Below are 136,771 nucleotides of genomic sequence, written 5' to 3'. Positions count from 1 at the left end.
TTGTCGTTAATTTATTCGTTGACTGACAGAGATCATGGGATGCTGTCCGGGCTCTCGGGCATCTTGGAATGGCTACAGAGGCTGTGACAGCCGTCCGATGGGAAAGGAGTGGGGCCCGCGGCACATGCATTGCGGTGACCTAACATAGGATGCCCTACGGGGATTTTGAACCGCATCTCGGTCCGGGTTTTTTTTTTTTTCCCCCTATTATTAAGGATGCATGGAGAGTCGGGCTGGCCGTGTTTCAGGTGCATCTTTGCACGTGGGAAACCTGACCGGATGCTGCTTCACCAGCTGTTGACAAGTGGCAATAGCTAAATTGTAATACTGTTTCTAAATTTATGTTTCCAATTTAATGCGGTTGCGAGTGCTGTGCTGCTTACTCAGGTGGGCAAATCCTCTGCCATTTCAATCGCAGAAAATTGCTGCAATAAAGACATAAGGTAGACATATAAGATAGATAAAAATCTATTAATTCAAATTCAATCTATTTACCGAACAAGTTAATGATACAGATTCTAATCTAATCATTTTATTAAATAAATAATTTAATAATTTACAATAGGTTAAATCAGATTAAATAAAATAAATGGTTAAGCATTCCTGTCTTTAATAGTAGAATATTATTTATTTTGCAATTTGAGTCTATATAGATTATATATAAAATAGTTAGTTCCCGATAGAAAGATTACCCTAGAGTTTCAGTTGGCTTGTTAAAATCTGCCATACATCCAACTCATAAGAATCTCATGGGTTGAAAGTGGCAAAATTCTAATTAGAAAATATTGGTTAATGAAATATGAACTGAAGACTAAATCTTGATATATCTCGAGTTTTCAGTGGTTGGACATTAAGTGCCTTGGTGTAAAGGTGTAAATATTTGTTGTATGTTCATTGAAGGATTTTGTGAGCATAACTTATGTCGCATTCACTAGTGCATGCAACTAGATTTGCACGTCTGAGATTCACGCACCAGCCATGCATCCCTTGCCCAAATTTAGGTACACTTCTAATTAAGTGGTAGATGGGTTGCCACCTTCGAGAGTTTCCTTCCATGCCAAAGCACCCAAGACCGGTTCGTGTCTAGTTTGTGTAGTGCTACAAGGAGCATTAAGCCCCGCTTGAATTAATTTTAGGGGCTCGCTTGGTTCGCGGGAAAAAAAAGGAGAAAAGTGTGGTCAACGGAAAAGTAATGAGATGCCTCTTGTTTGGTTGGAGTTTTCAAAGGAAAGAGATGGAAAAGTTATATTCCCATAGAAATATGATTTCCACATTTCATGAGAAAGTCTTTTTAATGAGAAACATAGGAAAGTTACTTTTTCATGAGCCAAAAATCACTTAATTTTTATTTTTTTTCAAAAAGACCCTTTCGTATTAAAGAGGCCTAATTTTTATTGAGGGTATAATAGGAATTACATATAATTTTTTCAGAAAAGTGGATGGTCAACCAAACATAAACACTCTGAAAATCTATCATTTTCTCATGGTCAACCAAACATGCCAAAAGTACTTTTTCAGGCATTCTCTTTCTAAAAATCTGCTTCCCATGATCATATTTATAGGAGAAAAAATGCTTCCCGCGAACCAAATGAGCTCTAGATGCCTCTCATTTATGCCCCATTAAATGCCTTCTACCTCCTCATCATACAAAAATTGTCATCTAAGTTAGGAATAAACAGTGACAATGTATTCGAAGTCAAGTCACATCAAGTCTTATAGGATGATTCTGATTGTTCTTCATTGGTAATAGCGTTGAGCCTTTTGATGCATGACTAATCCATTACAACAAATGGCACAAACTAAAGTATATTCATAACTTGCTTGATCTGGATCAAGATTGAGCCAAGTTAGCAATCTACAAGTTGTCTTCTGCATATATATACAAATCAACCCAAAGTCTAGACCATAGTTAACAACATGCGACATAATTAATCTGCATAATAGAATGATTATGGCTAGCATAAGTCATCCTACTTTAGGTTAGCTCATCACAAATACAAGCGGTAAAACAACTATAACTTCGGTAAGCTTTTGATTTTATATTCTCATAGGCCAAAGCTTTTGAGCTGATTTGGAAGTGGCCGGACCCTGGAGCTGTCAGCTTTCAAGTCCGCGCTGTTGTAGCTGTGTCTGTGAACTGTGGCTCATTTTAGAGGTGACAGCATTCCGCGTCCTCACTGCACGCTCAATTCGGTGGGTCACGAGCCAGCTTTTTCGCCCCTGCTGTCTTCATGGAACGTTGGTCTTGGCGGCCATTAATTTCTCTTCGGAAGCCGAAGGCGAGGTCTTCAGACCGGAGCATGCCGGAAGGGTAGTTTTCTGCATGATTAGAACCAGAGGGTAGATGATGCAGAAGAATCTTCAAATTTTATATAAATCATTTTTATCATTATAAGTAGGATTAGATATGATCCACGAGTAATCACATAGATCATAACTTGGCTTACAATATCTATTTTTTAAAAAAATCGATCAATTTTTTAAAATTTATGACATGATGTTTTATCATTTATGGAGCTGAGTCTAAATTTTATTATCTGAGATTTAAAATTGATTAGTCAAACTGAAAATTTTTCTTTTTTCGATAAGATTTTTATTGTACGTAGTTCTCAATCAAAAAAAAATCAAGTGAAGCGACAGAAAACAGAGTTAATGTAAAAGTCAAGATTTATGTTTTAAAAGATTTAAATTTTTTAAATTATTGATGTCCATTGAAAATCAAGTATTAAACCATATGTATATATATATATATATATATATATATATATATATATATATATATATATATATATATATATATATATATATATATATATATATATATATATATATATATATATATATATATATATATATATATATGTAGGAGGTGAGTTCAGGCTTATGCCATCTCAATCTTGGAATTGGTTGTTGGGTGATATTCAATGGAGCCAATATTTGGCCGATGTCTCTTAATTTGTTATCTGATAAAATATCTATTGTCATCCATATCCATTTCAAAAAGCTGGAAAAAAAATCTAGTGTAAACAAAATATTATTCTGATCTCGGCTGATCTCTTTTTTTTTTTTTTCCTAAAACAGGTGTTTCATACAAGTCGGGTACGAATACACCCAGACGAATCTGCAAACAAAATATCCCGAAAAGCACCGGGCAAGTCATCCTCACCAACCCATAGGATATCTCCCGAGTGGCTAGCCACATATGCCGTCACCCAGTCCGCAGCCCCGTTGGCCTCCCGATATATATGCATAGCCCGAAAGGTGATCCCCTCCCCTACTATCGATCCTATATCACTAAGCAAAGGATGCACTCCTCCTCCATCCCTGTGAGGGCCCTGCTGGGCCCAGCTGATCACCGTGGACGAGTCGCCCTCCAAGAGGATAGCGCTCGCCCGAAGCACACGTCGCGCATGTCGCAATCGCAGCCAAACCGCTCGCAGCTCTGCCCCTGGGACCGAGGTGTCAAAGATCTGACACCCCCCTGCTGCCACCATAGTAGAGCTCGGTCCCCTAATGACAAAACCTGCCCCTCCTCTCCTGCCTCCATCCAGAACCGAACCATCAAAATTGACCTTGAGGAAACTCGGGGGTGGGGGCTCCCAGGTGAAAAACACCGTATGAGAAGCTGCCAAAGCAGTATGGGGGCCCCAGATGTCCCGAGTTATCAAAGGTCTATCATCCAACCCTGCATGAAAAAGCTCTGCTGCCTGTGTCGGAGCCCGCTCCATCACAAATCGTGGGGACGGACGGAGCTCGCCAAAAACTCGGACGTTCTTGGCCAGCCATACCTGGTACGCTGTGCAGGACGCTCGAATAGCCACAAGGCGCATCTGAGGGGAGCTAGACCACCGCCGAACCTCCTCCAAAAAACAATCCCTCCGGCTCCAGGCACCCTCCGGGATCCCGGACAGCCTCCAGGTCTACCTCGCCCAAACGCACTGGAATAGTGCATGATCCACTGACTCGTCCACCTCACAAGACAGACACACAGAGGGAATGCTAACACCACGTCGGCTCAGCGCCCAGCTCGTCGGCAGACGGTCCCAGGCCACCTTCCAGAGGAAAAGTGCAACCCTCTGGTGTAGCCCAAATCTCCAGACCCAGCCACAGTCCCTGCCCAGCTCTGATCCTTGCTGGAGGACCCGAGAAACATCACCCACCCTAACTCTCTGCAAGTGGTGCTCCATACCCTGACAACTGGCCCTGCTGATCCCGGAATAGGGAGAGCCCGTACTCGCTCGGCTAGGTGCTCCCCAAATAACTGGCCCAGTCTGTCCTCATCCCATTTTGCCTCCCCCGGCATCATGAGGTCGCACACCCGTAGCCCCTCCGCCCCCCCACCGCTGATCATCGTCGGCCACAAACTCAACGAAAGTGCATCCACCCATGGATCCTCCATCACGTCAATGCTCCGACCGTCGCCAATCAACCATCTAGTGTGCGCCAGGGCCATAGGCAAATACCTCCCAACCTCCCGCCACATGACGGAGGTCCTCCGTCTCCCCACCGCCGGGCCAGCAGGGCCTGCCCGGCCATATCTCGCTATCATGACCTGACTCCACAGTCCCTGGGGCTCCAGAACAATCTGCACTGCCCGCCGCGCCAGGAGCGCCTCCCGCCTCGCCAGCAGTGACTGCACCCCCAAGCCACCCTCGCCCAGGGGCGAACAAACTCTCCCCCAGGCCACCAGATGTACCCTGTGGCCTCTCCCCAAAGAGCCCCACAAGAAGCCACGCATAAGCCGCTCTATCCCCATCAAAATCGTCTTCGGCACAACAGTATGGGCCATAAGGTAAACAGGCATGGAAGAGAGAACATACCTGACTAGCGTCAGCCTGCCCATCATAGAAACTGATGAGGCCCTCCAACCCTCAAGTCTACTCTGCATCCTCTGCACCAAAGTAGAGCACTCCGCCACTCGCAATCTCCTCCCTGTGATGGGGACCCCCAGGTAGTCCAGTGCTCCCTCCTGCTCCTGCATCCCCAATATCGCCCTGATCTCTCGTCGCACCCTCCGCTCCGTGCGCGGGCTGAAGTGTATAGATGACTTCCGGAGATTAATCCTCTGCCCGGAGGCCCCACAGTACTCAGTCAACACTCTCTGGAGAGCTCGTGCGTCCCTCACCCTCGCCCTGGCAAGTAGTAGGCAATCATCTGCAAAAAGCAAATGAGAAATGGGGTGAGCACCCGGGGGTGGACAATAGGCATCCAACTCCCGATTCTCGCAAGCTACACGTAGTGCACGAGAAAGGGCATCAGAGCATAGGATAAAAAGGTATGGGGACAAAGGGCATCCCTGGCGGAGCCCCATAGTGGCTCGAAAAAAGGGCGAAGGCGTACCATTGACCAATATGGAGAAGCTAGGCCCCTGCACACAGCCAGAAACCCAGTCAATCCAGGTCGGATGGAAGCCAAAGCTCTCCAGTGCCCATCTGAGAAAGGCCCAGCGGATCCGATCATAGGCACGCTCCATGTCCAATTTCACTGCCATCAAACTCCTCCTCCTCGGGGCTCTCTGTAGGTCTCCCATCATCTCCTGCGCTAACAAGATATTGTCTGATATGCTCCTCCCTCCCACAAACGCTCCCTGCTCCTGACTAATAATGCTAGGCAGCAAAGTCTTCATTCTCCCAACCATGAGCCTCGTCACTATCTTATACAAAGTGGTGCACAGGCTAATGGGCCTGTAGTGGCCCGGTTCTGATGCAACCTGACGCTTCGGTATCAGGATAATGTAAGTAGCCTGCCAGCCATCTGCCATCACCGCCCGACTGAAGAATAGCTGCACTGCCTCCACCACCGACCTCCGAATAATACTCCAATATCTCTGAAAAAAGAAGGGTGGAAACCTGTCCGGACCTGGGGCCTTGTCCTCCGCTAGAGCCCATACCGCTTCTTGTACTTCTTTATCGGACACAGGTCGAATCAATGCTGCATTATCTGCCTCCTCAACTCTAACAGCCGGCCTGGGGAGCCGGCCAAGCTCAAAGGGCTTCTCTACCTCCGTCCATCTAGTCCTGAAGAAATCAAACAACACCCGTTTCACTGCAGAATCCTCCTCCACCCGCTGTCCCACCCCAACTCTCAGTGATCGTATCATGTTTCTTTGCCTCCTAATGACCGTTGATCGGTGGAAAAAACTGGTGTTCCGATCTCCCTCCTTGACCCACTGAACCCTCGACTTCTACCTCCAAAAGGTCTCCTGCTGATACAACAATGAGTGATGGGAGGACAAATGTCGTCGTAGGTCTACCATCTCCTCCTCCTCAAGCTCCCCCTCACGGTCCTCCCTCCCCTGGAGATCCACAATCAACCCCTCCACCTCCTCCAATCTCCGGAACACATTGCCCACAACCTCCCGATTCCATCTGCGAAGGCGACGCTTAGTAAGCTCCAATCTGCGCGACACCCTCTGCATAGCATTTTCCTGTACTGGCACTCCCCAAGCCCCCCTGACCACTTCTCAAGATTGTGGGTATGACAACCACAGCTTCTCAAAACGGAATGGGCTATAATGACTGGAGCTCGAGGCTGTAGAAATAAAAAGAGGGCAGTGATCTGAGGCAATTCGAGCAAGATGACTAACCTGGTAAGATGGGAACCGCTGAATCCAATCCGGGGATGCAATAGCTCTGTCAAGCCGCTCCCACACTCTCGCTCGTCCAGACTGATTGTTGCACCAAGTGAAACGCGATCCGGTGAAGCCGAGGTCCACTAGGCCAGTAACATCCAGAAACTCCCGAAACTCCCTCCTGTCCACTGAGTCGGAGTAGATCCTCCCACCTCGTTTCTCATTGGGGCCAAGCACACAATTAAAATCACCCACTACCATTGTCGGCACCCCCTGAGTCAGTAAACATGACAGCTCACCCCAAAAGACTCTCCTTGTCCGGTAATCAGTGCTGGCATAGACCCCACACAAGACCCACGAGGGTTCATTTGGTTCCGAAATGACCATCACAACCTGCTGAGAACAATGACGGAAGACATCTACAGAGGCAACACCTCGCTTCCACAACATCAAAATACCTCCAGACAAGCCCTGGGATTCAACTTCAGAGGATTCCCAATCAGCTGCTAAATGTCGCTGCACCCGACGTAGACCATCTCCGGACACCCGTGTTTCATATAGAAAACAAATCTCAGGGCAATGAAGCTGAACTAATCTTTTGAAAGACGACAAAAATGAAGGCTTAGCCGCCCCCCTGCAATTCCATGCTATAATCTTCATTTAACACAATAAATTAAGGTTTGGCCCGGACATCGTGGGCTGCTCACTAACCTCTTCCCCTGACTTCTCCACCCCTCCCTGAATCACAGCCCGCAACAAACTCACAACTTGCCCATGATCCTGAATAGGGGATATAGGTCCCTGTCCCGAGCCCCCATAAATTCCTCTCATCACCACCTTCGCTGGAGCCACAGGTCTAGCCGGCGCTGGCATTGAGCCTTCCCCCATCTCAGATTTCCCCATCCTTCTCTGGCCTGATGAGGAGTCCATCTCGCTTGCCGTAGCCACCTCCCGCAGTTGAGAGCTAGCCGTCTGCGCCTCCTTCGGACCCTTACCCTTGGCCAGAGCCGACTCGCCGCCAGTAGCCACGGCCACCCACGTCCGTTGGGCCACGCCTTCCGCCACCGACCTGCACCGCCCTCAACATGCGGGGTCCCGGCCGTCCCGTCAGGAGCTTGGACACGGCCTGCCCCCGGCCGAGTGGGGGCTCTCGCCGGCGGCAGAGAAGCACTCCGGAAGTGCCGTCGTCCCTCCTCTCTCCGGCGTAGATGCGGGCCCTCGAGTGAGGTCGACGACGCCGATCGGGGAAACTGAGTCAGCTCAGTCACCCCCAAACCCCGTCTCGCCTTGGCCGGGCTTCTGGCCCTCTTTATCGGGCTAGGGCCCTGTCCGTGGGCCAGCCTCTTGGCCACAGTCTGGACCGTTCCCACCTGGCCCGGCCCGCCTTGGAATAGTAGACTCGGGCATGGGCCCGGATCCATCCCGACCACCTTGGCCCGCCCTGGCTCGGCCCGGCCCAGCTGGCCCACCTACACTGTCTGGCCCATCCCTTCAGCAGGCTCCGAGTCCGACCCGGCCCCTGCTCTGAGTTGAGCCTTCCCGGCGTTCACCGCCGTTGCAGCTTGCTCCGGCGACCGCCTCCTAGCCAACTTGTGTTGACCCCCTAATGGATTTTGATGAATACAAAACACTAGAGTATAATTCCATTTATCTTAACAATTTAATTGAGGATTTCATGTATTTTATTAAGAATATTGTTAAGAAATGTCTAGGCAAGTTTCCATGATCTTTTAAGGACTTATTGAAGAATTTTTGAGATGAAAGAAAAAGTTCAGGGACAGCCGAGACGTCTCCGGGTTGTCTCAGAGACGTCTCTGGAACAAACAGGAAGAACTGGCACGTCTGGAGACGTCCCCGGCACCTGCCGGGTCGTCCCCGCGATAGCGGAGTCGACTCTCTCAGTAGCGGAGTCGACTCTCTCAGTGGCGGCAGAAAGGCAGTTTTCAAGAGATATGCGCGAGACGTCCCCACCATACGCTGAGTCGTCCCCGCAAGTAAAAAGCAGACTTCCCGAGTCGTCCCCGAGGTAGCGGAGTCGGCTCTCTCAGGGTTTTCCAGAGGATGTCATTTTCGGTGATAAGGCAGCGGAGACGTCCCCGGAAAGAGCGGAGTCGACTCTCTCAGAGAATTCCAGAAGACATGTTTTTCGGAGTTATAACAGCGGAGTCGTCCCCAAGGCAGCGGAGTCGTCCCCATGCAAAAAGTGCAAACAAGCCGAGACGTCCCCGTAAAGTACAGAGACGACCCTCTTAGAAAAATAGAAAAACAAGGATTCAAACAATACAATTCCAGAGTCGTCCCCGTAAAGTGCCGAGTCGACCCCAAACAAAGTGAAAAGTAAATTTATACAGCCGAGACGTCTCGCGTTGAAGCGGAGACGTCTCCGGAGCGCCTGGGACGCGACTGACAACTTTTGCAGGTTTGGTTTGAATTTCAAATCTCTTTTACTTTATTTCTAACGGCTATATTTGCTTTTTGGGCTATAAAAGGGACCTCTTAAGTGCTTCTCAACAACTCTTCACCAACCAAAAGCTAGATCATTTAAGAGAGAAGCAAGAGAGAGAAGTTCAAGGGAGTGAGTGCATTCAAGTGAAGAAATCAAGTGCTTTCAAGCTTCCCAAGTGATTTCAAGCTCAACCACTCTCTTCCGCTCGGGATTCAAAGCTCATACTCAAGCCTACGCGATCCACATCGGAAGAATCATCATTTCCCACGCTTCCAACGGCAAAAGGATTCTTCCGGGTTCTATTGTTTATCATTGTCATATTTGCTTATTTAGAGCTTTTCAATCCTTTGTAAAACCTTTCATTGTGGTGCTTGTTCCAGTCAAGGAACTTGGAACAAGGGAAAGGCGTCCCAAACCTAAGTGAAATTGGGGGTTATATGGTTTGTTGTTAGCCCGGTGTAAAACAACGAGTTGGGTAGTGAACTCGCAAAACTACCGTACTGTAATCGTGGATTATAGTGAAAATTCCCAAAGGTGCTTTGGGGAGTGGATGTAGGAGCAGTGGAGGCTCCGAACCACTATAAAAGCTTGTGTTTGCGATTGTTTGTCTTCATAGCTTTATTTTAGTGTTAGCTCATACATTTGTGTGTTTTATTTTTTTTTAATTAGACAAAAGTTTTAAAACACCCAATTCACCCCCCCCTCTTGGGTGACCATCTCTGGGCAACAAGTGGTATCAGAGCAGGTGCTCTGTGTATTTCTTGAAAGACCTAACCGTCTTAGCCAAAGATCTAGATGGCAACACCCTTTAACAATGTTCCTGCTGAGGGGCAAGCAACTAATAGACCTCCACTCTTCAATGGGACAAATTATACCTATTGGAAGACTAGAATGAGAATCTTCATTCAAGCACAAGACTATGCCTTGTGGAGGGTTATAGTCAAGGGACCACAAGAACCATCACACATGGTTAATGGCATTCAAGTTCCCAAACCTGAGGAGGATTGGGATGAGAATGATGATAGGATGGCTCAACTCAATTCAAGAGCCATGAACTCATTATTTGTGCTCTAGATGTAAATGAGTTTAATAGAGTCTCCACATGTAGTTCCGCTAAGGAAATATGGGATAGGCTTGAAGTTACCCACGAGGGTACAAATCAAGTCAAAGAGTCCAAAGTGAACATTCTAGTTTACAAATATGAGCTGTTTAAGATGGAACCCAATGAAACCATCACATGCATGTTTACACGCTTTACCGATATAATTAATGGTCTAAAGAGTTTGGGTAAATCTTATACTAATCCGGAACTTGTAAGTAAAATTCTCAGGTCTTTGCCGAAAGCATGGGAAGCAAAAGTCACGGCGATCGTAGAAGCCAAAGACCTCAACACCTTGGGGCTAGAACAACTTTTGGGCTCATTGATGACGCATGAGCTCACGATGAAGCAACATGAAGATGATTTGCCAAAGAAAAAGACAATTGCACTCAAGGCTACTTCGAGTGTGTGTGAAGAAGAAAGTAGTGAGAGTGAGGAAGAAAGTGAGGACGAGGACTTGGGTTTGATAGTTAGGAAGTTTAAAAAATTCATGAGAAAAAAGAAACCCTTTCCAAGGAAAAAGTTTGGAGGGAGAAATGATTGGGAAAAAGAAAAAGAAAAAGAAAGAGACCCAATCATATGCTACGATTGCAAGAGACCGGGACACATTCGTTCCGAATGCCCTCAACAAAAGAAGTTTTTTGGAAAGAAGAAGAAGAAGGCATTGAAAGCAACATGGGATGATAGTGACACATCATCCTCCGAGGAAGAGAAGGAAGAGACCGCCAATTTGTGCTTCATGGCATTCGAAGACGACGAGGTATGTCAAAACTCAACTATAAATTTTACTTTAGAAGAATTGTATGAAGCTTTTCAAGAACTTATGGGTGATTGTAGTATGTTAGGAGCAAAGAATAAAGAGTTAAAAGCCTCCAATCAAAAACTGAAAGAAGATATTGAAAACCTATTGATTGAGAAGGAGAGCGTTAAAAATATTAACACCATTGACCTAGAAAATAGAAACTTAAAACTTAGCATTGAAAATAAAACGAAAAAAACACTAATTAAGGAATTAAATCTAAAAGTAAAATCTCTACTCGATAATAATACCTCACTTGCACAAAATGTTGAATCCCTTAAAAAGGATAAGGAAGAACTAGTTAAAGAAAATTTAAATCTTAAGAATGAGGTACATAAATACAAACCAATTATTGAAAAATTCACACAAAGCTCTGAAAAAATAAATCTTATTCTTTCAAATCAAAGAGCTGTTTTTAATAAAGCCGGATTAGGATATAAAACTAACAAACAACAAAAGTATCTAAAGAATTTCTTTGTAAAAGCAAAAGATGTAAAAACTGAAAAACCTACATGCTTTCATTGCGGAAAGAATGGACATAAAGCCTACTGTTGTATTCAAAGAAAGATCCAAACTAACAAGAGTACATTTGTGAAAGCTAAAAACATAACTAAAGTATGGGTGCCTAAGGGAACCAACTACACTAACCACGAAGGACTCAAGAAAACTTGGGTACCTAAGAGCTTCACATGATCATTTTGCAGGTATGCCTTGCAGCCGGGAATAAAAGGAGAATGTGGTATCTTGATAGTGGTTGCTCAAGGCATATGACCGGTGACAAGAGTCTCTTCGTCACTTTGAAATCAAAAAAAGGAGGAGTAGTCACATTTGGAGACAATGCTAAAGGTCAAATCATTGGTGTTGGTAAAATCTCCATTTCACCCTCCTCTTTTATTGACAATGTATTGTTAGTTAATGGACTAAAACATAATCTATTAAGTATAAGTCAATTTTGTGACAAGGGATTTAAAGTGTCATTTGAATCATCACTATGCATAATTAGTAGTCCAATTGACAATGAGATCATACTCACAGGACATAGGCATGGAAATGTTTACATGGTTGATCTTGATGATCTCACCATGAAGGATGGCCAATGTCTTGTAGCCATGAGTCCCAAAGTCAATGAGACTAGTTGGTTATGGCATCGTAGGTTAGGACATGCTAGCATGGATTTAATTTCTAAATTGATTACAAAAGATCTAGTCAAAGGACTACCAAAGATAGATTTTGAAAAGAACAAAATTTGTGCTGCATGTCAATTAGGGAAACAAACGAGAAGCTCTTTCAAGTCTAAAAACATAGTCTCAACAACAAAACCCTTAGAACTAATCCACATGGATTTGTTTGGACCCACTAGAACTGCTAGTCTAGGGGGTAAGAAATTTGGTCTTGTAATTGTTGATGATTTTTCACGTTTTACATGGGTTTCATTTCTTGCACATAAAGATGAGTCCTTTCCCGCTTTTATCAAGTTTCATAATAGAGTTTCGAATGAACTCAATCTTAAACTAAAAGCAATTAGGAGTGATCATGGTACCGACTTTGAAAATCAGCACTTTAAAAAGTTTTGTGACGAAAATGGTATTAATCACAATTTCTCGGCACCTAGGACACCCCAACAAAATAGGGTGGTAAAGAGGAAGAATCGCACACTAGCAGATATGGCTTGTACCATGTTGTGCGAATCGGATCTACCAAAATATTTTTGGGCTGAAGCAATAAATACTGCATGTCACATTTTAAACCGTGCATTAGTTAGATCCATCTTGAAGAAAACACCTTATGAGTTAATAAAAGGTAAGAAACCAAATATAAGCTATTTTCATGTTTTCGGTTGTTGATGCTTTATTTTAAATAATGGAAAGGACAATCTAAGCAAATTTAGTGCTAAATCAGATGAGGGGATCTTCTTAGATTATTCCTCATCTAGTAGAGCATACAGGGTCTTCAACAAGAGAACTCTCGTTGTTGAAGAATCCATTCATGTTGTTTTTGATGAAGCTAATGGAGATTCTTCTAGAAAAGAAGAAGATGGTGATGCAGGTATACTTGAAGACCGAATGAAGGAATTCTCCATACAAGACAAACAACAAGAGGATGAGATCAAAGAAGATACAATTCAGCAAGATGAAGAAGAAGACCAACCTCCGCTGAGAAATCAAGATCTTCCTAAGGAATGGAGGTATGCACATGGTCATCCAAGGGATCTAATCCTTGGTGATCCCTCATAAGGGGTAAGGACAAGATCCTCTCTAAGAAATACTAGTAATTATCTTGCATTCGTTTCACAAATCGAGCCTAAATCACTAGAAGAAGCTGAAAAAGATGATAATTGGATGAATGCTATGCAAGAGGAATTAAACCAATTTGAAAGAAATGAAGTTTGGACTTTAATGAAAAGACCCCCTAATGTTTCAATTATAGGCACCAAATGGGTATATAGAAATAAACTAGATGAAGATGGAATAGTAATAAGAAACAAAGCTAGGCTAGTGGCCAAAGGCTATAATCAGGAGGAAGGAATAGATTTCGATGAAACTTTTGCTCCTGTTGCTAGGTTAGAAGCTATTAGACTGCTTTTGGCATATGCATGCTTCATGGATTTTAAACTCTATCAAATGGATGTAAAAAGTGCGTTTTTAAATGGTTATATAATGGAGGAAGTTTATGTAGGACAACCTCCAGGTTTTGAAAATTACTTACATCCAGATTATGTGTATAAATTGCATAAAGCATTGTATGGACTTAAGCAAGCCCCTAGGGCATGGTACGAAAGATTAAGTAATTTTCTAATTGAAAACAAATTTAAGAGAGGAAATGTAGACAAAACCCTCTTCATTAAAAGAAAAGGAAATGACTTACTGCTTGTACAAATTTATGTGGATGATATAATTTTTGGTGCTACTAATGATAGTCTTTGTCAAGAGTTTGCCAAGCTTATGCAGGGAGAATTTGAAATGAGCATGATGGGTGAGCTCAACTTCTTCCTTGGGCTACAAATAAAACAATCAGAGGAAGGCATCTTCATCAGTCAGTCCAAATATGTCAAGGAAATGTTGGAAAAATTCAAGATGAAGGATGCAAAGGAAATCAGCACACCCATGGGCTCAAGTTGCAAGCTTGACAAAGATGAAAAAGGTAAAAGTATAGACTGTAAATTGTACAGAGGTATGATAGGCTCATTACTTTACCTTACTGCTAGTAGACCAGATATATTATTCAGTGTTTGTATGTGTGCTAGATACCAAGCATGTCCTAAGGAATCACACTTGCAAGCTGTTAAAAGAATTTTTAGATATCTGGTAGGGACATCTAATGTAGGCTTATGGTATTCTAAACAATCTGACATAAATTTAATTGCTTATTCCGATGCTGATTTTGCCGGGTGCAAACTCGACAGAAAAAGCACAAGTGGCACATGTCAATTCTTAGGTGCAAATTTGGTTTCCTGGTTTAGCAAGAAACAAAATTCAGTTGCCTTGTCCACAGCTGAGGCTGAGTACATTGCAGCTGGAAGCTGTTGTGCCCAAGTTCTTTGGATTAAGCAACAACTTGAAGACTTCGGTATCAAAATGGATAATATACCAATTAAATGTGATAATACAAGTGCAATTAATTTAACAAAAAATCCTGTCCAACACTCTAAGTCAAAGCATATAGAGATTAGGCATCATTTTATTAGGGATCATGTGCTGAAAAATGATGTGATGATTGAATATGTATGTACTGAAAATCAATTGGCCGATATCTTTACAAAGCCCCTTTGTAAAGATAGATTCAACTTCTTAAGGAATGCTTTGAGCTTGTATGATCCTAGCAAATAAATTGAACTTGTATTGCATAGCTTTGCTACTCAAACTAGTAATCCACCTCAAGGTAAACATAAGTGAAAGCATGAATTCATCTGAGCTAAATGACGAACTGTTTGACTTTCCGGAGGATGGTTACCCTCCCTTGGACTCTTCATGGAGATATTTTCAGAGCCTATTTCATAGGTATTCGAAATTTGGTCAAACATTCCTCATTTCAATATTAATAATTCAAAAATCATTATCAAATTATTATGGATGTATTATTAAGGGGGAGGATCACAAACAAATTTACTCTGTGTTTATCAAAAGAAATCATGTTGATTAGGGTGATTAAATAAAAAATTGGGAAAAGATAGAATTCAGTCTGAAATTTTTCAGTGCCGGAGACGTCTCTGGCAAATCGCAGAGACGTCCTCCCAGGCGAGACGTCTCGCCTTAGTCACGGAGACGTCTCGGGGACCGAACGAGGGTTTTTAAATAGGTCGAAACAGCTCGAGCCGACCCGAGCTTTCCCTTTCATCCCCGACAAAAACAAAAACCCTAGCCTCCATTTTTCTCCAACACAAACCCTAGCCTCTTTCTCCTCATTTCCCTAGGATTTCCATTCAATGGCACCCAAAAGAGCTTGGAGGACTGGTGGGAGGCGTCCTAGGGCAGCGGCCGACGGTGAGGAACGGAGGGAAGAACCTTCCGCGCCGTCTCCTCCGGTTGCTCCGCCGACCACAACCATTTTCTGTGCAAATCGCACAGTAACAACCGGGAGGTACATAGATTTTCATTTTCTAGATAATGAGGGGTTCTCTATTGGAGAGAGACTCCGAGCCCAAGGGTGGGAGCACCTTTGTACCCTCAATACCTCGACCTACCCCGGCCTTGTTAGAGAAATGTTTAGTAATATGGCTTTAGGGGACTTAGGGTACACTGCATATGTCCGGGGGACATTAGTAGAAATTAATGAGGACATCTTATCCACTGTTTTGCAAATCCCTAAGGACGGTGAGGCTCCAACCTCACATCCTCAAAGGGAAATAGCCCTAAACTTACTTTTAGGACGAGAGGACTGCGGCCCTCTTGATGTAGTGAACTCACAAGACCTAAATGCCGAGATGAGATTACTTTTATGTATTGTCAACCGGGTCTTGTTTCCTAAAACCGGTCGCTTCGATTTTGTTTCGGAGCGAGATTTAGTTATCATGCACCATATCCTACTCGGGATTCCTCTAAACCTCCCTAGACTCATGTTAAACTACATTGCTCTATGTCATAGGTATTCTAGGTTTAGTATACCCTATGGCATGATATTTACCCTAGTATTTAAACACTTTAAGGTTCACATTCTCGAAAATGAACCTGCAAAACCCTTGAGAAACACCGATTACTATAATGAGGGCACAATGCGAAGAATGGAGTTTCAAAAGGTAGATGGGTCTTGGGTCAAGGTACCAAAAAGAAAAGCTCAAACCCTAGAGCCTGAGATCCCACATCAGGAGTCTGACCACCACTCTCCTCCACCCAGCCACATGGATTTCCCTGATATACCCTCCAGCTCAGCTGGACCTTCCACATCCATGCCACCACCTCCTCCAGTCAGTGGGCCCTCCTTCCTATCAGAAGACCAGATGCGTACCTTAGCATCTGTCATTTGCCAGCAGATGAGGGAGGAAATGAGATCCATGATCTCTACTGAGTTGGCCCCCATCAGAGCTTGTTGCCCAGATAGACAACCCAAGAGGGGGGGGGGGGGTGAATTGGGTTTTAAAATTAACTTAGATATTTAAAACGTTATGGATGATTAATTAAAAACTATTGCAAGTTATTTAATTAATCCTAAGTGCTGTGAGTGATGTGAGAGTAAGAAGAAAAGAGCCAATCAATCACAAACACAAGGTTTTATAGTGGTTCGGAGCTAACCCTTGCTCCTACGTCCACTCCCCAAGTCTCACTTGGGAATTTCACTATAACCCCCTTGGATTACAGCCGGTTGTTTTGCAAGCTCACAACCAAACTTGTTGTTTTACGAGCTCACAACGAACTCGGTCGGTTTTCCCAGGCTCACCGACTAGAACCAAACCCGATTGTTTTTCCGGGCTCACAATCAAACCCTTACACACGTTGGTTTTTAACTTGGCTCACCAACCAACCTTAGTCCCCTTGATTCAATCCCCCGATTGAACCAAGTAAATACAAGTTATAGAAAGAAAGGAAAATAAGCTTCTCAAAAGCAGATGTAAAACAATATAATCAAAAGAGGAGTTTAGAAGCCCTCAAACGCTTTTAAGCTGAAGTAGAGGAATGGCTTCTTGAACTCCGATCTCCTCTCGAATGAGTAGTCGACTTGAATGCAGGAGGAGGAGGCTTTAATTGCTGGGAAGATGTAGTTGGTTGCAGTAAATGCTGATCTTCCCCTTTTTCGTTGAAGAGCACGTTGCAGAGCTTGAAAGCTTGAATGCTTGGAGTGGAATGGTTGTTCTCTGCCTTGCTACAGTCTTCTGTGGCTATTTAAGCCAACCCCCACGGAAACTAGCCGTTACACTGCTTTTTCTGTCCGTTCTGCACACTTTGCGCAGCCTGACAATATGACCGTTGGTGGGTTGGAGTCGACTCGCGCGATCAGGAGTCGACTCGGCTGTAGCGGGAGTCGACTCAAGCTTTTCCGGAGTCGACTCGGCAATTGTTCCAAATTTGAATTAAAGTTGCCGTCACGACTGGGAGTCGACTCGTCTTGACCCGGAGTCGACTCGCCAACTTCTGGAGCTGACCTGGCAATTTTGGAGTCGGCTCATCCACAGAAGTCCGTGGATCCAATTTTGAATTTTGTCCACTCGAGTCGACTCGACTGTCCTTGGAGTCGACTCGACTGTCCTTGGAGTCGACTCGAATCTCAGAGCCCGAACTCCCGATCCTCTGTCTTTTGGCTCATCCAGTCTTGGAGTCGACTCGAACTTCCTTGGAGTCGACTCGGCTCTCAGTTTCCGAAAGTTGGTCTTCTGCCTTTTGACGTGAAGCTTGTCTTGGAGTCGACTCGAGCTGTCTGGGAGTCGACTCGAATCTCAGAGGCAGTAACATGGTTTTCTGTCTGTCGATGGTCGCGGAGTCTCGAAGTCGACTCGTGCAATGCGGGAGTCGACTCGAATCTCAGAGTCCCAAAAATGCTCTCTGACTTTTTCCTTGTGTTTCGCTGAGAGTCGACTCATGCTTTCTTTGGAGTCGACCTACCAACCATCGGAGTCGACTCGCGTTCCACTGGAGTCGACTCGAATCTCAGACCCGAAAAACTGCTCTCTGACTTTTCTTTGTGTACCTCTTGGAGTCGACTCTTACTACCCTAGAGTCGACTCGTTGAACATTGGAGTCGACTCGCGCACTTCAGGAGTCGACTCGTTGACATGTTCTGAGATGAGGCTTTCTGTTCTTCTTTCTGTTCTCAGTCGGAGTCGACTCGTACTAGTCTGGAGTCGACTCGAGCTCGTGCCAGTGAACTTGATACGCTTGGAGTCGACTCGTGATACTCGGGAGTCGACTCGAGTCTCAGACTTTGGTTCAGCAGACTTCTTAACTTATCCAAAATACTATGAACCAGACAGGATTTTCACTGAAACACTCAATTGAATTCATTAGTAATCACAAGATATACTCAAATGCTTTGAGCTCATCAAAATCAAATGGGGTTTTAATCAATCACTCCACAATCTCCCCCTTTTTGATGATGACAAAACTTTGAGTATATGTAAAAGGACTTGCTCAATAAATAATGAAATAAAATCCATAAATGAATTCAAATGTCTGATAATTTAATTTATCCAAGTTTGAAAGGAGTGAAACAACAAATTTCGGAGTTAAAGCTCCCCCTTTTATTTGGAATTATATAAGCCTTCATATTATGCAATCAATTGTTTGGCTTATATGTCATTAATGATTTAGTTTGATTAAAATTCAGATTCTCCCCCTCAACATATGCATTCAACTATGTTTTGATTCTCTGAATTTCCTTTTAATGCTTTGAAGTTTTTGAACTGAATTTTTTTTTGGTTTTTAGAGGGAAAATCTGTCAATTTGTTCTTGAGTAGGATTCAGCTAATCTCCGAATATCCCTTGAATAGATTCTGGAGATTACTCCATTAGGAGCCCCAAAAGAGAGATAATGAGCCTCGAGGTACCGAATCCACTTAGAACAAATTTGTGTGTGTTTTTAAGAGTTTATCTTTTTATTTATTTCCATTGATTTCTTTTACATATTTTTTCATATTTCTCCCCTTTTACACATTTTATACATATTTCTCCCCCTTTTTGTCATCATACCAAAAAGGAGGTAATCAACCACAATCAATGGCACAACCAATCATCAAATGGCACATAATTGAAAATAAGATGTCTACTCATTGTATTGATATGAATTGAAGTAGATTTGAGCATACAATAAGTAAAGTAAAACAATACAAAACAAAACTCAAACACATCTATGTCCTCCTCGAGGATGAAGCTCCCCCTCTCGAGGATGCATCTCCTCCTCTGGAGGATGTGGCTCCTCCTCTCGAGGATGTGGCTTCTCCTCTCGAGGATGGTGCTCCTCCTCTCAATCGGCTCTGCTCCATGAGGAGGGTGACTGCATCTGTGACATGGCCAAGCTGTGTGATGATAGACGTGGTGGCTCTGCTATGTGTAGTGGAGAGCTCTGTCACCGACGCCTGAAGCCCAGTCACCGATGTCTGAAGTGCGTCCAGCTTGTCGATGAGTACATTCGACAAGCGCTCGGCCCCCTCGGTGGTGGTGTGCATGTCACGACCTATCTCCTCTCGCATCCGTCGAGTGGAGCTCGTGACCTCACTCATACTGTGGAACTGGGCCTGGACCAAACTCCGGACATTGTAGATCTCTTCCCGTACATGAGCTGTCATGTCAGTCACGGCTGTCAAGGAAGGGACCAACTGAGAAGATACGGGTGCAGGAGTGGGAGCAAGCACCGCACCTCGGAGCTCCCGAAGCAGCTCATCCCTCACCTCTCTGACTATCTCCTGTCGCAGCTCCCGGAGCTGCTCAGGATCAATCCGGACCGCCATAGAGGGTGGTGCCGAGGAGGAAGGTCCGGCGGAGGTGGTAGGAGCAGGAGGAGTGGATGGAAGGTCTGGATGGTCTGGAAGGTCTGGGTAGTCTGAATCGGGCTCAGGACTGGGTGAAGGTCTGGTGGTCTGAGCGGTGAGGGTAGACTTCCTAACCCATACCCCCTCTCTCTTTCGAAACCCCATCCTGTGCATGGTCTCCGTACACAAGCGATCTGTCCATCGCAATGCACGAGAGGGTTCCCTCTCAGGAATGGGAATCTCGTACTCCCTAAAGAGAAGAGTAAAAATCATGCCGTATGGGAGGTTGAGCCTAGGTCTATCTAGGGGCTCACACATATACCTATAGATGAGTTTGGGGAAGTTGACCGGGGTGTCCTGAAGAATGTAAGACATAATAGCTAGGTCCCTCTCATTTACAAAATCAAATCTTCCTGTCTTAGGGAAGATGGACCTGGACAGAATACTCAAAAGGATTCTCACTTCAATAGGAAGTGAGCTAGCAGATACCTCGTCTAGGGGGGACTGAGGTGGATGCCCTAAGACGACCGTAAGGGCCTCAACTCTATCCTCAGGGTATGCGGGAGCCACCCCTACTAATGGAAGGTGGAGGATGTGGGCAATGAGATCCTCCGTGACACGCACAGGGACACCTACTACTGTGCCCTCGATACCTCCATCTCCCCGATGGACGGTACTATAAAACTCTTGAACAAGGCCAGGGTAAGTGAGAAGGTCCAACGTGAGGAAGTACTCTAGGCCCTGGGCTCTAAGCCTATCACCTATGGTGAACCCTTCCCGGGAGAGATAGTCAAAGTCGACATACCTCCCGATGGTGACGGCCTTCCCGGCCAACGGCCTTGCGGGAACCGCCCTAGGCGGGGAACGAGCCGGAGGTGGTTCCCTCGCGGGATCGTGCCGCGCCTTGGAGCGCCGCTCGGGACCGGCCTCGGGACGGGACCTCTTCCTAACCACGGTCTTACTAGGCATCTTGACCTAAACGGGAAGAAACACCTAAAGGACGGAGAAAGGTCGACGGAGGAGACTCGGGACGGACAGGAGACGACCTAGGAACGGACGAAAAACCCTAAGAACCGGTGAAAAATCGACCGAACAGAGGTTGGAGACGATCGGGGATGACCTAGGAGTCGGCTCTAGGGCTTTTTGAACAGTGGCGGCTTGAAAGAAAAGTGTTTGCGAAACGACAAACCTAGGGTTAAAAAGTTGGATCCCGACTGCGAGTCGACTCCCTTGAGTCGCGAGTCGACTCGACCTCGAGTCGACTCCAGAATATGCGCGAGTCGACTCTCCTTATGCGCCTGTAGACTTCGAGTCGACTCCCGACAATGTGCGAGTCGACTCCCCCTCAGCTGCCATCTTTGCGAGTCGACTCCCGCAAATGCGCGAGTCGACTCCCACTTAGGAGCCGGCTCTGAAACTTACTCGAGTCGTCTCTAACTTTGGCACGCACCTAAAACTCATGCTATAATCGTGCCAAATGAGGGAAAATCACCTAATTATGATCTGATTTGATGATCATTGAAAAGAAACTCTATTTTAACCACATTGTAATCATCAAAATCAATTATTCTAGTGAAAACCACCACTAGGATGGATCAATCACTCCTAATCCCCTCCTAAGCACACTAAACCTCTCTTCACTTAGGGATTTTGTAAAAATATCTGCTAATTGATTATCAGTACAAACAAATTGGAGTGTCACATCACCATTCAATACATGATCTCTTATGAAGTGATGTCTTATCTCAATGTGTTTAGCTCTTGAATGTTGAATTGGATTTTTAGTTAGATTTATGGCACTTGTATTATCACAATTAATGGAAATTTTATCTTGTTTAATGCCATAATCTTCTAATTGTTGTTTAATCCACAAGATTTGAGCACAACAACTCCCGACTGCCACATATTCAGCTTCAGCAGTGGATAATGCAACCGAGTTTTATTTCTTGCTAAACCATGAGATAAGGTTTTCTCCTAGAAATTGACAAGACCCGCTGGTACTTTTTCTATCAAGCTTACATCCAGCGAAGTCTGAATCTGTGTATCCTATTAATTTTAGGCTAGATTCTTTAGAGTACCATAGCCCTATGTTCTTAGTTCCTATTAAGTATTTAAAAATTCTCTTAACTGCAGCTAGGTGTGATTCTTTAGGATTAGCCTGATATCTAGCACACATGCAGACACTAAACATAATATCAGGTCTACTTGCAGTAAGATATAGTAAAGATCCTATCATACCTCTATAAAGTTTTTGATCTACAGATTTACCTGATTCATCTTGATCTAATTTGCATGATGAGCTCATGGGGGTGCTGATTGACTTGTTTTCCTCCATATCAAACTTCTTGAGCATCTCCTTGATATATTTTGCTTGATTGATGAAGATTCCTCCTTCAGATTGTTTGATTTGAAGCCCTAGGAAGTAGTTCAGCTCTCCCATCATGCTCATCTCAAACTCACTCTGCATCAAATCTGCAAACTCTTCGCAGAGGCGATTGTTAGTAGCACCGAAAATGATATCATCAACATAAATCTATACTAATAACATATCTTTGTTTTGCTTTTTCAGAAATAATGTTGTGTCTACATTTTCCCTAGAGAATTCATGTTCTAATAGGAATTTACTAAGTCTCTCATACCATGCTCTAGGTGCTTGTTTTAATCCATAAAGTGCTTTGTTCAGTTTATACACATGATTAGGGTATTGATGATTTTCAAAACCAGGAGGTTGTTCTACATACACTTCCTCATTAATATACCCATTTAAAAATGCACTTTTTACATCCATTTGAAATAGTTTGAAATCCTTAGAGCATGCATATGCTAATAATAGTCTAATAGCCTCAAGTCTAGCTACAGGAGCAAAGGTTTCATCAAAATCTATGCCTTCTTCTTGATTATAACCCTTTGCCACTAGTCTAGCCTTATTCCTTATAACAATTCCATTTTCATCTAGCTTATTTTTATATATCCATTTTGTACCTATAATTGGATATTCAGAAGGCCTCTCTACTAGATCCCACACTTTGTTTCTAGTAAATTGGTTTAGTTCTTCTTGCATTGCATTTATCCAATTTACATCATTTTCGGCTTTTTCTATATGTTTGGGCTCAAAGTGTGAAACAAAAGCTAGATGGTTATTCAAATTTCTAAGTGAAGCTCTAGTCCTAACCGGTTGAGATGGATCATCTAGAATGAGTTCCTTAGGATGCCCGTGAGCATACCTCCAAGCTTTTGTTAGCCCATGATCCACAATAGGCTCTTGGCTTGATGATGCTTCTTCAATCAATTTTTGATTATCATCTTGTAATCCCATCTCATCTATCTTTTCTTCAAGTATTTCAACATCATCATCAAAATTAACCTTCTTACTAGATGAGATGTCACTAGAGTCATCAAAAACAACATGTATAGATTCTTCTATAACTAGGGTTCTTTTATTAAAGACTCTATAGGCTTTACTAGTTGTAGAATAACCTAAGAATATTCCTTCATCAGATTTAGGATCAAATTTTCCTAGATTATCTTTTCCATTATTATGTACAAAACACCTACATCCAAAGGCATGAAAGTAATTAACTTTTGGTTTTCTGTTTTTCCAAAGTTCATAAGGTGTTTTCTTTATAATGGGTCTTAATAAAACTCTATTTAATATGTGACAAGAGGTATTAATGGCTTCTCCCCAAAAGTACTTAGGGAGGTTACTTTCACATAACATAGTCCTAGCCATTTCCTCTAGTGTTCTATTCTTCCTTTCCACAACTCCATTTTGTTGTGGTGTCCTAGGTGCAGAAAAATTATGGGTTATCCCCTTTTTACTACAAAATTCATCAAATAATTGATTTTCGAATTCGGTACCATGGTCACTTCTAATGGCTATGACTGAAGACTCTCTAGCATTTGTTACTTCCTTATGGAACTTCTTAAACATAGAAAATGCTTGATCCTTATGCGCTAGAAACATGACCCATGTGTACCTAGAGTAATCATCTACTATAACTAGACCATATTTATTTCCACCTAGGCTTGTTGTTCTAGTTGGACCAAATAGGTCCATGTGTAGTAATTCTAGAGGCCTAGAAGTAGAGACACATTTTATGGATTTAAAAGAGTTCCTAGATTGTTTGCCAAATTGACATGCTTCACATATTTTGTTCTTTTCAAATTTTAATTTTGGCAAACCTATCACGGAGTCTCTTTTAACTAGTTTAGTTATTGTGTCAATGCTTGCATGACCTAACTTACGGTGCCATAACCAACTAGCATCATTATCTTTAGTTTCATTTACAACTAGACATTGGTTATGTTTTGCAAGATCTTCTAGGTCTACAACATATACATTTCCACGTCTAATTCCTTTAAAAACTAAACTATTATCATTAGGATTTGTTATAATGCATAGTGATGGTTTAAACATAACATCATATCCTTTATCACATAATTGACTAATGCTTAACAAGTTATGCTTAAGACCATCAACATATCTAACATTATCTATAAAAGTAGAAGGGGTGATTTGAACTTTACCAATACCAATGATGTGACCTTGGTTGTTGTCTCCAAAAGTCACAGCACCTCCCTTCTTACCTTCAAGGGTGAAAAATTGATCTTTATCACCCGTCATGTGCCTTGAGCAGCCACTATCCAAATACCAGCAGTTTTTGTTGACTTTGGCTGCAAGACACTCCTACACAAGCAAATCATGTCATCTTAGGTACCCAAGTTTTCTTGGGTCCTTCATGGTTAGTCAAGTTGGTTCCTTTTGGAACCCATACCTTTTTAATTTTTCTTTTAGTTTTACTTTTCCTAAAATTACACACATTTGCTTTATGACCTACTGTACCACAACAAAAGCAAGTTATTTTCTTAATTTTAGTTTTCCCAGCTTTAACAAAGAAGTTACTGAGAAGTTTTTGTTTATTTCTTGGTTTATATCCTAAACCCGCTTTATTAAATACGGCTCGTTGATTATTAAGTATCATATTTAACTTTTCAGAACTATATGTAAACCTTTCAACTAAAGATTTGTATCTTCCAAGTTCTTTAGTTAATGTTTGATTTTCTGCTTTTAAATCATTTAGTTCTTTTGTGAGATCCTTGTTTAAGATTTGTTTATGATTTTTAAGTTCTGAAAGTTCCTTAGTTAGTTTTTCATTATCTTTCGTTAAGTTGTTAGTTTTCTTAATTAAGAGTTGGTTGCTTGTCTTAAGTTCTAGATTTTCTTTGGTAAGATTATCTTTATCCTTAATTAATGAATCATGCTTATGAATGTAAGTTTGGTTAGTTACTTTTAGTTCTCTGTTTTTAACATTTATATTCTTATATTCAATCATTAATTCATTAAACGCATCATAAAGTTCATCAAATGTAAAATCAAAATGCGTATCGGAAGTTACCTCGTTTTCGTTGGCCATGAAGCAGAAATTGGCCTTCTCTTCTTTTCTTCATCCGATGATGAAGATGATGCGTCGGAGTCCGATAGGGTGGTGACAAGGGCTTTCTTCTTCTTCTTGTACTTGCTGCCCTTCTTTAGTAAGGGACACTCAGCTCTGATGTGTCCCGGCTTTTTGCACTCATAGCACCCAATCCCCTCATTTTCTCTTTCCTTACCTTTGTCCTTGCGGTAGGAATTTGAGGGGCCTCTCCTTTGATGATGGGACTTCTTGTGGTTGATGAATTTCTTGAACTTGCGCACAAGAAGTGCCTCACCACCATCTTCCTCATCTTCTTCTTCTTCACTACTGCTACTGCAAGATAAGTCTTTGTTAGATGAAGTAGATTTTAAAGCTATTACCTTTTTCTTATGGGAGGACTCTTCCTCGTTGTGTTGTTTCATGGTGAGCTCGTGCGTCATAAGGGATCCAAGAAGCTCCTCAAGTGGTAGCTTATTCAAGTCCTTGGCTTCTTGGATTGCCGTCACTTTAGCTTCTCACGACCTTGGTAGACACCGAAGGATTTTCCTGACAAGCTCACTGTTAGTATAGTTCTTGCCAAGGCTTTTTAGGCCATTGACAATATCAGTAAACCTAGTGAACATGCATGTGATTGTTTCATTTGAATCCATTTTAAATAGTTCATATTTATGAACCAAGATGTTTATTTTGGATTCCTTGACTTGATTCGTGCCCTCATGGGTCACTTCAAGTCTGTCCCAAATTTCTTTTGCAGAATTGCAAGTTGAAACCCTATTGAATTCATTTCTATCTAAGGCACAATAGAGTACATTCATAGCTTTGGAATTAAGTTGTGCCTTCCTCATGTCATGTTCATCCCAATCCGTTTCTAGTTTGGGTACCTTGACACCCTCTACATATATGGATGGGATGTATGGCCCATTTACTACAATAGTCCACATCTCATAGTTTTGGGCTTGGATGAATATTCTCATCCTAGCCTTCCAATATGAGTAGTCAGACCCATTAAAGAATGGGGGTCTTTGGGTGGACTGACCCTCAATGTGGGAAGATCCAAATGGGGTTGTCATTTCGATCTTTTACTCTTGGGTGGAAGAGTTTAGACTCTGATACCACTTGTTGCCCAGATAGACAACCCAAGAGGGGGGGTGAATTGGGTTTTAAAATTAACTTAGATATTTAAAACGTTATGGATGATTAATTAAAAACTATTGCAAGTTATTTAATTAATCCTAAGTGCTGTGAGTGATGTGAGAGTAAGAAGAAAAGAGCCAATCAATCACAAACACAAGGTTTTATAGTGGTTCGGAGCTAATCCTTGCTCCTACGTCCACTCCCCAAGTCTCACTTGGGAATTTCACTATAACCCCCTTGGATTACAGCCGGTTGTTTTGCAAGCTCACAACCAAACTTGTTGTTTTACGAGCTCACAACGAACTCGGTCGGTTTTCCCAGGCTCACCGACTAGAACCAACCCCGATTGTTTTCCCGGGCTCACAATCAAACCCTTACACACGTTGGTTTTTAACTTGGCTCACCAACCAACCTTAGTCCCCTTGATTCAATCCCCCGATTGAACCAAGTAAATACAAGTTATAGAAAGAAAGGAAAATAAACTTCTCAAAAGCAGATGTAAAACAATATAATCAAAAGAGGAGTTTAGAAGCCCTCAAACGCTTTTAAGCTGAAGTAGAGGAATGGCTTCTTGAACTCCGATCTCCTCTCGAATGAGTAGTCGACTTGAATGCAGGAGGAGGAGGCTTTAATAGCTGGAAAGATGTAGTTGGTTGCAGTAAATGCTGATCTTCCTCTTTTTCGTTGAAGAGCACGTTGCAGAGCTTGAAAGCTTGAATGCTTGGAGTGGAATGGTTGTTCTCTGCCTTGCTACAGTCTTCTGTGGCTATTTAAGCCAACCCCTACGGAAACTAGCCGTTACACTGCTTTTTCTGTCCGTTCTGCACACTCTGCGCAGCCTGACAATATGACCGTTGGTGGGTTGGAGTCGACTCGCGCGATCAGGAGTCGACTCGGCTGTAGCGGGAGTCGACTCAAGCTTTTCTGGAGTCGACTCGGCAACTGTTCCAAATTTGAATTAAAGTTGCCGTCACGACTGGGAGTCGACTCGTCTTGACCCGGAGTCGACTCGCCAACTTCTGGAGCTGACCTGGCAATTTTGGAGTCGGCTCATCCACAGAAGTCCGTGGATCCAATTTTGAATTTTGTCCACTCGAGTCGACTCGACTGTCCTTGGAGTCGACTCGAATCTCAGAGCCCGAACTCCCGATCCTCTGTCTTTTGGCTCATCCAGTCTTGGAGTCGACTCGAACTTCCTTGGAGTCGACTCGGCTCTCAGTTTCCGAAAGTTGGTCTTCTGCCTTTTGACGTGAAGCTTGTCTTGGAGTCGACTCGAGCTGTCTGGGAGTCGACTCGAATCTCAGAGGCAGTAACATGGTTTTCTGTCTGTCGATGGTCGCGGAGTCTCGGAGTCGACTCGTGCAATGCGGGAGTCGACTCGAATCTCAGAGTCCCAAAAATGCTCTCTGACTTTTTCCTTGTGTTCCGCTGAGAGTCGACTCATGCTTTCTTTGGAGTCGACCTGCCAACCATCGGAGTCGACTCGCGTTCCACTGGAGTCGACTCGAATCTCAGACCCGAAAAACTGCTCTCTGACTTTTCTTTGTGTACCTCTTGGAGTCGACTCTTACTACCCTGGAGTCGACTCGTTGAACATTGGAGTCGACTCGCGCACTTCAGGAGTCGACTCGTTGACAGGTTCTGAGATGAGGCTTTCTGTTCTTCTTTCTGTTCTCAGTCGGAGTCGACTCGTACTAGTCTGGAGTCGACTCGAGCTCGTGCCAGTGAACTTGATACGCTTGGAGTCGACTCGTGATACTCGGGAGTCGACTCGAGTCTCAGACTTTGGTTCAGCAGACTTCTTAACTTATCCAAAATACTATGAACCAAATCTAGAGACACTTGGACAGGATTTTTACTGAAACACTCAATTAAATTCATTAGTAATCACAAGATATACTCAAATGCTTTGAGCTCATCAAAATCAAATGGGGTTTTAATCAATCACTCCACAGAGCTTCACATGAAGGGCTTCTACAAGAGCTGAAGGAAATTAGAGCTCAAATTGAAGCTACAACGCAAGAAATAGTTGGTGTGGGTGCCACCCAAACATTCAGATCAATTGAGCTAAAGGACAGCTTGAAGACCATTTCAAAGAGTCTTAAAGAGTTGACAAGCCCAGAAGAAAATGTGGGCACCTTGGTTGCCCAACTTAGAGGAAGAATTGAAATGGCAACCATAGAATTTGAAGCACTCGTGGCAGCCTTCCATAAGTCACAGGGAGATCAGTTCAAGACCCTAATGGATTCAATCAATGTATTTATAGATGCAGCTTGTAGGGCTTATGAGCAACGTCGCCGATAAGGGACTTTTTGTAGACATCTAGGGATCTTCTTTTTGTATACCCTAGGCTATTTTGAAACACTTTTTGTAGTAGAAATCAATACTTGTAATGATTTCTTCTTTTAACTATGTACTGACTTCAAAGGTTTACAATGATACATGAATACAATTTCTTTTGAAACCTTGTGTATGTGCTACTGTGTATGTGATTCTGTGACTGTGTATGTGTTTCTTGTGATGTGCCATAAAAATCTCATAACATACCTTAAGTATTCAAATTCAACACAACTTATCCATGCATATGACACAGGGGGAGCACATCTTGTGATAACTATGTTAAACAAAAAGAGGAGTCTGAAATGAATTCCAAAACAAAGGGGGAGTGATATGAATGACTAAAATTCTTTAATAGAAATAACTTGGACAGGGGGAGCACAACTTGAATCTCCTTGAGTAGTTCATGGAAGGATAATTTGTCCCCTTCATTGTTGATGACAAAAAGGGGGAGTAGATATATAGAAGGGGGAGTAGAACCAAGAGTAGAACCAATATGGATATTGGATACATTGAAATGCAAAATACGAAATTCATACTCCAAAGTTGAATTAGAAAAGATAAAATTGAAAAATATTGGCTTTTAGATAATTGCCCTTCTGGGAAAGAAAGGGGGAGTCAAAAAGAATTTAGCTTTCAAATTTTAACTTAATTCAAATTCGGTTGATATGCTAAAATTGCTTAAGAGCTATAAAGATCAATCTTATGCATAACGATAGAACTGAAAATTGACTATTTTGAATTATGCACACTGTATCTAGCTCTAATCAAAACATTATGCTTGTACATCTGATCAAATACTGTGTATATGTTTAAATTTCGAATTTTGCATATACTCAGTGTTTTGTCATCATCAAAAAGGGGGAGATTGTTGACCTCCTAATGGATTTTGATGAATACAAAATACTAGAGTATAATTCCATTTATCTTAACAATTTAATTGAGGATTTCATGTATTTTATTAAGAATATTGTTAAGAAATGTCTAGGCAAGTTTCCATGATCTTGTAAGGACTTATTGAAGAATTTTTGAGATGAAAGAAAAAGTTGAGGGACAGCCGAGACGTCTCCGGGTTGTCTCAGAGACGTCTCTGGCACAAACAGGAAGAACTGACACGTCTGGAGACGTCCCCGGCACCTGCCGGGTCGTCCCCGCGATAGCGGAGTCGACTCTCTCAGTAGCGGAGTCGACTCTCTCAGTGGCAGCAGAAAGGCAGTTTTCAAGAGATATGCGCGAGACGTCCCCACCATACGCGGAGTCGTCCCCGCAAGTAAAAAGCAGACTTCCCGAGTCGTCCCCGAGGTAGTGGAGTCGGCTCTCTCAGGGTTTTCCAGAGGATGTCATTTTCGGTGATAAGGCAGCGGAGACGTCCCCTGAAAGAGCGGAGTCGACTCTCTCAGAGAATTCCAGAAGACATGTTTTTCGGAGTTATAACAGCGGAGTCGTCCCCAAGGCAGCGGAGTCGTCCCCATGCAAAAAGTGCAAACAAGCCGAGACGTCCCCGTAAAGTACAGAGACGACCCTCTCAGAAAAACAGAAAAACAAGGATTCAAACAATACAATTCCAGAGTCGTCCTCGTAAAGTGCCGAGTCGACCCCAAACAAAGTGAAAAGTAAATTTATACAGCCGAGACGTCTCGCGTTGAAGCGGAGACATCTCCGGAGCGCCTGGGACGCGACTGACAACTTTTGCAGTTTGGTTTGAATTTCAAATCTCTTTTACTTTATCTCTAACGGCTATATTTGCTTTTTGGGCTATAAAAGGGACCTCTTAAGTGCTTCTCAACAACTCTTCACCAACCAAAAGCTAGATCATTTAAGAGAGAAGCAAGAGAGAGAAGTTCAAGGGAGTGAGTGCATTCAAGTGAAGAAATCAAGTGCTTTCAAGCTTCCCAAGTGATTTCAAGCTCAACCACTCTCTTCCGCTCGGGATTCAAAGCTCATACTCAAGCCTACGCGATCCACATCGGAAGAATCATCATTTCCCACGCTTCCAACGGCAAAAGGATTCTTCCGGGTTCTATTGTTTATCATTGTCATATTTGCTTATTTAGAGCTTTTCAATCCTTTGTAAAACCTTTCATTGTGGTGCTTGTTCCAGTCAAGGGACTTGGAACAAGGAAAAGGCGTCCCAAGCCTAAGTGAAATTGGGGGTTATAGGGTTTGTTGTTAGCCCGGTGTAAAACAACGAGTTGGGTAGTGAACTCGCAAAACTACCGTACTATAATCGTGGATTATAGTGGAAATTCCCAAAGGTGCTTTGGGGAGTGGATGTAGGAGCAGTGGAGGCTCCGAACCACTATAAAAGCTTGTGTTTGCGATTGTTTGTCTTCATAGCTTTATTTTAGCGTTAGCTCATACATTTGTGTGTTTTATTTTTTTTTAATTAGACAAAAGTTTTAAAACACCCAATTCACCCCCCCTCTTGGGTGACCATCTCTGGGCAACAACTTGGTTGGCTTCTGCCATCCGTCCGTGTCCGTCGGCGACACGGAAGGATTCGGTGCAGCCTTGGGGGACCGCGGCCCCGACCCGGAAGGCTCCCGCACCGGCGTGTGGTCGGCCTTCAGCTCGACCGGCTGTTTCACCGGCTTGTTCACCTTGGGCTGCCGTAGCTTGGTAGTCGACAACCACGGACCGAAAGGAAGTCGGCACCCCGACTCATCCCCCTCCTCCGACTCAAAGATCGGATCCTGGGAAGACCCATCCACCTTGGTCCGCTGGTCTCCTAGTTCTCCGGGCATCGCCGGAGTCGTAGGAAAGGGGCAGGCCCCCTCCCCATGCCCTAGCCGAGCGCATTTGAAGCAGAACCCAGGTAGGTTCTCGTAGCGGAAGGCCTGCCAGTGAAGATCAGAACTTACCTGGATGAAGGTCCCAGGCCTGATCGGCATGCCGGCATCCAGCTCCACCTTGACGCGAGCGAATCCCAGCTTCCGGCCCTGGTCGGTGACCTTGTCCAGAGCCAGAGGTCGCCCGGCTTTTGCTGCTATATCCCAGATTAACTCCTTTGTCCAGTATTCCGTCGGGAGACTGGGCAGCCTTAACCACACAACAGCCCTACATAGTTGGTTGGTCCCCGGAACAAAATTTGGCCGCCAGCGTTCCATGGCTAGGAGCTGACCAGCCACCAGCCACGGTCCAGCCTCCATTGCAGCCTCCCGATCCCTCTCACTCTGGAATCGAAACACAAAGGTCTCATCTGCCATCAGGAAATCCTCAACGTCGTAGTCAAGTTTCCCGGCCACCCGTAGCTCCCGCTTGATCCATTCCACCGGCACACGGCGACCCAAACTGCGCATGATCACTGCCGTGTCTCGCCATGCCGCCCTGCCCATCTCCATCTTCTCCGGCGAGAACTCCACCACGTCCGTGAACCGCCGCTTCAGGGCGTCCAGCTCCGCCGCCGAGATCTGGTGATTAGTCCAGATCGGCACCCTCGACGGGCCCTTTGCCACGTCCGCCCACGTCCGGGCCTTCTCGGCCGCCTTCAGATGAGGCTGAGTCCCTTTCTCCCCCAAGCCCGCCTCCGTCTTCTTCTTCTCCGGTTCAGCAGGACCCCGTGTCGCCATCCTCCGCTACCGCCAAATGTTCGTTAAAATGCTCCACCAATAACACAGGTAACAAAGCACCCACCCCAAGCGACGTGGACCCCCTCCTCACTCACTCCAGGTGTTTGGGGAAAAGCCCCACCCACCGCACGGAAGTTGGCGCACCTAGGTACGCATCCCGAGTCACTCCTTCTCTCTCCTCTCTCCCGCTCTCTGCTCGAACCTGCTGATCTCTCTTTCTCGCGCACAGACACACAAGAAGAAAAAAGTAATTACGATAATTAAGGTATATGTAATGCAAAATTATATGTTAGAGGTATATGAGATCAAATTTATGAAGAAAATATACTTGTTAACCCTAAAAAATAAAGCTACCTTGCACTGCAAAATCCTTCTTCTAGGAACTGAGATGAACTTCTTTTTCTTCGGAAAACTTTTTTGTCACACATCTCACACATTGTGTGATATCAAAAACAACGATATTATATTAATAGTAGCGGGGAATAGTAGTGCTCATGCTCTTCAATAACAATTTGAAGCCATTTTTGCCGGTTCTACTCTTTTAATATAAAATAGTTGTTTGTTCGAAGCATTTGTCACATGCATGATGAGGGAATCCTTAAAAAACATGTTATGTATTTAGTCTAGGACACCCCTTACTTGTCTATATATTACACATGTTTCTTATGTAGAATGTCCTCAATAAATTGTTTCTTAAGAAAGATTTCTTTGCAATTTTTCTCCTACTCATAATGATATAACATTTGCCCATTACCTTCAAATGATTCCCAATAAAAAAGATTGTTAAAATCAATTTGGAGTTCATTACGCAAAACTTGACAATGCTGAAGTCATCAAGAAAATTAGGGTAAGGTTGCACCTTTTTCCATAGTAGCAAGTGCTACGAAATAGATAAAAGTATTAGCGTAAGCTGCTATAATAACTCATGTTCTGCCACATCAGGCTCTATGCTACAACACCAGCTCTTGATCTATCACCATGTCAACCTCTGTGCTACTATGTCAGATCTTAGTCTATTACATTAGTTTTTGAGCTGCTACTTCAGCTCTTAATCTAATGCGTCAGTTTTTATGTATATTCGTGATCTAGTTTCTAAACTTAAGTTGGCACTTATAGTGTCATCTTGAGTTTGAGAAGAGATGTTAGCGTAATTTTAGAGATCACATAACAACCTGTATCAGTTCATTTATTAGCATGATCTTGTATTGATCAGTATTATTTTTCTTTATTAGCATGATCTTGTTAGAGTGATTTTAGAAATTATATAACAACTTGTATTAGTGAGTGTTATTTTTTTATTAGCATGATCTTGTTAGAGTGATTCTAGAAATCACATAAGAACTTGTATTTGTACGTATTATTTTTTTTATTAACATGATCCTATATCAGCCTATATTATTTACTTGTATAGACTAGTATATATAATCTCTGAGATGTACCGAATGTACTGGAATAAAAAAATAAAATTACTTTTCTCTCTCTTTTTCTCTTGTTGTTCTCTTTTTCTGCAAATATTTTAACAAAGGGAACATGCAGAAGAAAGAAAATAATAGATTGCAAAGACAAAAATAATGAAATAAGATGCATAAAAGAGATAAATAGAAAGCTTCTCACATCTCTCCTTACTAGATTTTAGGCCTTTCACCTTCAACTTAATAGGACCATTGTAGAAATGCTTTGGCCTAGGACTACAATTTTCAAGCTTAACATCTGACCAAACTTCTTTCAAAAGAATCGTAGCCACAAATAATCCAAGAAGATCATCAGGCCTACTAAGGGTCACTCTAGCCACTTAAGTAGTTTTGGACAAGGTTTGGAAGCAAGATTTACCAAATCTAAGATTGAATTGCACACCAAAACTTTTGAAGGCTATAACTTTCCCATATGACCGCATATATAGATTCTCCTTCTTGAAATTGGATAACTTTTAGAGATTTATAAAGATTTGCCTGTCTCCAAAAAGTCCATTGCACCTTACCCATGTCTGGGTACAACAATGTTTGGATCTCGAAATTGCCAAATTAAAGTAAAACTTTCCTTTGTGGATAAGACCAGCAAATATTCTAATATAGAAGGAATTAGGTGATATAATAAAAGGTAAAGTTCATGCAGTAATCATGATCTTGTTCTAAGACAAATTATTTACTATTTTAGAAAAAAACTAACATCTTTTAATTAGAAAAGAAATCTGATCTTAATTGAAAAAGGATGACCTTATTAATATAAATGGAGAACTTGAGTAATGATTTATAGAAAACTACTAGAAACAAAAGGTGATCAGAAACTTACTTTCATTTTTTATTTTATTATTATTTTTGAGAGTTCCATGTAAGTAGATAAAAGATATTTTTTTATCTCTAATTGGATCAAGTTAGTATCAGAGCCTAAGATTTTATCTATGGAGCTCTGATGTGTGATCCAAACTTACAAGCACTAAAGTAAATGGGAGAACAACTTTCAATGCTTCAAGCACATTAAAAAAACAAAGACAAGGATAATGGCTTCTACCTTGGAAGATAGAGGGTGATTACTAAGAGGGAATGACAAGGTGATTATCTTAGCCTCAAATGTTGGATAATGTAGTTCTTTGATCATTGTGCGCAAATAGTTTGACAAATTTGACTTCAAAGTTGGAATTGTTATTTTTATTGAAAGAAACATAATGTGAAGGCTAAAATCCCAAATAAAGACTATATCATCAACTTTCAGCTAAACCAAATGAATTTTAGATATAATGGGATCTGGCATGAATAATCAAATAATTATATATTATACTTTGATAATGTAAATAAAATAGTTAGTTTCAAACTTAGAATAATTTATCTTATTATGAACTAACCTCAAGGTTGAAATACGTAAACCACAAGTGCCTTAAGTTAGAGATTATTCTTTAAGCCCCCCAATCAGTGCTATCGGCGCTACTAGTCTAGGGTTGTCATGCAACTAGCCATAGGGCCGGGATGCAAATGGATTGGACTAGATTAGCCGAATAAAGGCTGATCCATGTCCTTTTTTTTTTAATCAGACGATTCATGTGAAAGGTGGAGAATATTTGCACATAATGACACACAATGATAGCATTTACCAAGCCAACGATATGCCAAGAACAAACGATAGTAAAAAATATATGCATTTAGTTTTATTATGACATGTAAATATATTATAAAGAAAACAACAACTATACCATCGTAGTGGATTATCAGCAAACTATTTGGTATATCATTTAACAACAACATGCAACTTATCATCAACTACGTGAAAGGATGACCAAGTACGACTAACTACTACACAACATAAGGACTTCTTAAAATTCGATGAGGACTAAGATGAAAAAAAGGCATTTTTAATAGTTATAATAAGTTTACTTCAGATCAAGTATCATTTGATTCATCCCACATTTTCAAATCCAAGCATGATCCATAAAAAGTTTGGTTTGGACTGGATTAGCTGGTTTTCTGATTGGTTTTAAATATAAAATGGATCGATCCAATCCACTGAAATTTGTAAGTATAACCATGAACAGGGATGTCAACCTACCTCAAGCACGTCATGTATGGGCGTAAAAGTAGACTTCTAAAACTTTTGTGTGTCACAGTCTCAATCTAATAATAGTCTATCGGCGTAGATATATAGGACCCAACTTGATTATATAATCCACATGAGGTTCGAGACTGATTTTAACCATGTTTTTAGTGACTTATTTTGACTGTACAAAGGGAATTGATGTTTTCTAAAACCGTAATATGTAATAGGTAGGGCATGAATGTGTATATATACTAGGATTTGACCCATTGATCTATTGGATTTTGTGAACATTTCAAGCCCAGTTGCATGATTCAGCTGAAAATTTTATGGAATTCGTGAGTTGAGCCAGTACAACCAGCAAAATCATAGGATTACATGTTGAGTTAGACCTATATTCTTAAATACCCATAAATAGCTTTGAAGTAGGTTGCCCGAATCCCATAGATAAGGCATGCATCTTTTTTTTTTCTCGCTATGGGATTTGGATCAACTTACTTGAAAACTACTTATAGGTATTTATGAATATAAGTCTAGCCCAGTCTGTAATCTTATATTTTTGCTGCTTGTACTGGCTCAACCCATGAATCCTGTACAATTTTAAGCCTGTTCATCCAAATAGGTCTTTTCAAATCGGAACTCGCATACTGAGCCAACTCGGTTCTTGGATGGATAAGGCTTGGGCGATACTTATTGACTGAAACACTTGCAGATCCTAGTTTGACTTACTAGGTATTCGAACCCAACCTGACATGACCCAACCCATAACCATGTATGGATCCGGTCAAGTCACAATTGGGCCAGGTTTAGACTTTATCTTTTCACTTTAAGCAAGCAACACGGAGTTGAAACTTGGCCCATAAAACATATGGCATCTGCGGTTCATAGTGCCTATAGAAATCTGATAGTGGAATAGAAGCTACAGAAGGAAATCAGGACAGTGAGAAAGGGGAAGGCCTTGAGAGGTTTGGATCATTAGAGTTTGAGGATGCCCTACCTTTGGGATTCAGACAGCCCACTCCAAAGTTGCACCTAGGTATTTATGAATATGGGCCTAGCCCAACCTATAATCATATGATTTTGATGGCTAAACTGGCCCAACCCACGAATCCTATAAAATTTTCAGCCCAATCATCCAAACAAATCCTTCCAAATCTAGACTGAATACTAATTCAACTTGATTCTTAGATGGATAAGATGTGGGCAATAGTCATCGATTGAAACACCTACAGGTTCTAGTCTAGCGTACCAAGTATTCGAATCCAACCCAACTTGACCCATAACCATGTATGGGTCCGGTCAGGTCAGAATTGGGCCAAGTTTGGATCAGATCTTTTCACTCGTAAGCAAGCATCATGGAGTTGAAGCTTGGCTTATAAAACATATGACATTTGTGGTTCACAGTGCCCATGAAAATCCGAAGGTGAAATAGAAACTAGAGAAGAAAATTAGGACGGTGAGAAAGAGGGAGGGCAAGAGAGGTTGGGATCATTAGGGTTTGAGGATGCCCTACCTATAGGATTTGGGCGGCCCACTCTAAAGCTACTCCTAGATGTTTATGAATATAGGCCAAGCCTAACTTATAATCCTATGATCTTACTAATTGTACTGGCCTAACCCACTCATCCTATAGGATTTTCGGCCTAATCATCCAAATATGCCCTTCCAAATCCAGGCCCAAATACCGACCTAACTTGGTTCTTGGATGGATAAGGTGTGGGCAATACTTACCGATTGAAACACTTATATGTTCTGGTCCAACTTACCAGGTATCCAAACCTAACCCGATCTCGACCTGTAACCATGCATGGATTCGGTCAGGTCGCAATTGAGCCATGTTCGAACCTGATCTTTTCATTCGAAAGCAAGCACCACGGAGTTGAAATTTGTGTCATAAAACATACGGAATCGGCGGTTCATGGTGCCCATGAAAATCTGAAGGCAGAATAGAAGCAAGAGGAGGAAATCATGATGGTGAGAAAGGGGGAGGCCTAGAGAGGTTTGGATCGTTAGGGTTCTAGGATGCCCTACCTATGGAATTTGGGTGGTACACTTGAAAGCTACTCCTGGGTATTCATGAATATAGACATTCCAACCTGCATCCTATAATTTTGCTAGTTATACTGACTTAAACCACGAATTTCATAGAATTTTCAGCCCAATTATCCAAACAGATACTTCCGAATCTGGACCCAAATATCGATCCGTCTCGGTTCTTGGATGGATAAGGTGTGGCAATACCCATCAACTGAAACACTTACAGGTTCTAGTCCGGCTTACTAGGTATCCAAATCCAACCCAACCCAACCTAACCTATAACCATGTATGGGTTCTCTCATGTTACAATGGGCCAAGTTCAGGCATGATCTTTTCACTTGTAAGCGAGCAACATAGAGTTGAAGCTTGGCTCATAAAACATACGACATCTGTGGTTCATAGTGCCCACAGAAGTTCGAAGGCTGAATAGAAGCCAAGGAGGAAATCAAGATGGTGAGAAAGGGGAAGGCTAAGAGAGGTTGGGACCATTAGGATTTAGGGATACCTTACCTATGTGATCCTGGATATTTATGAATATAGGCTTAGCCCAATTTATAATCATATAATTTTACTGGTTGTACTAGCCTAACTCACAGATTTTATAGAATTTTCAGCCTAATCATCCAAATAGACCCTTCCAAATCTGAACTCGAATACCGGCCCAACTCGATTCTTGGATGGATAAGGCTTGAGCAATAGTTATCGGCTGAAATATTTCCATGTTCTGGTCGGACTTATTGGGTTTCCAAATCCAACCCAACCTGTAACCATTTGCAGGTCGGATCAGGTTACAATTGGGCACCTCATCTTTTCACCCGTAAGCGGGCGGTACGGAGTTCGAAGCTTGGCTTATAAAGCATACAGCATCTGCGATTCACGGTGCCCACGGAAATCCGAAGGCGGAATAGAAGCCAGAGGAGGAAATCACGACGGTGAGAAAGGGGGAGGCCGGGAGAGGTTGGGATCGTTAGGGTTTGAGGGGAGGGGAAGGGGAAGGGGAAGAGGAAGGCATGGCGAACCAGGGAGCCAAGAAGAGGAAGGAGGAGAACAGGAAGCACATGGCCATGCTCCTTCGCGTCATCATCGCCTCCAACGTACGCTCCTCTCCCAAATCCCTAAATTCACCCCTTTTTTTTCCTTTTATTAGTCATCATGGTTTGAGATAATTGTCTTGAGTAGTTGAATTGTTATTGTTAATTGGTAAAAAGACTTCAATCTTACGGTGGATTTGCTCGTTTTTTCGTTTGGTTAAATTACGAGTAATATCTGTATATTTTGCCGGTATTGTCCCCATGTAACTGTTTTGGATCTTAAAGTTGGAGTCTTTGAGGCGTTGTGGCTTTTGGAATGTGTTGAACCTCGCTTTGAATCATTCAAACTTCAAAAGGTTGAGAATTAATCGATTTTGTTACTGTTAATTGATAAAAGGACCTTATTTTGCTACCGATTGTTTTTGTCTAGTCCTCTTTCTTTTCGGTTAAGTTCGAGTACTAGCAGTAAATTTGCTGGTATTGTCCACAGGTCTACTGTTTTAGATCTCAAAGTTGGAATCTTAAGGCTCTCTGGCTGTTATAATGTGCTGAACCTCGATTTGAATCATTCAAACTTCAAATGGTTGAGAATTACTCGATTTTGGATATTTTTCCGTAATTTGCCCACCCCCTCCACAAGTGGGAGTGGTTTCATCATACCTTGTTGCAGACCCGTCATGTTAGAATTGCAATTAATTCTGTAAGGTGCTGAAAAGAAAATTCGGATCTGGGCTGAACCGATATTTCATTTTACAAACTGAAAACAAGAGCAAATAAATAGGTCTTTTGAGAGGTTCAAGAGAATGTAATTGGATCAAATTGAGGAGAAATGGCAGTTGAGAGAGAAATGAGACCAAGGAAACCTCTAAAATAATAATTAATTCAAAATAAACCATAGATAGGACAAATTTGTCACTCTCCATGTAACTGTCGTACTGTATCTGTGATGCAGAAATTCCTAAAACTATATTTCTGACCATAAAGGGTCTCCTGTCCTACACATGATGAATTTAAAACTTGAAATTGCAGAATATGACTCAAGATTGGACTCTTTGTGGACCTACTCAACCAGAACTTCATTTTCCTAAGCCATTTGCTCTCCTGAAAATTTGTATTTTTTGGAAACCTCTAGAGAGAGCCATTAAAATCATTTTGGAGCATGATTAAATCACTTAAAAACATTTTCTAGCCCAAGTAGACCTAAAGTAGGACTTGTTGACACTGGTAATGAGATTCAAAAATGATTAGGGGAAAAATCCTGAAAAATTAATATGAAATTTGCTAAACTATTATAAAATACAAGCCTGAAAGATGAAGTTTACATGTATAATTCTGCAATCTAACTCTGTTATACCCATGCCTTGACAAAATCTGGATCAGAAACACTCTTGATCTAGTTTCAGCAACACAGGCATCATATTGGGTTTGTTGCTGAGATGTTTCCATTTTATATTGTTTAGGAAATAATTTTATGGAATTTAAACATTCTCAGAAATTAGTAAATGTTAATATTGTTTACATGAGACTCAGTCTTATAGAAGAACATAATATCCGTCTTCACATGCTTGTCGATGAATCATATATCTACTAGAATTTCACCCTTGAATAAGCAAATTTTTCTGCCAAAACATCCTTTGATGATAAATCTTGGAAAATGGAGTGGATGGAAAGGTTCTTGGTAGGATGGGTTTTCTATTGATCAGGAAGTAGAGTTCTTAAATAGTTATCTTATCATGTTGGGAGTGAAATGAGGATTGGAGAGATGATAATTACAATGAATTTTTAGGTCCAAGAAAAAGGGATTACCTGGATATTCTCTTATTTTAAACTGCCAGACATAGTCAATTATAGAGTTCCAACAAGTCTTTGTGAAAATGGTTGTGTTGGTTTATGTAAAAGAATAAAAACCTTTAGAACATATGTTTGCCTTGCTCCACTAGTTGGCTGGGTCCTTGAAAAGAAACTAGTACTCAAGAAAAAGAAATCCACTATCACTTGAGAATAGTTATTTGCGACAACATTGAAGAAGACACAATGGAAAAATTTTCAAGCATTTTTAGAGAGTCAAACATTTTCTAAACAAGGTACTTGATCTTGGGTTGCATTACGGACCTTCAATTGCATCATCTTGAGAACACAATGACAGACTTCTTTTAGGGTGAGTTTCCAAACTCCATTTTAGACTGTTAAAATTTGACTCCCTATTATGTGCGTATTGTAAATGTTTTTTTTTTTGTTAAAAAAATGCTGCAGTCCTTATTAGGACATCTCAGCTGCAAAAGGTTCTTCACTCCCAGTTTCAGTTGTGTTATCTTCCATGACAAGGCTGTCTATATAAAAGGTCCTACCATTCCATGTTAGCCCAGCAAAATCACTATTTGGAGCTGATTATCCCCAACTTTATATGATAACAAGAGTCAACCACACCATGTTCAGCTTTCCAAGCACAAACAACATGCTTTGGATTTTGGAATAGTAAATTTGGACATAAAAGGAAAAGGCACAACAATTTTGCTATAATATCTTGTTCTGGGATGATTCTAAGATGATTTTATTAAGTACTTTGTCAAAGGTTTATAAATAATCTGGTCTTCACCCTAGCAGGTAAATATATAGCCCTAACCAGGACTTAAATTGCAAACTTTGCTCTAGTTACAGGACACTCTACATTATTACGATAACTTGGCACAATCTCCTGCAAAATTCAATTTACTACCATTGTTAATGGGCCTACTAAATGGCCCATATACAACAACCAAAAAATAACGAAGTTTTTCTTTTCCATGTCTAACATAATTTGTTGTAACTTTGGCAGTTGGTGAGTCACAACCTATCAATAATTTTCTAGACTGAGGAATCCTTTGACTTACTTTTGGCTCTCCAGATATCATTCTAATTTGGATGATTTATCTGCATCCACACCACCCAAAGGATTTTAGCAATTACTAGTTACTCTCAGTGGATGTCATAATGTAGCATCCTCGATGATGTCCTTCAAGTTTTAACCCACAGGCCTCATTCCCCTTTTTAAACACCTTATTTCTAGCTCTGAGGAAATGCAGACCTTTCGTCACAAGTAACAGTTCAAAAGAAATTCCTTAGACAGGATTCAACCTGCAAAAGGATGGAGCAAGTTGATCTGAAAATAGAGATCCAATGCATTCATAGAACTAGCTGGCAAAGATTTACTGATTTCAATTTCAGCTGTGGTTGAAAGAGTTCGTAAACTAATGCACCACCCTTCTCAACAATTTGTCAACCATAGGGCTACAGAGGAGTGGAGAGTGAATTCTGATTTTACAAGGTGGCAGGCTAGCTTGAACAACCATCTCAAGTATTTTTTGCTCTAATTATTATTTGCTTGAATATTCATTTGTCGAACTAGGATGATCTGCCGTTGGCATATGTAGTCTCTTTTCCCTAAGATGTTGATGACACTATCTGCATTAAGGCTGTCTTTGGATGTTCAATTCCCCTGCTTGTTTAATATCTCCACTATAAGGGAGCACTGCTAGATAGAGAAGATTGAGGAGTTAAAGAGGTGGATGAAATGGGAGGGTGTTGTTTATCCTTATAATATGAAGATATCAGAACGCTTTTGAAAGGTGGTTTCCAGTATCTTAAAAAATTGCAATGACGGGGTTAAAGTCACCTTCATGCTCTGTAACTAGCCACCCTTTCAATAGCACTTTCTACCCTGTATGAGGTGATATCACAGACATAGTGTTCGGGTATCCAAATAGGCCCTAAAATCTCATGGTGTTATCCTATCCCCTCCATGTAATTGCATGAAGAGAACGCAAAGAACAATTAAAATAACAAGCAATTTAAGGCAGCACAAAAACAATTGATGTCAAGCATATCAATCAGTTGTATTTTGCATATGTTATCAAGCAGACATAAGTAGACCTACTTAACCTTATGTCAAAGTAATAGTAGAAACGAGGTTCTGGAGATCTTCCACTTAAGCTGTCATGTTCTATTCTGTAACTTAGACATGAAAAGAACGCATATTCCTAATTCAAAATAGAATATTCTGATTCTACACCTTTTTCTGCTGTTACTAATTATATCAGATCATCAATTTACGTTCAACTTGAAGTAGCATGCACGGAGGCATGTCTTTTGGGAAAATTTCTGATCTGTCTTTGGTGACTGGTTCTGCTGTCATCATCTCAATTCTAATGATTGAATTCTGGTTCTACATATAGTACATACTAGTAGATTCATCTGAAATGATTCCATGTCAACCTACAAAGAGGGTATAATTATGGTTCCATATTATCTTCATTTACAACATGATTGCCAAAATGGCACAAAGTAGTTTCTGATCATAGTTTAGAAAGATGAATTGATTAAGATGGGTAAGTATAATTATTGCAATGAAACCAGAATGCCATTTTATGGTATAGGCTTGTTATTACTCGGTTCCAAAAGTTTATGAGAAGACCTAAAGGAATAGTTCAATGGCTGTGCTTCAACAAGGAAGTGATGGCTAAACCAAATAATGCAACTTCTTATGGAATTGTTGGTACAATGAGCTTCATAACATTACATGGTTTGTTGACATCTGTTACAAAGGATACAATAAAATAATGTGAATTAGATAATACACAAGTTCTAAAACGTTTTTCTATGGTTTCTTTGTTTGGTTGACTAACTATATGGTGAACGAAAACATACTTATGGATCTGACTTGGCAAATCAATAAGATGTGGTTTCTTTTTGTTAGTAAACAATTTGTTTCTTGTTTTTGATATCTAACCTGTTGAAGAAACCTGCTAACCTGTCAGCTTCTTGTAGACTAATTAGTATTTCTGCTTTTTTCTTTTTTTGTAGTTGGTAAGGACTAGTAGTATTATTTATTTTTTCGAATAATAGGAAGTCATGCGACATGTCATTGTGCAGGTTATATATGTCTTGGTGAGAATGCTTATATTTTATTCAACTTTCACTTGGAAGCATTGGGTTGGTCTACTCATAACATCGGTTGCCTATGGAGTTTCATATCAACAACTTGCTAATATGGCAAAGCCAACATACTCTAATGATGGTGAACTCCTAGATGGTGGGTATGACATGACCACTGGTGGAGTCTGTGGGTATGCCTACAATTCTTTCTCCGGATAAACATTATGCTTTATATTTCTTGAATACTTTATCATCGAGACTGACTTGCATAGCTTTAATACAGTATTTCTATTGGAAGAATTTAGTGTCCGGTGGCTATTTTCGAAAAAAAAAAAATCATTGTCTTTATGAAATTCAAACTATTTAAAGAAGAAGCTTGTAGTCTCAAAAAGATTATTAAGTTACTAATGCGACAAAAACTAATAATTCTCAGGCCGATATGTATCCTTAATTCAATTACAACATATTCTTTTAGTTTTGATCTGAAAGTTTTTCCTGTTTCTCTAGATTAAAAACTGTTTTTGTTAAAGAACCCTTTTGATGGATAAATATTTTTTTCACCTGCTGTAAATATACTTTAGAAAGAAAGTTGTAGCTTACCAACCTTTTTCTGATTTCACAATTTGGTCCACTATGTATGTAGTGAATGGAAATAACAGTTTTTAGTAAAATTGTTTTTTTTTTTTACTTTCTTATGTGATTTTTTCCCTGTAGCATTTTGCATAGAGCTAATGGTGTTTAGTATAACACAAGGAACTAACTATATAGAGACCTAATGTGTAGTTCAGAAGTCAGAATTGAGCTTTCAACTTATTCTCTTTTTGTTCTACTGATTTTTCGCATGAGAAATCTTTACCAAGTGAGCATCTGATCATCCTAATTCCAAAATTTATATTCCATCACTTAGAGTTCAATTAAAATCTTATCCCATATTTGGTTAATTCATGCCTATTAACAAACCAGCTGCTCGCAAAAGTTAAGATGGTAGGGAATAGGTCAAACAATGTTTATCGGACTTAACAGCCACCCTAGCATTCAGCAGCGACCGCATATGTAGAGGGATGAGCCGATGACAACCAGGTTAATTAAATACATCGAACCGGAGGGGATTTAAATCCACTACCTCCAATAACCTTTGCTCTGATACCGTGTTAATTAACCACTTGATCCCTAAATGTTAAGTTGGTAGGGAGTGAGTCGACGATGCATATCATTCTTAACAATGCCAATTCAGTTAGACCTTGTCTGTAACATCTTGATTTTGAGTGTTGATGTCTATTATACTGCATCAAAATATGGTATGAGTTTCTGGCATTACTTGGTGGTGTTATTCCAATTAAGATGAATGATAGAAGAAGTAGTTCCATTTCCTTTAAATCAGGGAACTAGATCTCTATATTCACTTGGGACCAGGGTCTTGACCATTACTTCAGACTGGAACCCAACTTCATATGTAAGAATTGGCCAATTAAACCTAAACTAGCTTAGTTCTTGTTTCAATTAGAAGCACGATAGTTAATTTTATTGTTCCCATCTTCAACCTTGTACTCTGATAGCATTTAAACCCTCCAGTTCCTAGCCTTCCACAGTGACTTAAAAGCCAACCAACCACAGTTCCTAGCATTTAAACCCTCCAGTTCCTTGCGCTGCCCTCAAGCCCTTTTCTGTTTCAACTTGTATGCTAAAATGTTTTTTAGATGGAGCATGCCACATTGGATACTCAAACAATTTTGTTTTAATGCAATAACCATAATGACAGCCAATAGTCAACTGGCTCCTTCCATCTTTCTGAAACATTATCTAGCAGTTCATTTAACTATTTCATAAGCACACTTTAGTCTTATATTATAATATAAACAATTTCTACACCATAATACAAACACGCTGCAGTCCATGGGTGCACTTATTAGCCTCAGGTAACACCAGATTCCCGATAGGCATCAACTTCTAGGTATCTAAGAGTTTAAGTTGCTGCTAAGGATTCTAGAAGTTTCTTAAGTTGGTGTTAGGCTTGATGTTGTGGCTTATCTTTATTACTTTGCCTTATTTAGACAATTCTGTAGCAAAACATCTCTTTCATTGAACCTTGACATTATGTGTTTGTATAGGTGGTTGGCTAGTAGCTTACTTTTCAAAAATTACAAATTCTCTAGTTACTGCTTTTTTCTGTCTGCCAGAGTAAGAATGCAACATAGCACACTTTAAAACCGTGTCCAGCTCTTCTTTTAATTACAAAATGTCTATTGTTTCTTTTAACGAACTTTCTACTGTGTCATAAATATCAGTCCTTTTTTTAAAAAAAATTACTGGAAAAGATTATGTCGTTAGTTTCTTGAATTTCTTCATCCAATGAATGCAGTGACCCATATCAGACCTTGCTGTCCTTTTTCTTGATCTAGACTCTTTCCATTTTGATTTTTGGGAAAGTTGCTTAGTTGTGTTAGGCTTGAACATGATGGATTTTCTTTGCTGCCTATTGATATTATAGGTTTCTTGTTAGACCTTTTCCCAAAGCTTCCTTGGCCATAAAAGCCACACAAGTTTACAGAAAGTTGGTGCTAGGTTGATAGCCATGTAGAAATTTGTGGAATTTTGGTGGATCCTCTTACCCATAAAGCTATTGTTAGAATATATCTTGTTGTTTAAGATTGAGTGATGCAGCCATGTATTGAGTATTGTTTGTTACATATTAAAGGATGAGCTGACATGCACATACATCTTCGTGGACATCCAGATTGATACATTTTGGGGTGGGAGGGGACCAAAAAGTTTTTGGAACCTTTGATTTGACTTCTAGTCTATATATTTTCTTCAGATGAATGTACTTGCCACCCAAAATTATGATCTGAGATTCTGAATATCTGAAAGAATTTTAAATTTTATGGAAGCCATTTTCTGGAATGGTATTTTTTATGCATTGTTCATTGTTCGGTACAAGGAATGATGAGGTTTATCTTTTTCAGTCTACTTTCCAGAGTTGCAGTTAGACTCGAACCTCTTTCTGACCATGGCTGGTTTTAGCTGGGCTATGTCAGATTAGGATAGGTTCCCAATCCTTTACTTTTGGGAGGGACCCTCACAAATCTGTAAAGTGGTTCATGAGCAAGAGGCTTTCTAAAAAGCCATTATGTGCTCATTATGCCATATTTTTCTTTTTTCTGTAATGTAACTTGTAGAAAACCTAGGCCAGGTTTCCCTTCTAACCCCTTTCTTCTTCTTTTCATCTCCTTATCTCTCCTCTTTAATTATTCTGACATATTTTCATCGCCATATCTTGTTGTTATGCTCTTATTCTTGCATTATGTTTGATCTCAAGAAAAATTAGATTAAGACCAGCCCAGATCTTGTCCGGCCTGCCTAGACTTCTGGCTTTGCTTCCTCTCTTACCTCATAGAACCTAAAACACACTTGCCTACATATAGCTATTTGATATTTCTCATCTGTACGAGATCTGCATCCACCTTTCAGACCCTAAATCCTCTAGGTTCACCTTCCTAAAATTTATTCCATTGAACCTCTGCTGGAGACCTCTAGATCACCTTCGTAAAATTTATTCTCATTCTAAACCCTTCATTCCACAAACTTTCTTACTTCTGTCCTGTTTCCTGGAAATTTACAAGAAGTAACTAATTTGGTTTGATCCTGGGTTTCTCACATTCAAACGCCCTCCGAGTCTTACACATGAAGATCTCCTTTCATCGAGGTTAATATGGAGCTTGCAATAAAAAAATATAAAGGCATAATTAGTTGACATAAAACAGCATGTCCGATGTAGTTTGGATTCTATCATATATGAGGTATTTTCATTGAAGTATTTACTCATCCTTTTATTATATGATTTCTCTTGCTTCACTGTATGGTGTGTGTGGTTGCAGATATCTGCATGATGTGATCTACATAACAAGTTTTGTACAACTGACGTCCATTATCTCTGGTAAATTTTGGTGGACTTATTTAGTGGTAAGATCCAAAGACCATCTTAATATTTCTTAATTATCTGGCAGTTAGTATATGCTGATTTTCTGCACCGTAATTGGTGTATGTTGACATTTCTAGTCTTAAACTCTGTATGTCATTTACAAAAAAAATTGCTTTCTTGATCCCCCTATGTCATTGATTAACCATTTGATTGCCCATCATCCGTTACACATTTCTTACAAAAATCTAGCAACTGGTTGAATAGCCTGTGGATGTCTGGAAGAGGTTCAGGTTGATGGGCTTGTTCCTATCTGCCGAGTTCAAATTCCCGGATTTTTGCATAGCAGAAAATATGTGCTTTTTTGAACGTAAACCTATTCTTTCTTTTACAATGTTTTAGAAAGTAGGGAAACATGTACTGTGGCTGACTACATTACTGACAAGATCATATATAAGCGCCATTGCGCACAAACTACAAAGATATTTAGATGAATAATTACTCGGGACTGCTGTTCAGCTTTCTGAATATCCATCCTGGTCTACAGATACCTGCATTTGGTGCATACAAGGTTTCTGGTTTATTAAAAGGAATTTTTGGAGGTTCGGAGGTATGAGACACCTAACTTGGCATAGTCTTTTAGTATGTATCTTTAGAGCATAATATGTTAGATGATTTTAGTTTTCCATGTGCGATGCAGGTGGGTGTGGAGGATGAGAAGAGCCGGAAGAAAAGGGAAAAGATGGAGAAGAAGGCTTCCAGAAGCAAAATTATTAGAACAAGGAATAGGTGATATCATTTATGGAATAGGACCTTGTTTGGTTAAGTTTATGCAGAAGGAAAACTTCCAAGGTCCCTAAGGCTTATGAAAGTCGGGTAGGGTTCCCCTGAAGATGAGATGATATGTGAGCTGTTTATACTTCTTGTAAACCATAAAATCATCATCCATTAGTGCTGAGATCAAGCTAGCAGGGTGTAGTTTCTTTATTGAAGTGATGCGACTGTTTGAGACTTCAATTATTTAATCGCTTTCATCTTCTTAATGGAGTTTGGAAAGATTATTAATGCCTGTATTAGCATCAAATTCTTATACCTTGGTAGAGAATGTACTGGTATAATATTGGGTCTCAAGCAATCTTGGTTGGAATAGATGCCTCTTGAAGTTGTGGTTTAGACTATAAAAGAGAGAAATAAACAAGATAATCTCGTCGTTAGCATGATGCTATATTGTACTGTGATCTAATTATCAAAACCTAGTGAGTTTAAATCTATCTATATTTGCATCATGTTTTAACAGTTTGAATGCTCAATTTGAATGGTCTGTTTTCTGGAGTCTGGACAAGCTGAAATTTTGACATTTGACCATTTATATAAGCTGCTCATGATAGGAGGGGTTGGTTTATGATGGATCAACTGCTCTTGGAACCCAGATGGTGTCGCCGGACGAAACGTTGCACTCGGGTTTCCCCTGCAGTTGCAGTTAATATACGGTTAAGTGCATCCTTCATTATGCAACTTGATTAGTCATTTCGGACTACAGTAGGTGGGTATAGCATGTACTGCAGTTGGGTATATTATAGATAAATTCATAGGTCATTCTTTATATCATGTAACTGTATCATAGTCCAAATATTGCTTATAGATATTCGTTCTATGGTCAATTTATATCCGTGATATATTTTTTAATAGATAAGTTTTATATTTTATATGCCAACTTGATATATGCTGGTAAGCCCGTGTTTCGTATGGATGCTTTCTGAATGTCAATTTTCTTTAATTCTAGAAGATCATATGTAGCTATCCGAGAACCTTTAGAATACTTATATCTTTTTCTAAAATATATATATATAAATAGATGAAAAAAATATTAAATGACATGATAAGATTCATGCTACATAAACTTGTTATTTTTATTAAAAAAATATAGAATTATTTTTTATAATAAAGTATGTTTTTTATAATATATATGTTGATCCATAATATTTAAGAAAAACATAATATCTTCACTGGCAAATTATACACATAAAAAATATGATAATTTAAAATTATAATAAATAGCGGAAGATCTATTTATCTCTTCCATCTTATACCGTCAAGCTTCACTAGGTGAATCCACTAAACCTATTTAAAATATTAAAAGCAAATTAGATTCTATTTGATAGCTTTAATAGCATTAAAATAACAAAAAAAGGGATGTTTGACCGAGGTGCAATGGTTTCGAGTGGTTAGGTCTAAATAATTTGATTAATGAATCTAAATTATGGACTCGATCAAGACCAAGATCGTTTGTTAAAGTTCATCAATAGTAGGTTTTAGGGACACTCAATAGGGTAGAGGTGATCTATCCGACAGACTGCCCGAATACTAGGGTGGTTCAAGACCTTTTTGCAGAGAATAACTCCAGTCCATAGGGCAAGAAGATGGGATCCTTCAGTAGGGTCCATAGGTCTGCTAGAGAGAGAAAGTAGAGAGAGAAGAAAGAAATATGAGAGAGAAATAGAAGGATGGGTCTTTTTTTTTCTCTTCTTTTTTGTTTTTCTATTTTTTCTTCTTTGACAAAATAGAGGAAGAAGAGAAAGAGGAGAAAGGAAGGGAGTGGTGGTGGTCTAGCAAGGGACTGGCAGTGGCTTGCAGTGTAGAGCGGCGACGACGGCGGTCGGCCAGCTAAATTCAGCCCAAAAATAGGGATGATCAGGGAGGTTTCTTAGTTCGGTCGTTCTCGAGTTCAGTCTGCTTGCTGGCGGTTGGGGCTCTAGTCAGGAGCCAACATAGGGGAGCGGCTGAGAATTTCAGCGACGAGCACCAGCGGCGGAGATGGCCGAAAAAAAGGAAGAAAAGAGGATAGTAGAGGCGGAATAGGGGAGGGATTTTTCGATCAATTTCCAAGATTTCTTAGGCGGCAATGGTGGTTTAGGACCTTGGGAAGAAAAGAAAGCATAGCAGAGGAAGGCTGGGGATTTACCCTAGCTCCGATGGCAACTTCGACTCCAATTTTTGATGAACATGAAGTTGGGCAACTGTGAATTCAAAGGGAGAAAAGATAGAGAAGGTCTCGATGATTGTCAGTGGAGGATCATTTTTATAGAGGAGCCCTCAGGTCTCCAGCTTCATTCCGGAGTCGTTGGAGAAGAGGAAGACTCCCGTTGGGAGTCTTCTGCTATTGGTCATGTGCAAAACATGTGTGGCCAGCTTGTTGGGCCAAGCATGGGCTCGTCAAGTGGACTAGGCTCGGCCTTCACAATGGCCACAAGGTAACATGAGCTATATATCAAGTCCAGCAAACTATGAAATTCATGCATATTTTCATATATCATGATTACTTGTCGAGGGATAGCGGAGGCATCGGTTTCGTACAAATGAAAAATTGTACTTGTTGCAATGAAATTGATGTGTTTCATGTGAATTGAGACAATACATAAGTGTAGTTGTATATTAGGCTGCTTAACCAGTACGGGTGGATATCAAAATTTCATATGCACTTCATCAGCATCCAATAACATTTTTCTTACTTATCAAAGCGCAACTAGATGCAAGTTACAACTTAGAAGTAATTTTTTTTCATCTATGAGAAATTTAAATTTTTGTTTCGTTCAGTGTGTTAAATGTTTGAATTAATAAAATCTCTTGTTGGTGAAAGAGAGATGGATTTAATTTACCTATTACTCCAGTATTCTATTGGACTTCTAATTGTCCTAGTTCTCAAAAAATGGCTTTATTATTCCCGTCAAATCCCTTTATTCCAGACTCTATAGCTGTATGTTAGAGCATCTTTTACTCTTTTCTTCCTGATGGTATCCATTCTTAGCCTGGCAAGACAAATTTAAAAGGTCCTTAAATATGTCTATTTAATTGCAACCTATGCTATAAATTATGTTGTTGTAAATAGAGTGCATGAATCTCACTCAATGTCAAAGATCATTTGAATATTAACATTGCAAATCATCACTTGGACATTTGATTTATGAGTAATATAAAATACACTATATTGTCGATGTTACATTATGAAGATTCCTATTCTTGTGCATGAAGAAAGGGCTTACCAAAATTTGTACTTTGGTACCCATACTTGATAATAACCAACCCCGAGTATGGAAATAAAGCAGTTTGAAGTAACAAAAATCTTACAAAGAAAGGAAATTGTATCAGAGTTGTGTGGCTTTATTTCCTTTTTTACAAGTAGGACTAGGGTTAGCACTTTTGACCTAAAACCATAGCTAGCTTGAATTATCGTGACATAAATAGATATATGTGAAAAGCTTTTTATAATTAAGTTAAATTTAGATTAGTCATCAACAACCCAATTATAAATAGATTGGGTAAAAATTTTGCCCCAACCAAACTATGGACAAAGCCATAGGACAGCCGACATACTTGCGCATTTATATAAGCATAGACATGGTCATACATATGCATCCAAGCATGGCATGTGCATACATGCACATATATAATTTTTATTAAACAACAAATTTCCAATTAGTAATAATATTTTATTGATGTTTTATTCTCTATCATTTTATAAATTACCAATTATTCATATTAAACTTTGTTGTTAACTTTTACTATTGAAGATATGTCCAATACTATCCTATATTTTCATCCCTTAAATTAATTGGATCAAATTTAAGTTTCAATGTAGTTTTAATCCCTTAACTCCAAATGGAACTAAGTTTCAACTTTTACAATTCAGAGAAATTAAGTAAACATTAAGGCTGCATTTAACATTGTTGTCATTTTTATTTCTTAAAAAAATCTAGAAACATAAATTCTATTTATATTTTTTCCAAATTTCTGGCCAAAAAAAAAAGGTTTGGTTCACTATTTTTTTATAGAATGGGGGTCTGCGACATGGTCAAGGACAATGGAGAGCCTAACATCAAAGCTCAAGCATTTGAGGAAGTGGTGGAGAAAAAAAAAGGTAGGGATGGGGCCGGTTATGTGGTAGGAGATGGGGGATAGGTTGACATTAGGCTCAGAGATAGCCAACAAGGCTCAGAGAGATGATGTGGTTGGATAGAGGTGATAGAGCTAGGATGAAATTAAATAAAAGAAGAGAGGTTGGAAGGAGAAGGGTGAAAACCCACGTCTTAAAAAATTGAAAGTGAAAATTCTTTACTTTCACATTTTTTTTGAAAATAATGGAAGTTGTTAAAAAAAAAGGCAGTAACAGAAATAGGGTAACCAAACATATTTTCTACATTGGATTCTATATTCCTGTTTTTAAAAAAAACAAATAAAAAATAGTACCAAATAGGAATCGGCTTTTATTTGGAAACTAATTAAGAAATAGAAATGTGATTTTTTTGATTCTCTTTTTGTACTAATGAAGGAACGTTTTCAAATCTAGAGCGTCATCACTGATTGATTAAATTCTTAAAATCCAATTCCAAGCCTCTAGAATGGTTGTAGTTGTGCAATCTGCCTTACCTTAATTAAGAACTAGTTCAAAATTTAAATGATAAGAAAACTATATAGCTAACAATTTATAAAAAAGAGTAAAATGTGGTGGAGAAAATAGTAGAGATAATCAATGGCTCTAGGATTTATCATATTTTCTTATTAATTTAATTTCTTCTATTTCTTTGTTTTTTTGATGGATGATGCTCTATTTTTGGCCCTATTCTGTTGGCACATTAGGCACTTGTTTTTTCTCCATGTTTTTTTAATAGTTCCTCTTTCTCTCGAGATATATGGTGAAAGAACGAATGATTTTTCCAAAAGTTGGAAACACACCACACTATGCTAAGTTGGCATCATTTATGTTAAAAACAAATAGTACTAGTTTGATTCGCAAAAATTGGAGGGTGAAAAGTATGATCAATAAAAAAATAGAAAGATACCTCATATTTGATTGGAGCTTTCAAAAAAGAGAATTAAATAGCTTTTTATAGGAATAAAATTTGCACATTTTATAGAAAGGAAAAATCCATGTTGGATATCGAAAAGTATAATATCTGCCGGCTAAAAATGGGGGTAATTTTTTCTCCAAAAAGTGCTCTTGAGCTTTTAGATAGAATAGTATAAAATCTCTTTCTTTATTAAGAGTATAACATGCATTTTATATAGTTTTTTCAAAAAAGTAAATGTTCAATCAAATATAAGCCACTGTTTTTGTAGGGTCAATCAAATATGTAAAAATATTTTTACTAACATCAAATATCCAAATACGAGTTTTTTAGAAAAAAATACAGTAACAACAAATTTTATGATGGACCGCACCCTTAAAAAGAAGGAAAATTCTTTGGGGTCACTTCATGCACATGAAAAATCCCCGTGCACACCAAAATTGCCATGGCAACTCGCTATTCAACTATTTCAGTATATTGCATCTAGGGGTGCAAATGGGTCGGGTCGGATGGGGTCATGAGTGACTCCAATCCAACTCGATTTTTTGTTTGGGTCCTAATTTTGGACCTAGATCTGACCCGATAGAAGATCAGATTGAGTCGGGTCGGATCTATCGCTACAATTTTTGACCCAATAGGTCATTCAGGTCGGGTTGGGTCCATGTATAATTCAGACCCAATCTAAAAAATTTGGATTTGGTTTGGGTTCGGGTTGGGTCCGATTCAGGTCAACCCATCTATGGCTTAAGAACTTGTGTTTGCACTCCCGTAGGCTGCAACCCGCAGGCTCAAATAATTTTACGGATTCGGATCGGGTTGTGGGATTGAATATCCAAAATTATCTAAATTTCAAATGGGTCAGATCAGATCGAGTCTGAATCCAAAACCTAGACCCGACCCAAAAATAGAACGGTTCTAATTTTAGGATTCGATCCGACCCCACAGGTCCTCTAAAATAAGTCGGATCAGGCCATGGGTCAACTCAACTCATTTGTAGCCTTAATTGCATTAATTTTGGAGTTGTGCTGATCATCTCTTATCACGTTGTTGAGATTTTTTTTTTTTTTTTTTTTTGGTGTCCACTTAACAGCGAGTAGTGTTTTATTGCTCTTAAATCTAACGTTCTGTTTGGATAATTTGTTGCCCGTTGAAATGGCTGACTTGTACCACTCCCGGCGCGTATAAGTTGCCGTTGCACCCCCACCCCTAAAAAAAAAGGGCTGACTCATGCTGAGACGTGGCCTTTGGAGCGCCTCTATTGATCAATCATCAATGCAGCGGCTAAACCTTGGTTGCAACAACATAATAAACCGAGAGAGGGAGAAAGAGCGTTTGCGCCGTGGGAGCCGCGTACTTGTCGCTCAGAGCGCTCCGCCCACAGCTCACCCCCAGACCAACCTCATCGTTTCAATCAAAAGGCAGCATTGGAGAGCTTAAGAGAGTCGGAGAACTACTAACCATGGCCTCTTCCACTCTACTTCCGTCTCTTCTGTCTCCTCTCCCCACCCTAACCCAGCGGCGCACTCCCAACCACCACTTCTTCTTCAGAAGAAAACCCCTTCCCTTGGTCACGGCCTCGTCCCTCGGCAACCCTCCTCCCAGGACCAAGACCAAGACCGGCAGCGGCTCGGGCTCTTGGGTGAGCCCGGACTGGCTCACCGCCCTCGCTCGCTCCCTTTCCCCCCGCGACGACTCCGGCATCCCCGTGGCCAATGCCAAGCTGGAGGACGTCTCCGACCTCCTGGGCGGCGCCCTCTTCCTCCCCCTCTTCAAGTGGATGCTCGAGTACGGCCCCATCTACCGCCTCGCCGCCGGCCCCCGCAACTTCGTCGTCGTCAGCGACCCCGCCATCGCCAAGCACGTCCTCCGCAGCTACGGCACCAAGTACGCCAAGGGCCTCGTCTCCGAGGTCTCCCAGTTCCTCTTCGGCTCCGGCTTCGCCATCGCCGAGGACTCCCTTTGGACCGTATATAGTTTGCTCTCCCTTTCTCACTATTTCTATATTTATTAGAATTATAAGCATTGTATTCCTTTCTCATTGGATGAGTCAGGAAGAAGGGAATTATGAGCACCGATATATCCGCATATCTTTGTCGCGCAATTAATATTTAATTAAGGTCGGCCGTACTGCCTCATACTGTTTTGCCTGGTATGGGTGTACTATACCATACCTAGAGAAAACTAGTACGAAGCTTAGTACAAACCCTATACCATCCTGTATAGTGCGTACCAATCTATATGATGTCTCATACTAACGGTATGGGTAAAATACCGATATGATATCCCGTATTAAGATTGGGGACCTCAATATTTATACTTTTATTTTTTTCGAGATCTCAGATCTGATGGTTCTTTTTTAAACTTTTTTTAATTAAAAAAAGTTCTTTGTTTGCAAATATGAATAAATGCTGCATCTGGTTGTGTGTATGGATGATAGAAATGTATTGCAGGCGAGGCGCAGAGCAGTTGTTCCATCTCTACATAAGAAATATTTGTCGGTTATGGTAGATAAGGTGTTCTGCAAGTGTGCCCAAAGATTGGTGGACAAGCTTCGGCCGTACGCTGCAAATGGTGCTGCAGTAAACATGGAGGAGAAGTTTTCTCAATTGACCTTAGATGTGATAGGCTTGTCTCTGTTCAACTACAATTTTGACTCGCTTACTTCAGATAGTCCGGTTATTGATGCAGTTTACACTGCATTAAAAGAGGCGGAGGCTCGCTCCACTGACATTTTGCCATATTGGAAGGCAGGTTATTTCATCAGCTTCTGTTTTTCATATTTTGATTCTTAAAGTTATATTTCACCGAGCATGTGCGATGCATGTTTTAAAAAGAATAAAATATAAAAAGTCAAGTTGTAGTACATAAATTATAGAATATTATTAAAAAAGTAATTATATTTTTCTTGTATATTTGCTGACATTTTTTGTTTTTTCCCGATATATATCTACTCTCACAAATATCATAATCAAATATTTCCTTATCCATCTACAACTGCTATTTCTATTTTTTCTAATTTGTTTACTCTCATACATTTTTATTATGATATTTTCTCTATTTGTTTACAACACAATTCTAAATTTTAAATTTTTATATATTATTCTCACAAAATGGCGCTGAGGGAACAACATAGAGAGAGTTTTTTTTGGTATGATCTTACAAAAAAGGAATATTACATTTTCTTGTTTGTTTATAATTGGTATTTGCAATTTGTCCTTGTTTGTTTTCTGTTACATTATTTTGTTATGACCCTTTCCTTATATGTTTGTAATCTTTTTTCCTTAAATTCTTTCTTATTTTGTTGGAAGCCAAGATTTTGGTTTTTGATTTGCTTATTGCTATGATTGTAATTAGGTAAAATTTCTTTATTTATCTAAATCTGAGATTTTAACTTTGTTTCCTTATTTATATATAACCAGGATTGTCTAGGTAATCTAGAAAAGATGGAAGGGTACTCTCTCAATTTTTATATAATAGAGATATAGCTAATTTTTCTTTTTTCCCTTGTGAGAATATGGTGGTTATTTGCCACCACACAGTTTTGATCGTGAGACCTCTCACATAGTGAGATGGGTGCTAACCAGTTGAGCTATCAGCTTTGTTGGCTATATATAAAGCTAGTTGCATGGTAGAAAATAGAAATCTTGTCACCTTGTGTTATTTATTAATTTTAATTGACCGAAGTACAATGTTGCTTTTAGGGGACGTTTGGTATGGGGTGATCCACCCAGGATCAAGGCTGATTCGGGTGGAGGTGATGAGAGCACTCTGTTTAGTTGCATCTCATTGGCAGTTATTCCAAATTACCTCTACCTCTCAAATCACCGCCTAACTCGATGATGGAAAACTCGTCTTTCATGATGGGTATCCAAGATCATCCCAGCACGGTGATCTTGGACCGAGATATGCCGACCAAAATATCCTTCATGATTGGCATGGTTTTTTGTGAGAGACTCCACACGATGGAGTCTCCATGTGAATGAAGAGAGGGGCTGTTTTGACTCCCTGCCAACTTTGCAGAAACTCATAAGCAAAGAGGCTACTTTGAGGCGTAAAAGAACAAGAATGGGGTAAAATAATGTGAAGGAATGTGGAAGAGAGAGAGTGAGTGAGAGATTGAAGAGGACAAGCCTTTGAGTACACTATACTCTTTACTTTTGCCTCTCACTTTTTGCTGCTTTTTTTAATGTCACTTCTCTTTTCTTTACCTGAAGCCAGTTTTCTTCTTGAATGTTGGACTCATGAGAGATGTCCTTTATCTGAGATAAAAGTGGCTAAAAAAATTGCATTCTAAGGTTCTCTGACGGTGGAGTAACTCGTGGTGATCCCATTTGGGTCACCAAATTCCCCCTTAGAGTTTACTTTCTTGACTGCAGTTTCTATTATCCAGGTATCCTTTTCTAATTTACCATACTTGATAAGGTTAATAATTCTTATTCTTGATGTTTATCACTATATTATACCTAATTCTTTGTAAACTTTGTTCTTCAGCTTTATTTGATCATGTAATGTTTTTCTAATTATAGGCACATTACTTTTGACTGAAGCAAGACTTAAATTTGAGATCTTATGCTTGTTTTATTGTGCTTTCTGCTAAGCCTGAACTCTTTTGTAGCATTAAACCGCTGCAATCCACCATGGCTGTTATTAGGAACATTCTAGGAAGTGAGATACTTAACGTAAGATTTTGTGTCTTTCCTTGTTGATTACTTTCCAGTAATGGATCCAGAAATAATCTCTTTATTTTTTTAAATCTTATGATGACTATCCAACTTTTTTGGAGTATTAGTTTGGATCCGTTGGAGAAACTAACCTATTATCAGATATCAGTGACATCAATATTTGGCACATGTACCATAGAAAAATTCTATGTACCAAAGAAAAAGAAAAAGAAAAATTCTGACTGAAGATCCAACTGCTGTCCACCTTTCTAAGGGCACTTCTTTACCATATACATCCACCCTGCATCAGCAGAAACTGTATTTCCAAATGATGCATATAATGACCAGTTGTACGGGTTGAAACATAGGGTTATCAATTTCTATGATCCTTATTACAATTCATAAGTGCACCTTGCATTATATGTGGTATTTAGTTAATTGAAGATCAAGAAATCACAATGTTTCCCATGTGCATGTGCTTGTTTGGGTGTGTGCCTGCATGTGTGCACACATGGCCACATGCTAAATATTTTGCCGTACAAAGTGAAGATATTAAGTGAAAAATATACAAATTATGTTGACTGAGCTTCCAAATGCTTTACATCCTTAAAATTTATTCTTTCTTGTAAGCATGTTTTAGCAATTTTATCTTTGCACTCGAGAATAGTACTTACCTGTTTCATTGTTTACTGTTCTTCCAGTGATGTGGCATTATCTATCATCCTTCTAGTATTGTTGCTCAATCTCTTTGTGTCGCGGATGTTCATAGACATTTCTACTGCTTGCTAACTCAACTCTTGTGACTTCACAACTGTCAAGTTGTCCCATCATTCTTTCTCTTTCCAATTTGACTTTCAGACTTTATGATAGTGGGAACCAATAGTAAATATTCTAAGTTTGTAAGGTGAACTTTCTTTCCCTCTCTCTTTTTCCTAAGAATTGTTTAGACTTTCTCACTAAAAGAGTGTATTTCTAACCTCAATATATCACCAGTTAAAGAAAAGTACCTCAATTTATGTTTAGTAATTATTTAAATGTTAGAATTGGAGCATTACATGTAATTGTCCATGCCAAATGCTGTTAATATGAAATACTATTGTCAGCTCTGAGAATTTAAATTTTTTTTTCCTCAAGTTGATCACATGCAGTGGATCCCAAGCCTGTATTGTGTCTTGGGCAGGAGACAGAACATATAATTTCTCCAATGAAGTAGCTCCAATAGTTCTTCAATAAGACTATCATAATCTTCATTAGTTGGAACTCAGCAAAACCAAGCATTAATGACAAGTTATCTGTAGATAATCACCTGTCATTTAAATGGAATTCTTGGCTCCAAAATTGATGTTTTGTAGTTCTTGTCCATGTTATGAAAATTTTCTGTTTGACTTGAATATTGTTATGTGCATTTTTGTATATCTTATTTAAATTACATTTATCTATTATATGTAGTTTTATTGGTGATTTTTTATACCACATATATACTAGTAATTTTCTAAGAATGAGGGAGGAAAAAAATTTAAAGCTAATAAAAGACGGTTCTTGTTAGAAATGTGATTTAGACTACTAGTAAGTAACAATATAAAATTTTTCATAAAATCTTGGGCAGGGTTAAATATTTCTTACTATCTGTAATGCGATTATATGAGTCGACATGATTCAACTTCTTATTACTTCACATCTAGTTACACTTTCTTCTCATGTCTGCTGTCTCAAATTATCTCAAAATTTTACTGTTATTAATTTTTAATTATATTGAAGCAGATCTATCTTCTAAGGAAGATAATACCTAGGCAGATAAAGGCAGAGAAAGCAGTTACCATAATAAGAAAGACTGTTGAAGAACTTATTACAAAGTGCAAAGAGATTGTAGAGGCTGAAGATGAACAAATTGATGGGGAGGAGTACGTAAATGAGTCAGATCCTAGCGTCCTTCGTTTTTTACTAGCTAGCCGTGAAGAGGTCTTGTAATTTTCTTAAAGTTACATTTGCCATTTACTTTGCAACTGAAATATTTCTTATTATGCTTTGAGTAGAATATAGTTGTGGTGGATTATGTTATTTCCCTTACTGTTGTTATTTTTTGTAGGACCAATTCATGTTTCAGTTTATTATTGAAGTAATCACTTGCTAAAATTATGTCCAATTCTCCCGATTCACGTGCCGCACATAGGAAGGATGGAAACTACTTTCCATATGTGTTCTTGATCAATTTTTTTTCATCTCTCTAATTCCTCGGCTTTTCTTTCTTTTTTTCTTTCTTCTTCTAATTCTTTCTCATCTCTATCCCTAATTTCATAATATGTTATTAAGTATAATGCTATTTAAATTTACAAAATCAAGGGGACGTGGAATCGACTTTTTAACTTAGGTCAATTATTGAAATATTTTATTTTATAATGTATGTTGATTATATGGTCTGTTGGATGTATTGTTAGTCTCTGAAAAAACATATAACATATAATATATTGAACATTATTATTTGTTACAGTTTACTAGGAAGAATCTTATGATGCAGTATTGGTAAAAGGTGCTATATTAGGTTAGACTTTTTTGATTTATCTCTACCATCCCATGGTTTAGATCTATATAAGCGAAAGTGTGAGGCTTAATTATATGTTATTCTAACTTTTTCTTGTGTAACAATTTCTTGAGCTTCTTGAGGCATCTTATAGACTAAGTTGTGGTGAGGATAGGTGCCGTTACAATGTATTGCAGCTTGAATTAACACCAACATATAGCAACTTGACATAATGCTATACCTCGGATCTTGTTTCAACCACCATTGTTTCATATTTCAGATGTCCTTTGCACATGAAAATATTGATCATTGATTCAAGTTTTCAAGTTCTAGCTTGTGCCGGTCAGCATTGACTGGCATGGGACAATTACTGGAACTTGACATAAGTTGGTAAGATACCATTTAATTTATTTTAGAAATTTTTTGTTAAAACACATATTTTTTTAAAAAAAATAGCTTGGTGCAGTGGGTATGCTAGCATGGCATGCTAGCATAGCACATGCCATGCTAGCTAAGGGTGACAATTTTTGACTTTTAACTCACCACCCCACCCAATAAATTGATTTGGGTTAAGATGTTTTTTTAGCGATTGGGTCTGGCTTGGGTTATGTGAGACCAACTTGATTATAAGTGGTTAGATTTGGTTGACCTCTGGACCCGACAGATCACCATGTCTTGGAAAATCCTTGAATCCCAAATAATGGTGTGGTGGGCCATGGGCTAGCCAAGTCTCAGTTCCAGTGAATAGGAAGGTTGTATTAGTAATTGCTGAAAGGAAAAACAAAAAAAATACTTGAAGAGAAAAGTGGAGTGGACAATGTGGGATTTATCATTTTAGTTCCTTGACTTTAATTTATTCTCCTTACCCTTTCTCTCTTTTCGGATGCATAACCCTAGAACTCCTTTTATTAACAGTCTTGTTTTCATTTTCCAAAAGACATAATCGGCAGGAGAAGTTTTAACTGAAGTGGTGGGTTAGGTAAAGGATTTATGTAAGAAAATGGGTTGATTATTGGTCAATTCTTTTGTAACTGATTGATTATAAGGGGATTGGGTATGGGATGAAGGATGGCACAAATCCTACTGGACCCTGGTGCCATCTAGTGGCTGGCATGCTTACCAATAGTGGCACTTGAAACCATGCTTTAATCCATATCATTATGACTACAGTAAAAATGGAGCAATGAAAATCTTGAAATGTTAGCTTCAAAATTAAGTTTGGGCCATGTGGCGCTTCAAAATTAAGTTTGGGCCATGTGGCGCTTCAAAATTAAGTTTGGGCCATGTGGTAGTGGCACATTTGCATTGACTATGGAGGTCATGAGGCTCTCCATAATCATGTGTTATATGTGTCTTATAGAATGCTTCCCAATATATTGTTTCTCTGGTTAGAATTTCATATGTTAAATCTATTGCTAAATACTTTTTATGGTTTCTAGAGGAAGGAAAACCATTTATTAAAAAATATTAAATGAGCAGAAAAGGCCATGGGTTTTATAGGAGTTTGTTTCCCGAAACTATGTTTGTAATAAGTTATGGTCTACATCATAGACAAAAGTTTCTTTATACCAAGGATTCGAGTATTGAGCATCAACACTATGCTGGTAATGGGCTGGAACAATAGTTGCATATAATGCAGATCCTTGGCATGCATTGATAGTGAAAGATAGATATACAAGCATATAGAAAATTTAAAACCCACATGCTAAAATTATATTTTATTTTTAACAATCTATTTTAGTTGCTTTTTACTAGTGTAAAGACATTTTTAGACAGATAAACTTATTTTTAACTATCTATATAAATATGACAGATCATCATAGATATCTATGCTAATTGTAATTTAACATGATTGTTGCTCAAGTAATTTGTCTTATTAATTTTAACTCCACATTTATTGTACGAATTCATAACAATACAAAACTATATAGGGACTTTTTTCTATGTCATGTGTAACAATATATTCTAAAAGTTGTACTAATACTGTTGATACCTTGCGAAGCTCATATACTGATAGCCCCATGAAAGCTTAAACAGGATGGGGTACTTCGATTTCTATCCTTTAGTTCAAGTCATGGAATGCCGTACCGGTCCGTACCGGCCGGTACGGGCCGGTACGTACCGGTCCGGCCGTGGACCGGTACCGGAACGGATAAAAAACCGGTATTTCCGGTTTTTTATCCGAACCGGCCGGTACGGGTGCGTACCGGCCGGTTCGGAGCCCGTACCGGCCGGTACGCACCTCGTACCGGTGCGAACCGGCCGGTTCGCACCGGTACGATTTTTTTTTTTTTTTAGAACCACAGCGCCGCGCGCTGTGGTTTTTGAAACCACCGCGTACCGGCCGGTACGGGACCGGTACCAGCCGGTACGTACCGGACCGGTACCGTACCGGTCCGGCCGGCCACCGGTACGCCGACCGGTACCGGTACGGCGGACCTTGGTTCAAGTCATGTTCAAAATGTACAAACCCTCACTAAGAAAAAAGGAAACAAGTCCTAGATCATCTATAGTAAATGCAAAGGTTATTTAGGATGGTTGGCTACATGTTTAAGATGAAAAGGACATGTTATGAACTCAGCTGCTACTTGTTGATCTGTATCTATACATATCAGAGCAGTACTCATCAATGCGGCATGTGTTACAGAGCCACATACCCTGTACTATGCCGATGACATGCTGAATTGGTAAGTCCAATCAAGTATGAAAGATATATCTAGGCACCTTAATCCAATAATCCTTGCTTTATATATTGTTATAGTTTACTTCTTGCGATGCTTCCAAAGATATATATATATATAGGGGATTGATAACCTATTCTCTATTATGGTAGGTTATCAATCTACCCAATTTTCATTGGAAAAAAAATACCTTTACTTTTTATAACTCTTAAGGGTATTTTATGTCTTTTTACAATCCTACATTAACTCACCCTCTCAACCCCCAATTAATATTCTCTCCCTCTCTCTCTCTCTCATATATATATATACATACATACATACATACATACATATGTATATATGTATATATATAGATGTATGTATATATATAGATAGATATATGTATGTATATATACGTACGTATATGCATATATATATATATGTAGGTATGTATATGTCCATGTATACATACATACACATATATATATATATACATATATATATATACATATATATATATTATATATACATATACATATACATATATATACATACCTACATATATATATATATATATATACATATACATATACATACCTACATACCTACATATACATATACATATACATATACATACCTATATATACATATACATATATATATATACATATACATATATATATACATATACATATATATATACATATATATATACATATACATATATATATACATATATATATAGATATACATATCTATATATATACATATACATATATATATACATATATATATAGATACATATACACATATATATATATACATATATATATATATATATATATATATACATATACACATATATATATATACATATATATATATATATATATATACATATACACATATATATATACATATATATATATATACACATATATATATACATATACATATATATATACATACATACATATATGTATACCGGAGAGAGAGAGAGGGAGAGATTATTAATGGGGGGTTGAGAGGGTGAGTTAATTTGGAATTAAAAAAAAGACATAAAATATCCTTAAGAGTTGTAAAAAGTAAGGGTATCTTTTGTCAACGGAAAAATGGGTAGATTGATAACCTACCATAATAGAGTGTAGGTTATCAATCCCCATATATATAATTTTTGATCCTTCTAAGTTCTTGATAGTTGATAGACCAAAGTTAGAGGCTACATTAATTACTCAAGTTAAGATTTAGAAATATATAATGGAGGGGATTTTTTTGTTCTAAATAAAAGTTTGCTTCACTGTCGATCACATTTGGCATGCCTTATATTGAAGGGGCCTCAGTAGTTAGAGCTGTGAAAATAGCAATATTGGTTGCTAATGTTAATAAGGGTTTCATCAGCAAATAAGGGATAATTCTTGGGATCATATGCCCCACGCCCCCACCAAAAGACAGAAATAGTGAATACAGAAGGAAAATCTGAAATTATTGGGACATGTCTATCTAAAAACACAAAGTTGATATCAAGCTACAATAATATCCTAAGTGCCAATATATTATTCAATCTATCAGATAAAAGATTGATCAGTTTTTAACATAATTATGGTCTCCAGTTGTTTATATAATTTGTTTTGCTTTGCAAGAAATGATTACTATAGGTATATTTATGTTTATTGTTTTGTATTTACGATGATATCTTCCATATATTTCAGGTTGGTAGTGTACAATTGCGAGATGATCTTTTGTCGATGTTAGTTGCGGGTCATGAAACAACTGGCTCAGTATTGACATGGACACTTTATCTTTTAAGTAAGGTATGTTGTTATAAGTTTTCTTACGTCATTGTATATGTTAATTGGTTTTCTAAAGTAGCACTAGCACAAACCATCAACCTAGTAGATAATTATGTCAGAGGTCAGCACAGAAGTCAGATGAAAAAAGGAAATATTTCTAATATTTATACTTTAATTGTGAGTAGTTTTTCTTTAGTTTCTAGCATGATTAGCACTTGTATTCATAGTTAGTCTCTTGCTCCACAAGCTTGATGCTCAACCTTTTGTCCCTCTTGATGCTTATAGACATGCAATTATACCATATTATAGTGTCTTATACCATGATTTCATGAAACCTTGTTACATTTGATGTTATATTATAAACTGTTTTAAGAGTCGCCACTCTGAATCAAATCTTGGCCAAGTTGGATTGGAATGGCTAAGAACTTGTTCAATTTTTTTTTTGATGGATCGAATTGGACATAATTTTATCCAAATTCCCTAAGTTAAGATAGATGAGTGGATCCCATGGTTTGCCAAATTGTACCGAACCAGCCAGTTTGGGGCATACCAAATCCAATCGATCGGCAATCGGCATGGTTCAGGCTTTGAAAATGAAACAACTCCCCTAGCTATTAAATGATCCATGGTTATAAAATCCCCCGCATGATTCGGCTATTAAACAACTACTGCCTATTAAACCAAATGGCTTGCGATTCATTCTTACCACCCTCCTCCTAGCTTAGCATATTGAGAGAGCCCCCCCCCCCCCTCCACTCGCAAACATCGCCCTACCCCTACTCCCTACCTGCCTGGTTGCTCGCAATGCTTCCCATCCCCCACCCCCTTGGTCGTTCTAGTAAGTCCCTCCCTCCCCGCTCCCCCCTCCCCCACTTTCTCTCTCGGGTTAAGGTTAGAGTTTCAGGTGGTTTCCTCCCTCCCTCCCTCTCCCTCTTCCTCTCTTTAACTGTCTCCTTTTCTCTTGCTCCCCCTTCCTCTTCGGCTCTTCCTATCTCGGTACGCTTTGGAATGGTATAGTATAGATCTGTACCATGCCGAACTGGTTACCGTCAATGCCTTCTCCAGTACTAGTTTAGCGAACCTTGGTAGATTCGATTACTCTTTTGGGTGTGGCTAGTTTTTCATGAAACTTTGCTAAATCATTCGGCAAATCTTCCTTAGTTCTAGTATTTGATGCCACAACATTTGTATGTAGTATAGTATTCATCTAGACTCTTGCTGCCATTTCAAAACCCTAGATAAGATAATTAACGTTTTTATCTTTAATGGACTTGGAACCAAGATTTGCTATACCAGTTGGTACCGGTGTGTGCCGACCGTATTGTACCGTATCGGTGCCGAACCGGTATATGCTGTATGGAAGGTGTACCAACACTTGGTACGCCGAACCAACCCTAATACGGATGTTCCGACACTATAATAAGATGGTACCTTGCGGAGTCCAGTGGTGAGACAACATACTTTGCTTGGAACTATTAATAGTTCTCCTATAATACAACTAATTTTCCATTCAAGTTTTCTTTCTTTCACGCATATTGAGCTCCCCAAGACAAGTTCCCTATGATTATACTAGGTTGATGAATGTCACTAGCTCCCCAAGACAAGTTCTAGCATTCATTTTCTTAAAGGAGGATACTTTGCATATGCTCCAGGTATTCTCAAGTATTTATAGAATTAAGAAATTAAAGGCAAGGATATAGGCCAGCATTAAAGACAGAATATAGAAGATTGTTCTCAGTCTAAAACATAAATGACAAATGAAAACCTTAAACATGCAATAGAAAAATGAAATGAACAAAAATTTTAATAATGATAAGAAAATAGTTAGTAGTTCAATTATGTTAGTACATCTTTTTTGTTGCAATAAACGTAAAGTTCTCCGCATACCTTAAGTCATAAAATGTGCTAGATAAGATGATAAATGCATGTCATCATGAGAATACGTAGTTGGTAATACATAATCTCATTCTCATGCATTATTACAATAAAGAAATGAAAAAAAGAACATTACGAGTTCTACAAAAACTTTAAAGTTGTTTGAAATGCTAGAATTGGACCCCTAGCAAGTCTATATTGTGTTTTTGCTCAATAGCTCATTTGAGTTGTAATTGTTGTTTTGCTCTTGGAGTGAAGAAAGAGTGCTAAATGTTGAAATCAGCATTTGCTGAACAGACCTTGTACCAAGCAGTTTGGCCCGTACCAAATTGAATCGATACTAAATTGGGATGTTTGGCCATTCGGGTCGGTTCAGCTTATAAAAAAACTCTTGAACGTTCCTCTGGTCACTTTGACCGCCCTCACTCTCTTTCTCTCTCTTTGTCCTTTTCGATGCCGACCAACATCGTTGACCTCGAACGGTGTTAAAGACAATGTTGCCGACCTTGATCGATGCCATGGGGCCCTCGTCGACATCTCTAGCCTCAACTGATGGTTAGGGTTAAGATTTTGGGACCTTTTGCTGTCACCATCAAGCCCCTTTGTCTCCCTCTCCACCTCCCTTTCTCTCTCTTCCTCTCGTTTTCTCTCTCCCTCCTTTCTATAAGCTCCCCTCTCTCGCTCCCTCTCTCTTCTCTCCTTCTTTATCACCCTTGAATGATACCGAAGACGATGTCATTGTCCTCGATCAATGCTAAAGGTGATGTCGTCGTCCCTGATCAACATCGAAGATGACATTATGGCTCTCGATTGACGCCGATTCTGACTCCTCTTCTTCGATACGCCTCTCTCTCCCCCCCCCCCACACTCTCCATCTCCCTCTTTCCCCTCTCCCTCTCCCTCTTTCTCCTTTTTGTCTTCTCTCTTCTTTGGTTCTCCTCTTTTAGGGTTGGGGTTAGTGTTTCTCTATCTTTTCCCTCCTTTTTTCTAATTTTTCATCTCTGATACATCTCGATTCCATACGTTACGTATCGGTACCATACCGAATTGACTGCCAGCCGAGTTGAGCTAGAGTACTGGTTTGGCAAATCTTGGCTGAAATCGTGGTCCGCTGTACCGATCCGTACTGGCCGGTACATACCGGTCCGGCCTGGGACCGATACCGGATCAGCGTGGAATCCGGTACCGGTAGTTTATTGTTGAAGAACCGGTACGGAACCGGTTTGGACCAGTACGGGACCAGTTTGGACCGGTTTCGTACTGGTCCGGGCCGCCACCGGTACGCCGACCGGTACCGGTACGGCGGACCTTGGCTGAAATTGATTAAGATATATATTTTGATTTCAAAACTTGTGTACAACTTCTAAGTTTCTTTAAAAGAAATTATACAAATTGTGGTGCAAATATTTGAGACGTTGCAAAGAAAATTGATTTAATATTGGACTGGACCTAGCTTGACATATAATAACTTAGTTTTCTATGCAAAGAAAATTAACTAACTAGTTTTTGAAAATATTTACATTTTGATTTCATTTATTATTTCTGTAATAAACAAGTATTTATGATCAAATTATTGGATGGAAATCATAGAAATATGCATATTGTCTATTAGAGACAATCTCTACCTTTTCTATATAAAAGAAATGGAGCTTTTTTAAATGATGCTACGTTAGTATGACTTGACCAGTTTATCTAATTTTTAGTGATAAAACTGATCTTTTTGAAATATTAAAAAAACATGATGGCTGTAATGATAAAAAAAACTACATATATTCGATAACTAATTGCATCAGTAAACTGGTTATGCGTGCATACTGCATGATAAATTCTCCTAACTGACATGTAACATTCTAGTTAAAATGGAAGAAGATTACTTATTTATCGTATTATTTAGTCCATGCTTTCCTTGTAGGAAATTTCTGAATATAAAGTTTTTGAAACATTTTCTGCATATTGTATGCTTAATCCCCATTAATTAACACTTGCACATATTGTGATTTTTAATATTATGGCTTCCTCACATTCTTTTCTCTGGATTTAGACAAAATGTTTGTATTTAATTTATCAGTATGATTTTGACAGTTTTAATCTAAATGGCATAAGATTGACGCACAGATTAACCAAGAATATAATCAAGTTTTACTTTATGCCATTTGATAACATGAATTCAATTTCTGAAGTGTCAGAGAAAGCCAAGAGATTTCTTTGGAAACCATGTGTTCCTTTTGTTGAAAACAAGCTTATACAAGTATATTCTAATTTCAAATGCATTCAACTTGGGGTGCCAAGATCAGGGAATGGAATTTCTCGTTGCAGAGAAGATTTCAATTTGAGCATCTGGTGGTTCTCGAGTAGCTCAATTCCTACTAAGAGTACCAAATATCCAAATTAAGCATGCTACCTTTATCTGCAGGTCTTGCTTAGGATAAAATATCACCTCCTTTTAAGATGACAATCACCTTACTGGGACAAGTAGTGTTGGGTTTTCTGTTGCTACATTATTCCAAAATTTATTCTTACTTCCTGAAGTGTATGTTTTTTGAAGAATATTGCTCTTGCATTGCAGTAAATGGTCCACAGAAGTGAATTTATACAAGCCTGTTCGCATGCCTATGTCTTTTGATGTGAATGGATTGCTAGAAGGAATTAGTTTAAGTGTAGCCAGAGAGCCTAATGATACAGCCTTTGTCAAATGGTTATCATATATTGGTACCGATGCTTAGTAGGGCAGGCAGAGGAGTTACAATTGTTGGTCTATTTTCCCATTTCCAAGGTTTTAGTGCTTCTCAAGCTATTCTGTGGTGAATAGCTTCCCAATTGATAGTTACTGCTGCACATTATTTCATAGCCCTCTAAACATTTTCCAATTGGCACTCCATGGAAAATCAAGGCACTGTTGTTCAGGTCTAATTGTCAAAAATATGATATAATTATCCCTTTTTAGACCGTAGTGTGGATTGCATGAAAGTGAGCAAACTATTTGTGAAAACAAATAGTTTTTTTCTCGAGATAAAAAAAAATATGCTTCCATTTCTCAAGATCTTCAATCAAGTGCCTGATCCTTGGTAGAAGGAAGCTCCTATGCAGGGTGCCTCACCCACTTCAGAGTCTCTCTGACATACCTGCTTCCTGAGCTCTTTCTATTCTAATTTTTGTTTTTAAGGGACCTGCTTCTCAATGCTTGCACCCTAATATGCTCCAGATTAAGTAACTAAGGTCTGATTAATTGTAGAAATCATAACTTTGTGACCCTATTATTTTTTTGAAAAATAACAGTCCTCTAGGTCAAGTTCTTTTTCAGCTTGTGTTGACCTATATGATCCTTCCTGCTAGAGTGAAACAAAGACCTCAGTCGCTTTATAATCATCATCTTGTTGATGGATGTTTTGCTATTAGCCTTATCTTCCTTTAAGTTCTCCTAACATCACAATCAGGTCTTATTTCTTCCAGCTTGCATATTTATCACAAGGTTGCTAATTGGTGGAAATGGACACAACAAATTTTTAGTATAAATAATTAAAATAGAATTTTTAAAGATAAAAAGCGAATCAATTGATCTGCTTGTATTTATTGCTTTTCCAATGAGCATAAACTATCAAGAAGACTGTTGAATATTTCTTATGGTACCATGCGTAGAGATGTCACCTGAATTATCATGACTACGTCGTGGTTATTTGCTTACAACCATTTTTTTTCTTATTGTCTAGTTATATTCTTATGCCTTGCTAGAACCATCAATTCCAGATCTGCTGACTGTTCTCTTTGTATAATTAAAGGATTCATCTACTTTAATAAAGGCACAGCAAGAGGTTGACGAAGTTCTACAAGGAAGACTTCCTAGATACGAAGATGTCAAAAAGCTGAAGTACTTGATGCGCTGCATAAATGAATCCATGCGCCTTTACCCACATCCTCCAGTATGATGCATGCTCTTTTATCTGCATGAATAGTAGTTTATTTCTGAATCCCCACATCCTCCAGTATGACACATGCTCTTTTGCATGCATGTATACTAGTTTATTTCTGAATTCTTAGTTCTCTAAAATTTGTAGGTTTTGATAAGGCGGGCTCAAGTTGCTGACATACTTCCTGGAGATTATAAGGTTAATGCTGGTCAAGATATTATGATTTCTGTGTATAATATACATAGGTCACCTCAGGTATACATTGGATTTAACTATTGCTTAAAGTTTCTATTATTCCACAATCCACATGGTAGCGCCACTTGTGTTCATGCTTTACTTTTTACTCAAACTAGATACAATCTCATTTCACTGGTGGAGATCCATTATGAATCATACATTCACAGTGAGCTGCTCTTAATTATCTTAGTATTGTTAGAGGGTGGTGTTTTCAGCTTGATCTTCTCTTAGGTGGATATTGCACCAGTGCTCCTTTTTGTTGAGCTAGTTTTCCCATGTATCTCATCACTACCCACTAAGTTACACATCTGCATATTATTCAATACAATGAAGGACTCAATAATCTTTTCTTCTTCCTCCTTTTGAAGCTCAAGGCATTCATCAATGTTGGTTGGTATGGCAATCTAATTGATTGATAGTCCATGCATAGTTTCCTTGCCTTTTTAATGGTCTCCTCATTGCTTAGATGATTGGAAACATGGCAAAATTTCCTGCAACTGTGCTAATGCCAACTTTTGTGCAATGAAGCTCACTTGGCTTCACTTTCTTCACTCTGACTCTGACATCACTGTTACACCACCAGCTCTATATTGTGATTCCAAATTGCATAATCTTAAGCAAACAGATGATGCATATTAAGATTGATTGCTACTTTGTCAAACAGAAAATTTAGACTACACTTCTTACTTTCTTGCATGTTAAAAATATCACCGGGACCATTCAATCTTGCATCTATGGACACCACATAGTTCTCGGTCCATATTGAGCTTGAGTGTGGAATTAGGTTTTGATGACTAATACATATATAAGTTCAACATTTTTCTTGTTTTTGACCTGCTTTTACTTGAAAGAGCCATAACTCCATACAATTGTGTATATTGGTCATGGGACCAATGATGGATACATTCTATTATCACAACCCACTGAGCACTTGCTCCTCAAGCTTCACCTTTGATTAGTTTGTTCCACCTAGAATTGTCGTTCCTGGTGCGGATGTAACCTCACCAGTATAAGCAAGAGTGCATCTGTCCCTGAAATCAGATTTGAAGCATGAACCAAGTCACTTCATGGTATAGAAATGTTTATCTTCCTAGTGGATTCTAAATTATTTAGTTCTTACATTCCCTTCCTTTTTATTCCATGTCTGTAGGTGTGTACTTTGTTTTTGTTAGGAATCCATTCTTTCTAAACTTGGTTCAGGTCAAGCTGGTCCATGTAGTAGGGCTCAAATAATAAGGCAAGTTTCATGACTTCTGATGAACATGAGCCATGGAGTCATATGGAGAGACCTTAGCTTTTCAATATGGTGGAAAGCCATCTCGTCCATAGCCCTCAATGAAGCTTAGCTTTATGAACAACAAATTCTTAAAGCATTCTCCTAAACCTCATGAACCAAAATTGTCAAAACCCGAAAAATGAATATCCTAAAACCCATAAACAAGAGAATTGCAGTCCAAAGAAAAACAGATACAGAAGAAACTGAAATTCCAATTCTGACGTTTATATCGTCTTACTGCAAGCATGATTAAGGCCTGGAAGTGGGAGAAATGCAGCTGAGGTTCGCAGAATAAATAATAATATTTTAAATATTCTGGAAAGCAACAGTAGAGCTAAAAAGATTGCTGGCTAGCTAGAAATGAAATGGCGGGAAACGGAAAGAGGTCAGGTACTGTTCTTAGGGAAGCTGCAATAATTAGAATAAAAAGAGACCTGGCTGTTATTTTTGGAGGGGAAAATGTAATTCAAAAGGAGATGTGAATCAGGATGAAAGAAGTATACGAAAGGTTGCATGATCTCTACAATAGGAGCTACTTTCTTATTGCAAAACTAAGTGGCATTACTGTGATTCCATGTTCTTATGTATGTCGGCTCAATAATGAATAACAAGAACCTATTTGGTGAAGGAATAGTGAGTTTTATATTGGAAAAGTAGAGGGTGCACTGTCTAAATGCAAAACGAGGGATAAAGAATTTAATGTTAATTTACTTCAGTACTTGAGATCTTAAGGAACTAAGATGATGAATCATTTCACAATAAAATGGTCAACTAATCCAGCAAGCTAGATTTCTTCTTTTTGAAAATTTGTGTGTGAGAGAGAGAGGGAGAGGGAGAGAGAGGGACAGGCTTAAACTAACCACACTTAGGAATGCTAAAACATTAAAAAAATATATAATTGCATTAATGAGTAGGTCCTGTACAGACAAATTATGGAACATTTTGCAGCTTAGAGGCATAATTAAGTTGCCTACGTATTCATCTTCTTTGAACTCAGCATACTAATTTTTCTCATTGGAAAATGGGAGATATTGACCAGATATTCCAATTCTCTAAGTTTATCATGCTTGCGTGTTTTGAGTTTTTCCAAGGTGTGGGACAGAGCTGAAGAATTTCTGCCTGAAAGATTTGACCTGGAAGGACCAGTTCCAAACGAGACAAACACTGACTTCAGGTTTGTTTGAAGAATCTTTCTATACACGGCTTCTTTTTCCCATTTTTTTTATTGAGAAGATCTATATGTGAATTCTTACTTGATATAGTCCAGAATTTGCTAGCACATAAGGTTGTTTCTCTGAGCTTTTCATTGAACTAGTTTTCACTTTGATCTTCTAGCTTTTCTTGTAAATCATAACCATATGTTACTTAAGTGTTAGAGCTTTAATATTCCAGATATATCAATATACTGCTGTATATATATTGAAGATTGAAACTATTTCCTGTATATTGCATTATATGCACCCTAATTTGTAATGATGTATGTGTTAGATTTATCCCCTTCAGCGGAGGGCCACGCAAATGTGTGGGAGACCAGTTTGCCTTGCTTGAAGCAATTGTAGCACTAGCTATCTTTTTGCAGGATATGGACTTCAGACTGGTTCCTGATCAAAATATCACCATGACCACTGGAGCTACTATTCATACAGTGAATGTAAGTCCACAATTGTCTCAGAAGTTTCCTGCATATTTAATACAAGCACACCATTGACATGTGGAGAAAGAAAACTGTGACAACGTGAATGGAAATGCAAGGATGCAGGCACAACTGGTTGATCATGGAATGCAATCTTAAATTTTCTGAAATTTTATCTAGAGTAGTGGCCTTTTTGAAGTATATATGGTGAAGTTCCCCACTGTTTTCTGCACCAGCCTAGATGAATATAAATATGCAGTAATGTGATTCTATAAGTGCCATCATTTGTTAGTGAAGTAAATTATTTTATTTCTAAAACTTGTGTTGTGTCAATCAAATGACACTTCCTTTTTCATTTAATGAAGTAATTAATTTTATCTGCCTGTTCTGAATGTGTGCATGCCCATTGTTTTATATCGAGAATTATCTCTGATTCTTACTGATTTGAAGAAGTATTATCGATAGTTGTTAGTACCTCGGTACGTAGAAGTCAAATTGAAATGGCTTCTTTTTTTGCAGGGTTTATATATGACATTAAGTCCAAGAGAAGTGCAGCATGATTGTGCTTTTCTTTGAGGTAAATATTATTTCACTAAATTATTTTACATCACTAATTATATTCTATGGCATGCTGCAGTGAAAAAGCTATCTTTCTAGATAAATATTTTGATATAATTGATAAATGTAAATGAAGCTAAGCAATGAGGACTTGGGCATGGAAACTAGTGGAATCATCAAAAATGATTTATGCATAATTAATGATATAGGGCGCCACTGTTATTAGTTGCATATAGTACAAATGCTATTTAACCTAGTAATTTAAATGCACAATCGAGAAAGCATTTATTGTATATCCAATCTAGCAAAAGGTGGTCTTCAGTTCTTGAGCAGCATTGGTAAGCCTGGCTCCAGAAGCTTTCAAAGATGACCAAACTGCTAGAAATTTGTAGTACGTTATAATGGATTTAGAGTATAAAATGTCATAGAACTAAGTTTGATAAAAGGCCGTGGTGATGCATGGACGGACAGACACAGATGGATAAGCCCATAATAAACAAGGATCAACTATTTTCATGACTACTAGATGTATATGGGTCATTACAATAACAAATTGACATAGGAATTATATCATTAATCAAGATATGCTAGTCAGAGATGCTAGAACAGTGCCATAATTACTGCAGTTCATTAAAACATTTATGCTTGCAATATCCAGTCTCGTGATTTCAAATTTTTACATCATAGTCCATGTCGTAATGCATGTCATAAATTTGAAATGAACCTGCAAAGTTTGTAGTTAACTTCTTACGAACCACTTCATCTTCAGTGAATCAAGTTGGGTCAATTGCTTAACATGAGATGGAGGCTGGAGTGAGGATCCCATCAAGGCTTCCAAGTACCATGTGGGAGCATTTCTATATTGCTGAGCATCATGGGTTATAGGGTTTCTATGTGAAACCATAATAAACAACCTTCTACCTCAGAAGATTTTACAAGGTGGTTCAAACATCTCACTGGAGAACTTTTGCATCTTGTATGTAATGCTAACAATTGGTTCATACATTATTTAATATTTTCAGTCATTCAATTGATTCTGTTTCTTCTATGATTTACTTTAATGTACAGGAAAAGCCGTCCATGACATGAAACTTGGTGAACAATCAAAATTAAGTGAACGTTCAGATGTGAACAGCACTTTTTCATGCTCTCAAGGATGACAGATTATTTGAAGATGCAAAAGCAGTGCAGCAAATTATCCTGATCAAGAGTGAAAGAGGTTGATCACCATCTTTGAAATAATTATGTACTTTCAGTGAACCTGCATTTTCCTCTTGTTTTTCTGGGTTTGTGTGGTTGGGGAAGCAGTATATTACAAATAATGTAGTACAGTGCAGAATAGTTGCGCCTAAGACTTTCATAGTAATACTGTAGCATAGCACGAAAAGGTTGTAAGTGTATGTCATCAATATTTATAGGGATTGTACTTTGACTAGTGAGTTAAATAATCTTTCCATTTTTTGAGCTTGATTAAGGCCATTGCTTGGTGCAATGGTAAAAGGTTAGGCTGACAAGTGTGATATTACATATTTGAGTTCTGGGGCAGCTATTTTATGCAAAAAATGACAAGGGTCTTTCCATAACCCATCCCTTCTAGGATTTTGGATTGCTAGGATCATAACTTGATTGAGAGCCTTTTTATTTTTCAAGCTTGATTGAGCTAAGACAAGCTGACACCCAATCTAATTGGGGTCGCTACCAATCTAAGGAGCCAAAATTGAGTGGAAAATGAGCTTCTCAAGAATGACAGCTCATTTTGACTAGGGTGGCAATCGGGTGTATAATAGATCAACAATCTGTCAATCTGAATCCAACTTATTTTTTAAACTTGTCAAGAATCCAAAATCAACAGGTAATTTAACTGGATTTGCAATATCTTAAATGGGTTAAACGGTTAAGCATTGCTACTCTTAATATTGGTAACCATACAAAGCTAAATAAGCTTTGTCACTCCCCGCTCGTAGAATTTGTATTTACTCAACTCGGTCATAGGGCTAGAAGAAGAGTATATTTATAATGGAACTAGAAGTTGGTACCCTCAATGCACATATGGAGAGAGATGGCTTGATCGCTTCACCTGATTAAACATTATCTACTCCTGTTTCTTCTAGCTGAGATCTTCATTCCTTTAGACTTCCTATTTACAAGTTCCTTTTTCCTTTTTATTCTTTTCCCTTCATTGGATTTCTCGCATGTGACTGCAAATGTCCAAGAGCGTGTGAGAGGAGCTAAACTGAGCAAAGCATCAGGCTGCGCAGACTCATTTTAGCATATAAAATATTTGACCGAGCTTGGCTTGAGATTACGGAGCCTAACTTGTTCAAGCTTGAATCATATAAATTCTGAGATGAGCTTCATTCTAGCTGAGCTGACCTTGGCTTTGCTTCTATAAGCTGCTCATGTTCAGGTTCGACCTGTTTATGAGCCAAATTGAGAAACTTCTCAAAGAAATCTTACATATTTGTTTTAATTACTCGCCCTCCATTTTTTTTTTCCCACAAGCTCCAATTACTTTTCTCCCATGATCTCACATAAGATACACTTGAATGTCTAGATTGGACTGGACGACAATGTCTGGAGCTTACATAGTTTACATAGAAGACTCCTACTCCCAACTCTGGAGTCCTGAAGCCATCAAAGTGAGTTTTCGTGCTGGCTGGATGGAGAATTGTCATAAATCGGCTCATCTGCCCGGAGAAAAGAGCCGAGCCAAAAGAAAAATCCAAGTGGTCACCTGGTCCGATCACGGCTTTTTTCTATGTGAAACCTGGTGGCTGGCTATACAGTACCACCACCTCTCCCCATTATATCACGCCAAGCACCAAAACTGATGCATGGCATTGGTGAGCTCAGCAGTGATTGAAACAGGTGATCTGCAACAGGGCTCAATCAAATGGAATTCATTCTAGTAGAGAACAAAATTGAAGGCAACCCTCCAAGCAAATTCCAAGCAGAAGATTGCTTTTTGTTTTTTTTTTTTTTTGCTAAAACAGATGATTTATATAGTTCTAGTATGGATGCATCCAAAAAAGTCAAAGAACAGCAAGTCATGGAGCACTCTAGGCAACTCTCTCTTTCCAACCCACAGGACTCTTCCGGAATGACCGGCCACATACGAGGCCACCCAATCCGCGCCTTGTTAGCCTCTCTATAAATATGCATGGCTTGGAATGCCACGCCGCCACTAACCATGGCCCAGATGTCTCGAAGCAAAGAGGGGCACCCACCAACGCTGCTAGTGCTTTCTGGATCCAACCAATCACCATAGCCGAATCACCCTCAAGCATGACTGCTTTAGCCCGCAGCGCGTGCCGAGCATGGCCCAAACCGGCCCATGCCGCCCTCAGCTCAGCTTCCAAAACAGAGGTGCCGAAGATCTGGCACCCATCAGCAAAGCTACCCTAGATTCTGGGCCTCTAATGACGAACCCTGCACCTCCCCTCCTACCACCACCTAGCATAATCCATCTAAGTTGATCTTGAGGAAACTCGGAGGTGGAGGCTCCTAGATGAAAAACACTATCCGAGGTGCTACACGAACAGAAGTAGAGCCCCACGTGCCCCGAGCTATCAAAGGTCCATCCGACAGATCTGCATGGATAATCTGTCGCTTGTATCCGAGCCTGTTCCACAAAAACCTAGGTGAATGGCTGCTCTCACCAAACGTCCAGGCATTCCTGACCAGCTAGATCTAATAAGCAGTGTAAGTCGCCCTAACGGCTACCTACAGAGTCTAGGGGGCGATGGCCTGCCATCTAAGTGCCTGCAAAAAAGAGTCCGAGTGGCACCAAGCATCCGAGATAGGATCTCGACGAGCCTCAAGACTCTCCTAGCTCGCTCACATTGAAATAGGGTGTGGTCTATGGTCTCATCCACCTAGCACCCAGGGAACTAAGCATGGATGCCGAGTCTCCACCCGCACAACACTAATCTCGTCGGCAGCCAGCCCCAAGCCACCTTCTAGAGGAATATGGCTATTCTCGGTTAAAGACCGAACCTCCAGATCCAAGCACAATCTAACCCCCGACGCTGCTCACTCTGAAGGATGTGATAGATATCTCCTACTCTAACTCTAGATCTTCAGTATGTACTCCAAACCTTCACGTCCGGACTGGCACTCTCTAGAACAGGAAGCAATCGAACCCTCTCTGCGAGATGCTCCCCAAACAGATGATCAATCCAGCAAATATCCCACCCAACCTCCTTTAGGTGGAGAAGACCGCAAATCCAATGTCCGTCCATGGCCTCAATGTTGACCATAGTCGTCTAGAGCCTCATCGAAAGAGAGTCAACCTAAGGGTCCCCCACCACATCCATACTACGCCCATCATTGATTAGCCACCTGGTGTTAGCTAAGGCAATGGGCATATACTTACTGATCTCCCGCCAAATGTAGGAGCACCTCTGGCTACTCTAAGCTGCCTCCTAGTCCGTACCGGGCAGTCATCACCTGACTCCAAAAATACTACGGCTCAAGGACAAGCCTCGCCACATGTCGAGCAATGAGCGCCTCTCTCCTCACAAGAAGAAACTGCACCCCTAGCCCTCCCTCGCGGGTCGACTGGCAGATTGTCTCCCAAGCTAGCAGATGTATACCGTGGCTGCCACCATGTGAGCCCTAGAGAAAATTTCGGAGAAGCTGCTCAATCCTTATCAGCACGGTCTTTGGGACTACAGTGTTTGACATGAGGAATACTGGTATGAAGCACAGGACCAACCTGACTAGTGTCAGCCTGCCCATCATGGATAATGAGGCCGCCCTCCATCCCTCCAGCAGCTCTTGGACGCGATGCACCAAGCTAATACACTCTGGAACCCGCAGTCTCCTTTCTATGATGGGAACACCCAAGTAGCTCTATGGCCCTTCCTGCTCCCTCATGCCAAGTAGCCCTCTGATCTCCTGCCTCACCTGCAGCTCCGTTTTTGGACTGAAGCAAATGGTAAACTTGTGGAGATTCACCCTCTGCCCTGAAGCCTCGCAGTAGTCCTCAAGGACCCCTCTGAGGGCCAGCGCATCCCTCGTCTTTGCCCTGACCAGAAGGAGGCAGTCATCTGCAAACAGGAGGTGAGAGATCGGTCGAGCACCGGGGGCTAGTACATAGGCCTCTAGCTCTTGCTCCCGACAAGCAGTCTGCAAGGTGCGAAATAGCACATCAGCATAGATAATGAATAAATAAGGGGACAAAGGACAACTCTAGCGAAGACCGATGGTGGAGTGGAAGAAAGACGACGATGTCCCATTGGCCAGGATGGAAAAGGACGACCCTTGCACATAGCCCAGAACCCAGGCTATCTAGGTCTCGAGGAAACCAAAGCTCTCCAATGCACGCTTGAGGAAGCATCAACGAACCTTGTCGTAGGCCCTCTCCCTGTCTAAATTCACTTCCATGTAGGTCTGCCGCCTCGGAGCCCGCCGTAGGTCCTACAAATCTCCTGGGCAATAAGACTGTCGGTAATGCCTTGGCTCCCCACGAAAGCCCCCTGTTGCTGACAGATGAGATCGGGTAGCAAGGACTTCATCTTGTCCACCCGAATCTTCGCCACAACCTTGTAAAAGGTAGTGCAAAGACTGATGGCCCTCAAGTGGTCGGGCTCCGCCGCGTCCAGACGCTTCGCGATGAGGGTGACATAGGTTGCCTTTCAGTCATCAACCATCTACGTTGTGCTGAAAAAAATGGACTGCCTCCACTACCACCCTCCGGATAATGCACCAGTACCCTGAAGAAGAAGAAGGGGAAACCATCCGGCCCTGGGGCTTTGTTCTCCGCCAGGGCCCAAACAAGCCCTCGCACCTCCAGCTCCAACATAGCCTAGATCAAGTCTCCATTATCTGCTACCCCACGCTAACATCTGGCAACGAAAAGTGGGCGGTCACCTCCGAGTTACTGTCCACCTAGACCCGAAGAAATCCACCAGAACCTATCTAACCTTGTTCTCCTCCTCCACCCGTTGTCGTGCCCCATCTCTCAAGAAATAGATAATGCTCCTTCGGCTCCTGATGATAGTCGATCGGTGGAAGAAATGAGTGTTTCTATCACCCTCCTTAATCCATTGGACTCTAAATTTCTGTCTCCAAAAGATCTCCTACTGCCACAAGAGGGAATGGTACATAGTCAACTTCTGACGTAGAACAACCATGTCAGCCTTCAGAAGCTCACCACTCCTATCCTCCCTCCCTTGAAGGTCAGTAATGGACGCCTCCACATCCTCCAACCTGCTGAAGATGTCACCCACCACCTCACAGTTCCATCTACAAAGCCTTCACTTGGAGAGCTTCAACTTGCGTGAGACCCTTTGCATAGCATCTCCTCGCACTGACATCACCCAGGCCTCCCGAACAATGTCCCAGAATTGGGGTATGACAGCCACACCTTCTCAAAGCAAAAGGGGTTGCTTTGGCTACAGCTAGAAATAGTTGAGATCAAGAGTAGACAGTGATGAAATATAATCTGGGGCAGATGACGAACCTGATAGGCGGGGAAGCACTGGATCCAACAAGGTGACACGACGACCTTGTCGATCCTCTCTCACACCCGAGCGCGGCCAGAACAGTTGTTACACCAGGTGAATCTCCGTCCGGAGAACCCAAGATCCACCAACGCATTTGTCATCGTGAAGTTCCGAAACTCCCTTCTATCCACCTTATCAGTGTAGGCCCTGCCACCTCTCCTCACTAGGCCCATGTATACAATTGAAATCACCTACCACGGTTGGGATTCCCTGAGAGACAAGGTTGGTGACCTCACCCCAAAGGACTCTCCTCATCTTGTAGTCAATACTATCATACACACTAGACAGAACCCAAGGAGCTTCATTAGGCTCAGATATTACGATAACAACTTGTTGAAGGCAGTTGAGGAACACATCCACAGTGGCAACCCCCACTTCCACAACACCAAGATACTTCGAACGCCCTTGAGACTCCACTGCAAAAGACTCCCAGCAGTCGCTAGACGACGACGTGCTCGGCGGAGGTCATCTCTGGAAAGCCGCGTCTCACACAAGAAGCAGATATCCGAGTCATACACCTGGACCAGTCTCCTAAATGAAATATTGAAGAAGGGCTTGGCCACCCCCTGCAGTTTCAAGTGATGATCTTCATTCCGCACTGCACTGCCAGTCGGACCCCTACTCATTGCTGTACAGGGCCCCGACTTCCTTCACCCCAATCTTGGTCAACCCAATGCCAAACCCATCACCCACAAAGAGACCCGAGCCTTCCCCATCATCGCTGATCTCATGATGGGGACATCAGAGCCCTTCATCCAGATGATCCTGAGCCTCCGAATTGAGTCAGACCCGTTTATTTGCATATTTATTTTATTATTTTATTTCTGGGCTTATTTGTATTCTAGGGTTTATTTATGGTTTATTTTATTTCTGGGCTTATTTGCATTTTAGGGCTTATTTGTGGTTTATTTGTGTTATTTGTGGGTTTATTAGGATTTATTTCTGTGTAAGGGGGTTTATGCAAATTGTGTATTTGGGCCCTATATATAGGGAACTATTTTCATGATTAGGGTTTAATGAAGTGATTTGGAATTTCTTCCCCCTACGTTCTTTCTTCTCTTTTTCTCCTCTCCTCCTCTATTCTTCCTGCATCTCTACAACCTCTTCTTCCTTCTCTTTCTCTTGTTCTTCCTTCTTCTCCTCTTTCCCCGCACTGGTGCTGCATCAACATGGTATCAGAGCAAGGCTGGTTTTGCCCCTGCTGCCAAAGCCCCGATCCAACAATAGCCTTCCTTTCCTCGGTTCTCACGGTGCTTCAAGGAGAACAGGGCCTTTCCCTCTGTCAGTTCTGCTCAACAAAAAAAAAAGGGAGAATCTTTCGATCTCTCAGTTCTTACAAGAAGGAACAGAGGGGAACAACCCCTGGTTCACCGGGCTGATCTTTCTTCTTTCCCTCCGTCAGATTCACAAAAAAAAAAAAAAACAAACCTTTGCAGGTTCCCTGTTCCCGTGACCACCCGTCACCGCGCTCGCGGCCACCCATCCCTCGCCGACGACAACACCAGCGCCGCCGCTTCGATTCGCTGCCGGAGGTCGCCGTGACCCCACGGAAGCCCGCCGTCCTGGTGTCAACCGCGCAGCAACCGTCCTGACGGAGGAAGTTCTCGGCCGCGACCCCTGTGGCCACCGTCCGTGGCCAGATCCGGGAGTGGGACACCGCTCTCCTTCTCCGTCGCCGCCCTAACGCCTCCCTCCGCTGCTGCAACCCGGGCCACCCGCGTCTGCCACCAACCGCCTGCATCAGGTCCATAGAGGGGACCGCCGCCGACCTTCGCCGCAGGCCACGAAACCGTGGCCGTGATCTCGCCGCCGCCGCAGCCGTGAAGATCGACGCCCTCCCGAATCCGTCGGGAGGTTGAAGAAAGAATCAGGGTAACGGGAAGTTCTCAACCCGTTAACCCACAACCCGGTAACCCGGGTCCAAAAAAAAAAAAAAAAAGTTTCACGTGACCCGCACGTGACAGGTCCGTAAAGGATATCGGATCGGGTCAAACCCGTTAACCCGAATCCTAACGGGTCTGAGTTAAAAAAAAAAAAACCCTTACCTCTGTTCATCTTCCCCAACCGCACGCTGCGCCGCCGCCCTCGTAGCGCCGCTCCGCCCGTGCCGCCGCCGTCATCGCTGCTTCGTCGTCGCCATTCCGCCTCCGCCGCCCAGCACTCACCGTCGCCGCCTCACGCTCTTGCCCGCTTCCCCTCCGCCCGCACGCAGCGCCGCTCTCTTCCTCTACCGCCCACACGCAGCGCCGCCCCCGCGCTGCGACCGCCTCCGCCTCCACTGCAGCGCCGCCTTGTCTCCCCACCGCCACGCTCCGCCCCTTCCTCTTCCACTGTCGCCGCGTCGCGTCACTGCCAAGTCGCCGCTGTCCGCGTCCACCTCAAGACCCCGCCACCGCCTTGGCTCCCCGAGCACCACCCTCCACCACCCGTCTTCCGAGCCGCTTCGTCGCCTGAGACGCCGCCCACCTGCGGCCGAGCACCTCCATCCCGCGACCGCCCTCCCGGCTCCATCCCGCTGTTATTCCCCTCTTCCCCACAACCCACTTTGCCCCACCCCTGTGTTCGCACTCACCCAATCCCACCGACCCGCACGCCCCCGTATTTACTTCCCTAGGGCCCTGGTGTCGGGCCCGCGCCAGCTTCCACTTTACAGGCCCCGAACCAGCAGCCCACAACCCGCAAGTTTCGGGTCCGCCCGGCTGCCTCCCCAGTCCCCACAGGGACAACCAGCAGGGGCTATGCCAAACCGAGATCAGATTACTTTCTCCCTTCTCTCCTTCAATTGTCAAGCCCAGCAGACTCGCAGAGGCACTGTGAAAAGATCCAAGTAGACGCCAACTGAAAGGGTTCATCAGCTGCAACCGCACTCCTGATCATCGTCCATGAGCACACGATTTTGGTCGACTACTTCACAACAGGTGATAGGTTTCTACTTTTTCTGGCTTGTTCATTTAATTATGTTCTAGTTCTCTTGCATGATAGCCATAGTCTTGAAAATTTATATTGTTGTCAAAAGTCAGAACATTAAACCTCTCGCTTCCGAACCCATCCTATTACCCTTTAAAATCTAAATATTAAATTAGCACATCCTAGTAACAGGATGTTTCTCAACATTATTCGATCAGATTAATTTAGGATCAGAACAACTGTACTACTTGATTGCAATCTAATTTCTTAAATTGAATAATCTTAATCCTTAATTCTGAATAATCGAAGTAAAAATCAGCAACATTTAAATTTTAAGTTATTCTTGTGAAGACTTGCTGATTTCTGAAATCATAATAGATTGTATTAGTAGGTTGTCCTGCATTAAATTTGGTTCTACATCATAGTTATTAGGGTTTTATTAGTGACACTGCATTTCACATCATCAACCAGTGTCATCATTGCATGCCAACCTGTAGTGATATGGAGTACTATCTCAATCAACCTAAAACCCCTGTAGCTACCATGAATTCCAACATTTTGAGGTCTATCAAGGAACAGATCGTTGCCATGCGGGCTGGATACAAGGAATTCACACAAGAGATCCGTGAGCTCATGCAAAATTCTAGGACCCCTACACCGCCAACCCCTGTTGCAGCCCAACCTAAAATCGGTTTGGTTGCACCACCTGTAATCCTTCCCCATTTTCTTGGGCACTAAACCCAATACTCTAGGTGTCAACAATTCGGCCATATAGCGCCCCAATGTTCCACTAAGACCTACCCGATTACTGAACCAGAAGTTAGGAACCAAGAGGCCGAATATGTCGAAGAAGTCTATGAACCAAATATAGAAGACTATGAAGAAGACTTTGAAGACGAACCTACAGAATTAGACCTTGTCCAAAATGATTTCCAAAGGGAGACTATTGATCTAAGTACAACCAAGCCACTTCACATCACTACTGTGGAAGAGGTAGTGACAGATATTGAGAGCAAGTCACCTGAATTGGCACTTGTAGCTAAAGATACCCATGCGGAGTCCAACCTTGAACATTCCCCAGTAGTAGTTTCTCTTCTAGAGGAGTTTCATGATGCACTCCCTGATGATCTTCCGGATGCACTTTCTCCAATGCGTGATATCCAACGCGCAATCGATCTAGTTTCCGGAGCATCTCTGTCCAACCTTCCACATCATAGGCTCAGACCGAATGCATATGCTAGGACCTGGAATTTAATGTTACCGACAGTTGAGTTTGCATGTAATAGTTCGGTTAACAAGTCCATAGGTATGAGTCCATTCGAATTGGTGCATGATTACAAACCTAGGCAACCCATAGACCTATTTTTCATGTCTCATCAGTATAGAGTCTTTGAGTCTGCACAATCAATTGCATCACATCCACATTCATTGCATCAAGAAATCAGCAATTGTAGTCACTTTAATAACTTAAAATATAAATTCCTTGCTGATTTACATAGACGTTATAAAGAGTTAAGTAAAAAATATTACATCATGATAAGAATTAGGCTTGAACGATTTTCTTCAGATACGTTTAAGAAATTACAAACTTGTAGTGCAGAACCGTTCAAAATCTTAAAGAAAATCAGTTCGAATGCATATATTGTGGATCTTCCTGATGACTATGGGATTAGTGCGACATTTAATATTGAAGATTTGGTCCCATACAAAAAGATAATATTCATACCTTCTGACCCCTTTATTGATGTACCTGCCCATGTTGGACACCCTGACCTATTACCTGCTGTTGAGCCACCACTTCCCAAAGTTCATGCACGCAAAGAACAAATAGAACATATATTGGATGAGCAGGTTATTTCAACCAGGAACGGTGATTACCAACATTACCTTGTTCGGTGGAAAGGTCGACCAAAGTCTGATGTGACGTGGATTTTCAGAGCACAGTTGCAGCGCCTTGACCCCGATCTTCTAGAGCAGTACGACAGCCGGCCAGACCTGTACTCGACGGGGTCGAGTTTTTCTCACTCGGGAGGAGTTGATGGGGACATCAGAGCCCTTCATCCAGATGATCTTGAGCCCCCGGATTGAGTCAGACCCGTTTATTTGCATATTTATTTTATTATTTTATTTCTGGGCTTATTTGCATTCTAGGATTTATTTGTGGTTTATTTTATTTCTGGGCTTATTTGCATTTTAGGGCTTATTTGTGGTTTATTTGTGTTATTTGTGGGTTTATTAGGATTTATTTCTGTGTAAGGGGGTTTATGCAAATTGTGTATTTGGGCCCTATATATAGGGAACTATTTTCATGATTAGGGTTTAATGAAGTGATTTGGAATTTCTTTCCCCCTACGTTCTTTCTTCTCTTTTTCTCCTCTCCTCCTCTATTCTTCCTGCGTCTCTACAACCTCTTCTTCCTTCTCTTTCTCTTGTTCTTCCTTCTTCTCCTCTTTCCCCGCACTGGTGCTGCATCATCTCACCATTCGCACAACCCAAGGATGATCAAGGGGCCCTCTCCAAAGTTGGTGGCTGCCCGGCCAGCTGCCGATCCGCCGCCAACGGCCACTTCCCCGTCCGGTCCGGGCTCTCGGGGATCCGCAACCAGGCCTCCCAGGTCACCTTCCCCAGCAAATCAGTGCCCAAAGCCATCTCGGGAGACCTACCTGGCAAAGGCTGAGAGGAGTCGAGGTCACCAGAGGGAGGGTCGGGGCTGGGGCCGCCCTCATCGAGGGAGAAGTCGGAGAAGAGGCGGAGGGGGGTCCAGCCCCCTGCTCTCACTCTCCCGAGCCTCGATCAGGCCCAACCTGACACTCATGCATAATGGGTGCATCCAGTTCTTCCACATAGGAGGCCTGGCCCACAGCAGCCAGGCCCAACCCCACCCCATCCAAACCGGACGTTGGCTGCTTGGGCCCATTGTTGGAAGGGCCCGGGGCCGCATCCACCATCAAGATTTTTGGGCCGACCTGCACACCGGTCGGCCCAAAGCCGCCTGCATCCTCTGTTGAGCCAACTAGGGCACATAGCCGGTCAAAACTTGACCCGACTCGGCGACAACCCTGAGTCATTCCCAACCCCAAGCTCAAGTCGCTGCCCTCACTGGCCGACTGTTCCTTTGGGGGCGAGCACTAGCACGCCACCTTCACCAGTTCTGCCAACCATTTGAGTCTGACGGCGAGCCGAGTGAACTCGGATGGTTGGATGGGGACTACGGCCTGGAGGAGAACGACTCGGGCGTTGACTCGGTCGTCTTCCTTGGCCACAGTGGCTCCTTCGCTGCGCGCGACGGCCGGATCCGCATAGCCCGCCAGACAAGAGTCGAAGATCGGCCGCCGAATCTCCTTCTCAGAGCTCAAGTCCGGCTCCCCAAGATCTCCGCCAGTCTCCACCACCATGGGAGTAGGGGTCCACGACTGATCTTGCCTCTCCTCCATTGGCATCGGTGCTGGAAACCTGCAGCTCGTCTCTATGTGCCCGATCCACTAGTAGCCGAAACAAAACTCCGAAACGTTCTCGTAGACGAAAGGCTGCCACAGCACTCTCATCTTCCCCTTGATCTAAAAAGTCGGGCAGCAGCGGCACGGTGGCATCGGTGACCACCTTCATGCAAGTAAAACCCATAACCTTCTATTGCTTGGTGATTCTGTTAATGACGAGCAGTCGGCCCGCCATTTGGCGATCCGGAGGATCGTCTCACTCGACCAATACTCCATAGGGAGTCGAGGGAGCCGGATCTAAACCACCGCCGGCTTCAAGGCGTCCAATCCCGACACGACGTCTCAGAGCCCACAGATCCATGGCCAGCAACTAGCTCGCCAGCACCCACGGGCTGCCGATGAGGGCACAATCCCGATCGGAGGTCGATTTAAACCGAAGTGCGAGGGGGTTGTTGGCGAGAAGCACCGCTTCCACCTTGGCCTTCGTTTTCCCCCGAAAGTGACATCCCAAGCCACCGATTCCGTCGGCATATGGCAGTTGAGGCTTTGGACCACTACCGCTTGATCCTCCCACTCCTTCTGCAATGCCTCAATAAGCTCCTCCAGCAGCTCAAGGACTGTCGTAAAGAGACGCTGGAGGTTCTCCACCTCTGCCACCGAGATCGGGTGCATCGCCTTGCCTCCGGGCTTCGCCCGACCACCCAGCTCCTCCCCTCGTGCCGGCAGACTCCGGCTTCCATCAACGGCGGCGCCATGCACCGCCTTAGCTTTCTCCTCCATCTCCAATTGTGCACAAAACTCAAAGCAGTTGCCCCTGAGAGCATACTAGCCGTTACACAGCACTCCCTTCTGCATGTAAAGCGCCCTCCTCTCTTTGTTGTCTCAACCAAAAGATTGCTTAATCATAAGGTAGACGTTACAGTATGATTATACCATATAGTATAATTTTATTGTGCCATGCTATAATTAAAGAATCCTAGAAATATGATATCATAAATACACCATCCAACAACCGTACTCTATTATAATTTATAATTTTGCTAATCACCTTTAAGAAAAACACATTTCGTCCCCAGACATTTGTTGAAAAATAGCAATGACAGACTTTTTTAATTTGAGCCAATCTTGCCTCCCAACTGTGAGAGATACCACATGGTTTTGAGGCTGCCCATTAAAAAAGACCTAAATATTCTTTTGCCCTAGAATATGTTATATCTTCCAATCATAATGTACTACAACTCATTTATAACTGAAACACAATATCACTGGAAAAGTCCCCAGATGGCATATTTTTTTGAGACGCGGTCATAAAAACTCCTTTTCTTTATTTTATTAAAATTTTATCTTACAGAATAAATTCTGAATTAAGACTGAACTAAAAAATAAATAAAACAAAGCTAAATTTACTGAAGTATTATGTTACTGAATCACAAGCATTGTAATTATAATATTTTAAAAAAAAATTGTTGCAACCTTGGTGAAACTTGAATCGCCTGCGGTTACAAGGATGATGGGTTATCGAGCAACAGAGCATGCTGCCAACCAGCAAAAAATCAACCAAAATAAATTCATGTAGTTACTCAGGAAGTTATGTGGATTCCTGCAGTCTGAAATAGCAATGTCCCTCAGCCACCTATATAACCCTATGGCTTTTTCAAATAACAGTCATCATCAGCAAATCTACAATAGCAGATAGATTGCACATAAAAGTCCACAACAATAAAAGTTACCATTTTAAACTCATTTGCTTTGTGCAACAAAGACACAACAAATAGAGGTAAAGAATATGTTGACATCCATCAGAGTTTTTTCACAGTGAAGCTCAGGAACAAACTACTCAGAATGCTTCAGATACCAGAATCTGCCTTAGAAACCAAAAATTGCATGGCAATATAAACCTCTACCTGTCTCGGTGGCGATCACGTTCCCTTCCATATCCCCGACCTCTTTCGTATTCATAGTCTCGATCTCGATCTCTGTCTCTGTCTCTCCCTCTTTCCTTCTCACGTTCCCTTTCCCTCTCTCTGCTTCGGCTTCTTCGTCTCTCCCTCTCACGGCCACCTCTTTCTCGGTTCTTGCTGCTCTCTCCATCATTGTAATCTCTGCCCCGTTCTCCACTTTTTCGTCTGCTCTCTCTATCAATCACGCCTTGAATAGCCATTCAACAAACACATCAACTAATATCAGAACGTAATATCCAAATAGCACATGGTCGTTAAATCTTCAGTTTCAGTAACAAATGTTCTATTTTTTTAGTGCAATTTTGAGAAACTATAACCCATTAATAAATCTTCTAAGCAACAAAAATAATAATCAGAGAACAATGTTTCCTTGGCTCTTGACAGGTACCTGTGAACTGGATCTTTACAAATCAGTAACCACAGTAATATGCATGAACAATGCAAACATGATGCAGTATCCAACTGTAAGGGGTAATTAAACAAACAAAATATACTAAAAGAAATGACGGTTGTCACAATAACAATGACAATGCAAAGGCTACCTCTGCAAAACCATTAATCAAATTATATCTAATGAAATGGGGGCAATACCTAAATCCTCAACCTCCCATCCAGCACGCCCAGAACCAGGAACTATCTGTCCACCTTCAATCTGCTGTGTTTTGGCACGGAATTTCTTTTTGAGGTTGCCAAATTCATCGTACATCTCCCCGTCATCCTGAAAATGGTCCTTTTAGATACTTCCACATTTCCATTAGCATTTCAAAAACAAAATTACAAGATCACCTACCTCTTCAGCTTCTCTCCGTCGTCTTCTTGTTTCCTCTATTTCTTCTTCATCAAGTTCTTTGTAACCCCCACCACGGCCTCCTCTATCGAACAAAATACATGAAAAGGCAAGTAATCAGAATACAACACCAAAGTCAGACTCTCAATGCAATATTGGCAACTTTTTTTACCTACAATTTGTATATGTCCGTATATCCACACAAATAGAAGGGCAGGCTTGAAATGCCAAAGCATCAAATGCCAAGAAGAAAGAAGGCTTTTAGTGCTCGGGCATCTCTGATTTTCTAATCAATATAGGTTAGTAAGGCAACATCTTAGCTGATGGCTACTGGGTACATTGGCAGCAAGCTAATCCACGATAAAATATGGAGCACCTAGCAAATTAAGTTATGACCAATTCAACTCCTTGAAAACAAAGAACCAGCTAAATTGACAAAATAATGAGTCTCTTAAGGCTTCTTATGAAGATCTAAAAAATTCAAATTATTCTATGATGGGTTATTCTATGATGGGCTGCAGTGTAAACTGGTTGATTACCTCACACCACCCTCATTGTGGCCTGGCTTATTGGTGTTACAAATATTGCACTTTGTACGCTTTGCCCAGTTAATATTGCCACACCTGAAATTAGGTTAGTAATCAAAGGGGGCAAAAGTTAAACAAAAAAGATGTAAGACACAAAATATCCACCATGCTTTTTTTCACAAATAAGCTATATATATACACATGCCAAGAGACCAGTGGAGTACATTTGTACAACAGAGTTTATGTCTCATTCCTTTCATTTGCGTGATGTTACATAATACAGATTAGAGGCGAAAAAAACCACTTATATAGTTACTCATGCACAGTTCAAATGAACTGAAATATATACTAATTGTGATTAATGAATCATTCGAAGCATGCTGAACTAAAGAATGTTTACAATTTATGAGCAAACTCAGAAAAAAAAATCGTTTCTAGCAAAAAAGCCAAATGCAATAAAACCCATCTGTACAAAGTACTGAAAAACAAAAGTAAACAAAAACACAATAGATAATTATGAGGATGATCATCCACAAGTACTCAAAAAGTTAACAAAAGGATGATGCAAGTATCACTTCCAATAAAATTTAAATCATGTGCCTTAACCTGTGCTTACTCTAACAATTCCATACATGGTTCTAATTAGGAGCAGATGTCTCATGCGGTGCTTTTATAGCAAAGCCATTCAATTGGTTCTATTCATTGCCAAAAAAGTCAAGGTGGCACACTTTTCAAGCCACACTTGAAAGAGTGTATGTCACTCGTAACTATTCCAAAAGCCCACAACAAAAACTTCAACATATGGCAAGATTTAATTTAAAAGTAGCATGGCTCATCATTTAGAACTATGATACAAACAAAGTACGTATAATCAAAATGATACCAGCAAACCCATTTGGACCCTTCAAGAAAAGTCTAGAAACCATGTAACAGGAAAAATACATTGAATGATGCCATTAGAAAATATAACAACTTCTGCTAAAAGACACAAGGAATGTACTTTGTCCTGGAACTTCCTCTCCTCTAGAACACCTTATACAGTTGGCTTACTTGCTATGTTTAAAAATACAATTTAACAATATTCATTTTCAATAAATAACAAAAACTCACAAAATATTTGAATTTTTCACTTAAAACTGGTATGCAGGTTAGTGCTCATAGAAAATTTGAATCTTTCACTTAAACTTGTATGGAGGTTAGTGTGCCTTACATTGGGCAGGACCAATCATTTGGACCAAAAAGCCCTGTAGGACCACCAACAGGACGGCTACGTCCACCAGCATCATTGCTTCCACGGCCCCTTCCTCGACCAGCTCCACCAGTACCTGTGCCACCAGCACCAGCAGGGCGAGATGTTCCACAGCGGTTACAGACACCACGGAATGCAAAATTTATATTGGTGCAACTGATAGGAGAAAAAAAGTAGAGACAAAAAAAAAGAGCATCAGAAAGGCAAGTTATAATACTGGATAACATTTACAACAAAACAGATAAAGATATAGCGAGAAAGAGTTGCTCACCAATATCAAATCACAGACCTTGTATTTGGACATAACCAGTCTCCATCTTGCTGCCATGATTTGCCAGAAGCATCACCCCTTCCTCTCCCTCTGCCCCCACTATCATTCAATTCATCATGTCCCCCCAGATCACCTTCCATGCTTGGATTTGCAGAATGATTAAGTTGTTGAATGTTGGCCTTTGACTCTGCTATATATACTTCGATGATGCTTCCATGAAATTCCTTGTTGTGGAACCACTCCACAGCAGCCGAAGCTGCATGAGGATCTTCGTATGTAATTGTTGCATCACCCTTCGGTTCATTTGTTACTTTGTCTCTGTACAACCAAACTTTTGGTCGACCAGTCCTTTTGTCTTTCTGTCACATTTTAAAGAACAAATTAATATTATGACCAATTAGTTAAATATTACTGAACAAAGAGGATATTATAGATTTAAAAAATATATATATAGAGATGGTTTCAAATGATACCTGGTGAGACCCCCTACCTTTAGCAACCCTATGGTGCCAAAAAACTCAGCCAGCATATTCTCATCAGTCCCAGGAGGCAATTGACATACATAGACAGAGCCATTTGAAGGGTCTCCTCTCCCTGAGTAACTTGCCATTCCAATAGATTCACACTATTGGCATAAAATAATATTAACTATTTACGGAACTCAAAACAAACAATGTTATAAAAAGGATTATATGCAGGATCAAAACAAGTTATATAGTACGCATTCCTGAACTCCAAATATAGTTGCATTACATAATAAATTAGGAGATGCATAAGGATGCAGCATCAAATATCATAATACAACCAACGTGCATGAAAAATCCTAAGAATTTTGCCAAAGCAAATGGAACGTTGCAATGAACTCGACCTCACAGTAAACCAAAGAAGTTACAGATCATAAAGGCGGAAATAGTTTAGTATCGCACATTCCTCTCATCCTAACATGAACATATAATCTAAGAAATAGTCTTCAAACCTTTTGAAACATATAACTTTCTCCTCCAAGATAAACAAGGATAGATATAGATAATTTGGATGAAAAAGGTTGGATTTCCAGAAATCATTATCTAATAAATTTAACGGTTCCAAAATAAATGAACGAGTGTCTTTAGTCATTAATGTGTCTTGGAAACAGATTTGACATAAGACCCTATGTGGCTGATAGAGTCTAAGGATCCTAATGTTCTTAAGAATTTCGACTGCCAATGTATGGTCAAATTGTGTAGCAAAATAGAAACAACTTAGAAACACCAAGGGTTTCAAACAAGTTACTTATGACAAATCCAATGCAACGATGAAGAAAGATCTTGATATATAAGACTGTATATATTACTAGAAGTATAAGAAAATAGCAAGAATAAAAAAAGAGGGATTCTTGTTTATTTTTGCATAAAACAGGTAATAGCAAGCTGACAGTTGTTGCTACTTCGAAAATCTTATTGGCTGTGTTACCAAGACACTTGCGTCCAAATCCAAGAATCCATGTTAGATATGTATCCTAGTCGAATACATATCAAACACTTGGATACTTATGAAGTTCTTCGGCTGCTATTTTTGAAGATTGTCAGAGACCAGCAACAAGTTTAACACTATATTTCAATGTTGGTAGTGAGTATTTGTTCGTTTTATAAATTGGTCAAAAACGTGGATATTAAAATAATTTCCCAAAATATTATTTCTCTTGTATCCTTAAATTAATCTAGAAGTTTGAATGAGAAGCATGTATATTGAAAGACTTAAACAAACAATATCTTCCTAATGTTTAAACAAGCAATATATAAAGAACTAAATATATAATTTAGTTAGAAAGGTCAGGAGCAAGTTACACTTTGTGCAACTCTTATAGACTTATACCTTTTTTTGAATTAGACAATAGGGGTCCCACATCGATGATGCCAAGCCATTGAATGTGACTACTATCTCTAAACTACTTACACACCAAAAATTACGAGAATTAGAGGCTCCTAACCTATGCATCAAGCGGTCAAGGAACATGTATTGTTTCGTGTTATTTGAACAATCCAATTTTTGACCACTTAATGCATAAGTTAGGTGTCTCCAAATTATATGATTTTTAATGTGGAAGCAATTTAGAGTTAGTAAATCACATTCAACGACTCAGATATTCAATGTGGGACTTCCATTCTCCAATTCAAAAAAGGTACAACTCTATAAGAGTTACACTAGAAGTAACTTCCACCTGACCCTATTTAGAATCAATTTTTCCTACATATCCTTGTATCTCCATTTTTCCCTCTTCCCCAGTTAGACACTTGGATACGCATCCAAATCTGATTCTTGCATTCGTTCATGCAACACTACTTATGGGCAAGTAAAGAAACCGGAGAACACACAAAGTGGGATAACAGGAATAGAATAAGCGAGAAATCTGAAAATTGTGACCAAAAGATATTTATCATATCCAATCTTCAAGTTGCTCAAGACAGACTTCCCAAAGGACCACAAGTTTTTGATAGTTCCCACATTGCAAAATAATTTGAAGAAACAACGAAAATGACAGCATATCTAGTGTGCCATCTAATCCAACAAATTTGTATCTTTGCCAACACTATTTCTTGCTAATTACTAATACCAATATACACAATATCCAATGGCTTTTTGATGACAGGGTTGGCAAAGCAAAAGTGTTGTGGCAGACTTGTACCAAACCTTTATTTGCTAGTTTTTCAAAATGTCTCCTTCAACTGCAGTCATCCTGTAGAATCAGTCTGGAATGCTGGTAAATTAGACAGCCCCAGAACCATATTTATGCTAAAATAAATGGATCTTATCAGCTTCCAATTCTACCTTTTTTTTTACTGATTAATACATACACATATAGTCTATATGCCTTCTTCTTAAGACTAACAAGTCGTCAAATTTATGGCGGTAGTAGTCTTCTAAGGGAAGGGGATATCCTCCATGAATGTGATGCCACCTTCTTAGACAATACCAGAACCATGTTTACACTAAAATGAATGGTTCTCGTCGGCTTCCAACTCTACTTTTTTTACTAATTAAGACGTATACATATGGTCTAATGCTCTCTTCATATGACTAAGAAGTTATCAAAATTATGGCAGTAGTAGTCTTCTAAAAGGAGGAGATATCATCATTCATGAATGTGGTGCCACCTTTTTGCCATTTATTATAGAATGCTTAAATATGCATATAGTCAAGGTCTGCTATACAGATCCGTACCACCCCATACTGATCGTACCATTCTATACCGGCAAGGTATCAATACAACACCAAGGTTTGGTTCGATATATGAGCTAAACCAATCAATACTAGTCCGAAGCAAGCGGATTCGTCCTATATCACTCAGTCTTGCCTATACTACACAGTACCGACTTAAACCAGGTAGTATCATGACTAAGTGAAAAAAAGTATTGAGAACCTATCTTGACATGAGATAGGTACATCCCATACTCGACCATACTGAATTGATAACATAACGGTGTAGTTCTTGGTATCGATTAAACTTGTAATGGTAGTGAAAACTATCTTTTCTACATATCCCAATATCTCCTTTTCTTTCCTTTTCCAGTTAGACACTTGGGTATGTGTCTTGATCTAATCTTCATGTTCGTGTCCATGCAACATTGACACAATACCAAACCAACATGAATGCAAAGGTGGGTCATGTGTTGGTAATGGAGGGAGAGAGATCAAAACAGGGAGATATAGAGAGAAAGAGAAGGGAAACAAAGAGCTGGAATAGAGAAGAATCGAAAGGGAGACAAACGAGGGTTCTTGCTCCCTTGGTCTCAACCTGAACTTGGGTTCTCCTATTTAGCTCATTTTCTCATTTTCTCATGTTTTTTTCAAGTTTTTGTTGTATGTGCTCTTAAACAAGGCTTCTCTTAAGGGATCTCTTCGTTGGATTCTCTCAAGCAATGCTCTTGAGTAGCATATCAAAGCTCCACAGAGCTTAAAAGGTTGTTGGAAGAGAGATGCTCTCATTTTACCATTGTGATGTAGTCTCAGAATTCCATATTGGACATAGTTTATGTTTTTTGTTGTTTCTGTGTTTTCCATCCAAAGCCATGTTTAGGCTGGAATTTTCAATCAAGTCATGTACTAGGGCTGCCAAGCAAAAAGGGTCCACCTAGATGTGATAGAAAGCTTAACTCAATCCCAAACCACCGCACTTAATTACTTGAGCCTTGGCCTTTCTTCAATGCCCACGACCATCACTCATCTCTAGAAACGGAGGAGGATGGATGATAGTCTTGAAAATAGAATTGTGCATGTTGAATGTATGGAAGAAAGGAGGAAAAAAGTTAGAAAAGAGAAAAAATATATACAGCATAAATCTGCAGAAATACGTAGAAATCTGCAGAAAACAGCACAGAAAAAAAAACTGTTCACATGAACAATAACCCGACCCGTTACTGTTCACGGAATAGTAACCCGACACAGTTACTGTTCACGGAACAGTAAGTCGGCCTACAAAAAGAGAGGACAACAGTTAAAAAAGGGGGAGAAGAAGAAATCCTAGAAAGGTGAGTGCCACCGTGGGCGAAGCCCTGAGAGACCCTTTTCCTTCCACTTTTATCCTGCATCTTGACCTCTTCTTGGAGCTACCTTCTTGACCTCATCATCCTTCATCTCAATACCTTGGTGGAGCGCGGTCTGAAGATTCTCATTGGATTGGAGGGACCAAACTCGTAGAGGTAATTATCCGACTAGTTCTATCACCATCTTTTGCCCAGCCCTCGTTTCTTCGTCCATCAATCATTATCTCCACCCATCATCATTACCATCGTTGCCATCTATCACTTCTTTGGAGCATGAGTTTACTGGCCGTATTTTTTTTATTATTCTGTTGTGGTTATTTTCGGTTTGTTGCACTAGTTGTATTTCATTAATTATACTTCATTAATAAGATATCTATCATGTTCTGTTTTCCGTTCACATACATCTATGATGTTCTTTTGGAATGATGAGTATTTGCTGAAGTATCTAATCAATCGCACTATAATTGATTATTATTAAATCAATCTATACCTATAGTAATCAATTATAGATTGCACCACAGTGTAATCTAAAACATTGTGACATTTGGTACATTAATATTTGCTTTTATTCTCCTGTTGTAATATACTAGAGCACATCTCATCACTTAACAGAGAGATATGGTGGGCCCACAAGAGCGCCTACATATCCCTGGAAAATCTCAATAAATATAGCCATACAATACAATTTCCCCCACTTAATATAAGGATGGCCAAAAGAGAGTGGAAGTCAAAAGCAATTATATAAGATTGGTGATGCACCATAACATTGCAACATTTTAGTGAATTTAAAGGTAGGTTATACATAAAAATAGTAAAGGTCGAAGGAGATGGCATAGACCATACGCAAAAAGATAAGTGGTTAACAACAAAAGGGAAAGAGAGGAAGCGGGCCAAGAAGCAATAAGGAAATGCAGATATAGAAAATAAAAGTGAATGAGAGGATGAAAAAACTAACAAATTGCATTAACCAATGGATATTGTAGAATTATTCAATGAGGCAGTGTAACTAGTTTAAGAAGAATATCAGAATAAGTAAAAACCAAGGTGAAGTTTCTAATGATTGCAATGGAGAACTAAACAGCACCAAAAAAAACCAATTGATTACATGCGCCAAGAAACTTTAAAAGAATTAGGCGGAAGTAGACATATTCATAAAACGTGAAATCACAAAACTAGTTAAAAAAAGTCCAAAAGGAAACTAACGATTCTTCTAATGTTTTTTTTGGATAAATCATTAAATGGGAAATGAAGGTAGTGGTATCTGTGAGATAGAAGCAAGTGTGACAGCCCCACTGAAGGGATGAACCTTCTAACAGAACCATATGCTACATGAGAGGCAGAAAATGAAGCAGTAAATCAAAAGAGGCTAATATTAGCTTCCATAACCCACTAATGATAGAATAATTTCCAAGAAACATTTCCCTGCAGTTTCCAAGATCTGAGATTTATATATGTAACGAAAAAATTCGAAGAAACAACAACAAAAAAAATCCCTTCATTCCCATTTATAATGGAAATGTATAATTATCAACAATCAGATTATCAAACTGTTTTCATAACCTGGAAGGACAGGCTGGTAAAGCCTTGAGATTGGGTACAGAGTAACCAACCATCTATAATAAGTGCTAGGAAATATTATGAAGAGATTATGAAGCACCATAAGATTCATGAAGGCACCATAACCATTTAAGCAAATGGTGAAATATGTGATGATCAGAAATTTGTTGCAAAAGGCCCAAAATGTGCAATTACATTACATCATGACTCTTCATATATAGCTAGAGTTTATAATCCTTGAAAGAAATGGTTTGCTTACATTTACTTCTTGACCTTAGTGCTCTCGAAACTCTTACAATATGTTGCAATACACATCAGTAGAGAAATCTAACTTCAATATATTCTTAAAATAAGTCGAAGAATGGTGCCTCCAACATTCTTCGCTTCATTGTTCAAAGCCATAGTTTTTGAATAGTCTAGGCAACCCCAGGCACCACCCAGGCGACAAACCTTTTACAAAATACAGAAAATAATATACATACCTACATAAATTTCAATTATCGACCAAGATTTAAATTGCCTTCAATAAACTATTCATCTCAAATGACTCGAGGATGCATCGCTAATAACACGTGCAAGAGTTCTACTAGATAAAACTTTCTAGTTCATCGCAGTTTTATTATGTGCACTAAACTTGTAGAACAGAACATATTTTTGTCTTAACTCAGATTGTATCGCATATGTTATTTACCGGACATGGATATGGATTCAAATCCCATAGAAAACACTACAAGCAGAAAAATGATCAATTTAAACTAAGCACGCACATATGATTAATAAAACAGTTACGACTGAGGAATACTAAAAACAGATCATAAAAACAGAGAAAATATACAGCAACACAGAATCCAAATCCGGCAGCAAATAAGCAATTAAATGGACAAAATGAGGGAATACGACAGCGAGGGTCTCGAAATTGATCAACTCTTCCAAGAATGCCTCTGTAAGAGAGGATATGCTCTATTTAGGGCATTCCACTCCAGAAGGGGAAGGGGAAAAAACGCGAGGAAGAAAGAGGGAAGGAGGGAGGGAGGGAGGAATAGAGGCGGACATACCTTGAGGCCTCTCGGATCCTCGCTGGTTGACTGTGATCAATGTTCGACTGCCGTCGCCGCCGCTCGCCTTCCGAACCCAAAATGGAGAGAGGAGAGATGCCCTAGGGCCTAGGGTTGGAATGCGGAGAGACGGGAGAACCTTGTGGAACTTCGAACAGCCCACCTCTCTCCCCCTTAAGTTCAATCCGGTTCGGATCAGTAAGCTTGGGCTTTCTCGATTCGGATTTAGGGCAGGAAGTGGGCCGGGCGGATCCTGGAACTGGATTCAATTTTTTTTGGGGGCGGGCTTCGAGCTAGACTTTGGTCCAAAACTTTTTACACAATCTAAGTCTGAGCCGGTCTGGACCTGATTGCACTAATCCGAATTACCCATTGGACCAAAAATAGGCTCGGCTTGAATCCGATTGAAATTTAATATTTTATAATATTACCTGAGAGGTAAATAAGTTGGTTAAAAATTAGACTCTCTTCTATAACATAAATAAATGATACATGATACATTATTTTCAGCAAAACCTATTTTAGTTCGTCCTTTACTTTCTCATTATTCTCTCTAAATAACAAAATAAAAATACAAATTGATTTGGGCCTAAATTCGAGCTCTATTTCGAGCCTTGTTCGGGCTCGAGTTGAGCCCAGGCCGGGCCAATAATATATTAGAGCCCGGCCCGAAAAACAAATGAGCTCTATATTTAAGGCTAAACCCGGTATAAACTCTTTCGAACCTAGCTTGAAGCCCGGCCCAAGCCCATTTTCAGCCCTAGTTTGAACTAATGAGTTAGACTCGGCTAGGTTTAGCTGCCATTTTGGCATGCTCGGATAGGCAGGATAGGCGGCCACAATATTAGCAGGTAAAATTGATTTTGTTTAAATAAAGCTTGTTTACTAGTTAATTATTTATAATCTAACTTTTGATAAATCTATAAATATCTCATAAAATATTATAGTAAAATACTATAGCAAAAATTGTATTAGTTACTCAAGTAATCACTATAGCAATAATTATGAAGGCATCATAGCATCTTGAAATCTAACTAATAACTATTTGTTGATTGCGATATATTTTATATGTAATTTGATTATGACACTTCGTCACTCATAAAGCTATAATTATTAAGCAATCTAAAATTAAAGCAAAGTTCATGTAAGATTGCCATATGAGTCCTCAGATATATCTTATAATTTATATAAATATTTTAATCAAATAGAAAAAATAGATAGTACTATATTAGATCAAACTATTAGTAACTTACGAATAAATTTAAAAAATCTTTTAGAAAATAAAAAATGGCTCATCTAGTAAAGTACAACTACTTTGATTGCAAAGTTGTAGCTACACTTTATGCTCCTATCTTAAAATTAAACCAAATTCTAGTGAAACTGTAGCACAATCAAAATATTCCTAAATGATAGGAAGTTTAAATTTTCTAGCAAGTAAAACTAAGCCCAATATTTCCTACAGTATGGGGAGGTTAAGCCGATACGTAAATAACCCAAAACATGAACACTAAAAGGCCTTGAAAGAGTATTTACATACATAATCGAAACCTTAGATTATGGACTATTTATTTGTGGGGTTTCTACCTATGTTAGAAGAGTTTGGTGATGCAAATTGAATTGCTAACTCTGATAAAATTATATCCATGAATGATTATGTATTTGTATTAGGTAGTGTCGTGATAAATTAGAAATTTATCAAGCAAATGACTATAGCTTGGTTTCTGATGGAGGTCATGCTAATTGCCTTGATACTGCAACTAGCCAAGTAGAATGGCCTAGGGATCTATTAAGAGATATTTCTCGTATAAATCAACCTATACTAGCTATGACCTTGCACTATGACAATAAATAAATAGTCAATGTGTGTAACCAAGATAATTTCAATGGCATAACAAGACACATAATCATAAAACTTAGACAAAGATCCATAAAAGGATTGTTAAAGAATGGAGTAATTGAACTTGAATTCGCAAAATCTAAGAAAAATCATGCAAATCCACTTACCAAAAGATTAACCCTAGATTCATTGGGAGGGATGGGGGTTTGAAGCCCACAAATTAGTTGGCATTGTAGCAAACCAACCTTCTTAACTAAAAAATCCTGTAAGGAGGTTTAATGGCTAAACAACAAGCTGATCGAACTACCAATAAAGCACAACTGAAGAATTATAACTTCTAGCTCCTCCCTAAGTTTAAAGTGCTTCACTACAATAGTGATAGGAAGAGCATAGCTCTCGAAATGCGAACGCAGTTGCACGGCGTCGGACTTTTTAGGTGGCAGCTCTTGACTAGCCGTGCGCTAGCGTCGTGGCGAACTCTAATTGGTCGGTCCTTCTAGTGAGCTGTAGTTGGATTGAATGCACATCACTTGCCCCCCACTTCCGTAACCTAGCCGAGCTCGCCTGCTCAGGTCATGGAAGTAGTCTTTCCAAAAGGGCCACTTTGATGGAGATGGCCGAGGATTTTTTAGATCCCATTTTTATAAGGGGTGTGGCCGTGTTATCTTTCTCAAAGTGCTATAATCATAAGCGAGGCATCCATAAGTTAAATGACCATCCCGGCTTGGTGATGATTTGAAGGCAATGTTTTGGGATGAATGCCTGAGGGATATGTGGCCAAGGTTTGGCGAAGCGTCACATTAGAAGGGGTTGCTTAAACCCTCGATAAATAGGGAAGATGACAGCCCTGGCCATTCACCTCGTTTCCTCATTCTTCAGGGCCTAGAAAGAGAGTAGGTGTGAAGGTGCAGGGTGTCACTTCCGTACTTCTGTTGCAATGTTCTCCTTCCTTGTTTTTAACTAGAATCTCATCGTTGCCTCCTAAGGGGTTGTTCTGCATCCCCTCCCCTTTTTTGTCTTCTTCCTCCTTGTCTTCTTCTATTTTTTCCTCGAGGACTATCCATGGATCCTTCCACTGAAGGTCGATCTTCTGATGATGAGGTGGTAGGTCAGGGTTCTCCTAACTAGGTCTTTACGACTTCGGCAGAAATTCTCCCCAAGATGTCCTCTGGTTCGGATCATGAAATGAGCTTCTTAGGGAAGTCCGACCTCAGTCGGATTCTGATGGCATTTTCCATCCCTCAGAACTTTATCCTTGAGCACCCAGACCCTTTAGATTAGGTGAGTTCACCTGAGGAGAACCAAATAGCCCTATACGAGAAGTCCTTGAAGGTGGGGTTAAGGCTCCCGATTTCATGGGTTATCACCGACCTACTGGCCCAGTACCAAGTTGTCCCCGTAAAACTTATCCCTAATGCATGGAGGATAATTGTAGCATGTCATCGGTGTAGACCTCCATGTTGCGACCCACTTAGTTTTCTAAACATGTTATTGATGAGGCATTGGTATGTGGCTCCAGCATTCTTCAATCCAAAGGGCATGACCCTATAGCAATAGAGCCCCTTGTCCGTAATGAGCAAGGTTTTCTTCTTGTCTTCGAGTGCCATCTGGATCTGATTGTAATCTGAGAAGGCACCCATAAAGCTGAAGAGCTGATGGCCCGAGATGGCATGGACCAACTGGTCAACTCTTGGTAAAGGAAAGCTATCTTTCAAGTAGGTTTTATTGAGATTGGCGAATTTGACGCACATTCATTATTTTCCATTCAGCTTCTTGACTAGTACAATATTGGCCAGCCAGTAGGGGTAGTCTACTTCTTAGATAAAACCAGTACGGAGAAGCTTCTCTACCTCCTCCTCGATCGCCCTCTACCTTTCTAAGGTGAAGCTCCTTTTCTTCTGGCGGACTGGCCAGTGAGGAGTGTCCACATATAACTTGTGGATGATGACTTCTGAGTTTATGCCTGACATATCAAAAGCTGACTAAGTGAAGATGTCAGCATTTGTGAGGAGGAACTCTAGAAGCTGGATTCTGATGGCATCATTGAGACGGGCTCCGATTTGCTCCATTTAGTTCAACTCTGTCTCGTCAAGAAGCACGGAACAAAGCTCCTTGGCTGGCTCCCCACATTGCTGCCTCTGGCTGTCTCAGGTGTCGAAACTTTCGACATAAGCACCTCCCTCAACTTCTTTCCCTTGAGCATAGCCATGTAGCATCGTCGAGTGAGCGCTTGGTCACCTCAGACCTCTTCCACACCATTTCTAATCGGAATTTTCATCAACAGATTGTAGATAGAGATCACGGCATGCAAAGCATTTAAACCTAGTCATCCTAAAATGGCATTCTAAGCCAATGGGACTTTGACAGCCAAAAAATCCATCATGATGGTGGTTTCCTATGGGGCTTGCCTTGCTGTGATTGGGAGGGTGATGAATCCTTCCACGGGGACCAAATTCCTGAAAAAGCCGACCAGGAGGGAGGTAAGCTCATTCTAGAGAAGGCCTTGTAAAATAAAATGTCCGCTGAGCTTCGATTATCTCCTTTTTTTTATACATTAGTTTGCAATAGTAAGAAAAACTACAATGGCACCGTCATGGGAGGTTTGTACCCCTTCCACATCAGCATCCGAGAAGGAGATAACCTCATTTGTCCTTGGTTTGATCACCGGCGAGCTCTCTGTATGAGTAGCTCACACGTAGGGTCTTCAAAGAACTAGCTTGACTTGGAGATTTATTATGGAAGTTGGCATCTTTAGTTTAGATTAGGCTTTTATTAAAGTTGATGCAAGAGAATATTATTGGTTTTGTGATATATTAAATTTTGATTTAGTTATTTAAATTAAAATTTGAATTTATTTTATCATTTGTTTTATGATATTATGATAAGATGCCTTGCATGCTTGTGGAGAGAGTTCTCTATGAGTATACGGTGATTACTGTAGTCTTCGGCTCACGATCTCAGATTCTCGGGTTGGGGGCATGATATATATAGTATAATAGCCTAGCCCCAATCCCCATAAAAGCCTCCTGTGGTTTAAGAACAAAAAAAACTTATATTGTCCCCCTTGTTTTTTAGAAGGCTCAATCTTTTATGCTGATCAAAAACTAGGATAAACCTATCCTCACATACTAAGAGCTCGTTTGGTTCGCGGGAAGCATTTTTCCTCATAGAAATATGATTTCTGAGAAGTAGATTCCTGGAAAGAGGATGCCTGAAAAAGTACTTTTGGCATGTTTGGTTGACCATGAAAAAGTGACAAATTTCTAAAGTGCTTATGTTTGGTTGACTATCCATTTTTCTGAAAAAGTTATGTATAATTCGTATTATATCCTTAATAAAAATTAGGTCTTTAATGTTCTGGATCAAATAAGAAGAGCTGAAGGGCCTTTTTAGAAAAAAATAAAAATATTTCGATTTTCGGATCACGGAAAAGTAACTTTTCCATGTTTTTCATAGAAAGGATTTTTTCATGAAACGTGGGAATCATATTCCCGCGGAAATACAATTTTTCTACCTCTCTCTTTGAAAACTCCAACCAAACAAGAGGCATCTCTTTACTTTCCAGTTGACCACACTTTCTCCCCTTCTTTTCCCGCGAACCAAACGAGCTCTAAGAGGTATCAGTTGAATGCTTTTGGGGGATGAATACAAAAGATTAAGCTTTTAGCTTGACAACAATAAGTATTTCACAAGTGCACGCACCTAGCTAGGAGTCTTATCAAGTTGGCATAAATATGCATGCCTGTGCTCAGTTCAGTAAACCAGACCACTCTTTATCATATGCTTTGCCATTTTTACTAACAATTTGGATTATCACCTCCCTAGTGTTTAATAACATCACTTTTTAATTTCGTCCCTTCAGTTTTTGCTCAAAACATTGTCGCATTAAAACGTTTCTATGATTGCTAGATTTATTTGTTGGGGGACAGCACATATCTTTTTTCTAAAGCGATCACCAAGCACATAGATGTCTTGACCTGCATGGAGAATCACAGTGCATTCTGTGCAAGCTTTTGTGAAAGATCAATATTTCTATGGGAAAGCACGTAATCTCTATAATGTGCTTGAGAGCCTGGAATGCCATAGATATTCCTCCAAGATTATATGAAGAAGACAAGCAAAAGAGATGTACCTGAAGCCATGCCATGGGGTAGGATAGCCGGGCTTTTGGTGTTCATGTGCTTGTCTGCATGGGGATGAAGAGGTGGTTTTTGGTCAGATGTCCTTCTCCTTTGCTTCACATCCATGCACCTTGTCCCCCTGCCACCCATCACTCTCTGAGATGCTTCTCCCCCCTAGGTGTCAAAAATGCAACACACGGTCTCTTGCTTCCTTGTAGCTACTGCTAGAGTTTGGAATTGGTGATGATGGGTTTTTGAAGAGTCTCTTTGAGGGGCATCCCACTTTTTTTCCCTACCTGAGGTTGGGATAGGTGCTTTTGGGGATGTAGATAGAGGTGGGCATTGGGCCGGCCGGCACGGCCCGGCACAAAGCAGGCCGTGCCAGGCACGACCCGCTTGCTACAGTAACGGGCTGTGCTAGGCACAGCTCATAAAAGGGGGCCGGGCTGGGTTAAGGATTTTTGGCCCGCGGGCCGAGCCCGGCACGGCCCATAAGGGCCTGGGTTGGCACGATTCGTGAGCCAAGCACGGCACGGCCTGCGGGCCAGCCCGGAACGGCCCACAAGGGCCTGGGCCGGACCAGGCACGGCTCGTCCCCCTTAAAATAAATGAAAATAAAATTTTTTATTTATAATTTTTTTTTAATAAATTAATAAATGTTGGGAACTAAGGATTTATTAATATAAAGCCACCTTAATGGTGGGGGGTTTGGCATAGACCCCTACCAGTTTATTAATTTAAATCAAAATGGTACATGAAGAGAGGTTTGGTTTGACATCCAGAATACAATAAGAAAGGAGAAAAAATAGAGATGACTCACTTTAACAATTAAAAAAATAAAAATATACAATTATAAAAAATTAAAAAATAAAAATAAATGATCAAAATCTTACTAATCATTAGTATTCACTATTCAGTAGTGTTTGTATCATCATCATCAGAGGATGTTGTATCATGTCCACCTTTATCTTGAAGTCTCGCCTCAGCATCCAACCAATCTTTGAAGCAGAGAAGTATCTCAACCATTTCGCCAGTCATCCTACTTCTCTTTTCATCAAGAACACGCTGACCTGCACTAAAAGCGGATTCCGATGCTACTATGGACATCGGCACAGCAAAAATATCGCGTGCAATGGCAGACATAACAGAATATTGATTTTCAACACTCTTCCATCAAGATAATACATCTAGACTCTCTATTTGATTTTCATCATATGCAGACTGAAGATCATTTCGTAAATAAAATTCTAGTTCACTACTTAAATATGAAGAAGATGAAGATGAACTTGAAGCATGTGTGTGTTTTCTCTGTGTAATGAATGAAAAAATAGATGACGAACGAGAACTACTAGAAGTAGAAATAGAGCTTTGTACGGAGAATCTAGATTCACGAATTTTTTCATCATATATAGCATAAATATCATAAAGAAGTTATGTTACCTCAATTTTAGCAGGTTCAGGATCTTGAATCATATTTTCACAATATGCATCAAGCAAAATTAGTACGTCATTCAATTTAACTCTTGGATCAAATACAGCAGCTAAGTTATGCATAAGACATATCTTGTCCCAATACTCATTCCATTTAGATTCCATTTGTTCAATAATAGGCATTAAAACATCATCATATCTATATTCTGCAAATTTTTAACTAATCATATATGCTTGTTGAAAAAATGAACATGAAGTTGGATAATAAATACCAGAAAGAACATTAGTAGCATTATAAAAACTAACCAAAAAATCTTCCAAAATTTTTCCTTTATTCCAATCAATTTCAGTCAATGTAAAGCCTAATCCACGACCATTAATATATGCACTTAATAAGTTTTTATATGGGTATGCATCATGTATCATGCTATATGTTGAGTTCCAACGAGTAATTACATTAAGTTTAAATTTTTTAAAACATTTACCATGATTTATACATAGTTTCTTAAATTCTTGAAGTCTTGATCTTGAAACATGAATAAAAGAAACTACATTTCTAATTTTTGAAATGACATTTTGAATCATGCCTATGCCAGCTTGAACATAAAGATTTAAGATATGACATGCACATCTAATATACAATAAATTCCCATTTAACATGGGATGCAATAAGTCCTTTAATAATATAACGGCAGAATTATTATTAGATGCATTATCAAAAATAATAGACATAATTTTATCATTAATATTATATGAACATGCAGTTTGATAAATGATATTTGAAATTTGTTGCCCAGAATATGGAAAATCAAAAGCAGAAAAAGTAAGAATACGTTTATTTAATTGCCAATCATTATCAATATAACGAGCAGTAATAGTAATAAAACAATTACTATCTACATATGCTGACCAAATATCAGAAGTTAATGAAACTTTTACATTTAAAGTAGAGAGTGTTTCAATTAAACTTTGTCTCATTGCTAAAAAGTTAGGCATAGCTACTCTTCTAAATGTACGCCTACTAGATCTTTTGTAAGCAGGTTGTAGGTTTAATTGAATATATTCTTCAAAATTAAAAGATTCACATAAACTAAAAAGGTAATTCATCCTTAACTATCCATTTTACAAGGGATTTTCTTTGATTTTCATGATTATATGCAAAATTACCTACAAGTGATCTCCTTGTATATTAAGGGTACTTTGAAGACGAGAATCATGCATCCTATGACTCTCTTGATGTCTTTTTAAATGGCCTGTTCCCCAACTACTACTACAACTATAAAGTTTAGCACATTTTTTACATTTTGCTTTCCAGACTCCATCAACCATAATTCTATCAAATTCATTCCATACAGCACTAGTCCTCTTACGAGAAGAGGTTTAATCTTCACTCGGTTCATTGGTTCTAGAGAAACTAGGAATATGAGGTTGGGAATTAGTTTCTTCTCCCTCAGAAATAGGAGGAATGTCAAAATAACTTTCATCATAAGATGACATATCTAAATTGATGAATGCAAAAAATAAAAACTAACCACAAGGAGGAATTGAGTAGCGGACCAGAGGTAGAGCCGAGATTTGTGAGCTTCCTCTTGTGCTCTCAATAAGAAGTGACCTTCTCTTTCTCTTGTACTTCTAACTTCTCAACAAGAACCTCCTCTTGCGTAACACTTGAATACTTGCTAAATGCAAACTAAAAATTAAATTGCTAGAAGCCTAGAGCACTTGCTAAATATTGCTAAAAGAGAGAAATAGTAGTAGTAGAGAAGGAGAGAAGAGTTAGTTTGGCGTGGTGAGAATGAGGAAGGAAAGGGGTATTTATAGGACTCCAATTTTTTTCCCCAAAATACCCCTCAAATTAGCCGTTTTATGGCTGTTGGGAGGGGCAAAATGGATAAAAAGCCACAAATAGCCGTTATGGGCCAAAAAAATAACCGTTATGGGCCACCTATAACGGCTATTTTTTTTTTGACAGACGGGCCGTGCTAGGCACGGCCTGTCTCGTACCTGGCACGGCCCGTGCCGGGCCCGGCAAGGCCCGCCACCCCACGGGCCTAGGGCTGTGCCGGGCTTAGCCTTTAGGTTAAGCGGGCCGTGCCAGGCACGGCCCGTTTGGTCAGTAGCCTGGTGGGCCTAGGCCGGGTCGGGCCCGGCACGGCCCGATGCCCATCTCTAATGTGGATCTAGTTTGGTGGCGAGCTCTCACTATCAAAGGTGGTAGTAGATTGCTCACTCGTTGGCAGGACTCACTGAAGTGGCTTCTGGCATTTGGGTCCATGAGGAAGACATTACAGATTCTTTGGCTTGATGTTCTGATGTTACTCTAAACTTTAGATAGAAATGGAACCAGGATCTTGGGTAGAAACATGTGATATTTTAGTAGGTTAATTAATACCTCAGACAACGAACGAATCGTCGTATTTCCTAAAGGATAGATTATTCGAGTCATACTTGGCATTCAGGTATCCACTGCAAAAGAAATTTCTCTACTTCTAAGCAAGAAAACATTTAACTTGTTTTCTTTTTTTTTTCTTTTTTTTTTCTTTTTTGTTTTTTTTTGTGTGTGGTTTTTGAGAAGTGTTGGGGGTCAAGAAAAAGGAGCTTGTTTTCCATCCGTATGTTTTTTTATCATCATATAAGGTAGTGGTGCTGGATTGGAAACTTTTTTTTAAAAATCATTGGGAAAGAGAATGCAGGACCGGGTCCTCTCCCCTTTTTTTTTCCGCCCTTTTGCCTTCTCTTTTCTTGGATGAGGAGATTTTCTTTAGGAAAAAAAAAAGCTTAGGCTATAACCTAATGTTTAAGTAATATGTCAAAGGCTTGTTAGAGAGGCAAGCCACGTGCTGAATGATGTGTAAAACGTATACGGATCATAGTAATCATGAAAGCTTGATCAACAAAATGTTCATTAAAATTAAGGGCTTCCGATTCAAGCATCCAAGCCATGACAAATTTAATTTCTTGTCACGGGACATTAGAAAAAAAGTATATAAATACTAGTGGAGAGTACCAACTGATTTAGTTGGTAAAGTTATTCGAGTTAGATGTCAATTTCCTCCTCCCTCCCACAAACATACTAGAGCTGATCAAACATCAGACCGGATCAAGCTCTACAATAAAAATTAGGCTTGATTTTTATAACCAAGTGTGGCCCGGCTTAGACATCGGGCCTTCAGTTTTTGTCCAGGTTCGACCCAATCTTTAAAGTTCAGTACCAAGCCTACCCAACGAACCCAATATTGATACAATTAACATATAGTACAACATTCCATTATTTAGGCTTGGCCCAATTTTTAGATTGGGCATGTTTTTTAGCCCAACCCTGTTTCATGGGTCTATTTTTCGTATCCAAGCCCACCAACTTTAGAACCGGACTGGGAAAGCTAGGTGGGCTGTCAAGCCCATGATCAGATCACACGCGCACACAAAACATGCCCTAAAAGAAAAGGGACAAAGAAAGTGCACAAAAAAAGTAGGGTTCAAGTGGTAGATAACTAACCATTATTTGATTGCATCCTTTCAGCAGTTAGATATACATATTCTCCAAGTGCTAAGACTGAAAAAGGAGGTTACTTGTCAAACTTTAAACAATGTACCGCAATAACTTTGTTTTCTTATTATTATTATTATTTTATCAAGCAAACATCACAATGACCAACCTCAACTTTTTATGATAAAAAAAATAAGGAGTGCAAAACAGACTGTATATTATGAGAGAAGAAATACTAGGACTTGGAAGAGTGAAGTGAAAGATAATTGCTTCACAAGAAATATCTCAAATTAAAGTTTATCTCCATGTAACTCTAAGCTTCCTTATATAAATGAGCCTTTACATAATTTATCAAAAAGAGTAACTTCCTAATAGTATTTAAAACTTTTTGAATATAAGAAAGTATAAACTTTGTAGATATGCATATGAAATTTTGAGGGAATTTAGTCTTATTTGGCCTAAAGAAAACAGTATCCAACTTTTGGCCTCCATTGGCCCTAGGTGAATGGTAGATTTTAAAGACAAAATAATGTCAAAAATGTTAATAGACGCGCAACTCTAAAGAGTGATTGAAAGATTTCTATTTTAATCAATACTTTGCATTCTCATGTATCTTACCTTCAATTTTGCCAATTCCTGCCTATTTTGGTTCAATCCAAATTCTCCATGTTAATCCGTAGCTAAAATTACTAACGATCGCTACAACCGCAACTTCTTGAAGCATATATATGTATGTATGTACATACGTACGTACTTACTTTCGGTACATACATCATCATATTTTTTATCTTACATGATGAATCACCCACAATTCCATATTCTGAAATCACTTTCAGCTATTTGCAAGAAATTATAGCGTGAACCATCGAATAAATTGCGATATATACATTTCATTTTATGCATCATTATGCTCTTTGTTTCTGATATTCCGGCATACCAAACAATGAAAACGGAAGATTATTAAATCCAAAGAGAAGGAGTGCAGAGCATATGATTGGAGTAGAATGGCCGGGTTTTTGGTCTGCATGTGGTTGTCTGCATGAAGACATGAAAGAGAATTGGGATTGAAAGAGAGCAAGGATGTAGGTTTAGTTGTCACCTACCTCTTCAATTCCATTCAGATTGTCCCATAACCACCCATAGGTCCCTAGGATCTTAGCAAGGTTGCCCCTGCCCAAGTGCCAAAAATGAAGCATATGATAGACCATGATGAGTGATTTCACTCGTCAATCTAGAGTCTCGGAAAGGTTTGAAGCATACGATAGCATCTTATTATGGATGATGATGGTTAAACCTACTTGCAAACCATGTCTATCTGACCAACCCACTAAACCCTACAAACAAGTAGTGTAATTAATCTTTTTAATCTTTTATCTCTTGTTTCCTTTCTAGTGTTAGTGAAATAACATGCTATAGAAGCATGTAGGTTAATTAACAAATACTATTTGCAAGCTACACTAGGTGCAACACTCTAACTAGTGTTAACTTGTAGTCGAACCAAATCTCGATAACCATTTCCAAATTGAATCAAATTTGTGTCGAGCTGCATGAACCAAATCTAGACTGAACTGCACGAAATCCATTCTTTCTGTGATCTGAACTGCTGCACCAATTTTGGACCTCTATGCACTGAAATTTTCAACATTCAAGCAACGCATGCCAGCCAGTGATTCAAAAATGAGACCTCACCCACAAGAGAAAGGGTGACAACTATTGAGCAATTTCCTGGATGGTGGATAGTTGCATATCATTTGCTATATAAAGATGAGTGATTCACTAAAGATCAACAAATTATCTAAAGATCTATGTAGAGCATGCATTTGAAGTTTCAAGGGTCGATCTGTTCTTTATTAACAGGTCTAATGTTCTGCTTGGGCATGCATTGTTTGAAAAATCTCTTCTGCTGTCGATTGGATTCGATACTGGTTGAGATGGGCTCATCTCATGCTCTAGGCTAGGCTGCGGACGAACCAACTTTGTTGCTAATGGGTCCAATGTAGCTACTCAAAAGCGCGCAACGCATGTCATATTATAGCAAACCAGATGGGAATACCTACCTGGTGAAAAGCAATATACTGTTTATCTGGTGAGCCAGTCCAACAAACTAGAGCTGGCTGTGCATTTTACTGAAATTCAGATTGAGTTTCCAAGCCTTCAACCAGAATGGAATATAAGCCAATTATTATAATAAGGCATGTTTGGTTGGGAGGAGTTGGGCTCTGGAATAGAAATGGAAATGAGTGACTCCCATTCCAGTCGTTTGGTTGGAGAAAGTTCTATTCTGATTCAAATTCTAAAGGAGAATGAGAATGCCCCAAAATCCTATCTCGACTTTCCTCTAGTATTCAAATCCTGTTCTGATTCCAATCACGAATCAAACGTGTTGGAGAATATGGTCGTTCCAATTTTTATTCCAATCCATTTTGATTCTGATTCCGATCGAGAACCAAATATACCCTAAATGTGTTCAAAGAGGGCCAAGAAACCTTCAACTTGAAGCTGATCTGATTAGTGGGGTTGAAACATGCTGACCTGAAACAATCTGATCATGAAATAGATCTCTTCTTTCACCTATATTTTAAGTTAATTAGCAGGTAGGGTTAGGAATTTTCTAGCCCTCGGCTAGGACTGAGATGCAATAAATACAACCTTGAGGACTAACAAGCATAAGGGTATATGACTGGTCAAGATCCAACAGGTCTCCAAATGAAATTATAGCTGATTACAAGATATAACTTCAATAGGGATGAATGCAATCCATTAATCTACTCCAGAGGCAAGTTTGGTGAATTAGAGACTCAACTTTAGGTTCTTTTGTAGCTCGGAGTAGCAGATTATATACTGAAAAGAACTAACTGATCCACTGGCATCCTCGAATGATCTGAAGAGATCATAATGTGGAAAATCTCTGATATACTTTGATATTGATTTCACAAAGCTTCCAGAATTATAAACTCTTCCTAATGGCATCTCAGCTCCATTTAACAAATTTACTCCTTTGTTTGCAACACAAGACTGGGCTAGCACATACCTACATATAATCTCCCCTTCGATCAATTACTGTTGATTGGTGTCCCATCTGTGTGGAATGTGGCAGGTCATGTTGGACCCTCCAAGTTAATTCAAGAATAACCAAGCTTAATTTTTTATCCATGCTCATGTTCCAGTCCTGTATCTCTTCTAGGTTTTGCCAAGAACCATTGATCAAATAAATAAACCTCCAGACTATGAACCGATCATCTGCAAGGGTGTCATATCAGATTTCTTGTGCAAAATTTGCTACAACAGAATTCGGAATGATCTATCTCATCAACAAATCACCAGCATACAGGCAATAAAAGACACCACCAATCGATGGCAGAGTTTGTCAATATCAAATTACTCTAGCATCCATCAATGTTCTTCGACAGCTTTTGCTTATCACCAGTCTAGGATTTTTAGACTGGAGCTCATATGATGTTGTAGCAGCAGCCGTAGCACGGGAAACTCGAAAGAGGCTATTCCTCTCTCTTGGTACAGCTCATTTTAGGAGGCAGGCAGAGGTTGCCCTAGAGAGGGCGACAAGTTTGGGTACCAGTGGCCCAAGGAGATCCAAAACTGCTTGTGCTTAGATGCAAATCTAGCGGACCAGTGGCCATGTGTTATACCGGAGAAAAGCTTTCGCTCGCCATGGAAGACTCTAAATTCCAGGTAGGCAACTAAAGTTTTTTCAGTGGTAAGCATCCTTGATAGCATTCCAGAGCAGCCACTGAGTTACCCCTTTGCCTTTTGGCTATGCAAAATTATTTCTACTGAATCTTCTACCAGTAAAAGGATGTTACTGAAAATATATGAAGCAAGTAAAATGAACTCATGAACACAACCGAATCTCCAAAGAAAAATAAAAATCAGCTTAAAGAAGCGACAAGACAAGCGAAACAAAAATTACCATTTTATTCATTGTTGTTTCAATTAATAGATAAAACCTGCCATAAATAAGGCATACAAAAGATGAAAAAGTTGATGCATTGTATGTGGCAAATACTTGTGCTTGAATGATGTTCTTGCGTCAATGAAGACAGAAGCAACAAAGCTGGTGTCAAAATCCTCAATTTTACACCATAATAAAAAAAAAGCCAACTACAAAAGAATGTGATGCATCTGTCTTGGGGTAATAAAAAAGAACAATACTCGACCATCTACATTATGAAGGCCATTCAGCGAAATAAAAGACTTCATCCATTCCACAATAATCGAGCAAGATAAGTGACTGTTTAACTTTGACCAAAACTTCCGACTCAAATAAAGGTCTAGCATGTTTAAGTCATACAAGACAGCAACCTCGACATAAAGGTGTCATCAGAGGAACTAAAAACGAGAGTAGAACATCATGACCTTTTTTTCTGAAAAAAAAAAGAAGGCAGAAAATGAAAACATCACTTCAAAAACCCCCGCAACTGCACCAAAGAGTGCATCAGATGTAGTCCTTTAGAATGGCCAAACACACTCATTTTGCTCTATAACAGGATCCTATGTTGCAAAATGGCAATGGAAATGAGCACCTGCAAATAACAAAGCTTTTACTTAACAAGAACAATGAAAATAATTTTCTACGATAGGACAGATGCATGCAAACAATACTGCTAATAGGCAGGGTCTGGACACATGGCAACCTCAGTTTTGAGTTGGCTTGACTCAAAAAATTCAAGGTCCAGCTATGAATCCCAGCCAGTTACAACCCCCACAAGCAGGAAATCAAAGATTTGATGTAAACCATTTGCATAGCATTTGCATACCTCTCAACGCCTGCTAGTCTTTCCGATCGAACGTTTCCCAGAGAATAAATGCTTCGGCTTCAAGTTAGGAATGACTCTGTCAGCCTCTCCCCGGCGAGCTGCCTTATTCCTATTCCTCACAGATTTCTTTGCTATCTTCAGTGCCTTGAGTTTCTGAGCTGAGTCCTTGAATCCTTCTCCAGGTGTAACTTCACCAGGTGGTCGTGATTTTGACCTTGACCTTGACCTTGTACGCAGCTTCTTGCTCGATTGTTCATCATCAACATCCATAGCATCTCCATCTTCTCTACCCAGTGACCTCTCCCGTTTACGGCCTCTTCTAGAGACAGACCTGCTCCGGCTAATAGCTGCAGTGGGGTCCAACCCCAAAGAAGATAGCTGCCTTCCCATTCTAGCAGATGTGAATTTGCTGTCTTTGTCAAACTTTCTTGGCACTATGGGACGGCTCTCAGCAGTGCTCTTCTTCATTCTATGTTCCTGGATTAGCAAGCTCTTCTTTCTTCTAATTTCAGCCAAAGCTTCTTGCTCCTCAGGGGTTAAATCCTTCCCATCCATCTCAAAATCATCCTCCTCCACCTCAGCTTCAAGACGAAGCCCCTCTTCCCCTTCCAACTCCTCCAACCTCTGTAAAATATCTGGATCAACAAAATCATACACATTGTGTCCGTCCAAAATCTCTGGCATTATGTCCTCCTTCCATTCATCATCAGCCAAAATATAATGCTTCCTTAGATTAGCAGAATAAACACCAGCTCCACCATTCTCATTTTCCAGTTCTTTTTCAAGCTTCCTCTTTTCCTTCTCTGCATTGGCCTTTGCCCTGGCTTCCAAGACGGGCTGAGGAATACAAGGAAGCCGCTCTTTAGTGTCACGTGGCTTTGGAACTGCAACATGAAACCGATTCAAACAATCATTGATCTTCTTTGATTTCATCTTGATCTCCACCCTCTGGTTCAGAAGCCTCTCACAGGCAGCATTCTTCACAGCTATTACTCCATCATCAGTCAAAGCACTCATGGTCAACAAGGCACCCTCATCATTAGGCTCACCACCCTGGGCTATTACAGTTTTTATTGCCTCAGCCTTCATATCCATTACCAACTTCATGTCGTCCTCAGGAAGCCCTTCCAAAGGCTGCAGATCAATCTTGTTGCAAACAATAAGCAGTGGTTTATTCATAAACAATGACTTGATGCTGTTGAAGAGTGCCGCCTGCTGGGCAATGCTATATCCACAGGATCCCGAAATGTCCAAGAAGAATAGCACAGCGGCCCTTAAATGTGCCAATGCCGTGATGCTGCACATCTCTATAATGTTCCTGTCCTCAAATGGTCGGTCTAGAATTCCAGGAGTGTCTATCACTTGATAACGGAGATACTTGTAATCTGTGTGACCGACAAACAAAGACTTGGTTGTGAAGGCATATGGCTGGACATCCACATCAGCCCTTGTAATCTTATTTATAAAAGAGCTCTTTCCAACATTCGGGTACCCACAGATCAAAATGGTACGAGTATTTGGGTCAATAGAGGGGAGCCTGGCCATATGCTGACGAATTTGCTCCAGGTAAGCCAAGCTTGGGCCAATGCGTTTTATAACAGTGCACATGCGACCAAGAGCAGCAACCTTCAGGCACTTGCATCGGTACAATGAATCCCCATATTTGAGCAACTTTACATAATCTTTCGCAATTTTTCCAATAAGATTTCTAGCAGTATTGACCTGGCCAAGGGCCAGCTTGTAGTGATCCTTGTTGTAGAGGACATGGAGGAGATCTCCATAAAATGGGTGGACATCATCCAATCGAGGAAATTCGTCAATGATGGCGGAGAGCTTGTCATGGAAGTTCTGCTGAGTAAACTTCACCTTCCGCATGTAGAATTTGCGAAGGCGGGAGATGGCGTACCCCTTATGGACCACTGTTGGGGTCTGCCGCTGAGTGCGGGAAAGGACGATGTCAATGAAATCCTTCCCGGATGGCACAACAGTAATCTTCTTGAAGTTGTATTGCACCATCTTCCCAATATTTAATTAACAAACCTGGATTATTCCTGAAAATTGCATGTTGAATGAATAGCTAATCAACAGAAGAAAAATATCTGCAAATACATTACATCATGACTCTTCATATATAAAGCTAGAAACAGATCATAAAAACAGAGAAAATATATAACAACAAAGAATCCAAATCCGGCAGCAAAATAAGCAATTAAATGGACAAAATCTGAGAATACGACAGCGAGGGTCTCGAAATTGATCACAATTCTTCCAAGAATGCCGCTGTAACAGAGGATATGCTCTATTTAGGGCATTCCACTCCAGAAGGGGAAGGAGAAAAAACGCGAGGAAGAAAGAGGGAAGGAGGGAGGGAGGGAGGAAGAGAGGCGGACATACCTTGAGGCCTCTCGGATCCTCGCTGGTTGCCTGTGATCAATGTTCGACTGCCGTCGCCGCCGAACGCCGCCGCTCGCCTTCCGAACCCAAGATGGAGAGCCGAGAGATGCTCTGGGGCCTAGGGTTAAAATGCGGAGGGATGGGAGAACGTTGTGGAACTTCGAACGGACAACCTCTCTCCCCCTTGGGTCGATCCGGTTCGGATCAAATTCGGTAAGCTTGGGCTTTCTCGATTCGGATTTAGGGCAGAAAGTGGTCCGGGCGGAGCTATGCTCCTAGAACCCGGTTCATTTTTTTTATTTTTTGGGCTTTCGGACTTAGATCTAAAAATTTTTAGATAATCTAAGTCCGAACCAGTATAAACCCAATTGCACCAGCCTGAATTACCCATTTAGACCAAAAATAGATTCGGCTCAAACCCGAATAAAGTTTAATATTTCATAATATTGCTTGACAAGTGAATAAGTTGGTTAAAAATTTGGCTTTTTTCTATAACACAAATAAATGATACATAATACATTATTCTCAGCTAAACCTATTTTAAGTTGTTCTTTACTTTTTCATTATTCTCTCTAAATAACAACATACAAATACAAATTGATTCGGGCCTGAATTCGAGCTCTATTTCGAGCTTTTTTCGGGCTCGGGCCGACCCAATAATATATCCGAGCCCGGCCAACAAGATTGCCGTATAAGTTCCAGATATATCTTATAGTTTATATAAATATTTTCAATCTGGAAGTATTTAAAGTAGTTTGACACTTATTCTAGCGAATGCCTTGGAGGAGTTCGGGGAGAGCGTTGCTTGTATCTTGAAAGAAGTATGCTAGCAACCCTGTGCACAAAATGATGGCATGGAACTTCTCTAAAGAAAACGCATCTACCTACATTTATCTTGCCTTTGGAGCTAAGTAGAATTTATTTTCTTATCTATTCTCCATCCCTAATCTCTACATCATTAAATTTTTCAATACGAAGGAAGATTAGCCAATGAGCAAGTTATTTGAGAGCTAGCTCGAGTTTTGCTTGCTTACTTAAAAATGGAACCAGACTAGAGCTATACTTAGCTCACTCGTGCTTGGCTCGAATTAGCTCAAAATATTCATATATAAATAATATATATTATTTAAATTATTATTATTGATAAAAATAATAACATAATATAATTCTTTTTACAAATATTTATTATGAATCAATATAGATTATGTAGAATAAAATATATTATAATTATAAGATAGATATAATCAATATTATAACTGAAAATTATATACATGAAAATCATAAATGACCATAAATTCTTACTAGTTCTCTTAATTAAACAAGCTGTACATGGATAACTTGCGCTTGGCTTGAAGATAACATGAGCCAAGCTGGAGCTAAGCTTGGTTTGGCTCATGTTCGGCCTATTTCCCCCTGCATCAAAGAAATTATTTGGTTATATTTTGAACACCAAGGTTTGGTCATCGTATGAAAAAGACCTACAAATTAAGGATGAGGCCTAGCGGCCTAGCATCCTATACAAAATTACATGTTATCCTTGTAAGATAAATTTAGAGATTTAATTGTAAAATCATGATTTTACTAATTTCTTGGATTTGAAATTTTAAACCTTAAAAATCAAGGCACATGGTTGTTATAAGGAAAATTCAAAACATGAACAAAGGTGAAATGATAAAGAGAGGGGTGCTAATTTAGAAAATCATGCTAAGAGGAAAATGTTAATACTCCCCACTTTTCTACACTATACCCATCCCCTTGAGGGCTACCTCCAACCGAAGTTAAAAGTAGCAACAGATAATGCCATCCGACCGACCAAATGCCTGATTGTAACACCGATTATTAAATTCAAAATCACAAAGTCAGCAATATCAAAATTTAGATCAATACTCGAATACACCCATATTTTTGTTGCATCAAGCAAGACTCAAGTCCATATGCATTGACATGATATCTTTAAGAAAGTGTCATATTTCTCGAATTTATGTAAAACTAAGTATGGCCTAGATTGCCTACAATAGTTGCAGCTAGAGATTTTCTGATTGGCACTTGCAGAAAAGTTACATATCCTATAAATATGTAATAATAGGGCAAAATATATCAAAATAACCAACGAATCCTATGGGGTGTAGTGCAATCTTTTTGGATCAACCAAAACCAGTAGCTTGGTAAGCAGAGTTAGGTAGATAATCACTGGGCATTTTTTTTTTTGGATAAAAACGGTAATTTATATAGCTCTAACGTGAGTATATCCAGCCAAATTACGAGAAAATAAAAAATACAAGAGTTGGGGTATGCCCCTCACCGATATCCACAAAGACTCTTCGGAGTACCGAGCGACGAAGGAGGCGATCCAGTCCACAATACTGTTCGCCTTCCTGAACACGTATGAGATCTGAACCTCCTTGAACTCCTGCACCAGTCTGCAACACTCTCAGATGAAGGGATGACCATCGCCGTACCTATCTTCGAATCCAATCAATCACAATCAAGAAGTCATTCTTGAGGTGCATATACTCTGCGGTCAGCACCCTCCTAACATAAGAGATCCCTTTCCATGGTCTGGGCAATCTTTGATTTAAGCGATGAAAGGCTTAAACCTGAGGAAAGAGAACAAAGAGTCAAAGATCAATGAATCATGTGTCAGGGGCCTTCGTAGAGGATAGGTACAGAACCATGGTTGCCTATGCAGCCTGGATGATTTGGACGGTGAGAAACCCACCACAAGGCTTTCAAACGTAAACCCCACCACCCCAACCCCCTTTACGACGACGACCACCCGACGCTGCTCAGTTAGACCTGCCACAAGCGGCGGCCACTGCCCTCGTCTTCATCTCCACCATCCTTTGCTCCTTTATCTTGTGCGCGTACTGCCGCCACTGCACCGGAGGTGGAGGCGGTGCGAGGTCGGCCAACTCGTCGGAGACCAAACCGGCGGCATCCCTTCCACTAGAGGTGCTACTCACTACCAGAAAACACGCGTATAGTGACGGAAAATTAGTGAGGGACCGTTATCAGTTACTATTTGTGACGGATTAGTGACCGACAGAAATTTGGTCACCGTGGTGTAAACTTAGTGACCGTTTAGTGACAGACCGGTCACAGAATGCGCGGGTAGGATGGGCGCCAAACTTTAGTGACCATCATAGTGACGGGGTATCTGTCAGCAATATGATAACCAAAATTGCAACCAGACAGTGACAAATTCAGCCGTCACAAATATAGTAACCCTAGTATTTATAAATTTTTAAAAGATTATTTTTGGCAGTAACAGATTATTGACAAAAATTTCTGTCACCAAATTTAATTTTTAATTCCAAAAATATTAAAAATATTATTTTTGAGTAAACCTAAATTAAAAGAAAAGATAAAAGGAGGAATATCCAAAATGAAACTAAGTGTGCCCGCCGTTCCGCCCAAATTTCTTCGATAATCCAAATTCCAATCGCTCTCTAGAAAACTCAAATTTCTTCTTCTCATTTTAAAATCTCATGGTGTCGGCCATGACCCATTTGCACCCCTATTGCAAGTTTCCTGCTTTATAGAATTTTTTTACCATGCTTTATAGTTCAAAAATATTTTTTCCTTGCAAGTTCCGTCCAATCAGCCTTATAAATAAAAAATAGTTTGATATGAAATTTGGCTTGCAAACCGACTTAGCCCAAATCAGCCTTATAGATAAAAATTAGTTTAATATGAAATTTGGCTTGCAGACCGACTTAGTTGATTCCCGATTGAGTTAGGGATTTGGCATTGCGTTCCCATCTCCTCTCCTCTCCTCCACCTCCCGCCTCTCCTCTCCGGCTCCCTCTTGCCGACGATTTTTGCCTCCCCGTCGGCGGCGACCACGGCACATGACGCCTCCCGATCGCGGCTACATCACCTCGTCGACGCCCCCCTCCTTTTTGCTCGTCGGAACCGGTTCTTCCCGGAGGTAAACCCTATCCTACCGAGGGTTTCATTATTTCTTTGCTCGGCGGCGCCTGTGTTCATCTCCTTCTCAGCCAGGACCAAACGTGTGGCTACATCACCTCGTCGACGCCCCTCTCCTTCTTGCTCGTCGGAACCGGTTCTTCCCGGAGGTAAACCCTAACCTACCGAGGGTTTCCTTATTTCTTTGCTCGGCCCGGACATGGCGTTAATTGAGCTTTTAAAACTTGTTGACAATGTCCTTTAACTATATATGAGATATTCATGTTGATGCTAATGATGCTTATCATGTGTTTCTTCCTTTTTTTCTATTTTATTATTTCCTGTTTTTATTACTGTAATGCTTGCCCTTCTTTACAATCTACCTTGCTTCTATTTTTCTCAGTTACCATACAACATACCGACATGAGTCTTGAGGCCAGGGCATAATATTAAAGATTGTTGGGGAATTTGATTTCATTTTTTCCCCCCTTCTTCCTGCCAAAGAAATGGGAGCCACTTTATCATAACCAGCCAGTTAATCTTAAATGGTTCTGAGATACTATTTGAATATATCATATATAGGATCCTTTACACATTATTTTGCCTTTTTCTTTTTCTTAAGCTAGCTAATTTCTAATTTTGCCACATAAAATTGTCTTTCATGGAACATTTATTTGCAGACTGCTTCATATTATTGTATATCTGGTCCACATGATGCTAACTTTGTTTGCATCCTTAGTTTTCCCAGTCTAACTATAAAATGTATTCAGTCATTCACTTCTACACCATGCATTGTGTGGGGTATTAGTGGGTCTGCAACACATTGATGATGTTTGAGTTTTGTCAGGAGTGCTCATTGTGGCAAGTAATTGTCACTTACTCTAGAACTAATCCTCTCTCAAATGTCAGTGACGAAGCAATATCTGCATTCTTGGAAGCATCTGGAGAGTCATTGACTGAACTTTCACTCAACAGTATTAAAAAGGTATGGCACAAACTTCCATTTTAGTGTCATTACATGGTTCTCTGTAGAAATTATTCTTTGCGATGCCAAAAAGAATAAAATGTCTTTCAATATATGTTTGCTTCAGAAATATTTAGGAATTCATTTTAAAAAGGCCTATTGACCCCTCACACACTACACATAAGTATTAACAGTTTTATACTAAACTTTGGTCACATCTCCGAAGCAATGCAAGAGTCTATTGTTGAGTTTTGGTTGTGGTGGACCTACTGCCAGAGCCTGCTGGTTTGTTAGATAGCATATGCTGACCCTGCTTTGCTGAATCTGGGTGCCTAACCACACTTTAACATACCAGACATCGTGAATCTTGTGAAACGAATAAATTATGAAGGCCAGAACAAGTCTCACTGGAATTATTGGGCAATCATCATCCTCTTCCACCTCTACAAGTCAAGCTCCAGAGCTGTACACTCATGAAGACCTTCTACATATTCTTGAGCAGGAAAAGAAAAAATGGCAAGAGGAGGTTCTTCAAAAGATGAGAGAAGAGATTGGTTTTGGACCAAGGCATGCAGATCGGGGGAGTAATGGTGATTCTGGTTCTGCTGATCATGCTTCATTATAATTGTTTTTGCCTTAGATGATAGGTCTTTGCATTCCTAGGAGGAATGAAATCTCTGTTGATCTTTATGACATATTTTTAGACTTTGATTTTGATGGATTCAGGACATGTTGATGCCAATTTTGAATGACATTTAAAATGACTTTTGCCTAATGTTGAATGCCTTTGCTATTAATGATATTATTATTATTATTATTATTATGAGCCAATCAATGTACCAAATGTACCAGGTTATTAGATTGTGATCGGTGACCAAATTTTGGTTACTAAATTGTTTACCAAGTATTGTGACGAGCAGTCATAAACTTAGTGACAGGATTTTGGTTAATAAAAATTGATTTTGCTCAGCGCGTTTGTAACCAATTAGTGACCGTAAACTTATCACTAGGTCAGTGACGGGATTAATGACAAATGTAGTGACAAAATGTGTGACCATGTCTGTGACGACTAAATCTGTCACTAAAGGTTGTGACAGATTAGTGACCAAACTTGTGACCGCATTCTGTGACAAAATCAGTGACCAAGTTACCTTCGTCACTAACTCCACAACTGGATAGTGACGGGAAATACATAATTTCTTAAATATTTAATTCTTGAATTTGTAACGGCTTAGTGACGGCGGTTCTGTCACGGAGGTTAGTGACGGGAATCGCCGCCGTCATTGAGAATTTAGTGACGCGTGTTTTTGTAACGAAGTCAGTGACGGGAGCTCCGGTCACAAATTCCATATTAGTAACCGGAAACACGGTATAGTGACGGGAATCTCCGTCACTATACGCGTGTTTTCTGGTAGTGACTTGTGCTGTATGCCGCCGGTGATGATGGGAAGGAGGAGGAGGAGCGTGCGGGAGATTGTGCGGTGTGCTTGGGTGAGTTCGAGGAGGACAAGGAGCTGAACGTGATCCCTGGCTGTGGCCACTTGTTCCATCCACAGTGCATCGACGCGTGGCTGGTCTCGCATGGGCTCGTGGCCGCTTTGCCGGTGCTCGGAACTCTTTGGTATGGTTGTGGGAGAGGGGAGAGGAGAGGTTTGTGTTGATGTGGTGGGAGAAAGTGGTGGTGAGGAGGACGAGGAGGAGGATGAGGGTGGTGTTTGTGAGGCCCAATAGTCCCACATCGGAAAGACTCGTTCCAGAGTCTGGGCATATGAGGCGGGTGACTCCAAATTTTGCAGACGCGTTTTGGGTGGAAAACAAAACCGGGGAGGGGTGAAGGACGCTTGCGTGAAGCCCCAGAACCGGACAATATCTGGCAAGGGAGCCCCATGTTCCCCCCTCATGTGGCCCCCACGTGGGCACTAGATGCCTCACGTGCCTCGCAGAGGCGGGGACGTGACATTTGGTATCAGAGCCGAGGACGGCTCTTGTCCGATGGTGGGAAGGGTGTGAGGCCCAATAGTCCCACATCGGAAAGACTCGTTCCAGAGCCTGGGCATATGAGGCGGGTGACTCCAAATCCTGCAGACGCGTTTTGGGTGGAAAACAAAACCGGGGAGGGGTGAAGGACGCTTGCGTGAAGCCCCAGAACCGAACAATATCTGGCAGGGGAGCCCCATGTTCCCCCCCTCATGTGGCCCCCACGTGGGCACTAGATGCCTCACGTGCCTCGCAGAGGCGGGGACGTGACATTTGGTATCAGAGCCGAGGACGGCTTTTGTCCGATGGTGGGAAGGGTGTGAGGTCCAATAGTCCCACATCGAAAAAACTCGTTCCAGAGCCTGGGCATATGAGGCGGGTGACTCCAAATCCTGCAGACGCGTTTTGGGTGGAAAATAAAACCGGGGAGGGGTGAAGGACGCTTGCGTGAAGCCCCAGAACTGGACAATATCTGGCAGGGGAGCCCCATGTTCCTCCCTCATGTGGCCCCCATGTGGGCACTAGATGCCTCACGTGCCTCGCAGAGGCGGGGACGTGACATTTGGTATCAGAGCCGAGGACGGCTCTTGTCCGATGGTGGGAAGGGTGTGAGGCCCAATAGTCCCACATCGGAAAGACTCGTTCCAGAGCCTGGGCATATGAGGCGGGTGACTCCAAATCCTGCAGACGCGTTTTGGGTGGAAAACAAAACCGGAGAGGGGTGAAGGACGCTTGCGTGAAGCCCCAGAACCGGACAATATCTGGCAGGGGAGCCCCATGTTCCCCCCTCATGTGGCCCCCATGTGGGCACTAGATGCCTCATGTGCCTCGCAGAGGCGGGGACGTGACAGTGTTTGTGGGATTAGGGAAGAGTTTTGGGATGGGGAGAAGGGAAAGGAAAGAGATGGGAGGGAGAAGAGGGGAAGAGAGGAAGGAGGTGGAGGGAAGGAGGTACTGTTGCAGCAGCAGTAGGAGAGAGGATGGCGGTACTGCGACGCGGCTCTAGTTTCCGAGGTTTAGAGGTGGTGGCAATTGTACGTAGGAAACAATGGAGGTGGTGGCGGCGGCGATTTTGAGAAACCACATTGAAATGCAACGGACATGCATGTAATAATCTGTTACGTTTCTACGGGAGAGAGTGCACAATAAATTGCACCAGAGCGTGGCAAATTGGATGGTCGTGATCCTCTATTCTGATTAAAAAATTTTCTTTTCACATGAGCGCGAGGCGTAGGTAATAAGATAAAATATTTTTTTTTACATGTATACCCTTCAAAATATATAAAATTATATAAATATTTTCATAAAATTGCTATTTATATATATATATTCTCATAAAATACTTATTTTACATGTATATCATTCTTTTTTTATAATATATATACCTATATAATCTAATGCCGTTAAAAAATAAATAATTTAAATTTAAAATGACTGGAATATTCTTATAAGTAGATGCACAAAATGAAAACTTTATAAGGATACACATGCAAATAGCAACTTTACAAGTATATTCATACAATTATGCATATTTAAGAGGGTATATATTTAAAAAATGATCAAAATTCAGTAAAAATAATTCAATTGCTCTCAATAAAAAAAAAGTGGTAAATAATATTATTATGTCACATGATCTCATGTTAATATCAACTTTTATAGAATGAATCATGCCGCTTTTACAAAATTCTCGACTAAAAAACAAACAACTCAACATTTACAATTCACTAAAAAATATTTTACTAATCTAAGTATCTATATTTAATTTAAATTTGATATGTTTTAATCTTTTAAAAATAATAATGAATATATAGGTATTATAGATTCAATAATGATAATTATATTAAAATCAAATGGAGAATAGCATTATCAAAATGATCACCTAATATTCTAATTGGACCAAGTCATAATCTTTAAAAAAAAATGATAATGTGGCTTAATCTTTTTCTGACTTGTCGATCCAATCAAATCATAAAAAATTAAGTAATTTTCAGCCGAGTTTTGAATTTATTTTTAATGAATTTTTTGAATGTATACGCTTCAAATATGAGAAATTGCATGAATACTTTGAAAGTTGCTATTTGCGTATATATCCTTATAACTTTTTCTTTGCATATCTATCTATAAAGGTATTTCAGTCATTTAGTTTTAAGCCGTTTATTTTTTAACGACGTTAGATGGTGCGGGTATATATACAAAAAGAAAAAAAAAGAATATACATGCAAATAGTAATTTTATGAAAATATTCATACAATTTCATATATTTAGAACGGTATACATGAAAAAAATCCTAAGATAAATAAGACTAAAGCCGTCATGGTATGGAGACAGATGACCGGTTGATGAAGCCTTATCAGCCTCAGGTGTAGGGCATGGAGGCTGGTAGATGGATGGATCTATGAATATATGTGATCAACTAAATCCTGAACTATTTGACATGGGAATATTCCTTGATAGCTTCCTGTAGGGTTTGCAACAATTTGAATGAAATTGCCATGTCACATTCTAACTTTGATGATGTTGTCCGTCGGTATCTGGTGACCTGTCCTGCACTAGATATGGTCTTCTAAGGCATCTATCAAGATCATGAAGCAGCCTTCTTTGAATAATCTCATTAACTTGAATGACCCTTGATGTATGATCATATGACTAAAACATATTGACTTTGCCTGCTATATAAAACTTATGTAATCTTTGCCACATATATAATTGTTGCTGGAAATTGGACCCGGGGGCGACCACTTAGCTGAGGAGGAGGAGCTCCGGCGAACACTGGCGGGCGGCGATCCGTCGGCGAGCGGCGTCCTCCGTGGAGGGCCTGCAAAAAGCCGGTGGCCGGGGTTTCCGGCGCCGGCCCTCCGATGCTTAAGTCAGAAGGGGCTAGTATCAGAGTGGAGTAAAATAGGAGAATTTTTGTTTTTTTTTTATTTCCTCCCCCCTTTGTCCCTCCCCCCAGGTTCCCTTTTATAGAAGGATATTATATTCCCTGGGAGGTGACAGGGCAAATTGTCTTCTTCATCATAATTGAGCACGATCATGCCCATTAATGGCGTTGTGGAGGATGAGACCGGATCAGACCGGAGTCAGTGAATTGTCGTGGTTGATCGGACCTGGCGGAGTGGTTCAACCGCCCGCTGTGGGGGGGCCCGGGGTCCGTAGACAACAAGCGCATTAATTGTTGAGTGAACCGGTGATCAGGGAAAGCCATACGTTTTGATGGTCAAGTAATCCGGAGATCATCTTGAGCCGTGTTCATTAATGGTTGAGTGCACTGGAGGCTTGCTGAGGCCATGTGCATTAATGACCAGGTGTGCCGGAGGCCTGCGAAGGCCATATGCCTTAATGGCTTGACGACGGTAGCAGAGTACGGTGGAGTTGGATATCTAGTTGTTAGGTTCTCTCTAAGGAATCAGGCCGGGGTCAAATATTTAGACAAGGCATTTTGGGGCTCGGCACCGAGCCGAGCCGGTTGCCCAGTTGGGCGCCTTCAACTCGAACGTCGCGAGGTCGGCGCATTCTGGTCGGCGCTCCCTGGTCGGGCGCCTTCTAGTCGGCGCTCCCTGGTCGGGCGCCTCCGTTCCGGGACGACTTGGGTTTTCCCCCAACACTACCCCCCGACTTCCGAGCTCGAGCTGGCCACCAGCTCGAGCGCGGGAGGTAGTTTTAGCTGGGCTATCATGGGTTGGGGAAATTTCGAATTATCGCGCGCTTCGAGGCGCTTTTAATGGGCGGCATCTCTTCTTTCCCGAAACGTTTCATTATTAGGGTACCTTTTCATTTCTCGAAGCGTCCTCGCATCGTGGGCTCATGATGGGGCCGCACGATCCGACGAGGCGCTTCTGTGTTCGAAGCGTCAGCCTGGATTAAATGCGGCGCTCTGACTCTCGGGCCGACACGCGTCATGATCTGAACGGGGAGCGGCGTTCTTTCTTGCTGATCTGGGCCGTTGGAGGGATCTATATAAACCCCTATCTGGCCTCCGGCTACTTTCTTATTGTCTTCTTCTACCTTCACTTTCTTCTCAGTCCGAAACGGCCGTTCCGCCATTACCTCCGGCGAACTCCCTAAGGTGTTTCCTTTTTCATTTGTTCGGAACTTTCTTTCCCCTTTTTTCTGTTCCCAATGGGTCGTGGTCCGAGTGAGTCCGGGTCTACCATGAGCGAGCTAGAGGTTGAGATGGTCAAAGAATGGTTTTTTCCTCTGCGGGGGTTCCGTTTGGAACCCGTTGGGTTGGGGGACCGGGTAACGAACCCCCCTGTAGGCCGGATCGGAGTGTACTCGGAGGCACTCTGGGCCGGCCTACGATTTCCCCTTCATGGATTTGTGAACGAGTTGCTCGGGGAGTACGAAATCGTCCCTGCGCAGCTCGCTCCAAACGCATGGAGGACAATTATCGGGTTCCTATCCCTGTGTATGGCGTACGGGATCCCGTCTTCCGTGAACGTCTTCCGGCGACTTTTTTCACTCAAGTCTAACCCGGGAGACGGAGAGTGGCTCTACATTGCCTTTCGGGCTGGTCGGCTACTCTTTTATGGCGCCCCGTCATCCATTCATGGTTGGAAGGAAAAATTCTTTTTCTTGAGTTCCGAGCGACCATGGGGGTTCGACCCTAGGTGGAGGCGGAGCCGGCTCAAGATCGCTAACCAACTCCCCAGGCTTTCCTCGCGCGAGCAGGGAATCCTTGACACTATCCGCAGCCTCGGGGATGGCATCCTTCTGAACGGCCTCGTGAACGAGGATGCTTTGATCAATGTTGGTCTGAGCTCGGCGCGCCCTCCGGGTAAGGGTGGTAACTAGGGAATTCTCCTTTGTCCCCCCTTTGCAATATTTGGCTAACTTCTTTTGTTCGTCTTTGCAGATATTGCGAAAATGGTGACCAAGAGCGACGTCCTGTACGCCCGTTTCCGAAAAAGGGCGGCCGAGCTCGCGGGAGACCCGCCTGAGCCTAAAAAGAAGGCGAAGATCTCGGCTGCCGTGGCCGCCGAGAAGGGTGCTCCTCATGCCGAGCACTCCGAGGCTGGTCGGGGCGCGAGCTCTGCTGGAGCTACGGTGGCGCTCCCATGCCCGGCGCCGATTTCGCAAGTTCCTGGTCGGCAGGAAGTTCCGAGCACCGATCAAGGAGGGATGAGCTCTACGGCGGTCTTCGCGCTTGCGTGCCCCGCCCCAACCCCCCAGCAATCGGATCGGCAACCTGACCGACCCCAATTCCCTAGTCCCGATCCGGGGAGCAGCCAGGAGGCCGCGGAACCGCGTCCGCCGAGCCCAGCAGGGCCCAGCCTACCGGGCCCGTCGGGTCATCAGGAGAGGGTGCCCTACGCTCCCGGCTGGGCGGTTTTCGAGGGCGATTCGGCTCTCGATAATCCTCAGACGGCGCGTGAAGTTCTTCGGGTCGCGCTGCTCCCGGCCGACCAGGCCAAGATCCGATCCATGAATTATGGTGCCTTCATGGATGCGACCGTCTGCTCTGCCGTCCGGATAAGTTTGCCTTCGTATTTGTGTAAGTTTGTTTCGAATTAGCTCGGATTTTGTTTCTTATTTCCTTCTTTTACAGCACCTCCACGAGATCGAGACGCTGATGCATATAGTCCAAGACTACCGGGATCGGGCCCGAAGGCATCAACGCAGGCAGGAGGAGGCCGAGGCAAGGTGCCTCGCATCCGAGGCCGAGCAAAAAGTGCTTCAGACGAGGGTGGAGGCAGTCGAGGACGAAATTCGGGCTCTGACCGCCGAGCTCGAAGAGGAGAAGGGCGCACATGCCCTGGCCAGATCCGAAGTGCGCGCCACAGAGGCGCGTCAGGCCGAGGCTGCATCAATGCTCGCTATCCGCGAGCAGGAGGTGAAAGAGGTTCACCTCAGGGCCCAAGATTTCGAGGCCCGTTTGTCCGACGCGCAATCCTTGCTCGTCGCCCGCGAACGGGAGATGAAGAATCTGGAGCGGAAGGCCGGGTATCACGAAGCTCGGGAGAGGGAGGCCCGGGAGCAGGCCCAAAACGCCGTCAAGCTCTTCCGTGAATCGGAAGAGTTTTGCGACCTGCTCGAGGAGGAGGGCGTAAATGGACTCATCCAGGGCTTCAAGGACTTCCGTAACCAGTTACGGCGGCTTCTCCCCGACTTCGACCTTGATCTGCTTCAACCGGGAGCGGGGGTCAAAGAATCAGAAGCGAGTACTCCGGCGGTCGACGAGGCCGCCGAGGAGGGCCCAGCTGGGGCGCCCGAGGCTGCTCCCGAGGTCACTGAGGACGGCCACGCGGAGACTTCGGCCGCAGAGGAACCAGCCGTCCCCGAAGTTGCCGAAGACAATGGGGCCGAGCCTTAGGATTTCTTCATATCCTTTATCATTTTTGTAAATAGGGACGGCCTTCATATTGTTTACAAGGCCAAGCCTAAACTTTGTACTTGGCCTTCGGGCTCCCTTAAATGAATATCCTTTTCTAACTTATATGATTAGTTTAAGTTTCGATTCTCAGTAAACCTAGATTTCTTCAATCGAATCCGCTTTAGGTTCTAAGGACTTGGGCTCTGCAGCCTCAACTTCGTCCGCTACGTAGTTAGACCTAGGTTTAGATTCGGCATATTTGCCGAGTCCCTGAGCTCAGGTCCTAGGTTTCCGTCGCTCGGACCTTCGCCCAGCGATGTTGCGGTGTTTAGGTCCAAAAGAATATGCTTAGGCTCGTCAAACCTTCTCGAGCTTAGCTCAGAATTCGACCGAGCCCTAGGACCAAAGGCCACTAACCCGACTCGAGTTTTATTCGGACTCCGAGCTTGGACCTCGAGTTGCCGAGGTAAATTGTCGGACCTCTCCGACTTAAAGCAGGTCCGATCCCCGAAGCTCGGGATAGGGTTTCGTCGGGCTGCCGGTGTCAACCAGGCTAGAGTTCGCCGTCGAGCGGTGCATGCGGGACGGGCGAGACCAGGCGACGATTGGCCCGGCCAAGTACCTCGACGCCAGTCGGGGTTTCATTCAGGCGCTTAATCAGGAACGAAGTAAATGAAATAATGTAAACATCGATTAAAAAGGTACCTTTTGTGCCATCGAGGTCGGGCGTCTTACGCCGAGGTCGGCAACTTTGCTCCTCGGCGAACTTTTGAGGACGCTCTTTTGCTCGGGGTCCACTCCCTGGGGACGCCGGCACAATAGGAGAAACCAGTTGCCATCAGGGATGTTTATTGCCAATCACGAACGTTTTGCTCATCACGAACATTTATTTCCGGGAAAACCACAAGGATACTCCATCATCCTGAAGTATCGGGCCGAGCTCGATGACTGATGGAGATTGGGCCGAGCTCGATGACTGATGGAGATCGGGCCGAGCTCGATAACTGATGGAGATCGAGCCGAGCTCGATAGCTGATGGAGATCGAGCCGAGCTCGATGATCGATGGAGATCGAGCCGAGCTCGATGATCGATGGAGATCGAGCCGAGCTCGATGATCGATGGAGATCGAGCCGAGCTCGATGATCGATGGAGATCGAGCCGAGCTCGATGATCGATGGAGATCGAGCCGAGCTCGATGATCGATGGAGATCGAGCCGAGCTCGATGATCGATGGAGATCGAGCCGAGCTCGATAGCTGATGAAGATCGAGCCGAGCTCGATGATCGATTGAGATCGAGCCGAGCTCGATAGCTGATGGAGATCGAGCCGAGCTCGATGATCGATGGAGATCGAGCCGAGCTCGATGGCTGATGGAGATCGAGCCGAGCTCGATGATCGATGGAGATCGAGCCGAGCTCGATGATCGATGGAGATCGAGCCGAGCTCGATAACTGATGGAGATCGAGCCGAGCTCGATGATCGATGGAGATCGAGCCGAGCTCGATGATCGATGGAGATCGAGCCGAGCTCGATAGCTGATGGAGATCGAGCCGAGCTCGATGATCGATGGAGATCGAGCCGAGCTCGATGGTTGATGGAGATCAAGCCGAGCTCGATGATCGATGGAGATCGAGCCGAGCTCGATGGCTGATGGAGATCGAGCCGAGCTCGATAACTGATGGAGATCGAGCCGAGCTCGATGATCGATGGAGACCGAGACCGAGCTCGACATCGGCACTCCGGAGTTTCGTAAAGGCGTCCGACTTTGCTCGATGTTGGTGGACGAGCTGGGCCAAGTCTGGGAGTCACGAGACAATCATTAGGAGAATTTTGGCACAATTGAACAATTGTAAATAAGCCATGGTAGAAAAGTGAGATTTGTGATTGAAATGGGGAACCCCTTGGGGTTCTACTGGTAGTACACCCGGAGATTTCTGGAACTCCAACTTTGTGGAATGGTGGTCCCATCGAGAGACTCCAGCTTGTACGCCCCGGGTCGTTGGACTCGTGCGACTCGGTAAGGTCCCTCCCAGTTCGGAGCTAACTTCCCTTGCTCGGCCGGCCGGGAGGCCTCAGCTCTTCTAAGGACGAGGTCCCCCGCTTTGAAGGATTTGACTTTGACTCTAGCGTTGTAGTATTGCGCTGTTTTTTGCTGGTACCTCGCCATGCGAACTCGGGCGGCTTCCCTTGTTTCCTCGATTAGATCCAAGTTATTTCTGAGCTGTGAGGAGTTGGAGCTGGCGTCATAATGCTCCACCCTCGGAGAAGGGAGCCCGATCTCCAGTGGGATGACGGCTTCCGTTCCATATGTTAAATTGAAAGGAGTTTCGCCGGTGGGGACACGGGACGTGGTCCGATAGGCCCACAGGACATTATACAGGTCTTCGACCCACTGCCCTTTGGACTGGTCGAGCCTAGCTTTGAGCACCTGCAAGATAGTACGATTTGTTACCTCGGTTTCTCCGTTCATCTGAGGGTGCGCCACCGAGGTGAAGCGGTGGTCGATGCCAAGCTCGGAGCAGAACTCTCTAAAGCGAAGGTTGTCGAACTGGCGGCCGTTGTCTGATATGAGGATGCGGGGGAGCCCGAATCTGCAGATTATTGACTTCCAGACAAAATCCCGCATCTTCTGCTCGGTGATCCGGGCGACTGGCTCGGCTTCCACCCACTTAGTAAAATAGTCGATGGAGACGACTAGGAATTTCCTTTGCCCAGTTGCCAGAGGGAATGGTCCCAAGATGTCAATCCCCCACTGGGCGAAAGGCCAGGGGGAGCTGATGGAGGTTAACGGAGCCGAGGGTCGGCGTTGGACATTGGCATTTCTCTGGCATCGGTCGCACCTTCGGACGAAGTCCAAGGCATCCTTCTGGAATATCGGCCAGTAGTATCCTTGGCGCAAAATCTTATACGCCAGTGCTCGTCCCCCCAGATGATTTCCACAAATTCCTTCATGGACTTCACGCATCGCATAATCCGCCTCTGTCGGGCGGAGACATCTGAGGAGGGGAGAAGTAAAAGACCTCCGATAAAGCTTTTCCTCGTACAATATGTACCAGGCGGTGGAACGCTTTACTCGTCGAGCCTCGCGTTCATCACTGGGGAGGACTTCGTCTCGCAGATAGCTAGTGAGCTCGTCCATCCAGCTTGGCTCGAACTCAATGCGAAGGGCCTGCTCGAGCTCCTCCGTGCTGGATTTTTGGAGATATTCCAGCACCGCCGTTTTGGGAAGCTCGCTCATGCGAGAGGACGCCAACTTTGACAGCTGGTCTGCTCTAAGGTTCTCCAACCTGGCAATATGTTGGATGTGGAAAAAACTCAAGGTCGAGGTGAGGTCCCGCACCTTCCGGAGATATTCCTGCATTGTGGGGTCTCTGGCTTCGAAGTCACCCAAGATTTGGTTCACGATGAGCTGAGAGTCGCTGAAGGCCCTCAGGTCCTTCACTTCTAGCTCCTTGGCTAACTTGAGCCCGGCGATGAGTGCTTCGTATTCCGCCACATTGTTGGAAGCGGAAAACTCGAGGCGTAGAGCCTGTTCGGCAACCACTCCATCCGGGCCGGTGAGGATGAGACCCGCTCCGCTACCCCCCGAGTTTGAAGAACCATCGACGTGCAGAGCCCATGCCGAGCTCGGGGTCTGCTCTATTGGCGCGGGCTCGGGTTCGGGCTCGGCCTCGTTCGGTACAGTGCACTCGACTATAAAGTCGGCGAGTGCCTGCGCCTTGATCGCCGGTCTGGGTTGGTACTCGAGGTCAAACTCCCCGAGCTCGACGGCCCACTTAGTAATTCGGCCCGCACGGTCTGATCTTTGCAGAATCTGCTTCAATGGCTGGTCGGTCAGCACGGCCATCGTGTGGGCTTGAAAATAGGGCCGGAGCCTCCGAGCTGAGATGACCAAGGCATAAACAATCTTCTCCAGCTTGGAGTATCGGGTCTCAGCATCCCTCAAGACCCGGCTGGTATAATATACCGGTTTTTGGAGCTTGCTCTCCTCCCGAACGAGGACCGAGCTCACTGCTATAGGAGAAACGGCCAAGTACAGGTGAAGGAGTTCACCCTGCTGAGGCTTTGTGAGCAAAGGAGGAGAAGCGAGGAGGTGCTTGAGCTCTTCAAAAGCTTGCTGACACTCGGCCGACCATAGAAAATTCTTTGGCTTCTTGAGAGCCGCAAAGAATGAAAAGCAGCGCTCGGCCGATCGGGAGACGAATCTTCCGAGAGCTGCGACTCGGCCCGTAAGCCGTTGTACTTCCTTGACTGTCCTCGGGGGCGTCATCTCTTGGAGCGCTCGGATCTTCTCAGGATTAGCCTCGATTCCCCGCTGTGTAATTACGAAGCCAAGGAACTTGCCCGAGGTGACTCCGAACGCACATTTGGCCGGATTGAGCTTCATTTGGTACCTTCGGAGTGCGGAGAATGCTTCACCGAGGTCGGTCACATGATCTTGCGCCACTTTGCTTTTCACTAACATGTCATCGACATAGACCTCCATGTTTCGGCCTATTTGGTCTTTGAAGATCCGGCTGACTAGCCTCTGATAAGTTGCTCCAGCATTCTTTAAGCCGAAGGGCATTACTTTGTAGCAATAGGTACCCCCGTCGGTGATGAAGGCTGTCTTTTCTTCATCTTCTGGCGCCATCCGGATCTGGTTGTATCCGGAGAAGGCGTCCATGAATGCCAACAGCTCATGTCCCGAGGTGGAGTCCACGAGCTGGTCGATGCTGGGGAGTGGGAAGCTGTCCTTTGGGCAGGCTTTGTTCAAATCGGTGTAGTCCACGCACATGCGCCATTTTTCGCTAGCTTTTTTGACGAGGACCACATTGGCGAGCCACTCTGGATAGGATATCTCCCGGATGAAGCCAGCCTTGAGGAGTTTATCAACTTTCTCGGCCGCTGCTCGTTGTCGTTCAGGAGCGGCACCTCGCTTCTTTTGTCGCACAGGCTTGCAGGTTGGTTTTACTTGGAGTCGGTGGACCATAACCTCCGGATTTATCCCTGGCATATCCGCGGGCGACCAAGCGAAGACGTCCATGTTGTTCCGCAAGAAGCTGACGAGGCGATCTCTCTCGCGATCATTGAGGCCGGAGCCGACCTGCACGGTTAGCTCGGGAAAGTTCTCGTGTAAAGGAATTTGAATTAATAGTTCACCGGGCTCTACCCGATTCTTCTGAGGGCCGACCCGTGCCTCTAGGGTTTCGGCCGAAAGCTGGTCTGTTGTTGGAACCGACACCTTGGCCGGTCGCTTCGCCTCATGGGTCGCCATGTAGCATCGTCTCGCTACCGCTTGGTCCCCACGGACTTCGCCGACTCCTTGACTGGTGGGAAATCGCATAAGCAGGTGGCGGGTTGAGACCACGGCTCGAAGAGCGTTGAGCCCTGGTCGTCCAAGAATGGCATTATAAGCCGAGGGCAGGCGTACCACGAGGAAGCCCATCCTCACGGTACTTTCCCGGGGGGCGAGCCCGACCGTGACCAGGAGATCGACCTCGCCCTCTACTGGGACTGAGTCTCCAGTAAATCCGACCAACAGGGCGTTCATCCTTCGTAGTTGCTTTTCTGTCATCCCCATTCTAGAATAGGCGTCAAAATACAAAACATTCGCCGAGCTTCCATTATTAATTAAGACGCGTTTTACATCAAATCTGTTCATAACCATTGAGATGACCACAGCATCATCGTGGGGAGTTTCGACTCCCTTCAAGTCCTCATCTGAGAACGAGATGGTTTCCGAAGCGCGTAAGCGCTTCGGGGGAGTTCCTTCCTCTGGAGCTTCTCCAACCGAGGCCCCGCCTCGGATGGTGTTGATGGTGCCGGCGATGGGCCTATTGGCATTTGGATCTTCGGGCTGTGCGGCTCTCTCCGCTGGCCTTTTCTCTTCACGCCGGCCTCGTACGAACCGGTCGAGTACCCCTCGGCGAATAAGTGCTTCGATTTCGTCTCGGAGCTAGAAGCAGTCCTCTGTATCATGGCCATAATCCCGGTAGAAACGGCAGTACTTCCGGGGATTGCGCCAAGCTCCGAGATCTCGTCTCGGGGGCGGGGGCCGGAAATAGTCCCGGGTCTCGATGTCCATGAGAATCTCGGCCCGAGGAGCAGTAAGGGGAGTGTAATTTTCGTACCTCCCATTGGGTATACGGGCCCGTGGTGGAG

The 136,771-nt window shown here is 41.3% G+C and overlaps 5 protein-coding genes across 9 annotated transcripts; 2 read left to right on the top strand and 3 right to left on the bottom strand.

Moving 5' to 3' along the window:
• Window positions 1–31,421: 31,421 nt before the first annotated feature.
• On the bottom strand, window positions 31,422–32,262 carry LOC149753368 (uncharacterized). The gene is made up of 2 exons (XM_089923733.1): window positions 31,555–32,262; window positions 31,422–31,478 (listed from the first exon to the last, which is right to left on the bottom strand). The coding sequence occupies exons 1-2, from the start codon at window positions 32,260–32,262 to the stop codon at window positions 31,422–31,424; spliced, it is 765 nt and encodes a 254-aa protein (XP_089779859.1).
• A 6,442-nt stretch (window positions 32,263–38,704) lies between these two features.
• Window positions 38,705–48,748, top strand: LOC103719550 (uncharacterized). 2 transcript variants are annotated; one of them, XM_008808846.5, is made up of 5 exons: window positions 38,705–38,915; window positions 43,761–43,954; window positions 47,639–47,723; window positions 48,227–48,289; window positions 48,380–48,748. In XM_008808846.5, exons 1-5 carry the CDS (start codon window positions 38,832–38,834, stop codon window positions 48,470–48,472), a joined length of 519 nt encoding a protein of 172 aa, XP_008807068.1. In that variant the 5' UTR covers window positions 38,705–38,831; the 3' UTR covers window positions 48,473–48,748. The 2 variants fall into 2 exon arrangements, with proteins under 2 accessions (XP_008807068.1, XP_088579554.1); XM_088723428.2 differs by having other exon boundaries at window positions 48,361–48,413.
• A 5,989-nt stretch (window positions 48,749–54,737) lies between these two features.
• On the top strand, window positions 54,738–76,102 carry LUT1 (Cytochrome P450 superfamily protein). 4 transcript variants are annotated; one of them, XM_088723426.2, is made up of 11 exons: window positions 54,738–55,488; window positions 55,973–56,269; window positions 59,945–60,142; window positions 65,071–65,172; window positions 70,803–70,943; window positions 71,079–71,186; window positions 73,536–73,618; window positions 73,933–74,095; window positions 74,597–74,654; window positions 75,405–75,574; window positions 75,704–76,102. In XM_088723426.2, the coding sequence occupies exons 1-9, from the start codon at window positions 54,982–54,984 to the stop codon at window positions 74,651–74,653; spliced, it is 1,656 nt and encodes a 551-aa protein (XP_088579552.2). In that variant the 5' UTR covers window positions 54,738–54,981; the 3' UTR covers window position 74,654; window positions 75,405–75,574; window positions 75,704–76,102. The 4 variants fall into 4 exon arrangements, with proteins under 4 accessions (XP_088579552.2, XP_089780040.1, XP_089780041.1 ...); XM_089923914.1 differs by having other exon boundaries at window positions 54,797–55,488; window positions 75,405–75,611; XM_089923915.1 differs by having other exon boundaries at window positions 54,813–55,488; window positions 73,526–73,618.
• Window positions 76,103–89,159: 13,057 nt separating this feature from the next.
• Window positions 89,160–99,551, bottom strand: TAF15 (TBP-associated factor 15). The gene is made up of 8 exons (XM_088723425.2): window positions 99,419–99,551; window positions 92,774–92,877; window positions 92,302–92,642; window positions 91,974–92,168; window positions 90,776–90,859; window positions 90,240–90,321; window positions 90,041–90,167; window positions 89,160–89,636 (listed from the first exon to the last, which is right to left on the bottom strand). Exons 2-8 carry the CDS (start codon window positions 92,810–92,812, stop codon window positions 89,389–89,391), a joined length of 1,116 nt encoding a protein of 371 aa, XP_088579551.1. The 5' UTR covers window positions 92,813–92,877; window positions 99,419–99,551; the 3' UTR covers window positions 89,160–89,388.
• A 14,938-nt stretch (window positions 99,552–114,489) lies between these two features.
• LOC103719553 (nucleolar GTP-binding protein 1-like) lies at window positions 114,490–117,675 on the bottom strand. Its single transcript, XM_008808850.6, has 3 exons — window positions 117,464–117,675; window positions 115,070–117,120; window positions 114,490–114,835 (listed from the first exon to the last, which is right to left on the bottom strand). The coding sequence occupies exon 2, from the start codon at window positions 117,083–117,085 to the stop codon at window positions 115,073–115,075; it is 2,013 nt and encodes a 670-aa protein (XP_008807072.3). The 5' UTR covers window positions 117,086–117,120; window positions 117,464–117,675; the 3' UTR covers window positions 114,490–114,835; window positions 115,070–115,072.
• Window positions 117,676–136,771: the final 19,096 nt, after the last annotated feature.

This window comes from Phoenix dactylifera, chromosome 6 (assembly GCF_051530095.1).
Source record: "Phoenix dactylifera cultivar Ajwa chromosome 6, Ajwa_hap1_PhDact_Kaust_v1.1, whole genome shotgun sequence".
NCBI classification, from domain to species: domain Eukaryota; kingdom Viridiplantae; phylum Streptophyta; class Magnoliopsida; order Arecales; family Arecaceae; genus Phoenix; species Phoenix dactylifera.
Note: the sequence above shows the minus strand (reverse complement) of the source record. Positions and strands in the feature narration are given on the sequence as shown.

Bases quoted from the DNA above. Each gene is read 5' to 3' on its own strand.
- LOC103719553 (XM_008808850.6), bottom strand. From the start codon at position 117,085: ATGGTGCAATACAACTTCAAGAAGATTACTGTTGTGCCATCCGGGAAG.
- LOC103719550 (XM_008808846.5), top strand. From the start codon at position 38,832: ATGGCGAACCAGGGAGCCAAGAAGAGGAAGGAGGAGAACAGGAAGCAC. The intron at 47,724-48,226 runs GTAAGATCCAAA...CCTGGTCTACAG, and splicing joins TTTGGTGGACTTATTTAGTG to ATACCTGCATTTGGTGCATA. The intron at 48,290-48,379 runs GTATGAGACACC...TGTGCGATGCAG, and splicing joins GAATTTTTGGAGGTTCGGAG to GTGGGTGTGGAGGATGAGAA.
- LUT1 (XM_088723426.2), top strand. From the start codon at position 54,982: ATGGCCTCTTCCACTCTACTTCCGTCTCTTCTGTCTCCTCTCCCCACC. The intron at 56,270-59,944 runs GCAGGTTATTTC...ATATTGAAGCAG, and splicing joins ACATTTTGCCATATTGGAAG to ATCTATCTTCTAAGGAAGAT. The intron at 60,143-65,070 runs GTCTTGTAATTT...CATATATTTCAG, and splicing joins TACTAGCTAGCCGTGAAGAG to GTTGGTAGTGTACAATTGCG.
- LOC149753368 (XM_089923733.1), bottom strand. From the start codon at position 32,262: ATGGCGACACGGGGTCCTGCTGAACCGGAGAAGAAGAAGACGGAGGCG. The intron at 31,479-31,554 runs GTAAGTTCTGAT...GCGCTCGGCTAG, and splicing joins GGCCTGGGACCTTCATCCAG to GGCATGGGGAGGGGGCCTGC.
- TAF15 (XM_088723425.2), bottom strand. From the start codon at position 92,812: ATGCTGGCTGAGTTTTTTGGCACCATAGGGTTGCTAAAG. The intron at 90,322-90,775 runs GTAATCAACCAG...TTTGTTCGATAG, and splicing joins CACAATGAGGGTGGTGTGAG to AGGAGGCCGTGGTGGGGGTT. The intron at 90,168-90,239 runs GTAGGTGATCTT...GACCATTTTCAG, and splicing joins GACGGAGAGAAGCTGAAGAG to GATGACGGGGAGATGTACGA.